Source organism: Styela clava, chromosome 10, assembly GCF_964204865.1.
Source record: "Styela clava chromosome 10, kaStyClav1.hap1.2, whole genome shotgun sequence".
NCBI classification, from domain to species: domain Eukaryota; kingdom Metazoa; phylum Chordata; class Ascidiacea; order Stolidobranchia; family Styelidae; genus Styela; species Styela clava.
Window position 1 is genome coordinate 19,140,410 of NC_135259.1, and position 124,934 is coordinate 19,265,343.

Below are 124,934 nucleotides of genomic sequence, written 5' to 3' on the forward strand. Positions count from 1 at the left end.
AAAAATTTACTTGTTATATTTGTCCTTGGTTCTTTTCCTGTTCTTCATTTCTTCATCTTTATATTCCTATAACTGAAAAGCTATAACATTAATAAAACTAATTCTGATTAAATCTATGTAAAAAATTTACTTGGTATATTTGCGCTTGGTTCTTCCTTTTGTTCCTTATTTCTTCATCTTCATAGTCCTATAACTGAAAAGCTATACCATTAATAAAACTAATCCTAATTGAATCTATATAAAAAATTTACTTGTTTTATTTGTCCTTGGTTCTTTTCCTGTTCTTCATTTCTTCATCTTTATAGTTCTATAACTGAAAAGCTATAACATTAATAAAACTAATCCTGATTAAAACTATATAAAAAATTTACTTGGTATATTTGTCCTTGGTTCTTCCTTCTGTTCTTCATCTTTATAGTCCTATAACTGAAAAGCTATAACAATAATAAAACTAATCCTGATTAAATCTATATAAAAAATTTACTTGGTATATTTGTCCTTGGTTTTGTCTTCCTTTTGTTCCTTATTTCTTCATCTTCATATTCCTATAACTGAAAAGCTGTAACATTAATAAAAGTAATCCTAATTAAATCTATATAAAAAATTTACTTGGTATATTTGTCCTTGTTCTTCCTTCTGTTCTTCATTTCTTAATCTTTATAGTCCTATAACTGAAAAGCTATAACATTAATAAAATTAATCTTAATAAAATCGATAAAAAAAATTTACTTGGTATATTTGTCCTTGGTTCTTCCTTCTGTTCTTCCTTTCTTCATCTTCATAGTCCTATAACTGAAAAGCTATAACATTATTAAAACTAATTCTAATTAAATCTATATAAAAAATTTACTTGGTATATTTGTCCTTGGTTCTTCCTTCTGTTCTTCATCTTTATAGTTCTATAACTGAAAAGCTATAAAATTAATACAACTAATCCTAATTAAATCTATATAAAAAATTTACTTGGTATATTTGTTCTTGATCCTTTCTTCTGTTCTTCATTTGTTCATCATCATAGTCCTATAACTGAAAAAATATAACATTAATAAAACTAAGCCTAAGTAAATCTATATGAAAAATTTACTTGATATATTTGTTCTTGGTTCTTCCTTTTGTTATTCAATTCTTCATCTTCATATTCCTATAACTAAAAAGCTATAACATTAATAAAACTAATCCTAATTAAATATATATAAAAAATTTACTCAGTATATTTGTCCTTGGTTCCTACTTCTGTTCTTCATCTTCATAGTCTTATATCTGAAAAGCTATAACATTATTAAAACTAAGCCTAATTAAATCTATATAAGAAATTTACTTGGTACATTTGTCCTTGTTCTTCCTTCTGTTCTTCATTTCTAAATCTTTATAGTCCTATAACTGAAAAGCTATAACATTAATAAAAGTAATCTTAATAAAATCGATAAAAAACAATTTACTTGGTATATTTGTCCTTGGTTCTTCCTTCTGTTCTTCCTTTCTTCATCTCCATAGTCCTATAACTGAAAAGCTATAACATTTTTAAAACTAATTCTAATTAAATCTATATAAAAAATTTACTTGGTATATTTGTCCTTGGTTTTGTCTTCCTTTTGTTCCTTATTTCTTCATCTTCATATTCCTATAACTGAAAAGCTGTAACATTAATAAAAGTAATCCTAATTAAATCTATATAAAAAATTTACTTGGTATATTTGTCCTTGTTCTTCCTTCTGTTCTTCATTTCTTAATCTTTATAGTCCTATAACTGAAAAGCTATAACATTAATAAAATTAATCTTAATAAAATCGATAAAAAAAAATTTACTTGGTATATTTGTCCTTGGTTCTTCCTTCTGTTCTTCCTTTCTTCATCTTCATAGTCCTATAACTGAAAAGCTATAACATTATTAAAACTAATTCTAATTAAATCTATATAAAAAATTTACTTGGTATATTTGTCCTTGGTTCTTCCTTCTGTTCTTCATCTTTATAGTTCTATAACTGAAAAGCTATAAAATTAATAAAACTAATCCTAATTAAATCTATATAAAAAATTTACTTGGTATATTTGTTCTTGATCCTTTCTTCTGTTCTTCATTTGTTCATCATCATAGTCCTATAACTGAAAAAATATAACATTAATAAAACTAAGCCTAAGTAAATCTATATGAAAAATTTACTTGATATATTTGTTCTTGGTTCTTCCTTTTGTTATTCATTTCTTCATCTTCATATTCCTATAACTAAAAAGCTATAACATTAATAAAACTAATCCTAATTAAATATATATAAAAAATTTACTCAGTATATTTGTCCTTGGTTCCTACTTCTGTTCTTCATCTTCATAGTCTTATATCTGAAAAGCTATAACATTATTAAAACTAAGCCTAATTAAATCTATATAAGAAATTTACTTGGTACATTTGTCCTTGTTCTTCCTTCTGTTCTTCATTTCTAAATCTTTATAGTCCTATAACTGAAAAGCTATAACATTAATAAAAGTAATCTTAATAAAATCGATAAAAAACAATTTACTTGGTATATTTGTCCTTGGTTCTTCCTTCTGTTCTTCCTTTCTTCATCTCCATAGTCCTATAACTGAAAAGCTATAACATTTTTAAAACTAATTCTAATTAAATCTATATAAAAAATTTACTTGGTATATTTGTCCTTGGTTCTCCCTTCTGTTCTTCATCTTTATAGTCCTATAACTGAAAAGCTATAAAATTAATACAACTAATCCTAATTAAATCTATATAAAAAATTTACTTGGTATATTTGTTCTTGATCCTTTCTTCTGTTCTTCATTTGTTCATCATCATAGTCCTATAACTGAAAAACTATAACATTAATAAAACTAAGCCTAATTAAATCTATATAAAAAATTTACTTGATATATTTGTTCTTGGTTCTTCCTTTTGTTCTTCATTTCTTCAACTTCATAGTCCTATAACTGAAAAGCTATAACATTAATAAAACTAATCCTAATTAAATGTATATAAAAATTTTACTTGGTATATTTGTCCTTGGTCCTTACTTCTGTTGTCAATTCTTCATCTTCAAAGTCCTATAACTGCAAAACTATAACATTAATAAAACTAATCCTAATTAAATCTATATAAAAAATTTACCTAATATATTTGTCCTTGGTTCTTCATTTCTTCATCTTCATAGTCCTATAACTGAAAAGCTATAACATAAATAAAACTAATCCTAATCAAATCTATATAAAAAATTTACTCTGTATATTTGTCCTTGGTTCTTTCTTCTGTTTTTCATTTGTTCATCTTCTTAGTCCTATAACTGAAAAGCTATAACATTAATAAAACTAAGCCTAATTAAATCTATATAAAAAATTTACTTGGTATATTTGTCTTTGGTCTTCCTTCTGTTTTTCATCTTCATAGTCTTATATCTGAAAAGCTAAGATGACATTAATTAAACTAATCCTAATTAAATCTATATAAAAAATTTACTTGGTATATTTGTCGTTGGTACCTACTTCTGTTCTTCATCTTCATAGTCCTGTAACTGAAAAGCTATAACATTAATAAAATGAAGCCTAGTTGAATCTATATAAAAAATTTACTTGGTATATTTGTCCTTGGTTCTTCCTTCTGTTGCTCATTTCTTCATGTTTATAGTCCTATAACTGAAAAGCTATAACATTAATAAAACTAATCCTAATTAAACTAAGCCTAATTAAATCAATATAAAAAAATTACTTGGTATATTTGTCCTTGGTTCTTACTTCTGTTCTTCATCTTCATAGTCCTATAGCTGAAAAGCTATAACATAAATAAAACTAATCCTAATAAAATCTATATAAAAAATTTACTTGGTATATTTGTCCTTGGTTCTTCCTTCTGGTTTTCATTTCTTCGTCTTCAAAGTCCTATATCTGAAAAACTATAACAAGAATAAAACTAATCCTTATTGAATCAATATAAAACATTTACTTGGTATATTTGTCCTTGGTTCTTCCTTCTGGTTTTCATTTCTTCGTCTTCAAAGTCCTATATCTGAAAAACTATAACAAGAATAAAACTAATCCTTATTGAATCAATATAAAACATTTACTTGGTATATTTGTCCTTGGTTCTTCCTTCTGTTCTTCATCTTTAAAGTCCTATAACTGAAAAGCTAAAACATTATTAAAACTAATCCTAAATAAATCTATATAATAAATTTACTTGGTATATTTGCCCTTGGTTCTTCCTTCTGTTCTTCATTTCTTCATCTTCATTGTCCTATAACTGAAAAACTATAACATTAATAAAACTAAGCCTAATTAAATCTATATAAAAAATTTACTTGGTATATTTGTCCTTGGTCTTCCTTCTGTTTTTCATCTTCATAGTCTTATATCTGAAAAGCTAAAATGACATTAATATAACTAAGCCTAATTAAATCTATATTAAAATTTACTTGGTATATTTGTCCTTGGTTCTTCCTTCTGTTTTTCATTTCTTCATCTTTATAATCCTATAACTGAAAAGCTATAACATTAATAAAACTAATCTTGATTAAATCTATATAAAAAATTTACTTGGTATATTTGTCCCTGGTCCTTAATTCTGTTCTTCATTTCTTCATCTTCATAGTCCTATGACTGAAAAACTATAACATTAATAAAACTAAGCCTAATTAAATCTACTTGGTATATTTGTCCCTGGTCCTTAATTCTGTTCTTCATTTCTTCATCTTCACAGTCCTATGACTGAAAAACTATAACATTAATAAAACTAATCCTGATTAAATCTATATAAAAAATTTACTTGGTATATTTGTCCTTGGTTCTTCCTTTTGTTCCTTATTTCTTCATCTTCATAGTCCTATAACTGAAAAGCTATAACATTGATAAAAGAAATCCTAATTAAATCTATATAAAAAATTCACTTCTTATATTTGTCCTTGGTTCTTTTCCTGTTCTTCATTTCTTCATCTTTATAGTCCTATAACTGAAAAGCTACAACATTAATAAAACTAAGCCTAATTAAATCTATATAAAAAATTTACTTGGTATAATTGTCTTTAGTTTTTCCTTCTGTTCTTCATTTCTTATCTTCCAAGTCCTATAACTGAAAAGCTATAACATTAATAAAACTAATCCTAATTAAATCTATATAAAAAATTTACTTGGTATAATTGTCTTTAGTTTTTCCGTCTGTTCTTCATTTCTTCATCTTCAAAGTCCTATAACTTCTGTTCTTCATTTCTTATCTTCAAAGTCCTATAACTGAAAAGCTATAACATTAATAAAACTAATCCCAATTAAATCTATATAAAAAATTTACTTGGTATATTTGTTCTTGATCCTTACTTCTGTTCTTCATTTGTTCATCTTCATAGTCCTATAACTGAAAAACTATAACATTAATAAAACTAATCCCAATTAAATCTATATAAAAAATTTACTTGGTATATTTGTTCTTGATCCTTACTTCTGTTCTTCATTTGTTCATCTTCATAGTCCTATAACTGAAAAGCTATAACATTAATAAAACTAATCCCAATTAAATCTATATAAAAAATTTACTTGGTATATTTGTTCTTGATCCTTACTTCTGTTCTTCATTTGTTCATCTTCATAGTCCTATAACTGAAAAACTATAACATTAATAAAACTAAGCCTAATTAAATCTATATAAAAAATTTACTTGATATATTTGTTCTTGGTTCTTCCTTTTGTTCTTCATTTCTTCAACTTCATGGTCCTATAACTGAAAAGCTATAACATTAATAAAACGAATCCTAATTAAATGTATATAAAAATTTTACTTGGTATATTTGTCCTTGGTTCCTCCTTCTGTTCCTCATTTCTTCATCTTTATAATCCTATAACTGAAAAACTATAACATTAATAAAACTAATCCTGATTAAACTGAGCCTAATTAAATCTATATGAAAAATTTACTTGGTATATTTGTCCTTGGTTCTTACTTCTGTTCTTCATTTCTTCATCTTCATTGTTCTATAACTGAAAAACTATAACATTAATAAAACTAAGCTTAATTAAATCTATATAAAAAATTTACTTGGTATATTTGTCCTTGGTTCTTCCTTTTGTTCTTCATTTCTTCAACTTCATAGTCCTATAACTGAAAAGCTATAACATTAATAAAACGAATCCTAATTAAATGTATATAAAAATTTTACTTGGTATATTTGTCCTTGGTCCTTACTTCTGTTGTCAATTCTTCATCTTCAAAGTCCTATAACTGCAAAACTATAACATTAATAAAACTAATCCTAATTAAATCTATATAAAAAATTTACCTGATATATTTGTCCTTGGTTCTTCATTTCTTCATCTTCATAGTCCTATAACTGAAAAGCTATAACATAAATAAAACTAATCCTAATTAAATGTATATAAAAATTTTACTTGGTATATTTGTCCTTGGTTCTTCCTTTTGTTCTTCATTTCTTCAACTTCATAGTCCTATAACTGAAAAGCTATAACATTAATAAAACTAATCCCAATTAAATCTATATAAAAAATTTACTTGGTATATTTGTTCTTGATCCTTACTTCTGTTCTTCATTTGTTCATCTTCATAGTCCTATAACTGAAAAACTATAACATTAATAAAACTAATCCCAATTAAATCTATATAAAAAATTTACTTGGTATATATGTTCTTGATCCTTCCTTCTGTTCTTCATCTTCATTGTCCTATAACTGAAAAGCTGTAACATTAGTAAAACTATACCTGATTAAATCTATATAAAAAATTTACTTGGTATGTTTGTCCTTGGTTCTTTCTTCTGTTCCTCATTTCTTCATCTTTATAGTCCTATAACTGAAAAGCTATAACATTAATAAAACTAATCCTAATAAAATCTATATAAACAAATTTACTTGGTATGTTTGTCCTTGGTTCTTTCTTCTGTTCCTCATTTCTTCATCTTTATAGTCCTATAACTGAAAAGCTATAACATTAATAAAACTAATCCTAATTGAATCTATATAAAAAATTTACTTGGTATAATTGTCTTTAGTTCTTCCTTCTGTTCTTCATTTCTTCATCTTTATTGTCCTATAACTGAAAAGCTATAACATTAGTAAAACTAAACCTGAATAAAGCTATATAAAAAGTTTACTTGGTATGTTTGTCCTTGGTTCTTTCTTCTGTTCCTCATTTCTTCATCTTTATAGTCCTATAACTGAAAAGCTATAACATTAATGAAAACTAATCCTAATAAAATCTATATGAAAAATTTACTTGGTATGTTTGTCCTTGGTTCTTTCTTCTGTTCCTCATTTCTTCATCTTTATAGTCCTATAACTGAAAAGCTATAACATTCATAAAACTAATCCTAATTGAATCTATATAAAAAATTTACTTGGTATAATTGTCTTTAGTTCTTCCTTCTGTTCTTCATCTTTATTGTCCTATAACTGAAAAGCTATAACATTAGTAAAACTAAACCTGAATAAAGCTATATAAAAAATTTACTTGGTATGTTTGTCCTTGGTTCTTTCTTCTGTTCCTCATTTCTTCATCTTTATAGTCCTATAACTGAAAAGCTATAACATTAATAAAACTAATCCTAATAAAATCTATATAAACAAATTTACTAGGTATGTTTGTTCTTGGTTCTTCCTTCTGTTCTTCATCTTCTTAGTCCTGTAACTGAAAAACTATAACATTAATAAAACTAAGCCTAATTAAATCTATATGAAAAATTTACTTGGTATATTTGTCCTTGGTTCTTACTTCTGTTCTTCATTTCTTCATCTTCATTGTCCTATAACTGAAAAACTATAACATTAATAAAACTAATCCTGATTAAATCTATATAAATATTTTACTTGGTATATTTGTCATTGGTTCTTCCTTCTGTTCTTCATTTCTTCATCTTTACAGTTCTATAGCTGAAAAGCTATAACATAAATAAAACTAATCCTGATTAAATCTATATAAATATTTTACTTGGTATATTTGTCATTGGTTCTTCCTTCTGTTCTTCATTTCTTCATCTTTACAGTTCTATAGCTGAAAAGCTATAACATAAATAAAACTAATCCTGATAAAATCTATATAAACAAATTTACTTGGTATGTTTGTCCTTGGTTCTTTCTTCTGTTCCTCATTTCTTCATCTTTATAGTCCTTCTATATATATAACATATATATATATATATATATATAACATAAATAAAACTAATCCTGATAAAATCTATATAAACAAATTTACTTGGTATATTTGTCATTGGTTCTTCCTTCTGTTTTTCATTTCTTCCTCTTCAAAGTCGTATAACTGAAAAACTATAACATTAATGAAACTAAGCATAATTAAATCTATATAAAAAATTTACTTGGTATGTTTGTCCTTGGTTCTTACTTTTGTTCTTCATTTCTTCATCCTCATTGTCCTATAACTGAAAAACTATACCATTAATAAAACTGAGCCTAATTAAATCTATATAAAAAATTTACTTTGTATATTTGTCCTTGGTCTTCCTTCTGTTTTTCATCTTCATAGGCTTATATCTGAAAGCTAAGATAACATTAATAAAACTAAGCCTAATTAAATCTATATTAAAAATTTACTTGGTATATTTGTCCTTGGTTCTTCCTTCTGTTTTTCATTTCTTCATCTTCAAAGTCCCATAACTGCAAAACTATAACATTAATAAAACTAATCCTAATTAAATCTATATAAAAATTTCACTTGGTATATTTGTCCTTGGTTTTGTCTTCCTTCTGTTCTTCATTTCGCCATCTTCATAGTCCTATAACTGTAAAGCTATGACATTAATATACCTAATTCTAATTTAATCTATGTAAAAAATGTACTTGGTATATTTGTCCTTGGTTTTGTCTTCCTTCTGTTCTTCATTTCACCATCTTCATAGTCCTATAACTGTAAAGCTATGACATTAATATAACTAAGCCTAATTAAATCTATGTAAAAAATGTACTTGGTATATTTGTTCTTGTTCCTTCTGTTTTTCATTTCGTAATCTTTATAATTGTGCGCCTGAAAAACTGGGATACAATAATGATAACTAGGCCTGGTGAAATCATTCTCACTCCTAATAATGTCGTGATGGGTAAATCTCTCAAAAATAAAAAATAAATGAAATAACTTTTTAAAAGCAAAGAAATAAAAAAACCATGGCTTGCCCTGTAACTTTTTGTCCTTTTGTTGCTCTCTTGATAACTTGTTTCCTGTTGAAAATATCTCAAGAAAAATAGAATAGAATATAAAAAATATGACAAATGATAGCAATATATAGACGCTATTACAAAAAAAGAATTCATTTTTAAATATGTAATATCAAAAGTATACATAAAACAGTATTAGTATGATTGTACTTAAAAAATTAGCATATTCTACAAAAAATGAATAGAAAAAATAACCGTTTTCAAATCAAAATGTCTATAATGATAAAACTATTTACGGTCTTGGTTGTTATGAAGCCTATTACAAAAATGCATAATTGTTCAGTGCTAATTGAATATAAATATCTCAGATAAATTACAGTTTATTACTATTTACTTACTATTTATCTGATAATCACATTATCAGATAAAAATAGCACTATTATCAGAGAAATCCCAACATTCCTAACAAATTACCATAAGTGATAAACATTAATCAACAAAAATTAAAACATTGTGGATATATTTATTGGAAATCAAAATAAATATTGGATATGGAAAAAACAACGAGTCGTTTTGGTATTTCTGAATTTGTCTTATTTCCTTGAACTATAAGAAATTAAAGTTAGTAAGAATGACGCCACCAAAAAGAGGCTTGTCAAACTCCCTACATATTCGGATTCGTAAAATGCTTCAATTGTGATTCAAGATCTGATTTGAAAAGAAGGTACTGTCATTCAACTGTATTGCCATGTTTACTGTCATAAATTTTAAAATAAAAAAAAATAATTTTGACCACCAATTGCCAGGTTCTGTGGTCATTTATATTTTAGTATTGGTCGAACAAATATTGCTACTATGATTGCCATGCTGTGTATTCCCTCCCTTCATGGGCCCACCAATCACCAGAACCCCATCCCCCCTCCCAACCCCTGTGTATGTGAGTGTAATATATTTGTTTTTTGTTTTGTTTTTTGATGGAGATTCATCGACAGAAGAGACAAACCATGCCGGCCTGGTTTGTTCTCCGAAGACGATTCCAAACAAAGAACAAGAAGTGTTGATAAAGTACCGGTAAGATTGAATTTGTGTGTTTGGTAGCATTGACAACCATGAATAGACTTTATTTAGTTCGTACTGATTACAAATGGTGTCAAAATGAGTAAATAAGACAATAATGAGATAGCATTATATTTTGAATGCTCATTCCTTATTAATAAGAAAAGTATTTGTATAATTAAGTTAAATGACAATTATGTTGAATGACGCCGCCTCCTTCATGCAAAATTATTCAAGTAATCACAGAAATGTATGTTTAGAATGAAATGGAGTAATGAAATGGAAAATTTAAAATACAAATTTAAACGATGTTTTGGTATAATAAATATATCCACTATTTAATTTTACATAAAACATGAATTATAAATTCTTAATTTTTTATAAATATTGAATCAAATATAGAAATTGTATTATATCGTAATGAAGAATACAAAAAAAAAATTGATGTAGTTTTTAAACAATGGTCATATCAAGAATCTGTTTCCGTTTATGAAAATCACAAGAACATGATTGGTCGACCCATTTGTTCTTGCATAGAAGATTAAAGTACGTATGCCATTGGTCTAAAATAGTCTTATGACATTGGGTATAGTATAAAATAGTCTTATGCCATTGGGTATAGTTTAAATAGTCTCACGGCATTGGGTATAGTCTAAAATAGTCTCATGGCATTGGATATAGTCTAAAATAGTCTTATGACATTGGGTATAGTGTAAAATAGTCTTATGCCATTGGGTATAGTCTAAAATAGTCTTATGGAATTGAGTATAGTCTAAAATAGTCTCATGGCATTGGATATAGTCTAAAATAGTCTCATGCCTTTGGGTATAGTCTAAAATGGTCTCATGCCTTTGGGTATAGTCTAAAATGGTCTCATGCCATTGAGTATAGTCTAAAATGGTCTCATGCCATTGGGTATAGTCTAAAATGGTCTCATGAAATTGGATATAGTCTATAATAGTCTTATGGCATTGAGTATAGTCTAAAATGATCTCATGGCATTGGATATAGTCTAAAATGGTCTCATGGCATTGGATATAGTCTAAAATGGTTTCATGCCATTGGATATAGTCTAAAATAATCTTATGGCATTGAGTATAGTCTAAAATGGTCTCATGGCATTGGATATAGTCTAAAATGGTCTCATGCCATTGGATATTAGTCTAAAATGGTCTCATGCCATTGGATATAGTCTATAATAGTCTTATGGCATTGAGTATAGTCTAAAATGGTCTCATGGCATTGGATATAGTCTAAAATGGTCTCATTCCATTGAGTATAGTCTCAAATGGTCTCATGGCATTGAGTATAGTCTAAAATAGTCTCATGGCATTGGATATAGTCTAAAATGGTCTCATGCCATTGGATATAGTCTAAAATGGTCTCATGCCATTGGATATAGTCTATAATAGTCTTATGGCATTGAGTATAGTCTAAAATGGTCTCATGGCATTGGATATAGTCTATAATAGTCTTATGGCATTGGATATAGTCTAAAATGGTCTCATGGCATTGGATATAGTCTAAAATGGTCTCATTCCATTGAGTATAGTCTCAAATGGTCTCATGGCATTGAGTATAGTCTAAAATAGTCTCATGGCATTGGATATAGTCTAAAATGGTCTCATGCCATTGGATATAGTCTATAATAGTCTTATGGCATTGAGTATAGTCTAAAATGGTTTCATGCCATTGGATATAGTCTAAAATAATCTTATGGCATTGAGTATAGTCTAAAATGGTCTCATGGCATTGGATATAGTCTAAAATGGTCCCATGCCATTGGATATAGTCTAAAATGGTCTCATGCCATTGGATATAGTCTATAATAGTCTTATGGCATTGAGTATAGTCTAAAATGGTCTCATGGCATTGGATATAGTCTAAAATGGTCTCATTCCATTGAGTATAGTCTCAAATGGTCTCATGGCATTGAGTATAGTCTAAAATAGTCTCATGGCATTGGATATAGTCTAAAATGGTCTCATGCCATTGGATATAGTCTAAAATGGTCTCATGCCATTGGATATAGTCTATAATAGTCTTATGGCATTGAGTATAGTCTAAAATGGTCTCATGGCATTGGATATAGTCTAAAATGGTCTCATTCCATTGAGTATAGTCTCAAATGGTCTCATGGCATTGAGTATAGTCTAAAATAGTCTCATGGCATTGAGTATAGTCTAAAATGGTCTCATGGCATTGAGTATAGTCTAAAATAGTCTCATGCCATTGGATATAGTCTATAATAGTCTTATGGCATTGAGTATAGTCTAAAATGGTCTCATGGCATTGGATATAGTCTAAAATGGTCTCATGCCATTGGATATAGTCTAAAATAGTCTTATGGCATTGAGTATAGTCTAAAATAGTCTCATGGCATTGGATATAGTCTAAAATAGTCTCATGTCATTGGGTATAAGTTAAAATAGTCTCGAGTGCAGCTCAATGCATTTGTTTGCAAGTAGTTCTCAGACATGTTTGATAAAACTCTCTTTCAGATTTGAATACTCAAGTTTTACCATTTTTTATGATTCCAGATTCCAAGATCTTTAATTGAGAAAACCTGTAGAAAAAAAATATACAATTAATCATAATGTCGATGATACGATATTCTTTTTTGCATTCATATAATTGAGGAAATAAATCTTAGTAGTTGCATGAGAAGATCTTTCCAATTGTTGGCACGAGATAGAATATTGATTGATCCCATGTGATATCATTCCAATTTTTTTCAAGGTTTGCAGTGAAAATGGTGTAACGTGCTCAGACAATGGACTTACAAGCAGGGGTCGGCAACCTTTTGTCGCTCGCAGACCAAAATTAGGGGTTGCAAGTCATTGGCGTGCCGCACATGCTTTTAGAAAGTTAAAAACCTTTTTCGCACAGATCAGAAAATATATTTTAAGCAGTACTTGAAGAAAAAAAATTACATATGACTTTTTGAGTTTTATAAGAAAAAGATACTTTTTATAATAAAAATCAAGCAGTGATACATCTCCCGAATAGAATATCGATTTATTTCATCATTGAAATGCATCTCAAAAAATTCCAAGTGAATATTTTCTGCGCCATTAAACCCTTTGCACTTAGCATCGACTTTTTTGCGTTTTGTTGCCATTTGTCTAAACGAGGAATTGTGAATTATGTACTTGTTAGGTTATATTATGATTTAGTCTACACGTGTCTTACAACAAATTCTGTTACGTAAAAAATATAATCGTCAAAATAGTTGTTATGTTACTATAATTCAGTGACACGTCGCGGGTCGGATTATATTACTCTGTGGGTGGGATCAGGCGGCGGGCCGTAGGTTGACGTCCCCTGACTTACAGCATACAATTCAATGCAATTTTATGAATTCGTATGGGTTAGTAAAGATGACCCAAAAATAATTTGCTTTTATTTTGCTTATGAAAACAGTATGGATACCTATTTTAACAAATTCATTACATCAGTGGTTTCAACCTTTCTAACCCCACAAACTGACAACACCAAATAAAATAAACTCGAGTAGCGGCATCAGGTTATTGAAATAATATTAATGATTTTAAACTAAAATAAGCATGTAAGTAAAATAAGTATAACTTATACTCGTCTCATCTTATTGTTTCCTACTTTTTTTACTGCGTGAAATTATGAAATTTGACACTAAAATGTGTTAATCAACTTTACGTTACTTGATTTGATCTCACAGATGAAATGTTAAATGTCTCACGGATAAAAATATTAAATTTAAAAATTTAATTTTAATTGGTCTCATTATCGAGTCTTGCATGTTTCACACATACATCGAACATTCTAAAACTAAATTTGTACAACCCTAGCGTCATCGAATATCGGCGTAATAAAAATCAAAACACATAAGTAGCATTGTGACAAAAAGTTGTAAAAATTAATTGTTTTTGACTCAATTTTTTGAATAATGACACGTTTCCCAGAATTTTCCCAATAGCCATATAGACATTCTTATGTTTCATAGTCCTGTCCTCTTCACTTTTTTTCTCGCAAACTCATATGGCATATGAAAAAATTATACTTTAGTTATCAGATTTTTTACGCATTTGAATGATATAAATAAAAGTTCGAATTTACTGGCTACCAAACAAATCTGGGTCGTGTATTTAAAACTAATTTGATGCATTTGTAATCCAAATTAATAGGTGAATCAACAGACAACAAGTCAATTTATACCTTCTTACTATTATTATATACTTTCGAAAGTCGAAAAATTCTCTGAACCCCTGAATTGTCGACTGACCGACATACGGACTGTGCATTCTGAGAATACAGATTTACAAAACGTGAACCCAAAACAACGACTTTTGAAAAGCGGAGCAAGTTTAGTACTCAAGAGGCAATTTGAACGTTTACGCAAGTTGCAACAAATTGTTATGGTCAAATGCTTGTTCGGTAAAGGCAAATGTTTAATTTTAAATACTTTTTATAAAATTCATAATAATTGAGGGGTAAAAGCAAAACTTTTTGATTGAATAGATTCGAAATCCTTGAAAGATTCAAAAGCTGATTTAAAATCCTGGCAATTAAGATTAGGCAATTGGAGAGCAGTTTAAAAAAAATAATATTAAGTGATACAAAAGCTAAATGAGATTTGGTTCCAGTCTGTCAGTTAATGTTGTCTATATCTAATCTAAAATAAGATTTGGCAGCAAATTTTTGGAGATGAATCCAAGCGATTTTTATCGAGAACATCTCTAACTAGATAACTCTTTCCACATTTGAAAAAAGTCATAGCTTCAAATACGACACTTTTCGACTCAACATAGTTTTTGGGCGTCACGAAACCGCCTGCTAGAAGAAGACTTGGAAAATGAATATCAAATTGCTAACACTTTCATTAGAGATAATTTGTATAAAAGTACTCGAGAAAAGAATCTAGCAGCAAATTTCTCACTGAATTTTTTTTTTTAATTTGGTGTGACAATAAATTTAAAAAACAGTTTTCAGAAAATTATGCGTTTTAAGTTTTTTGCAAGGACCCCTAATAATCCCTTAAGATCAACAACAAGAAGACACTATTTTGTGCCTGCAAATAATAAAAAGCCTAAGTTAATTTAAGATGCGGCACGCGGTTTTACCCAGGTATTGATATCTGGCCCACCTGCGAAAAGATTTGCAGAACCCTGATTTAAAGAGATGATTCGCACAAATCAGACTTTACACTAAAGTCGGTCAATATACTCGTTATATATAAGTATATTCAAACATATATACGCTACTCTTTCTCAAAGATCAAAGATTGCATAAACATTTTTAAAAGTGATTATTTCTAGCCAACATGGGATGAATAAATAAACGGTAAACACAGCCATAAACAATTCACGAGCTATATCGTATTTTGGTGTGAGCAAATATAAAATTGTTTCCACCCCAATATCAAACCTCAAAATAAGAACACATCTGTTCTGTTCAAAACGCTACACTTAACTTTCACTCTTCTATTTCAATTAATCAAATGTTCGGAAACGAATAAAAATTGAGAAAATCAAAAAAATATGCGACAGCGACAAAATGAAAGATGTTATATTTGGAAAATGTGTGTAAATCATTCACACTAGCAGGGACTGATACGAGCAAAAATAAAAATGAGAAAACTAGTCAGGCATCTTGACAGAAAAAAAATATTGAACGCAAATAACTTTACGAAGAAACGCCTGCGAATGAACTTGTCAAATTAACATATCAAACTTTCAACCACAGCAACCCTCCCCAGCCGGTCGTTCTGGTGCCATTTTATTTTGGTTATTTTTTTTGTCAACCATTAGGCCCTAAAGCTTCACTCATGGCTTTTTATTAGCGTGTGATAGAGCTCTGTTCAGCAATGTATGTAAAACGCACTCATCTAAAAAAAAAAATTTTTACGCCAAAATTTCAAAATTTCTATTGAACTTGCGAAATTTTGTGTCCAGTAAAGAGTTAATAATTATTCCTAATTAAATAATTTTTATTTCAACGTTTTCTTGTGTTATTTTCCAACAGAACAACACCAAAATCACTATTATAGCAAGAATGGTTACTCTAAAATCCACGATTGTATTTACAGAATTTTTAGGTTCAAGGCTTCAATTTGGCAATTTTGATGACGTCACACCTCTAATTATTAGTGCACACGCCCCCCTCATTGCAAAAAATGTTACGTTTCGACGGAAATGCGCGTAGAAGGACTTGAACATTCTAATGCGCTCCGCTACGCGTGAAAATTACCATTAATTTTACGTTTTCTTTTTCAGGTTTAAAAATCTCGATACCTCTGCCAAGTATGGTGCAGTCGAAATCATATTTATCAAAACATCACAGTGTCAGGGATGATATGTATGACTGAAAATACATGCTAAACCAATAATAAGTCATTATAAAGGATTGATAATGATTGATTTCCTGTATTTGACGCGTCAACAATTTCACACATGTGACTGGCGATTTTGAAATCCACGCTATTTATAGGATTCGCACTTTGCGTCACGGCTGCAGTCTCTTTTCTCGTGAAATATACGACTCTACTATAGAACATTAACTGTAAAACACCATTAATACCTTTTAGAGTTGGACTAGGCCAAATAATACTGTATATATGCCATCCGGCTGTGACTTTGTCACATTGTGCTCCGCAATAATAGAAATAATAGAAAGGACGACATAACAGAAAAAAAAAATTATCCTTCGAAAAAGCGTTTTTTTTCGCATGTGTCCTGTATAGTGCACGGACAGTTTCTTGGAGATTTCCGTTATTCTCCGATTTTTTTAAATACGTGGTGTTTTTTTCAAATTTAACACTTTTTGCATTAGTCACGAAATTTCTTTGTACAATATTCATAATACACATCATTCAAGATTGAAAAATAAATATATCACATCACACAGCATCACAGAAAGAAGTTGATGTTTGCGATCGGGACGCGTTAATTGGTTCGGGTGCATTGTAAACTGACGCTCGTGATCTCGGCATTCAATTGGAAAACTCATAGCACAACGTCGTATTTGGTATTTTACATATTCCAAAATCCACTATTTTTTAAATTTCTTCCCAATTGCATGTAATATTAAAAATGTCAATTTAAAATGTTGCCAGCGGAATATCCGAATTAACTAGTTTGGCTGAAATAGCTAAAATAAGTCAGAATCCCGTTTATACTTGCGGGGGTGGGGACGTGCATGGCTCATAGTTCAGATACACTTAAATTACAAAACATTTTTGATCCTATAAAAGCTGAATATATCGGACATATCGGTATACATTTAGTCGATACCGATACAATACTAATGCCAAAAAATTGGCCGATATTACCGATACCGATACATCGGTACATCTCCACATCAGACTATAGGACACAAAAGGGAATATTGCTCTAGTTAACGGGTTGGTAAGAATGATTGTTGCTATCTTTTAACGCGAAATTACGGTTTTGTTGGGCAGAATAGTTAAATCGATGGGGCGATTCTACGAAATTTGAATGGTCTGGTTCTTACAGACTTTGACATTGAAAATTTATATGTGCGCATTGGTGCTTGAACATGAGAAAACGAACAAATAAATGCAATCTTACTGCTACAAGATAAGTTCATACTCAATATACAAAAAGAATAATTTGTCGCAGATTTCGCCCAAAAATTACAAATATGACCTATTTGGAATAATATTTTAGTACAGTGATAATTAACCGAGTATACTATAATAGCTGAGAGTATACCAAGTCAGATCCCGGCTATACAAATAGCAATTGGTATACGATGATCTACAGCATGATTCAAAGAAATTTCTCGGCCCGTTGTGTTTTTGAACGCACACAGTTCCCATTCAACACCGGGACTCACTAATTCATAAAGTATTTATCTATCCATGGGCACAAATTTTAAGAGATGAATTACATGAGCGAGTAGAAATCATAAAATGCAAAGAAAATAATTATTTGCGGAGAGATACGAAGAAAAAGTCTGCGGCTACGTTATTTCTGAGTACAATCTATAGTCATAAATCAACATTAATTTTGAGGCAGTTTGGTAATTTAGCTTATTTTAGCACACATTATATCTCGTGACCAGATTAACACTTCTGTCGTGACTTCGCTAAACAACTTTTTTCTATTTTATATCATTAAATAATCTTGTTTGCAAGGTACATACAAAGAAAACACGTAGTAAAAGGTTCAAGAGCCACGTTTCAGTGTATTAGATTGGGATCTTTTGTACAAAGCCCTCCACACCAATGTCAAAATGTGATATTTAATAAAACCACCTGCGCCAAGTTTTAAAAATATGTAATTATCTAGTTAGTGTAAATTTATATTTCCAGCGCAATCTGCATATCTAACCCAAACTCTGACACAATAATTACAAATTTATTATTCTGAACGTTAGCGGGGGTGTTTTGTTTTTATCGGGGGAGCGGTGTACGAAAGATCCTTAAATTGATCCTAAATATGCAAATGAAATTGAAAGACTAGATTTCGATTACATACTTGCTCTGCTGGCCAGACTCAATAGGCTCTCATCTTGATCAGTGATGAATACCAGACAAATGACCACGACGAAATTCTTTTGATTAAAGTGATGTACCGTCATTCTAACGTTCAAGCAGTCTCTTAAAAGGCTGAAAATGAATGTATTTTTAGTTCATTCTAAAATTATCACAGAGTTGTATTTAGCTTAGGATTGCGACGCAAAAAGAGGGAAAACCTCAAATCGTGAATTGATAAAATAAATAATTTTAAATTAGATATAATTGAAACTCTTATTGTGACTAATCACTAATTCCAAATTAAACAGCTCAACGTGGAAGTTTGGGTATCTGCGGTGGAATATAGAAAATTTTACATAAGTAAAAAAACAGGTAATGGAGAGACATTATGGCATAGAATTATTGCAGAAGACCTTCATAGAACACCTGGAACAGATCGACCCCAGGGGTTCGGTTTAATCAAACCCAGTTTAAAAAACACCGTATCGACAGTGTCGTGCTCATTACGCCATATTCATTCGTTTTGCTTCAGTTAAGGGTTGTTTAGAATGATTGCTGCTGATTTTTAACGCTAATTACGGGTTAGTCAACTCCAAAGTGCGATTCTACGAAATGAAAATGGTCTGGTTCTAACAGACGTTGCCATAGAAAATTTATAGGCGCTCATTGTTGCTTGATCTAAACAAAAGACGAACGAAGAAATGTAATTTTTCTGCTATAAGATAAGCATATACTCAATTTAAAAAAAAAGAAGATTTCAAAAAGAATTACAACTATTACTTATTTGGAATGATTTTTTTGTGAAGTGATTTAACGGGATATACTATATACCCAAGTGTATACCAAATCAAACAAAAAGTATTATCGGTGGAGAGATATACAAAAAAAGGAAGTACTCCTGAAGTAGTCCATAATTTCTGGTATAAATACTACGGAAATACATTCGGCTAGTCCCCGAACTCGTAATATAACTAAAATAGGAGTATTGAAACAAAATTATGGTCTAACCCTAATCTGGTACACATACTACGTTCCAGTGTTCGCCGTCTTGGTACACATACTTCGGGAGTACCGAAAAATCTGTGGCTACGTTATTCGCTAATTTCTAAGCAAAAGCTATAGGTATAAATCAACGTCAAATTTTAGGTTTTTTGTTAGCAGGAATTTAGAATACATAATATCTTGTGACAAGAGTTAGACTTCTGTCACGATTTCACCAAACAACTTTTTTTTACTTTATATTATTAAACCCTTTGTTATTTGCGGGGTACATACGAAGAAAATAAAAATTGAAATCTATGTAACATGTAGGGCTGGGCATTCCGAATCGAATATTCGAATCGAATCGAATAGTAAATTATTCGAATCGGTTCAAAGCGAAATTTCGAATCACCGCCATCTTGTTTTTTTCCTTTCCGCCAATTGTCGAAGTAAATTTCTGATTTTTTTTTATGGAAGTCATATTTTTCAACGCAATTCTGACATATGACTCATTTCTGTAATGAGTTATTGATGAAAACGTATTTTTTATTGTGTGTGAACGCTCAGCAATCTGTCTGAGTGATATATTTTACGTTTCTAGTAATTTATGTGTCTGGAGGACCAAATACAAGAAGACGGTTACATACAATTATATATCTCCCAAGTATTCGAGATTCGATTCGATTCGAAAAAAATATTCGATTCGATTCTGAAATCATCAGGTATTCGAAAATGCCCAGCCCTAGTAACATGTAGTAAAAGGTTCAGGAGCACTATTTTAGTATATTAGATTGGGATCTTTTGTACAAAAAATTCGACACTAAGTTACAAATTTGCGACTATCTAGTTAGGGTTGAGAACAAATTTAATTTTTTTTTAATTTCCTGCGCAATCTATAGGGGTTGTGCAAAAGATTCTTAGGTTGAACCTGAATATGCAAATCAAACTTTGAAAAAAAAAATCTATTTCAATTACATACTTGCTTTGCATACTGGCCAGATTCGATAGGCTTTCATCTTGCTCGGTGATGAATACCGGGCAAATGACGAGGCATTTCTTTCGATGAATTGATGTTACTGTCTTTCTAACTTTCAAGCAGTGTCTTAGAAAGCTGAAATTAAATGTATTATTAGTTCATTCTCAAATTATCGAGGGTATGGCAGGTATAGCTCCTACCATTGACAATTCTGGATTGCGGCGCAAAAAGAATGTAAGGTTCTAATCGTAAATTGTTACAATAAAATATTTGTGCCTATCACGAATTCCAAATTGAACAGATAAACGTGGAAGTTAGCATATCTGCAGTGGAATATAGTAAATTTTACATAAGTAAAAAGCTGGGTAAAGGAAAGATTTCGTAAAATTATTTCAGAGGACCTTCCCCGAACCCTCGAAACAGCTCCCTCGAACCCTAGGGGTACAACGGACCCAAGTTAAGAAACACAGCTACATCATATACATTGGATATTGATCCAGTTAGTGGGTTGTTTAGAATGATTATTTCTACCTTTTTTAAAGCAAAATTACAGTTTTGTTGGGCAGAATAGTTAAACACATGGCGCTTCTACAAAATGAAAATGGTCCGGTTCTAATAGACTTTGCCACAAAAATTATGTGCGCATTGGTGATTAAACCGACGAAAGGAAAAACGAAAAAGCTTATATTCAATATACAAAAAAAAAGATTTCCCAAATATACAAATATTATAAAGTCGGAATGATCTTTTAGTGCGGTGATATTCAACCGGGCATACTATATACCCAAGTGTATACCAAGTCTGATCCCGGCTATACAAATAGCAATTGGTATACGATGGAGTACTTGAGCTATCGCCTGATTCAAATAAATTTCCCGGCCCGTTTTGTGTTTTTGAACGCGCACAGTTCCCGTTCAACATCGGGAATCACTAATTCATAAAGTACCGTATTTATCTATCCACGGCCACAAATTCTGCGTGATGAATTACATGAGCGAGTAGAAATCATAGTAAGTAAAAAAATAAAGATTTGCGGCTACGTTATTTTTTACCACAATCTATAGTCATGAATCAACGTAAATTTTTACGTAGTTTGTTAATTTACACACACATTATCTTGTGACCAGAGTAAGACTTCTATCATGACTTCCCTAAACAACTTTTTTCTACTTTAAATTTGTAAACAATCTTCGTTATTTGCGAGGTATAAAGTAAAAGGTTCAAGAGCACTGTTTCAGTGTATTAGATTAGGATCTTTCGTACAAAGCACTTGACACCAATGCAATAATGTGAGACCTGATAAAAACACCTGCGTTAAGTTATCATCTGGTTAGGGCTGGATAAGTTTTCGTGTCCCACGCGTTTCATGGGAATGCCATTCTCATGGGCAAGCCTGACATAGATCGGAATAATTTGAAAATTTGTATTTTCAACATTATCTGAATTTCTAACCCAAACCCTGACAGGATAATTAATAATTTATTATTTTAACGTTAGCGGGGGTGTTATGTTACTACCGGGGATGGAGGTGTACAAAAGATACTTAATTGATCCTAAATATGCAAATGGAATTGAAATTTTGATTACATACTTGCTCTGCTGGCCAGACTCGATAAGCTTTCATCTCGATCAGTGATGAATACCAGGCAAATGACCACGGCGAAATTTTTTTGATTAAAGTGATGTACCGTCTTTCTAACGTTCAAGCAGTCTCTTAAAGGCTGAAAATTAATGTATTTTTAGTTCATTCTAAAATTATCAGAGGTGTATTTAGCTTAGGATTGCGACGCAAAAAGAGTGAAAACCTCAAATCGTGAATTGATAAAATAAATAATTTTAAATCAGATATAATTGAAACTCGTATTGTGACTAATCACTAATTGCAAATTAAACAGCTAAACGTGGAAGTTCGGGTATCTGTGGTGGAATATATAAAATTTTACATAAGTAAAAAACCAGGTAATGGAAGACTTCATGGCATAGAATTATTGCAGAAGACCTTCATAGAACACCTGGAACAGATTGACTCCGGAGGTTCGGTTTAATCGAACCCAATTTAAAAAACACCGTTATAGACAATGTCGTGCTTATTACGCCATATTCACTGGTTATTGCTCCAGTTAAGGGTTGTTCAGAATGATTGCTGCTACTTTTTAACGCTAAATTACGGGCATGTTAGGCAGAATAGTTAACTCCAAGGTGCGATTCTACGAAATCTACAGCCTGATTTAAATAAATTTCCCGGGCCGTTTTGTGTTTTTGAACGGGCACAGGTCACGTCCGACATCGGGACTCACTAATTCATAAAGTGTTTATTTAATTACGGCCACAAATTTTGAGAGATTAATTACATGATCGAGTAAAAACCATAAAATGCAAAAAAAATAATTATTTGCAGAGAGATATACGGAAAAAGTCTGCGGCTACATTATTTCTGAGCACAATCTATAGCCATAAATCAACATTAATTTTGACGTAGTCTGTTAATTTAGCACACATAATATCTTGTGACCAGAGTAAGACTTATATCATGATTTCACTCAACAACTTTTTTCTATGTTATATTATTAAAAAACCTACGTTATTTGCAAGGTACATACAAAGAAAATAGAAAAGATCCATTTTTTAGTGTATTAGATTGGGATCTTTCGTACAAGGCCCTTAACACCAATGCAAAAATGTGAGATTTGATAAAAACAACATGCGCCAAGTTTTAAAAAACAAATAGGTAATTATTTAGTTTGGGATAGGAACAATTTGTAAATTTGTATTTTCAGCGCAATCTGCATTTCTAACTCAAACCCTGACAGAATGATTACAAATTTATTATTCTGAACGTTAGCGAGGGTGTTTTGTTTTTACCGGGGGGAGAGGGTGCACCAAAGATACTTAATGGATCACGAATTCAAAATTACGGTAAGCAGCTAAACGTGGAAGTTTGCATGTCTGCAGTGGAATATAGTAAATTTTACATAAGTAAAAATCTGGATAAAGACAAGATTTCGTAAAATTATTTCAGAGGACCTTCAGGTTCGGTTCAATCAAACCCAGCCAAAAAAAACACCGTTACAATCAGTTTCGTGCTCATTAAGCCATATTCACGGGTTATTGCTCCAATTAAAGGGGTTGTTTAGAAAGGTTGTTGCTACTTTTTTAACGCTAAATTACGGGTATGTGGGACAAAATAGTCAACTCCAAGGTGCGACTCGACGAAATAAAATGGTCTAGTTCTAACAGATTTGGCCCTAAATAAATATGACCGCGCATTGGGGCTCAAACTAGCGAAAAGGGGAACAAAGAATTGCTATTTTTCTGCTATAAGATAAGCTTATACTAAATATACATAAAAGATGATTTGTCGCAGATTTCCCCAAAAATTACCTACTTGGAGTGATCTTTTAGTGCAGTTATATCCAACCGGATATACCATAAATAAGCAGGTGTATACCAAGATAGATCCCGACTATACAAATAGCAATTGGCATACGATGGTACACTAGAGCTATAGCCTGATTCAAACAATCAAATTTCCAGGCCCGTTTTGTGTTTTTGAACGCGCACAGGTCCCTCATGATATTTTGTGACCAGCGTAAGACTTCTATCATGACTTCACCAAACAACTTTTTTTGCGAGGTATATACGATGAAAATAAAAATTAAACAAGGTGTAACATGTAGTAAAAAGGCGAACAGCGCATATTAACATAATAGATTGGCATATTTGTAAAAAGTACTCGACAATAATGCAAAAATAAGCGCTCCTGAAGTATGCGTACCAAGATGGCGGACACCATAACATAGTATGTGTACCTGGTTAGGGTTAGGCCATAATTTTAGGTACAAATACTACGGGAGTCACATGGCTAGTTCCCGAACTCCTTAAAGAACTAAAATAAGGAAAATTGTAATAAAATCATAGCCTAACCCTAACCTGGTACACATACTACGTTCCGGTGTACGCCATGGTATGCGTACTTCAGGAGTACCGAAATATGAGACTTGATAAAAACACCTCCGCCAAGTTTTAAAATAACAAATTAGTAACTAGTTAGGGTTAGGAACGTTTTTAAAATTTGAATTTTCAGCGCAATCTTCATTTACGGCTCAAACCTTAACCGAGTAGTTAATAATTTTCTTATTTTGAGGGTTTGTGTGAGTGTTTTGTTTTTGACCGGGGGATTTGTTCCAACGATCCTTAGATTGAACCTAATTATACAATTTGAATTGAAAGATTTCGATAACATACTTGCTTTGCTGAACTTGATAGGCTTCTATCTCACTCAGACGAATTTCTCTTGGTGAAGTAGTATACTGCCTTGTCAACTTCTAACAAGTGTTTTTAAGTAAGCTGAAAATAAATGTACGTGACATGATCGTCATATTTTCACCAAAATAATAACGAACGAGTGACTCAATTCAACAACAGCCCTTCGAAATTGTGATCCAACCATTAAGGGGTCGCATTTTTAAACTTTTGCTTAGATACATCCTTGCAAATAATTCAGAGATTTTCCCTAAATTTATGAAATATTACTTTTTTGGAATAATCTGTAAGTGCATTGTGTTGCACCTCATCTTGTAAATGACGAGTAAACTATTAACAATTATGGTATAATTCACCTTCTTATGAGAATCCTCTCTACAGTCACAGATATCTGCAGACATTTAATTTCATAAGCTACTACAGTTTTCGAATTATATAACGGAGTACAATTATTATGACAGGAAACTGTCCAATGACGCTTTTATAACTGTTTATGGAATATATGACTTATTACTTCTGTTAAGTATGTGGAATTACCATATTGATTACGGGAATTTATGGATGTAGAAAAGTCAAATAAAATGTATAAATATTACCTGTAGATTTTCCCTCGGTTTCGTTACATCGTGTTTTCGCATCTTCAATTTCAACATCAACAACAGTTCTGCATCTGAAAAGTTAAGATATTAATAATAAACTGTTGCAGAACTTTCTAATGCGGGAATGGGAATACGTCTAACCACAATAACTAAAATATAAAAGTAAAAAAGCCAAGTATATATAAATCCATGGATTTGGTGTTATATTTGAGGTTTCGAAAGTTATCTATATTACATTGATGTAAAGCGTGTCATGTGAAATGCAGCTTACGTAGTGACTTATATCGGGCGCGACTTAAAAAGTGTGAGAATCACTGAATTCTAGGATATATATAATATGCGAGGACTCCTGAGAAAATATCGAATATCTGATGAATGAAACAGCAGAGCTATTTTATTAACTTTGTATCCTTCGCTAACTCAATTTAGTCAATTTAGAATGAGTCTCAGGTATGTTTAGATTTTTAGTTCATACTGAAAATAATAGGAAGTTGTAATATATATCAACCAAAAAGATTTAGAAATCAGTTTATGAAAAGCAATACGTACAAAAATTGAGATAGTAAGAACAACATTACTCAAATCAATACAAAAATATAGAGTTTTAGGGAAACCATATAACAGCTTTACAAACACTTGGTAATATTTGGCTCACCTGAATATTATTCCAAAGAGACAAACTGATAAAGAGTAATATTCCAGCCCCAACCACACACAAAATCGACCGCACTCCATCATGTAAATTTGCTACTGAGGCGTTGTCGCTTGTGCTTCCCGCGCGTAGAGTGGACGAAATCGCTAATTAGTCCTTTGTAATTAAACGTTTTTAATTAGTACCGTTATTCCAGGATCCAGCGGATCGCTTCGAGCGGATCACGCTTCTGACACGTGATCACAAAACATAAACAATGCAAATGACATTTGGTATTTGCTTAATATTACTTGTGATTGTTTGAATGCCCAATTTATACTAATTTCTCCGTCCAAACCAAATGTTGGAGACATAACATACATAGCAATATAATCGAGTTACATGTGCAAACCCTGTTTAATTTCTCAGACCGATGGTAACAATTGATAAAGACTCGATTCAGCGGAGAGCTATACTATACCCAAACTATGGAGTTGCGACACCACAGGTGAGACGCAGCAACGAAGTTTTGGGGTTGCAAAGAATACACGAATTTCACACACAGAGTACTACCGGAATATCTAATGTAAATTTCATACTTTTGATTCAAAATACAACTATTAAAACCAATGAAACGTATAAATCCCACTATTTTAAAACATTGCATAGAATCAGAGAAGCGCTGGGCTTGCATCGAACTGCAAAAGTTTTGGAAGCTCAGATTCAGCCAACTCTTAAATCAGTGATTCGTAACATTGTCGAGCCATCAGACAACCCTTTTATTACTCAGGGAATTTCGTCAAATCCCAAAGTTTTGAACGGTTGAAACCAGGGGTGCAACCAGAACCTCATAGGGGGAGTTAATTTTGCACAAGGTATAAAACAGGGGTGGGTACCTTTTCGGTTTGCGTGCCAAAATCGGCTAAATTTAATTATAAAATTCTTTCGCGTGCCGACAAAAATTAAAAACATTGCTTGGTTAAACACAATAATAAACCCTTTAAACATGCACAGACAGTTTCAATATTCGGAAAAATATCAGTCCGACAAATATATGTGATTACTTTTCTTATTTTATATATATCAAGGAGACTTCTACTGCTGCATTACCGCTGATAGAGATTGGACATTGGGTTTATATTTTGTAACTTTCAAAGAAATACACGACATACTGATTTCATGTTTTAGGCTACTTCTGTTACGAGACTAAATAAAGTTCATAATTGAGAACAGAGATCCACAAGTCTATGTAGAATAAAATACGGACAGTAATGCAATTGCAAAGTTTTTAGGCAACAAAATATTTTCGGGAATGGCAATACAATCGCGCTATAGTTCGTTTTCTGCACTTCTCTCTTGTATTCCCTTCCCTACTCGCTTTTATTTTATTCTAAATCAATTTATAACAGTGAGTTAGTTTTTAAGAGTGCTTTTTTGTCTAGTCCGACATTGCATTATTATACGCAAATGTATGTTATTTTTTTCTGTTCCGGCCATTTTAATTTTTTGCCGGTACGCGAGAACATTTAATCTAATTTTACCGGTCCGCCAGAATAGAAAGGTTAGGAACCGCTGGCATAGACGAACTATTTTATGTAGGTATGTAGCCAAATGAATGCTGCGCTCTTCTCGACTAAATTTGTCAAGAGCTCACTCAGTTCGTATGTCATAATGTATTTCTTTGTAACCATATGTCATGAAAGTACTGAAAGAGTTCAAATGAACAACGGATCGTTATTAAACGATAATAAATAAACGAAAACCTAGTTTCATAGATAATTCAGAGTCTTGAAACTTTTTATCTGAGGGAGGATGATCTCGTTTCCAAGTCCTCATTCGCGTGCCAAATAAATGGGCTCGCGTGCAACTTCATCGCCCCTGGCGCTATAAAAAAAATGCAAAATCAGAAACGTATATACTGTATTACAGACCAAATAAACGAAGAAAAATTCATAGTTAATAGTGTTTTTAACGAGATGAATGAGCTTGGTGGTCTTCAGCGAGTTTTTTAATATTTGGTGACATTTTTGTCAGGCACAATCTCAAATCACCCTTGACGGAAAGGCGATTTCGTTGTTTTGATAGTAAGAGTGTCACGGATGAAAAGCCCTTTTCCACCATATAACAGGTCGGAAATAAAAGAATCCAGTTCTGCCTCAACAAAAATCGTCGGGTACATGTCTGATCAGTTTTGTCGCTAATAATCAGTAAACCGTCGCGGCCGGACAAGTGAGATTGTAGCAGTAGCTGAAAGGATGGGCCGTAGCGAGCAATGAAAGGCAGACGAGAAAGTGGGGAGAGTGCAGCTGTATGTGTATATAGACCGGAGACCGCTGAGCTGTAAGATGGTATTTGAAAAAGGAAAACAAAGAGGTTCTGGAACGTTTGCCGGCTTGAATCAGGTCGTTATTTGACACTGGGCGTTTTTGAAAAGTCTTGCCCCTTTTGTTGATAAACTAAGCACGTGCTTATTTTTCTTAGTGATTGGTTAATTCTGCCACAGCCTTAATGCTTCCACAGGAGACGTTAACTTTATTTCAAAGACTAATATATTATATATAAATCCTTTATCAAATAATATTACATTTACAATTATTTTAGCATAGAATTATTAATGAAGGGGATTCTTTGATATCCGAGTTAGAATTTGAAACTACTCGATACATTAGTGTAGAAAATGATATCGCCGCCAATTGAGAGAACGAATTAGTTGCGGATTATTTTTAGGTGTTTGGGGTTAAATCAAACGGGCACGCGGCGATATGAAAGAGGTATCACCATGGGCTCTTTATACCTAATTTCAAAAATATTTCGGGGGATTAAACTTTCCCTGGATATCAACCACCAACCCCCACGAGTGCACTACTGGCTCATGGTAGTCCAAAAAGGCCGCGATTTTGGTTGACATAATTCATAAAAGACTTTTGGAATTGCAAATATTTTTTCGGACAAACTCGGAAGTACCACAATCATTGTGATGTAATCTTATATACAGCTACACCGTGTCGAAATAACCTTGGGTTTGTCATAATAGCATCAGAGGCAGGGGACTCGTTGGCACAAAAATAGGTATAACTTGCACGGCTGAAGAAAAAAAAACTAACATGTCAAAAATTATAACTTTGGAAATCAGGAAGCTAAATTGATATATTCAAAGCGTTGGCAACACAAGTTATTAACATGTGAGACTTCAAATAACAATCAATTGCGCATAAAAGGCTTGTTTTAAAATCCAATGGTGGGTAAATAAGGCCAAATAAACATATATATTCACAGTAGCGTGCGGACCACTTTAATTTTTGCCTCTAAACAATTGTCAAATTAGACTTAAAATTATGGCGCACTCGCAACTGGTTTGACTGATCAAGCAAACAGGTTTTGAATAATTTTCACCAAAGAAATATTTCTCAAATCACCTCTGACGGAAAGGCGATTTCGTTGTTTCGATAGTAAGAGTGTCACGGATGAAAACCCCTTTTCCACCATATAACAGGTCGGAAATAAGAGAATCCATGGTTCTGCCTCCTCACAAATCGTCGGGTACATGCCTGATCAGTTTTGTCGCTATGAATCAGTGCAGCGTCGAGGCCGGATTATTTTACTCCGTGGGCCGCAGGTTGTCGACCCCTGGTCTTCGCGAACCACCTTGCGCCGTGGAATCCTTTCACGTGTGATAACGCCCACAGCGTTTAAACCTGCATTGATTAGAGTATATTTTCATCATAATCTGGGGGAGATGTGACGTATGGCCTATGAATGAGTAGAAGGTACATCCCAGGCGCAATTTACTGCGTTTCATCTTTACTAGCTGCGGTAGCAACCTTCACCTGTCGCGAAGCTTTCAAGACAAAATTTACGGTGTTTATCGTTTTATTTCTAATGTGTATAATTTTGTTTCAATTTGTAAAGAAGCATAAAGCCGCGACAATTTTAAACTGAGATGTTTTATAAATTAAGAAACAGTAAACCATCAGACGGTCAGTTGGCAATGGAGACAGAAAGATCAAATTGATGAACCGTCTTCCGGTCTTATTATTCTTCCACTCAGAGTCAGAAATTTGGTTTGCAGATTTACAGTATGTTCAATGTAATTTTTGCGGGGCAGTCTAGTCGTGGGCTGCCAAGCGTGGCGTCGTTAATTAAGTAATATTCTAATTAACGCGATCCTCGTCAGTAGCGGTGGCGCAGGGGAAGCGTAGGGACATGGTCAAACATCAGGCCAGGGGTTCGAATCCCACAAGGTAGACTGAGGTATGAGCATAGGCCAGCAGGCGAGCCAGGAGTTATATAGATAAGCAAGAGGTCGAAGGGGGGATAGCGGCGGGAGAGCAAGTGAGAGAGTGCAGGATCGTGGACTGCCCACGAGCAAGTGAAGACCAGCCAACAGAGAGTGCAGTTGAGTATAGAAGCACTAGGGCGTGGAGGGGTGAAAGGCAGTCGACGAGCATTGTGGAGGAGGAAAGGCAGTCGGCGAGTAAACTGAAACCATCCAACAGTGTGAGAGCAGCTAGGCATAGAGAAGCACTAGACTAGGCCGCTGAGCTGTAAGGATTGGGCCTGTAGGAGGAAAGGCAGTCCGGTGTATAAGTGTGGGTGCAGCGTAATAGCAAGATGGAGCGCGGAGCAGGGAAAAAGCGGTCGTCTAGCAGTGTGTGCAAGTGAGAAGACGTGCAAGGAGAGAGTAAACTTGAGAGTAAAAGAGTAAAAGAGAAAACGGCAAGAATTGGGCCGTCAAGCAGTCCCGGTGAGCAGGTGAGAAGACACCCTGAGCTCTACGGATGGGGCGGGGGGAGGATATGGGGTAGCGAGCGAGGAAGGCAGGTCAGTAGAGAATAGCTGGCTGCCAAGGATGGATGCGCAGGTTGGGAGGAATAAGCTGCCAGGGATGGGCAGCGAGGAAGGCAGGCAAGGAGAATTAGCTGCCAAGCGAGCGAGGAAGGCGGGTTAGGAGAATAGCTGCCAAGGATGGGTAGCGAGCGAGGAGGCCATGAGTGCAGAGAGGGATGGGCAGCGAACGAGTAAGGCAGGCTAGGAGAATTAGCTGCCGAGCGAGGAAGGCAGGTCAGGAGAATAGCTGCCAAGGACGGGCAGCGAGCGAGGAAGAAGGCAGGTTAGGAGAATAGTTGCCAAGGATGGTAGCGAGCGAGGAAGGCAAGGGATGTTGTAGAGAGAGCGAGGAGGCGCAGGCGGCGATTATCTAAAATGCGATAAGAAGTTATAGAGCTTGAAACATCGGAATTATGGTGTAGTGCTTGATTTACCTCTCATCCCACAATTTTGTTTAGCGTGCTGCATGCAGATTTGATTGTGGGGATTGGTTTTGATGTTATACACCATAAATTATACACCATAAAAAATGGTGTAGTGCTTGATTACCTACCTCATCCCACAATTTTGTTATGTCATCCAATTTTGGTTTCACATTTCAGTTTAGCGTGCTGCAGATTTGATTGTGGGGATTGGTTTTGATGTAAAAGACCATGGTGTATTAGTCCCATAAATTATTAATCAGATATGCCCTGCTAAAAATCCCCTAATCGCTGTAAATATATGCACGATTAACCCTCTGACCACTGCGAAATTGTGGGTTGCTAGAGGTGCCTACAACTGTCGTCGAACCAAATATTTTGCTTGAAGCAAGAGGTAAAATGCAAGAAGTCAGAAAACACATCTTGAAACCGTTAGTCTTAAGGCTTTGATTTTTCTCTTCACCCATCTTCAGTGGCAGTCTTGCTATGTTCAGAAATTTTGGTTCGAATAAAGGTGCGTTTACACTGGATGCGTCGCGGCGCGGCGCGGCTTCTGGTCGCGCGGGGCAGGTGTTTACATAGCGCGCGTCATTTCTCCACCACTCAAGGGCGCTAGAGGCGGTTGCTTAGGAACATTGACGCGGGAAATTCAGCTAGAATTTCGTCTGCTTCCCACTCCGCTACAAAATTTACAAATATGCCACTTTCGAAAAGGAAAAGATTGGCAATCGCCCTTTATTTGGCAAACAATACGGAGCAAAAGCAAAGGGAACATTGGGTTCATCCCATATTAAAAAGAAGGAAAGAGCTTGGTAAGTTCAAATCATCGCCCTATGAAACTGCGTGGTCTTTCCTCAAAATACTAATATAAGATTAATTAATCATAGGCTATCTTATACTGTTTTCTTCATCTACCTGTGTATTGAACAGACGGTAGAGCTTGAAGTTGAATAAACATTTATCTTTCATTTAATAATACTTTCTACGCAGGTGAGTACCATAGACTTGTCCAAGAAATGAGACTTGAAAGAACGGTTGGATTTCGTAACCAATACCGCCTGGACCCTGGTATGTTTGATGACCTGAGGAGTCTAGTGGCTCCTTACATAACTAAAACCACGACTAATTTCCGAGAACCTATATCTCCTGAAGAGAGGCTTGGAATAACATTAAGGTGAGCAATTACTGTATATTCAAACCATGTAGCAAAATGTATGTAGAAGAAAATATTCAAATTATAACACATCCACATAGAACTATTAAAAACAAAATAAACATAACATCAAATAAAAGTGCACATATATCATATTTCAGATTTTTAGCAACAGGGGATTCTTATACCACAATAGCAGATTCATATAGGACATCGAAATCAACAGTTTCAGGAATAGTTACAGAAACTTGTGAGGCAATTTGGACATCACTCAAAAAAGAATATTTAAGCCCGCCAACAGTTACAAAATGGAAGCAAATCGCTGAAGAGTATGAGAAAAAGTGGAATTTCCCACATTGCATAGGGAGCATAGATGGGAAACATATACAAATTCAAGCACCGGTGAATTCAGGGTCCCTTTATTACAATTACAAGCACACCTTCAGCATTGTGCTAATGGCCCTTGTCGACGCCAATTATAATTTTGTTTTTGTCGATGTGGGAGCTTACGGAAAGCAGAGTGATGGAAGTGTTTTCTCCCAATCTGCTCTCGGTAAGCTCATGAATGAAGGGGCCCTGAATTTGCCGGATGAAACAACACTTACTAAGAGCTCAAAAAAGGCTCCCTATGTGATAGTGGGGGATGAAGCCTTCCCACTACAGAAGCACCTGATGAGACCATACCCGGGGCGAAATTTGCCAATTGATGAAAAAGTTTTCAACTACAGGCTATCCAGGGCAAGGCGAGTAGTAGAAAATGCATCCGGTATAATGAGTGCGAAGTGGAGAGTTTTTAGGAGGCCCATGGATGTGTCGCCACAAAACGCAGAGTTGGTTGTGAAGGCAGCATGTTGTTTGCATAATTATGTAAGACGCCATACACTGATAGATGCAGGTGAAGTGGATAGGGAAGACCTGGAGGGAAACATAACAAGAGGAAGTTGGCGGGTACAAGAGGATAACAGTTTTTTGCCCCTGCAAAGGCAAGGTCGCAGAAATAGTGTAGCGGCGGCGGCTGTTCGCGACAGCTTTAAAAATTATTTCATGGTTGATGGAGCTTGCCCCTGGCAATTTCAAAGAGTCAGAAGGACATGAAAAGTTCCTTTTATCTAGCTTAGTGGTTACCATCGAAAAAACATATTACTGAATGAGAGATTTTACATTTGACACGCTACACTAAAATATTTCAAGCTGTAATCAATTTGAAAAATAATCCAAATTTTTCATCAAAGAATATTTGAAAATAAACGTAATTGAAAAAAGAATTTGTGCTTGATAAAAGAAAATAAACAGCAGCAGAAAGATGAAAATCATGCAAATACTCCATGAAGCTGTAATGAGAAATAGCCAGAATGAAAAAGCATACTGCCTGAACAAATAATAAAATGGTTGAGGTAAACTAACAATAAAAAACATTAAAATTTTTTAGAAAATTGATTTCTTGTTTAGAGAAGGTTGCTCAAGTTTGTACGGAGTCAATTAAATTTAGTAATGTACTGTAATTAAGATAAAAAAACGTTTGAATTTATTTTTTAATTTTTAAGTGGGAAATTGAATTTGAATCATTTCTCAAATTCAGCCTCATGGAGTAATTGCATGATTTTCATCTTTGTTGATGAAGCGCGCTCAGGAGACAGTCTTCTCAGCTGTGGTAGAAGTGAAAGAAGGAAGAATTTGTCTGGATCATCTACAAATAAATATATATAGTATCAATATTCTATACCATTACGTGTTTATTGGACACGTAGTGGACATAGTGAACGTTTTGTTGTTCTCAGACTTAGTCTTGTTCTTCTTTGACACGTTCAGAAGAAATCGCTTTTCTCTTTGGTTACTGGACCAATTGTTTTGAAATTTTCATTGGTTAAAGATAAAATTTTTCCCCAGAAGGCTATTATTTTTTTTCGCCAAATATTTGAGCATACCGTATATACTCGCCTATAGGTCGCACCACCGTATAGGTCGCACTATTAGTTTTGTGTTAAAAAAGTTTGATTTTGATTTGACTCGCACATAAGTCAAACTGAAAATCTACGGATTTAAAAAGCACTTTTCCTAGATTTTTGCATAGGTATCTTCCTATTTTGTTTTTTTTTGTAGGGCAAAATATAATCAAAATATGTTAATGACGCTCATAATTTTATATGGTTAGAACCAGGTCAACTGTAATAGATGCGTGCGGCGTGTTACGATTAGTAGAAATGGCCTATATCCAAATTTTTGTAAATTCGTCTGTATGTCGAGCGGATAGGTCACACCTATATTTTTTTTTAAAAATAGGTAAAAAGTTGCGACCTATAGGCGAGTATATACGGTAGCTGTCTTGTCTATATGAGCATGCTATGCATATGCTCCTTTAATTCTACAACATAATAAACTAATCTCGATCACACCATATCATGTGTGACCGTAGATAAAACATGAAACAAAAACGATGTTCGAAAAGGTTAAAAAAATTACCATCCTTCTCCTCCTCAAAATTTTCAAAATCCGCATGTTCACTTCTTCCTTCCTTTTTTTTGGTGTCGGTGCGACAGAAGATGACCCAGACACTTCTTCCCCTTCTACCACAGCTGATAGAGTGACAAGTTCTAAATTTGAGGACGTTCTGAATTTAACTTGTACCAAATTGAACAGATCATTTCAAAACATGTGAGAGATATATCATTGAAATAGGCACACACTTTTCATCATAGTAACATATCACAGCAGCTCAATATTTACTCTTGTGCCGATTTTATGCAAAATAACTTACTTTCGATGCTGCACGAAGGAATCTAAAAAAGTCATGTGTTCAAATAGATGCCATTTATTCGTTGAAACGCCTCCGGGTGCCCCTGACTTCATGGTACTTTCATTTTTATTTTTCATCTTGACGAATCTGTCTCGCAACGCCTTCCACTTCTCTCTTGCCTGCTGTCCTAAATAGCATTATCAGATTGTGGTGTTAGTTGAGCAAAGCAAGCTTTTATTTTCAATTTGGTGTACTTGAAAATATTTTAGACAACGTGATTTTGCCATCAAGATAAATCCAGCAATGCCATAATAAAAGTAACTAACCAGTAACATGGAGCAATGCTCCTATCTCTGTATCTCCGCCCAATTGTTGGATTTGATATTAACATCACGATAATCGTGACGACTCATGTCATACAGACATGGTCTAGATTTCACCTCATTTATTAAAAGCTCTTCAAACGACATGACTGTGAAACAAAGTTTGTAATGAATTCAAAATACAATTGTTGTTAGAATTCATACCGGTATAGCAAATAGTAAAGACTACAATCCTTCACTAGTACTTGCCATCAATTTTATTCTGACCTAGATAACGGTACCTAATTTGGATAATTAACTTATAAATTACGATAAACGGTACCTAATTTGATATTGCAGTTATAAAATGCGGTACCTTCTGATCTAAGCAGAATGTAAAACCACTTCCCACGGGAAGCAGCCGACACCGCCGCGAAAAAGCACGTGGAATTCGAAGGTCAGTCGCGCCGAAAAACGCTCAGCGAGAGAATCAGCAGCGGCACCGCGCGTCGTCGTTAGGTGCCGCGCTTTCAGTGTGAACGGCGTCACTTGAAACAATGGAGAGCGATCTCGAGCGCACTTCGCAACGCGTCGCGACGCATCCAGTGTAAACGCACCTTAAAACATGTACCGTTACTCTAGCTAGCCTATATATTGAACCAAATCATAACTGTATTTAATTATTCATATTATTTATTTATTCTCTTTGATTTTTTGAAATTGGAAATAGCAGTTTGGAATGTTTTTGAATCTTCATTCATACCTATAGTTCTGAATAGATATCAAGTAAACAAAAAAAAACCTAGTTCAAGTAATTCGACAGTCTGCACACCAATTGTACGTTTTAAACTTTGTTTAAGGTTTTGTTTGCTCCCCTGATTTCATAATCAGTTTTTATTTATTTGTTTTTGTTAATTATTGTATTGTTATGCTGATTATGGAGTCGAAATAAACTTATACTTATACTAACACTAATATATTTCTGTAACGTTCCGGGAGAAATCTGACTTTGGTCGAGCGAAAAGTTACAGAGATAAATTTTGTGTTAGTGAGCAGCAAGACTTGGATTGATTAGGATAGTTATTGGACACGTTTAGTGGCCATAACGATCGTTTCAAAATTTTGTTGTTGGACACGTTTAGTGGCCATAACGATCGTTGCTATATTATGTTGTTGTTGTTCTTGTTCTTTGACACGTTTTTAAAAAATCGCTTTTCTCTTCGAATACTGGACCAATTGATTTGAAATTTTCAGTGGTTAAAGATTAATTTCTTTGCTAGAAGGCTATTACTTTTATTTATTTCAAAATTCTGGGTGAATTCTATGAAATTTGATATTTCGTCTAAAATTTTGCTGTATTATTTTTTATCCATGGGAACACGGATTTTAGTCAGTGTCATGGCTGGCTGTACGTTTTGTTTCTGCAAAATTCTTGCTACTGGAAATTCAGAACTTTTTTGAGGGTACCGGTAGCGTCAAAGGTACCGGTAAGGACTGATTCGCTCTGGTCTAACGTGTCTATATTTTTGTGCGTAGCTTTCTTGTCTTTACTCTTCTTACATCATCCTTGCTTTATATGCGCCACCGGCACAGAAGCATATAATAAGAATAAGTAGTTTGCCGAGCTGGAACCAAATCGATAGCGAAAATTCTAGTTGTTTCGAAAATATTGAAGTTTGCTTTTTCAACGCCACAAATGATTAATTCTAGATTTCCGGCAACGATTCAGTGATTTGCTTCAGCGGCAAATTTATTTCTTTTACAAGAAGCATCATCTCAAACACTAGAAAACGCTGTTATATATATTATAGTCTTTATATTTTCGAAATTGTCGTTTAGTATCATTAACGTTATAGACAAACTTTTAATCTACCGTATTTTAAACAAAAAAAAAATTCAATATCTTTATGGTTATTTTATTTGAAAAAAAAACGTCAAATGGCTGGTACTGGGTTTGAGTGTGTCAATAATGCATAAAGCACTACCCTTAGGTAGGGTTACCATATTTTTGTGACTTCAAATCGGGACGCCTCAAAAGACAACGATTTTGTAACTTCACATTTTCCGATTTTGCTACATAGGCCTACATTCCTACATTTAAAGCTGTTCCGGCTGTCTTTATTGACCATATTGTTATCGAAATTTTATGCGCATATCCTCTGTCGAAATATCGGGTTCAGTTCGAAAAATAGGAAGGAATTGACGTTAACAATTCCGGTACAAATAATTCGAATTTAGACTAATTAGTATTGGTTTTACATGCGATACGTCTGCCATCAGTGGGAATCAGCGGGAAACGAACGCATTCACCTTCAGTAAGTAGGCTAGCGCTGCGCTACACAGAAACAACAGTAACGAGAACATGTTTGTGTATTATGCTCGAAAAGCGGGACTTTTGGCTGACTTATCAGGACGGCGGGACAAAACGCTGAAAAGCGGGACGTATGGTAAGCCTACCTTTAGGCGCACTGCACTGGCTTTTAAGGTGGACGATTGCTTTTTGTGAAAGAAATGTTTTAAAGTCGTCTTGTGGTTCGTAAAATACGGTAAATAAAACTAGCAGCGAGAATAATGTGTTTTGTCCCAAAGGTGCATATATTCATAAAAAAAATTGTCATGTGTCGCCAATGTTCGGCACAAGAGCCGTTACCATACTTTTTATTTTGTACTGAATTTGCTCACTCCAACCTTTTATAACTCGAATTAATTAAATTCTAAAATCGATCCTTCTCCTTTGTTGTTGACAAATTTTCACAATATAAAGACGTATACATGAGACGTAAAGTAAACTTACCTTAATCGTGAACTTATACTTAAAAGGTAATAAAATGTAACCCTGAATTCATTTTCTGTTATCCTTATCGCTATGAAGATTGGCTTCCCAAGCAATACAGTTCTCTTCAATAGTTCCCCTTTTATCAGTTATATGGTTCGGCGGTGTGGCGCATCGTGCTAAGCGTTAGGAATACGCTCGCCACCGCGTCTCTGATTACCCTTCGTGGGATCGCAGGTTCGAATCCTATGCGGGGATGATCATGTGCGAAAGGATTGCTGGACTCCTCGCCGTCGTAGGGGGGTTCACGTAACCAATCTCATACCCGACCTAGACTGGTAACCGGACGAGAGGTCGTGGTTCGCCATATGATTAATCCGTCTTATCGGCTTTCCTCTTTCCCCTGCGATAAATCTGTAAATCCTATCCTAGTTAGGTAGGCCTACAGCCAGGGACGGGTCTAGGACAGGGTTATAGTGGCAATCGCCCCGGGCCGTAAGTTCTGGGGGGCCGTATAGATTCAAGCTTCAGAGTTCGCGTTATTACACATGTTTTTCTATAAGTGTTTCTATTTAAGTAAAAGCAGACATTGAGTGTATAGTCTTTTGTGACTGGTGATGGTGAGTCAACAAGGGCTAACTGCCCTTTTCCGCCTATGAACGACCAAAAATATAATGACGTATACGCAAGACGTAAAGTAAACTTTAATCGTGATTTTGTATTTAGTAAAATTAAGGTACTGAATTTTGAAGACGAATTCATTTTTATTATGAAATAATAATTTTTCCCTTTTATGATATATGGCTATGCTGATCTGCCCCTTTGCAATCCGCCTCGCATAGGACTCCCCAAACTATCACGGATAGAAGAATATCGTACGAGTATCTCAATTCAATAACAGTCACTATAAATTGCCAACCAAGTATCAAGGGGCGCATTTTTAAACTTTGCCATGGACGCTATTTTACGTAGATACGCCACTGCCCACAACACTGCTGCTACCTTTTAGCCTCCAATCAATTTCATCATAAAAACATTTCAACACCGTAGTTTCGGTTTATTAAAAAACAAGAAATAAAGGGCAACGCCCAACTAAAAGTAACAAACGCAATAAATTTAAAAATCGAATGTACAAAAAATTTGTGCAAAACAAAAACTAAAACAGTTGACAAACGAGAAAGGGGTTGACAAGTGGTGTTGTTACAAATTACCGGGTGTTCTTGGAACAATTTCAAATCGACGCTGAAAATTTGACGGCTTTGTCAGAATGGCGAATATTAAAAAATCTGCTTTGAGGAAATGGGAAAAAATATATTCAGTGATTTTTAAACTTCCGAATATTGCTTCAAACAATGGGTGAATGAATACTAGTTAAAAAAGCACATTTGTAACATTTTTCAAGTGAAATTTTTCGAAATTCCAACATTCGCCCTCTCATTATATCTTAACCATTTTTTGTCATCAGTAATTGTTTAAGTATTTTTACCTCATTTAATACATCGATGAGGGCCAGCCTAATATCTGATATCGATGAATTCCTTTCCCAATTTTAATTTTGTTATGAGGTCAGTTCTCAATATATATATGTTAATTAACCAGGTTTGTTGTTTTTTAATCAATAATTGTTTAGGTATTTTTACTTTATATTTAATACATCTGTGAGGGCCAAAACAATATACGATATCGATAAATTCTTTTTGCAATTTTAAGACTTTATGGGTATTATGGGATGAGGTATCCAAGAATTTGTAACACAATGTTGTACTTGTTTAAGACTGATATCAAACTGCTGACTGAAAAATAATGCAAGATTTCAGCATAATCAAATTGGCATATCTTTATACATTTGTCATTTCGCAACACTTTAACAACATATTTGAGGATGTTATTTTTAATTGAGGAAAAATAAATAAGAAAAACAAATGTCAAGAGAAATAATAATAATAAACAAAGTACTTCATTATCCATGGACGGGAATCAGTGTGCAAAGTATAATAAGAAATAGTACATTTCATCAAATGAGGAGATATGTTGATGCTAAACAGTTGAAAAAAATAATTGAAACTATAATTGTTTAACAACAGGATTCCATAGAATAGCGGCTACCAATAGGGAGCCGTAATTTTTCAAGAAAACTCTCCGTTTTTTCAAGATTCATTGATTGATAAGGTTATTTCGCATAGTGGGGCAGGGGGTCCGGAGGGGTCACTTTGTTGAGCATGAATTGTTTGAACATATGGGGATGTGGAATCTGACAATTGAAATAACACTATAGATATCACTGGAATGATAAACATGGGGACAGAAGTGCCAAGAGCCTCCGAAAGGGGGCCACGAACGTTAAAAGGCGGGGCAACACTGCCATAGAACCTTTTATACATCGTCGAGATTACAATCTTAATTTCGCCTTGGTGCAATAAAATCGCAATCTTTTTTAATATAAAAATCACACTTTTGATGTATAATGAACACTATTAAAAATCTTGTTATTAAAAATTAATTATTTACTTGTGAAAAAAGACGGGTCTGTTTATTCTTTCAGTACTGGGCTTTGCAGAAGTGATTACAATGAGCATTACTCTTGTGTGGTACTTGTAGGTAGCTGAATTCCATAACATAGGTATAAAACAGTAGAGTACGTTTCCGAACTTAGATTCATGGCACAAATGATAAATCAAAAAACGTTAGTACGATTTAAAATGTGCAAACTATTTTCCGCCAATTATTTATTCCTTGGAACAAGAGCCTGCCCGAGTATCAAATCCTGTAAAATGTAAATCCTTGAACTAAGCAATATTTAAATTTAACAAAAACCTTGTTTTTTTTGTCATGGAACATATTTGTTGAGACGCATTTAATAATTGAGAACTTTGGTCCCGACATGGACAGACTCAGCTTTCTTGCGTGTTGATGTGGACACTGGACTGAAACCAGACTGAGATACTAAACCCAATTTATTGACATCGTTCTCGCTATATTTACGGACTCTGTTTATGTTATTTTTGCCATATTTCTGACCATGAGGCAGCTCGAATTCAGTGCCATTGTTTCTATTTGTTTGTCTGTTGCAATGAATAGCTCTATCTCGATTTGATGTCGGCTCTTCGTATAAGTTTGGAATGGCGCGATTTGATTTGTTGGTATTGATAGAGTCACGTGTCGTGTGATTTCGCGCCTTTTTTGAATTGTTTTTAAACCACGACTTATTGTTCTTTGTTGCGTCACCATTGTGGCACGGTGGTACAATGTAAGTCCCATTTCGGGGATGTGCTAGTTCACAACTTCGGTAAAAGTCCATTTCTCGGTACTCGGACTCCAAGTTATCGCTATATTCTCTGGCGATATCTCCCAGTGTAAGGCCAGTTTTCTGTCCACGGCGGTCTACCGATGACGTATAATGTGTGACGTCACGTTTGTTGGTATGGTCATCTTCTTGCGTCACTGGCTGATAGCCTTGATAACGGTCGGATAGTACTGGATAGGAGTAACGATTATCATCTGGGGAGGGGACTTCCCCGTCGGGCGCGGGGCGTTCACGTACTTTGGGTAGTAATTGAGATGTAACTGACGGAGGGGCATTTAAGTTACCGATACTGGTAGCATGGGGAGTAATGCTGACATTTTCTTTTTCTTTGGTCGACTTTCCGCACCTGAAAAATTACAAGATATTTAGTATACAAATTCATGTACCTTCATGTTAGAGTAGCTTATAGCATATTTATCTCAGTGGGGTCAAAGTGATAAGACAGAAAAATTGATGGCGAACTATAGTCGCTCGTCCGATCCCTTTTCCAAATTGGGTATGTTATTGCTGTGATTGCATAGCGAAAATATGCGCAATCATATACTGTGTTTTATTTTTAAGGTACCTGTTGATTAGGAATCAAACAATATTTTATAATCATATATTCAAACCAAAAAGGTGTTATTCCGATTTTATAATTTTCAATTAAGATTTACATATTAGTCACAAAATATTTATTTATGATATTTCAAATTTTTGGAAGAAATCACCCAAAATATAGAATCCTATTTTAGAATTATTTCTGACCATAATGTAGTATATACATACCATGACGATCTGCAGAATAATTTCCAAGATGTGTAAGTTTTCCCGCTCCAAACCCAAATTCCACTAGTTATTCCTGCAAGGAGAGACATGAAGATCTTGATTGCGAAAATCGGAAACGAAGGAATAGAATCCACGAGGTGGCAGTCGCTATCCATCTCATTTTCGAAACCAACTTCTTTGTCAGGTTGTAAGCCATTATTTCGCTGATCATGACCTTCTGCATATGTTTTTAAAACATGCGCCATTTTAGGGTCATAGGTCATTGGAGGTTTTGGATGTTTATAATATCTTCCGGGTGGGTATTCGGGAATTAAATGTTGTGGAACGACCACTAGACGGCGCCCATTGTAAAGTGAAGAATCATAACTCCCCCCACTTTCATCTCCTTGTGGGCTACTAACCGAATCAGAATGGAATGATCCGGTTCCATATTCGAACCGGGGTTGAGTATCCGGATACCTTCCATATCCGGTAAAACTGGCTCCGGGGTGAATATACTGCGCGCCATCGTATCCTGTGGCTACATAGTCAGTGTAATGGGGCCTTCTGGGTCCATAAACAATCTCTCTATATGGGTAATACTGCGCAGAATCTCCGTAGTGCGAATAACTTGGAGGTATTTCAGGCGCATTACGGGATGTTCTTCTGTAAGGAGTAAACGGGCCTTTCTCGATTCCTGTCGGGTAGCAAGGCCGTGATTCGGCTCTTTCCATCCACAGCGGATAGTTTTTATATTGGTATACATTGACGGCCACTACGCAAGCCGTTGGTACGATATAGAGTACTGTGAAAATCCCGATTTTGAGCATGAGTTTTTCTAGTTTGCCTGCGTCCTTTTCTCCACTTTTTCTTAGTATTACTCGTCGGATTTTGAATAATGATAAGAATCCACTTCCAAGAGCTAAAGCTCCAACTGCCAGATACACAGCCAAGGGTACAATAACGAAGTACAGCAACGAGTCACGTTCCAAGTTACCAACGTAGCAGAGGCCTGTAAAGGAAAATAAACGGTTTACGGGACGGTTATCGAGAATATAGGACATGATTCACCCCAACTTGATGGTGTAGGAAGTCTAACGGACCAGCGAGCTGCGAGGAGTCCAGCGAGGCATTTAAATAAGTTGCATCTTTAACAACGTCAGTATTTATATTATTTCCGGGATTTCTGGGATAATTTTCTACACAAAAGTTTGAAAATTTTGATTTTATATTCTGAAGTTCCAATATCTTGAAGTTATATTACATTATGCTACACGAATCCTATTTCAGTTTACTCTGGCTCGGTACTCATGGTTTGGAGGGGTACTCGAAGACAATCAACGATACTTTTTGTTATTGTTGCATCACTTGAAGAATTGTGATGTTATAATAATCGGAGAAATGTGGATTGTGATGTTATGAGAGTTATGAATAATGACAAAACCAAACATACTTTAAAGTCGCCCCATTCCACTGTTTTCAGCACAGTTCTAGACTGAGATATGAAATAATACATAGGCCTTACTCACTAACCATTTACTGTTTGTGATATAAACACACTGGCGCGCAGAAACTAATATTTGACTGTATTAACATTAACCTACGTCAAGGATAGTTTTAAAATAAATTCAATGGATTTACCAATCATTTAATCAATGCGATATGTGCTTATGTGTGCATCTAAACCAGTGATTCTCAAAGGGCCAATTAGGGACCGCGTAACGATTTAATACAGCGCGCCGAACTTAAGTGAACTAGTTTAACACTTTGTGTTTTTTATGAGTGTGTGTTCTAGATACCGCCAATTGTTACGTCATTACGGCATGCGTCATTACGTCATTACGTCATCGGTATCCTAACGATTCGGTATCTCAATTATACGTACCGGTTGCGGCATCGGCCTCATGCGGGCGTTCCCTTCTTCTGGCCCGCGAATATCCTTCAGCTTCTAATTATGGCCCACGGTCAATTAACTTTGGTAACCACTGATTCAAACAAATTGTAACAAGACTGAATATCTGACATATTCATTCGTATTTTCCCTTTTAACGTTACTTTTAACAGTTTTGATCATTTAATGTTCTTAACGCAAAACGCAGGAAGAAATTTTTTAGGAAACGCAACGGCATTTCGCGCAGTTCGCTAAACTCTCACGCACAGTTGTTATATGTCAGTTATACTGATACTATGTAAATTACTATGTAAATTATGCGGTGTTTCGTGACCGTATATTGGTACTTGATGTTCTTCGTTTCTGCTTCTCCAATTAAATAACGATTAGCTGGTTGGCATAATTTCGAGTTTGCAGGTTAACGATCGGTAGAGACTTTCTGTTCAATTTAATTTTTAGTTGCGCTTTGTCGCTTCTCGAAATCTATTTGTGGCAATGTGAAAACCTGTGATATCCCAATTAATCTATATTGTCATTATGGGAAGAACACGTCTTTTACTTTGTATTTCCTTGTAGTAACACCAACACTTTGTACCTCTTTAGTTTTATTGCATTATGTATACAATGAATGAACTGCTGAAAATGTACAGGAGCGAGTGAGAGCTGCACGTATCGCGAGAAAATGCCCTGTTAAATATCGAATAACAAAGACAAGTAAAGTTCATGGGTAGTGGGGGGACTAGGAGATCGAAAATAGGCCAAGGGTGGAATGTGCCAAAAAGTTTGGGAAAAAACTAAACTGTGCCATTTTGCAACAGATCATTACACGCCAAACGCTCTTTTTATTTATTCTTTCATTTCAAACTTGAGTCTGCTACAACTAAAAAAATTTTAAATGGTTTTCGAATCGAGTTCTCACCAAATTTTAAAAGCATCTTACTATTATAGTAAACCTACCCGTATTAGAATGAATATTAAAACGAGGCGCTTCTCTATTCACAAACAGGATTTGCCGTTACTACAAAGTTACAGTTTTTGATTCACGACAGTATTCCTTCAACTCGATGTTGTTTCAAGCAAAATTCTCTCCACAATATTAAAAGTATCATCGCTTAGATATTGCTTGTAACAACAACTTAAACGGCGATTCTGGCGCCAACATTACTGTTATAAATATACAGTATATTAAACTAGCGTTCAGTGGTAATTTAATTTAGTCACATTTCTACGGTATTATTACGGTATATTAGCCATCACATTGGCTAGGATCAGTGGCGTAGCAAGACTCTCGTGGGCCCCTCCGCAAAAATATTTCGTGGAAATGACCCTAAAAACTCTCGGACATAAGCTACAACAACGTTTTTTTTATTTCGTCAAAAAGCATAACATGTCGCTATTAAAAAGCAATGGTAACAAAAAATTTGCCGTTTATCTTGGTTACTTTACATTTTTTTTTATACGTACGTACTCTTCTGCCCTGTTTCTGTGCGCCACTGAGAGGTTTGGCTTTCGACATCATTCTGATAGCCTTCGTAATTTTGCCGGTGCGATCGAACCACAAGTCGCCGAAAATCGACGACTCCCTTTCTAAATTCTAATCGCTTGGGCCCCTTTGCGCTGTGGGCCCTCCCGCGACCGCGGGGGTTGCGGGGGTGAATGCTACGCCACTGGCTAGGATCATAGCAGTGGGTTCCCCGACTTTTTATATTTTAGGGGTGTTTCCAAATCAAGGAGATGGTAGATATTTGTGAATAGTGATAAAACTATTTGTGACTTATAAAAATGTGCTATGTATTTGACTGATAATCTGCACCAGCATATATTTCACTTTTTAGATATTGAAATTGTTTTCTGTACCTTAGGAATTAAAATGTGGTGGCACACCACAAATTAAGAGGGTGTTAGCATAATACCACGGATTGAAACGCGTAATAGTAAAACTGGGTATTTTCACGTGGAGAGTAGTGTTGATATTTTTTGGAAGGAGCGCACGGATCATGAAAAAATCATCAATTGAGAATCACCTATTTTAGCTCTAGAACTCACCTGTTAGTTCGTCGCCATCCACTTTCCCCATCACCAAGACAACAATCGTTTGTGCAGCCGGTACCAACCACGCCACCAAGTGAAAGTAGAATCCATGAGCTTTAAACGCTTCGTGCCCCCATTTCAATCCGGCTGCCAGGAACCACGTGACGCTCAGAATCACCCACCTAGAACGAAAATAATACATGATGACTTTATATAACCCTGTTACAATTCACAAAAAGAAAACAGTAAAAATTTTTGTGAAAGAAATGTTTTAAGTCGTCTCGTGGTTCGTAAAATACGGTAAATAAAACTAGCAGCGAGAATAATGTGTTTTGTCCCAAAGGTGCATATATTTTATAAACAAAATTGTCATGTGTCGCCAATGCTCGGCACAAGAGCCGTTACCATACTTTTTATTTTGTTCTGAATTTGCTCACTTCAACTTTTTATAACTCAAATTAATTAAATTCTAAAATCGATCCTTCACCTTTGTTGTTGACAAATTTTCACATTATAAAGACGTATACGTGAGACGTAAAGTAAACTTACCGTAATCGTGAATTTATCGTGAGGTAATAAAAAGGTAATAAAATGTAAACCTGAATCCATTTTCTGTTATCCTTATCACTATGAAGATTGGCTTCCCAAGCAATACAGTTCTCTTCAATAGTTCCCCTTTTATCAGTTATACGTATGGCTCGGCGGTGTGGCGCATCGTGCTAAGCGTTAGGAATACGCTCGCCACCGCGTCTCTGATTACCCTTCGTGGGTTCGCAGGTTCGAATCCTATGCGGTGATGATCATGTGCGAAAGGATTGCTGGACTCCTCGCCGCCGTTTTCACGTAACTAATCTCATACCCGACCTGGACTGGTAACCGGACGAGAGGTCGTGGGGGTTCAAATAAGTAATCTCATACCCGACATGGACTGGTAACCAGACGAGAGGTCGTGGTTCGCCATATGATTAAGCCGTCTTATCCGCTTTCCGCTCCCCTGCGATAAATCTGTAAATTCTATCCTAGTTAGGTAGGCCTGCAGCCAGGGGCAGATCTAGGGCAGGGCTATAGTGGCAATCGCCCCGGGCCGTAAGTTTTGGGGGGCAGTATATATTCAAGCTTCAGAGTTCGCGTTATTACACATGTTTTTCTCAAAGTGTTTCTATTTAAGTAAAAGCAGACAATGATTGTATAGTATTTGTGACTGGTGATGGTGAGTCAACAAGGGCTAACTGCCCTTTTCCGCCTATGAACGACCAAAAATATAATGACGTATACGCAAGACGTAAAGTAAACTTTAATCGTGATTTTGTATTTAGTAAAATTAAGGTACTGAATTTTGAAGACGAATTCATTTTTATTATGAAATAATAATTTTTCCCTTTTATGATATATGGCTATGCTGATCTGCCCCTTTGCAATGCGCCTCGCATAGGACTCCCCAAACTATCACGGATAGAAGAATATCGTACGAGTATCTCAATTCAATAACAGTCACTATAAATTGCCAACCAAGTATCAAGGGGCGCATTTTTAAACTTTGCCATGGACGCTATTTTACGTAGATACGCCACTGCCCACAACACTGCTGCTACCTTTTAGCCTCCAATCAATTTCATCATAAAAACATTTCAACACCGTAGTTTCGGTTTATTAAAAAACAAGAAATAAAGGGCAACGCCCAACTAAAAGTAACAAACGCAATAAATTTAAAAATCGAATGTACAAAAAATTTGTGCAAAACAAAAACTAAAACAGTTGACAAACGAGAAAGGGGTATGAGTGTTGTTACAAATTACCGGGTGTTCTTGGAACCATTTCAAATCTAGCCAGAATGGCGAATATTGAAAAATCTGCTTTGAGGAAATGGGCAAAAATATATTTAGTGATTTTTAAACTCCCGAATATTGCTTCAAACATTGGTAAATGAATACTAGTTAAAAAATCACATTTGTAACATTTTTAGTTGAAATTTTTCGAAATTTCAACATTCGCCCTCTCAATATATCTTTTTTTTTCATCAGTAATTGTTGAAGTATTTTTACCTCAGTTAATACATCGATGAGGGCCAGCCCAATATCTGATATCGATGAATTCCTTTTCCAATTTTAAATTTGTTATGAGGTCAGTTTTCAATATATGTTAATTAACCAGGTTTGTTGTTTTTTAATCAATAATTGTTTAGGTATTTTTACTATATATTTAATACATCTGTGAGGGCCAAAACAATATAGGGTATCGATAAATTCTTTTTGCAATTTTAAGACTTTATGGGTATTATGGGATGAGATATCCAAGAATTTGTAACACAATGTTGTACTTGTTTAGGACTGATATCAAACTGCTGACTAAAAAATAATGCAAAATTTCAGCATTATCAAATTGACATATCTTTATACATTTGTCATTTCGCAACACTTTAACAACATATTTGAGGATGTTATTTTCAATTGAGGAAAAATAAATAAGAAAAACAAATGTCAAGAGAAATAATAATAATAAACAAAGTACTTCATTATCCATGGACGGGAATCAGTGTGCAAAGTATAATAAGAAATAGTACATTTCATCAAATGAGGAGATATGTTGATGCTAAACAGTTGAAAAAAATAATTGAAACTATAATTGTTTAACAACAGGATTCCATAGAATAGCGGCTACCAATAGGGAGCCGTAATTTTTCAAGAAAACTCCCCGTTTTTTCAAGATTCATTGATTGATAAGGTTATTTCGCATAGTGGGGCAGGGGGTCCGGAGGGGTCACTTTGTTGAGCATGAATTGTTTGAACATATGGGGATGTGGAATCTGACAATTGAAATAACACTATAGATATCACTGGACTGATAAACATGGGGACAGAAGTGCCAAGAGCCTCCGAAAGGGGGCCACGAACGTTAAAAGGCGGGGCAACACTGCCATAGAACCTTTTATACATCGTCGAGATTACAATCTTAATTTCGCCTTGGTGCAATAAAATCGCAATCTTTTTTAATATAAAAATCACACTTTTGATGTATAATGAACACTATTAAAAATCTTGTTATTAAAAATTAATTATTTACTTGTGAAAAAAGACGGGTCTGTTTATTCTTTCAGTACTGGGCTTTGCAGAAGTGATTACAATGAGCATTACTCTTGTGTGGTACTTGTAGGTAGCTGAATTCCATAACATAGGTATAAAACAGTAGAGTACGTTTCCGAACTTAGATTCATGGCACAAATGATAAATCAAAAAACGTTAGTACGATTTAAAATGTGCAAACTATTTTCCGCCAATTATTTATTCCTTGGAACAAGAGCCTGCCCGAGTATCAAATCCTGTAAAATGTAAATCCTTGAACTAAGCAATATTTAAATTTAACAAAAACCTTGTTTTTTTTGTCATGGAACATATTTGTTGAGACGCATTTAATAATTGAGAACTTTGGTCCCGACATGGACAGACTCAGCTTTCTTGCGTGTTGATGTGGACACTGGACTGAAACCAGACTGAGATACTAAACCCAATTTATTGACATCGTTCTCGCTATATTTACGGACTCTGTTTATGTTATTTTTGCCATATTTCTGACCATGAGGCAGCTCGAATTCAGTGCCATTGTTTCTATTTGTTTGTCTGTTGCAATGAATAGCTCTATCTCGATTTGATGTCGGCTCTTCGTATAAGTTTGGAATGGCGCGATTTGATTTGTTGGTATTGATAGAGTCACGTGTCGTGTGATTTCGCGCCTTTTTTGAATTGTTTTTAAACCACGACTTATTGTTCTTTGTTGCGTCACCATTGTGGCACGGTGGTACAATGTAAGTCCCATTTCGGGGATGTGCTAGTTCACAACTTCGGTAAAAGTCCATTTCTCGGTACTCGGACTCCAAGTTATCGCTATATTCTCTGGCGATATCTCCCAGTGTAAGGCCAGTTTTCTGTCCACGGCGGTCTACCGATGACGTATAATGTGTGACGTCACGTTTGTTGGTATGGTCATCTTCTTGCGTCACTGGCTGATAGCCTTGATAACGGTCGGATAGTACTGGATAGGAGTAACGATTATCATCTGGGGAGGGGACTTCCCCGTCGGGCGCGGGGCGTTCACGTACTTTGGGTAGTAATTGAGATGTAACTGACGGAGGGGCATTTAAGTTACCGATACTGGTAGCATGGGGAGTAATGCTGACATTTTCTTTTTCTTTGGTCGACTTTCCGCACCTGAAAAATTACAAGATATTTAGTATACAAATTCATGTACCTTCATGTTAGAGTAGCTTATAGCATATTTATCTCAGTGGGGTCAAAGTGATAAGACAGAAAAATTGATGGCGAACTATAGTCGCTCGTCCGATCCCTTTTCCAAATTGGGTATGTTATTGCTGTGATTGCATAGCGAAAATATGCGCAATCATATACTGTGTTTTATTTTTAAGGTACCTGTTGATTAGGAATCAAACAATATTTTATAATCATATATTCAAACCAAAAAGGTGTTATTCCGATTTTATAATTTTCAATTAAGATTTACATATTAGTCACAAAATATTTATTTATGATATTTCAAATTTTTGGAAGAAATCACCCAAAATATAGAATCCTATTTTAGAATTATTTCTGACCATAATGTAGTATATACATACCATGACGATCTGCAGAATAATTTCCAAGATGTGTAAGTTTTCCCGCTCCAAACCCAAATTCCACTAGTTATTCCTGCAAGGAGAGACATGAAGATCTTGATTGCGAAAATCGGAAACGAAGGAATAGAATCCACGAGGTGGCAGTCGCTATCCATCTCATTTTCGAAACCAACTTCTTTGTCAGGTTGTAAGCCATTATTTCGCTGATCATGACCTTCTGCATATGTTTTTAAAACATGCGCCATTTTAGGGTCATAGGTCATTGGAGGTTTTGGATGTTTATAATATCTTCCGGGTTGGTATTCGGGAATTAAATGTTGTGGAACGACCACTAGACGGCGCCCATTGTAAAGTGAAGAATCATAACTCCCCCCACTTTCATCTCCTTGTGGGCTACTAACCGAATCAGAATGGAATGATCCGGTTCCATATTCGAACCGGGGTTGAGTATCCGGATACCTTCCATATCCGGTAAAACTGGCTCCGGGGTGAATATACTGCGCGCCATCGTATCCTGTGGCTACATAGTCAGTGTAATGGGGCCTTCTGGGTCCATAAACAATCTCTCTATATGGGTAATACTGCGCAGAATCTCCGTAGTGCGAATAACTTGAAGGTATTTCAGGCGCATTACGGGATGTTCTTCTGTAAGGAGTAAACGGGCCTTTCTCGATTCCTGTCGGGTAGCAAGGCCGTGATTCGGCTCTTTCCATCCACAGCGGATAGTTTTTATATTGGTATACATTGACGGCCACTACGCAAGCCGTTGGTACGATATAGAGTACTGTGAAAATCCCGATTTTGAGCATGAGTTTTTCTAGTTTGCCTGCGTCCTTTTCTCCACTTTTTCTTAGTATTACTCGTCGGATTTTGAATAATGATAAGAATCCACTTCCAAGAGCTAAAGCTCCAACTGCCAGATACACAGCCAAGGGTACAATAACGAAGTACAGCAACGAGTCACGTTCCAAGTTACCAACGTAGCAGAGGCCTGTAAAGGAAAATAAACGGTTTACGGGACGGTTATCGAGAATATAGGACATGATTCACCCCAACTTGATGGTGTAGGAAGTCTAACGGACCAGCGAGCTGCGAGGAGTCCAGCGAGGCATTTAAATAAGTTGCATCTTTAACAACGTCAGTATTTATATTATTTCCGGGATTTCTGGGATAATTTTCTACACAAAAGTTTGAAAATTTTGATTTTATATTCTGAAGTTCCAATATCTTGAAGTTATATTACATTATGCTACACGAATCCTATTTCAGTTTACTCTGGCTCGGTACTCATGGTTTGGAGGGGTACTCGAAGACAATCAACGATACTTTTTGTTATTGTTGCATCACTTGAAGAATTGTGATGTTATAATAATCGGAGAAATGTGGATTGTGATGTTATGAGAGTTATGAATAATGACAAAACCAAACATACTTTAAAGTCGCCCCATTCCACTGTTTTCAGCACAGTTCTAGACTGAGATATGAAATAATACATAGGCCTTACTCACTAACCATTTACTGTTTGTGATATAAACACACTGGCGCGCAGAAACTAATATTTGACTGTATTAACATTAACCTACGTCAAGGATAGTTTTAAAATAAATTCAATGGATTTACCAATCATTTAATCAATGCGATATGTGCTTATGTGTGCATCTAAACCAGTGATTCTCAAAGGGCCAATTAGGGACCGCGTAACGATTTAATACAGCGCGCCGAACTTAAGTGAACTAGTTTAACACTTTGTGTTTTTTATGAGTGTGTGTTCTAGATACCGCCAATTGTTACGTCATTACGGCATGCGTCATTACGTCATTACGTCATCGGTATCCTAACGATTCGGTATCTCAATTATACGTACCGGTTGCGGCATCGGCCTCATGCGGGCGTTCCCTTCTTCTGGCCCGCGAATATCCTTCAGCTTCTAATTATGGCCCACGGTCAATTAACTTTGGTAACCACTGATTCAAACAAATTGTAACAAGACTGAATATCTGACATATTCATTCGTATTTTCCCTTTTAACGTTACTTTTAACAGTTTTGATCATTTAATGTTCTTAACGCAAAACGCAGGAAGAAATTTTTTAGGAAACGCAACGGCATTTCGCGCAGTTCGCTAAACTCTCACGCACAGTTGTTATATGTCAGTTATACTGATACTATGTAAATTACTATGTAAATTATGCGGTGTTTCGTGACCGTATATTGGTACTTGATGTTCTTCGTTTCTGCTTCTCCAATTAAATAACGATTAGCTGGTTGGCATAATTTCGAGTTTGCAGGTTAACGATCGGTAGAGACTTTCTGTTCAATTTAATTTTTAGTTGCGCTTTGTCGCTTCTCGAAATCTATTTGTGGCAATGTGAAAACCTGTGATATCCTAATTAATCTATATTGTCATTATGGGAGGAACACGCTTTTTATTTTGTATTTCCTTGTAGTAACACCAACACTTTGTACCTCTTTAGTTTTATTGCATTATGTATACAATGAACTGCTGAAACTGTACAGAAGCGAGTGAGAGCTGCACGTATCGCGAGAAAATACCCTGTTAGATATCGAATAACAAAGACAAGTAAAGTTCATGGGTAGTGGGGGGGCTAGGAGATCGAAAATAGGCCAAGGGTGGAATGTGCCAAAAAGTTTGGGAAAAAACTAAACTGTGCCATATTGCAACAGATCATTACACGCCAAACGCTCTTTTTATTTATTCTTTCATTTCAAAATTGAGTCTGCTACAACTAAATTTTTTTTAAATGGTTTTCGAATCGAGTTCTCACCAAATTTTAAAAGCATCTTACTATTATAGTAAACCTACCCGTATTAGAATGAATATTAAAACGAGGCGCTTCTCTATTCACAAACAGGATTTGCCGTTACTACAAAGTTACAGTTTTTGATTCACGACAGTATTCCTTCAACTCGATGTTGTTTCAAGCAAAATTCTCTCCACAATATTAAAAGTATCATCGCTTAGATATTGCTTGTAACAACAACTTAAACGGCGATTCTGGCGCCAACATTACTGTTATAAATATACAGTATATTAAACTAGCGTTCAGTGGTAATTTAATTTAGTCACATTTCTACGGTATTATTACGGTATATTAGCCATCACATTGGCTAGGACCATAACAGTGGGTTCCCCGACTTTTTATATTTGAGGGGTGTTTCCAAATCAAGGAGATGGTAGATATTTGTGAATAGTGATAAAACTATTTGTGACTTATAAAAATGTGCTATGTATTTGACTGATAATCTGCACCAGCATATATTTCAGTTTTTAGATATTGAAATTGATTTCTGTACCTTAGGAATTAAAGTGTGGTGGCACACCACAAATTAAGGGGGCGTTAGGATAATACCACGGATTGAAACGCGTAATAGCAAAACTGGGTATTTTCACATGAAGAGTAGTGTTGATATTTTTTGGAAGGAGAGCACGGATCATGAAAAAATCATCAATTGAGAATCACCTATTTTAGCTCTAGAACTCACCTGTTAGTTCGTCGCCATCCACTTTCCCCATCACCAAGACAACAATCGTTTGTGCAGCCGGTACCAACCACGCCACCAAGTGAAAGTAGAATCCATGAGCTTCTATCGCTTCGTGCCCCCATTTCAATCCGGCTGCCAGGAACCACGTGACGCTCAGAATCACCCACCTGGAACGAAAGTAATACATGATGACTTTAAGAAAACATTAGAAATTTCCAAGCATGAATACGGATTTTCTCAGAGCATTTACTCCAAAGAAGGCCCTAGACAAGCATCTGCAGTTACGCAAGAATCTATTATTAATGCAAATATCAGAAGCATTACTGGCATTGCCTGCCCAATTCGTTGCCCTCTCGATGGTAGGCTTGAAGGTTTGTCCAAGATCTTCAGCCCAAAATGCTTAAAAAATGACTTCCGGCACTTCAACTGCTAGAGTCCAGGGCTACTCAACTGGCGGACCGCGGTCCGAATCCGGACCTTTCGAGTATTGGATTTGGACCGCACCTAATTATTTATTTTGGATCATTAGCCCCACTTTTTGAATTTCCTATTATAAAATGACTTTCATAGTTTTGAATATATACGAAAAAAACTATAACACCATAATAAACACTTTTAATTGCTACTAATCATTAGTCGGTCGAAGAAGTGCTCGTTTAAGGATGCCGAAATATCATTTCTGGAAAGACCGGACCCAAATAATTTTGAAGTTTTGTTTGCGGACCTTCGATAAAAATAGTTGAGTAGTCCTGTGCTAGACCACCGCGCCCACAAGTTCCATTTTGATGAAAAAATTTACTTTTCGCTTTGAAGACGGTAATGTAATACTGTGCCTTTTGCTAAAAGCGACCTTATACGCAGGTAAACCGATCTTTATGGCAAGATTTTGGTCTGATTCGGAATTGCCCATATGAAGAGGGAAACCGATAACACGGCTTAATGATATGGCGAACCGCTGTTTCGATCATTGAAAACGGCCAACTTCTAGAATTGTTACATTTCAGAATTAGATTATGAATCATAATTGACCTTGTCGCACGTCATAATTGAGTGATAATATCGCTTACTTTGATGCGTTATCATATGTCAACAACAATCTATTCTAAAGCGACGAAATTATTTTTATGGCGTTTTTTCATATTTGACCCTAAGCTTTTTTGCTTTGTTATTTTTGAACCAAATTGTGTGGAATTTAATAGGCGTGTTACGTCATAAATTACTTTTTAATCGTTTGTTTTATCACAAAGTAAATATAGAAAATTGTTTGAACGTGATATTGTCTGAATAGACTATATAATACTTACAAGCCCCGGGAAAAATGCTGATGCCAATACGAGGTTGCGATCTAGTTGAACCGTCATATCGGTTTTTCTCTCTGGGTCAATGGTAAATCTCATACCAGCTGCCTGCTTAGGCATTTGCCTGTTAGGCAAATGGCGAAACAAAAACCAATGTACGGTACCGATATGGAGGTAACTCATTTTGTTCGCCTATTTTACATCAATTTGTGTATAAAGGGACTGTAACCTATGGGCAGGGGTATATTCACTTGGCTAAAACAGACAGTCCTCGAACTTGTAATAATCTAAAATATGAAAAATTGGCATAAAATTATGACCTAACCTGGTACACATACCACGGGAGTACGGTCCAATGGTATATCCACGAAAAGCCGAAAGTGGCATATGGCACACGATTTCTCTCTTCTGTGGCGCGAGATATAAAATCCCATCACACAGGGTGTCGTGAACGCCTCAATTTTTTTTTTAATTGCGAAGAAAATTTGTCGATACCATATATTGTTTTGGCCTTCACAGATATATTAAATGAAGTAATAAACAAATACTGATTGAAAAACAACAGACCGGGTTAAGATATATTGAGAACTAAATGGATTGAAATAGTACAGAGACTTTATGGACACCCGTATGTTGCCATAATCTATCTAATGTAGAATGTGATTCGTGCTGAAAGCCGGGTTAGAGCTGTGTTGGAATAGGCTTGATAGTTTATTACTGATGATGTAGGTTTGAACACAAAAATAATATCGAAACCTTGGTACTTCTGAAGTATGCGCACCTAGATGTCGCATAACCTGAACCCTAACCTGGTACACAACCTGAGTTCAGGTTGTGCGCCATCTTGGTGCGCATACTTCAGGAGGGCCAAAACGTTTTCGGAATAGGAATTCGAAATACAATCATTCTTAGCTAATTAGTAGCCCCTATTTGGTCAAGTTGCTTTTGTATAAGTTTGGATACCGATAAAATTAGTCATACATATTCTCGAATATCAAAGACTAAGTTCTAAAAACACCTTCACGTCATTCCAAGGTGGGTGGAACAAAAAACTACACCCAAAAAAGTACGTGATATCAACAATAGACATATGTTGTTTTGATTTATAGGAGAAATGTGGCAACGGGGTTCAAATGACTAGACAAGAAACGTAGAAAAGACTTTTATTTTGAGCTGGTAATATAGACTGAGATGACTTTTAGAATAGAAGTCAGTGGCATTCACATAGTGCATGAGCACTCCAGTAGCCATATTTATATCAATTGAGTAGCATAAAGCGTAGCTATAACACAGACATTCACTAAATATACATGAACCAATGGGAATAATAACTAGGCAAGGCCAAAATAATTACCTATCTAGCCTAATACTATTCAGTTTAGTCACATTTTCTCATCACAAGAGACACACAATCCTTAGTGTTGACGTTATTTTCATCACCCGATTGACGACTTACATGGTATATCACATAACGTCGCCGTTTGGGATCTTATATCCTTATATTTTCAATTGTGCGTATCCCCTGCGTCGGTCGGTGAGTGCACGACCCATCCGCTTAGTCGTAATTCGGTAGCGTTTGTGGTTTAGAAATAAACTTTGATGCCAAATAGATTGCAATCTTCCTAATTGTAGAAATTTATTCGTTTTCTTCAAAGGCTAACATAACATGAAGAAGATAATTGTCAAGTATCGTTATAATATCTTTATTTCATCACAATTGATCCATTAAATCCGCATTACGTCGTCATACAAATGAATTTCGGTTCGTGTCATTTATTTCGACAAATCCTCGCAAACATGTCAGAGCTTTCATGGGCGTGTTGAGATGAAACTAACTTTGCTCTTGGTCAGATATTAATACATTTCCAACAGAGCGGTAAAGTTGCTTTTTGCGGAAAGTAATCCAATCGTTTTAGAAAATAATATAAATGTCTTTAAACGACGTATCTTACACCTTCCTGGTTCTCTACATACACTATGGGCGACTGATAAGCAAAGGCCTACTTTATTTTGAGAAGACAGGACCCCCTCTCGCTCCGAAAATTGAGAGAATTATGGTAAACATAACTAACATATGGTTGAATATTTGAAAAGAGGCATTCGCACACCACTCGTTTTAGATAAATAGGTGTAAATGTTGTGTTTTTTGTTGACATTGCCATTATTCTTAAAGTCTACATGTCTACAAACTTTAATAAGCATTAAATGGTGTTAAGATGTGAATATTCTTCTTGTATTTTTGTTAAAAATTTATTCATTTCAAATTAAAACAATGACGTGGTACAATATGAATTATCCGACCGAGCCGAAATCTTCCAGAATTGTTTCTATGTTGTCAGGCTTATTTTTCACAGAAAAATAAATAGTGTTCACGAATAGGACTTCGATTATCAAAAAAAAAGATTATTTATTGTGGTAACTCGTAACATATTTGACAGTTTGACCGCACTTTTTGGCATGAAAATTTGCTGCAATTACTTATACTTTCGCTCGGGGCTATTTGGACGTATCTACACCCCAAATTGAGTCTGTAAAAGCGGGTTAAGCGTGCGTTTGATATCTGGTAAATTGTACAAAAAATAAATGCAGTGTTCCCATTTTAAAAATGGAACATTTATTTCCGAGTGTAAAAACAAACACAATTTTCCGCATAGAGATATTTAGCTACTTTTAGTAAAATCACTTCCTGAATAAATAAACTAAACCATCCCAGTCGCGAAAAAATCCAATTAGAAATTTTTTTTCTCAAATTTGGAAATTTGGACTGAGCATTACATCGTAACCTGCAATTATTTCTGTTGGTTTTATGATATTCTGACAGATAGCGAGAAATAATTTGTTATGCTCAATGCCCACAGGTGAAATATTGTATTTGTGATTCGAAGCGACGATTATAACTGAATATCTTCAATATAGGTAAACTTGAAACCAATTTTAAACTTGAGAAAAAGCATATACTGATATTACAACGTATAAAACATCGGATGCTCTTCGAAACGAAATCCAAATACCTCAAGAATAGAGCAAAATGAAAATTTTTATGAATTTATGTCTTACTGCAAATGCCATAAAAATGGTTTTCAAATGCTTCTCGAAACGGAATTCAAGTACCTTCCATCCCTATAGGTATATGTAGCTATTATGGCGTCAGTGGATACATAAAAGCCTTCAAATAAGAACTCTGTCCAATTCAACTTAAAAAATCGTGACATTAACAACCCCCCAAATATATCTTTCTGAAAAGACCTACAAAATTTTATTACTTTCTTGGTAAGGATGGACATGAGCTTACAAACGAAAAGCTTACAAATTTGAAAGTGAAATATATAATAAGCCACGTTACCAAAATAGAACAGCTAGGGTAAGGAAGGATACATATGGTCTCAATCGCCCTTTAAATGGCCTCCTCTGTGTTAGGCTGTCACGTACACTGCGTGGTGCTCCCGAAGTATGCGAACCAAGATGGCGGACATCGGAACGTAACACGGGTAACAGGTTAGGGTTAAGCGATAATTTTTTTCCAATTTTCATTATTTTAGTCCTATTATCAGTTCGAAGACTAGCCAAGAGCCTCCCGTAGTATTCATACCTAAAATTATGGCCTAACTCTAACCTAGTACACATGTTACATTTCGATGTCCGCCATCTTGGTTCGCATACTTCGGGAGCCCCCACTGCGTAATACGGATGGATATATGGTACCAATTGTCATTTGAATGGTCTCCGCTTCTGAAGAATATCGAGCGGTCACATAGAAAGCGTCATTTAACAAAAACAAAATTATAAAGTAGAGAATCATGAGATTTTCAAATATGCAAAACATGAAACCGATAACCATTTACTTATTGGACACGTAGTGGACATAACGATCGTTTCAATATTATGTTGTTGTTGTTGTTCTTTGACATGTTTTTAAAAAGTCGCTTTTCTCTTCGAATACTGGACCAATTGCTTCGAAATTTTCAGTGGTTAAAGATAAAAATTTTCTCCAGAAGGCTATTACATTTTTTTTTCGCTATGACGTCATCAAAATTATGTGACTCTACGTGTCCATATATTTGAGCATAGCTCTCTTGTAAATAACATGTTTCATTTATTAAAACTGCTAAACATGGATTTGCAAAAATGACCAATCAATCAAAACGTGTAGGAGAGATTTTTCGCCATCGACTAGGCCAAGAAATATTCGCGCTATTGACTAAATCATTTTTTTAAACTGGGTTTTATTTCCAGGGTATTTCCTATTTTCGGGGAAACACGGTATGTACCAAATCGACGTTCGAATATCCTCCCTACTCCACTACATAGAGTCTCACATTGAATATTAAATTCAGCGACTATGAAAGGAAATTTCAAAAAAAAACTTGATAGAAAGAAATGGCGCTTCTTCTGTAACTGAACTTGTACTTCCATTGACATTAAAAATTCATTGTAATGCAGATCCTTGAGTGTCAAATAGCAAAGTCAAATCGTCTTGATTCACATCTGTTGTGAAATTACATATCGCTACAATATTTCAAAGGGTTGAAATTTTGGGATATCATGATGTAAGATTCAAACCGACGAACGTTAAGAATTCACTGAATAGGATTTACACATTTATCCCGGGGGAGAGAAAAGCCGATAAGACGGCTTAATCTTATGGCGAACCACGGCTTCTCGTCCGGTTACCAGTCCATGTCGGGTATGAAATTAGTTACCCAGTTAATTGTTTTTGGAAGCATGGACTTGGTGGGAAAAGAAGCCGTAAACAATCGGCGGTTACGTGAACCACCCTACGGCAGGGAGGAGTCTAGCAATCTTCTCGCACATGATTATGAGGTAATGAAAAAGTTCTCTGAGAAAACTTCTAGAAATTTCTCGTCATTCTATGTAACTTTATAGGTTACTAAGAGCACCAATCAAAAATTAACTTCGGTCGATTTTTGCCCATCGTCATATTACCAATTTGCTCAACAAATCCGAGAAATATTCCGTTTGTAATAATAAGCGTCCTCATCACGGCGAAAACGGTTGAACAGTAAACTAGAAATCTTACAGTCCTGGTGCATAAAAATACGCCAGTTTAATAGGAACCATTAAATAATAATAAGTCAATACGTCCAAGAAAAACGCTATGGGGTTGTACACGTCATGAAAAAGTGAAGCTATGAGACACTGAAAAATGTCTTGGGAAACACTCCTAAAAATTTCTTGTCATTCTATTTAACTTTAGAGGTTACTGGAAGCTCCAATCAAATAATGACCTCGGTCGATTTTTCACCTATCGTGATACCAGATATCAAATTCAATTTTGAGGCCATTAATCGCCTACTGCACAACTATACACCGACGCATTAAAATATCGATTTACATCCGATTTTGTGATAATAACTTAATATTGTAAATGATACGCTGGAAGTTGGCTAGAATGACTTTTAATTTTTTTTGAAATCGCGGATCGTTGGTGACAAGATTTAAGAGCGATTGACTTCAACTTGTGTGGCGCCAGGATTGCAAGTTCCGATTCCGGAAAATCCCAATTAATATATTAAATCAAGTTTGAGTCCACCTCGCAGATGGCTGTATATAATGTTAAAAGGTCTGTATCCCCAATGGAACAATCCTTTTGCGCAAGTCACCAATTTTGCCATGAATTTTTATAATGTAATAAAGCAATTGTACTACCATATTCCAGTTACTCTCATGGAATATTATACAGCATTTTTTGCACAAACCAAATGCTTCAATTTAAATATATTTTTTTCAATAATCGAGGACGCTAATACAGACAATACGATACTAAATTATCGAATAATGTAAACATAAAACATCGGGCAGCTGGTTAGAAATGCATATCAACATTTTTTTGGCTATGTTGCGAAATACAAATCTTCGGTCATAACAACCTCAAGTCTATCAGACTTTGTTTGTGCAGGTCTTTTCCGACTAGAACGTGTTACCGCATAATACCACCACAACCAATAATTACCATCATAAACCAATCAGTATGGCGTCGCATTCCAGCAGCTGCTTGTACAGGGTCTCGTTCGGAGAGACATGTATACCAGACATTGTGAAAGTACGGCCCGCGGGACAAATCTGACCTGTGGTGTAATTCAGTCTGGCCCGCATGATGCTGCCACAACCAAACTGAAATCTAATTTTGATGTTTTAGCTAAAAATAGCTCAAGGAAATTGCAGTTAAATTTAGTTTTCGCACGAGGCGTATTGTTTTCCACCTTTGCTTTGTAACACAGCAGTAAATATTGTTCATAAAATATAACTTGTTACGTCACACTTACATGGCCCGCCAGACTGGTTGAGCCAAATTTTTGACCGCTGGTTGAAAAACCTTCCTCACCCCTGGTGTATTCGATTAACGCCAAACCATTAATTTTCAAATCAGAATAGTAAACATGTTTTATTTTCACTTACTTTAAAGCTCAGTTAAGAAACCAGTGACCAAACATCATTTCTATTAGTCAAAACGTGGCTTTGTTTTTCGCCTATTCATCGATATAAGGTTCCCGCCCAGTAGCGTGTTAATTAAATCACGTATCTATCAACTCTTTTGATAACGTTTTATTTATCTGGCCGACTTTTGTTGGGTATTATTCGTGCGACACGTCCTTTCTATTCATATTTACTTCGCTCCATTTGCGTTGACTGGACTCAGATTAATGTCAGTAGTGTTTTGTATAACACAATCTGTGGGAAGAAAATCTCCGAAGAAAATAAACTTTAAACCATTGATTGGATTTGTACTGACGTGATATGATAGCTCTCTAATGTCTAAAATCCTTTTTTCACAAAAAGCAAACTTTTTTTAAGGCAATTTCCAAGCACGGTTGCGTGTGGCAAATAAGAGGTAACATAGGCCTATCTGTGAGCAACGGACGTTATGATGGTACATTACGCGCAAAATATTGCAAAGACTACGGCGTGCAATAATATTAGCAAGCCCGGCAATAATTATGTGACCTTTATAATTCGTTATTTCAAAAAATAATTTTTCCTAAGCAAGGTTATGTCAAATCAGAGTAAAACAGCCTTATCTCTGAGCTACGGACACTGAGATGCCTAGACTACTGTAACTATACATTTATGGGCGCTCCGGAAGTATTCGTACCAAGATGACGCACAACCTGAACAACCCTAACCTGGTTTCCATACTATGTTCAGGTTGTGCGCCATCTTGGTACGAATACTTCGGGAACACCCATTTATGATGGCGCATAACGCGGCAAATATTATAAAGACTAAGTCCTACAAAAACATTTGTAAGCTAAACAGTAAGAAGAAGCGTTCTAGTACTGAAAGTTATGTAGGCCTATTATAGACTTCTATCATGAAATCTCGATTATTTCAATTTAATTTAGTTTTTGTACTCCCAATTAAACGTAAACTTTTACCATATCAAATAAACACTGTACGGGTATAATCTAAGCAGAAAGGCATTCCAAAAAGCACACAATTTGAAAAAGGTGGCAATATTGGGGAAAGGCGAGAAAAGGGCATAATTTGCAAAGAATTCATTTTTTTTATATTCTGTATTTTTCGAAAATTTATTTTTTCAGTTTCAACACAACTGTAATTTTGTATAATTTCGTTCTCCCATCAAAATGCCAAGAAAAAAACAATGTTGATCGCTTCCTGTACCGAAGTGACGTTGTCAAACAACAGACGCCAGGGGAGGCGAACATATTTAATCCATATTGTTATATATTGAGGCAACATATGTAAGACCTTTTGTTTCTCCGAATATCATATTTCTTGTTCCCACAGAGGACAATTACCGTGTCATATGTTCCCTATGAATTCATAAATGACACTGCGCACAGGAAGTCTACTCACACGTATAGACACGAGCGGGCATTATGGTAGGACATCCTTCCCGGAAGGTTCGTCTTTGTGCAAAACATTGCACCCTGTGAAGGGTGGTTGGAAATACAAAATAGAAATAAATGTGGGATCAGAACCAACGCGTGCCTTTTTATAACATGTTTTGGTGTTTTGACATCTCTCGCCTGCAAGACAATATGTTGATTCTCCCTATAGTGCCATTTGTTTTCTTGGCATGTATGAGCTTTGTTCGAGTATGGGAACTTACAAAAACTTATTATTCTATTAAATACCACGGAAAATATAATATTAATCACCTGCATCAGATTTCAACGAAATAAACGGATGTTCAAAAACGCTTAAAATTTTGATATCATCGAGTATTTTGTCCCTCCGCTCGTCCCTCCATTACAAGAGATTAATATTTTCTCGGGCCTTACAAGGCTTGCAAATTATTGTACCCCATGTGATATGTTGGGCATGAATATAACTAAAATATTGCTATATCATTGCTATAGCTTAGTTAGATAGGAAAATTCGGGCTCGCCAGTCAAGTTTGTTGCACTCTGAGTAGCAAGATAGCCATGGATTGACTGAAATACTTACAATTTATCGGAATTCATTGAGTTTTGTAACCATTAAGATTATAGATAATAACACTATTTAGCCCCTGTTTTTGCATGATAATTACCATCATTAAACTTAGAAATAGATTTTTCATTCTGACAATACAGACAGTACTTAGGTGCTATACAAGCATTGCTTGTAAAATGCTTGGAACGATTAAGAAGGAAGTAACAATTTTTGCTTCGAGGTGGCACGAGAATTCTACATTGCAATTTAATATGTCGCGTGTGGGCAACATCGACATTTACATTATTTGGTACATCACTTGATATCAAGATAGTTGTTTTTCAATGTTTTGGCACGCGAATGTAACATGTGGAAAGTGACCTATGTGCGTGCCATATATTATGCTCTTATTTCATGTTGTCTCTGAACAAGGATAGGATAGGATTTACATATTTATCCCGGGGGAGAGGAAAGCCGATGGGACGGCTTATCCATATGGCGAACCACGGCCTCTCGTCCGGTTACCATTCCAGGTCGGGTATGGGATTAGTTATATTGTTTGTTTTCGGAAGCATGGACTTGGTGGTGGAGGAAGCCGTAACCGACCAGCGGTTACGTGAACCACCCAACGACGGCGAGTAGTCCAGCAATACTCTCGCACATAACCATCCCTGCATGGGATTCGAACCTGCGAACCCATGCAGAGTAATTAGAGGTGCGGTGGCGAGCGTATTCCTAACGCTTAGCCCGTTGAGCCACACCGCCGTGGCAGACTCTAAAGATCATGCTTCTCAAATTTGAGTCATACGATGTTTGAAAAAATCATTGATACCCGCTCGGGGTTGGGCAGCTTAATTAAACTACTCTAAACTAAATGTGAATTGTCTGGTAGATCTTCCCATTACGAAATAGAAGTTAAATTTGCGCGGACAAACACTTCTTTCAAATAATTACTTCGTGAAAAACTGATAACATTGATTAAAGTATAGATAAATTTGAAATAAATTCAAATAGGAAAAATTCTGGTTTTAAAATATGAGTTGGAGCGAAGCTTGCAACAACAAGGTCAGCTCAGTTTTGGCACGCGAACGTAACATGTGGAAAGTGACCTCTAGGCGAGCTCTAGCTTTTGTTTCATGTTTCCTCCAAACAAGTCTCCCAATAATCTGGTTCTTAATTGTTGAACCGATCACTGATGCATACCCTGAGTTGGGGCCTCCATACCAATTTACTTGAGACCAACAGAGAATGGAAACAACATAATTGTAAGCCCGGTGAATCTTTCTTTTTTTTTGTTATGGAAAGTTTACGCTAGATACTTCTACATTGCTACTTGTGAAATTCGGGTACTCCCGTAGTGTGTGTACCAGGTTAGGGTTAGGGCATAGTTTTATTCCGATTTTCCTTGTTTCAGTTATATTACGAGTTCGGGGACTGTATGTGCTATCCAAGTGAATATACCCCCATAGGTTTCAGTCCCTTTACACAACTTGATGTAAAGTAGGCGAACAAAATTAGTTACCTCCATATTGGTGCACACACTCCTGGAGCGCCGAAATTCGAGTTCGGCCAGCGAGAATTTCACAATTTAGGTACTTTAATATTCGCTATTCGAGAAAAACTGGCTAAACATTGGGCAATTTGCTAACTCGAAGTGTTAATCTGGAAGTAGATTTTATATTTAATGACTCAGATCTTAATGAAAAGATGTGAAATCAATCTATGTTAACGTGAAACAATAAATTGTCGCCAATTTAAGGAAACGTGATATTCTACTTTTACGATAGGTATTGATATCTCGAGGTAATCTTATACCGTGTAAGCGATATGTGTCGATGAGCTACCGTTCTGAATTGACAATTTTGTGATATTTTATCATGTATAAGTAGTGTTTAAAATATAACGATTTTATTATGTGTACATACTTGTTCTGGAAAAAAATTTCACTTTTTTGTGAGTCGAAAAGCGCGCTGTCGAAAACTGAAACTATACTACCGTGTACAAAAACGTTTTTTTGTGTTTGTGTGTCGGTAAATCGCTTTGATTTTACATGCTCTTTTGTTTACAGCAAAACATTCCAAGTTTGGTGCTGAGGTGGGGGGGGGGGGGTAAGGGGCAAACACGCTGGGTTGTGCTGTGTCTTGCAGAGAATTAAGCACGGATGAGTCTCACGATGCTATATATCTTCAATCGATAATTACTAATGTGCACTCCCACACTATAATTCTTCATAGCGCCGGTAGTTTTTGGCATGTTGGTCGTCGTCAGTACCCTTGCTTAGAGAATATTCTCTTTTTTTTTTCTGAATTAGTTCAAGTTAACTTGCTTTGGGAAATATCCTTACAAGTAAATACAAATATATATTTGGTAAAATTATAGGAAACACCCAAAAATTTTCGATATTTTTTTTTTATTTCAAATGTTCATACACCCTTAGCTTTGTTTTATAGTCAGTGCCATCTACAAATCACATTTTCCATAACAACATTTGGGGCTTCGAAGTATGCGAACCAAGATGGCGGACATCGGAATGTAATATGTGTACTAGGTTAGGGTTAGGCCATAATTTTAGGTATAAATACTACGGGAGGCTCTTGGCTAGTCTTCGAACTGATAATAGGACTAAAATAATGAAAATTGGAAAAAAATTATCGCCTAACCCTAACCTGTTACCCATGTTACGTTCCGATGTCCGCCATCTTGGTTCGCATACTTCGGGAGCACCCAACATTTTATAGATATCACGAGTAACATCTTGAACATTTGTTTTAATGTGCACCAAAGTACGGCAGCCAGTGAAAATCTTTATGGCACACCTGTCTAGATCCTTATAGGAGATCAGGATTGAATAAAATACACAGAATTGATATTGAAAAATGATACAGAACCCCACCTAACAAATTTATCCCGTGACATTTTTTCTAAATGTAAATTTATAACGAAAACCGAATCTCGAAAAATTTCTGAGTTGCGTGCAATGGATGTCCACAAAAACATATTTGTCGTCAGAACTGTATAATTAAACTAAAGATAGACGAAATTAATTTCATTGTTATATATTTGGATATTTTTTCCAGTAACCTAAGGTGTGTTTTTTACCTAAATTTGAGCGTTACATGTATGTAACGCATGTATACATGTAATATGTATACATGTATTTGCATTGCCATAGATTGGGGGCTGGGTCACTAATAATCGTGTCAAAATTGGGCGGTATTCGACATCAAATTCAACTAAACACTACAATTTTCCACAACGTTAGATGATACTTCGTAAAATAGATTTTATCAATAACTTTTATCTTTTCAATAATAAATATAACTTCTTATCTTTAACATTTATTTATTTGCGTTCAGATAAATGCTTCGACTTTATAGTCTAATGATAATAAATATATTCAATCTAATAAAATATTAAACCCAATCTTGACGTTCACAAACCAGTAAATTATTTTGTGTCAACGAACTCTTCTTGTTGACTGACGTGATGGCGTTGTGGTTCACCTATTTCTATTATAAATCTAAAGTAATGAGGTTCATTTACCGGTCTCGCCTCCTCATGGAACGAGGTCTAGATGAAAACAGCTATCAAGAGAAATGGAAACTTGCTCCAACCCTAACTTTTACGAGCCCTATCCTTATTTTACATTTTATTCGTGATTAGATTTGAATCTACAACTTTGGGTTATGACTTAGGGTTGGGAAATCAATTCACAGTCAAAATTCATGCTACATGGCTCTGAAGTTTTATGTTTTTGCTTATTTCTGTTCTTGAACTAATTAAAAACCATCCCAATTTTAATCAATTTAAACTCTGTATTACGATAACACACCTTTGTTTTTATACTATTTTATAGATTGTAACAGTTTACAAGCGCATTGCATTCGGTACAGCTTCTATGCAAAGACAGCAAGACTTTTTCCATATACTGAGTACTCAGTAAAAACAGAAGTTTTACGGCATTTTTACTGACTGCAATATTGTACAGACGATTGCATCCAGTACAGTTCGTAGGCAATTTTAGCAAGACGCTTCCGGTATATTCTTAAGCCCACAACACCTAGTTTACATAAGATATTTCTCCCGAAACTCTCACGCGACGATGTTCGAATCTTGTTTTGATTGTACATCAAAGTACCGATGCCGCCTTGTCTCTTTTAACGTAATAATCGTCCATTCATTACGAATAAAGAAAACAAGATTTTGAAATTGTGACGCGACAACGGAAAGCAGAAAGTAAACCTTACGGCCTACACTACAGGTACAAACAGCATGGTGATATTTTTAGTCTTCGGTGGGCTTCAAATCCAGAAAGTACCAATGCCCGCGAGAATTATCTTGGTTACTATTAGACGCTGCTACAAATCGAAATCGCGACAAAACATTTACCATAAACACTAACAGTACAAAGATTGGCGACAATTTAGCCTTGATCGCCCTGACTACCCAAAAGTCGAGAGAAATTAGTTTCTGCGCATACCGCAGAGCACATTCCTTGCAACCAAGATGAATATGAGAGTCTCATCCTACCTGATACTTAATTAAAATAGCATAACTTTCGGATATTTATGTAGAATTATGACGTAATGAATATTGATGACGTCATGTAGCAAACTAGTATATTATTGCTTTAATAATTAGAACTAAAACAATTACTACATTGGTAATATTACAAGGTTTAGCAATGACTCAGCGCAGGAAGGTCATGGTAGAAAACAATAAAATCTCTCGCTATCTCTCTATTCTTTAAAGAGCGAACGTTCAGGTCAAATGGAAGTGTATCGAACGCGGATATGTAAGCGTGTACTAAATTTAGTATTAGGGTTTATTGCGGTTGCGTACGCTATGCTAAGACGGACGATTCACGGTTACCTAAGCTTTAAAGTGCAATGCCCTCGCGTCGTCTAGCAAATTCATATTGGCATATACAAACGTAACAATGCAAAAAAAAAATTAGGTAGAGTACCTTGGGTCTAGGCTTAGAAGTTTCGTACCTCATGTACTCCTAATGGGCGTAGCATGACAATTTTTGCATATGAATGCGACATCCAAAAATTACGTCACTACGACGTCACAATGACGAGACCATAGAATCTTCGGTGGAAACCAATGTGAGAGTACAAGATAACGAGAGAGCAATGCCCAAGTTTATAAATACCAAGGTCAAATGTTAAAACAGCGTTCCCTTGAATAGGAGTAAAGCAGCGAACTTTTGGGGAAAATATCGAGAGACTCAAAAGAATTAACTTATTACCCTTCTGGCACTTCTGCCATATACGAGTTCGCACAATTTAAAATATATTGGTCCAGTACTTGTGGAAAAAGCTATTTTTTTCAGAAAAACAAGTGAAATAATTCATATTTCGTATCTATTAATACAATAGTAATATTTAACCTCATTTCGCTTACTCAATTCAAATGAATTTAATGAATTGGGGATTTTTTTGCACATTGTAGATTATTTGAAACTAAGAGCAACAATATTACCGCATGCTCAACTCTTAGGATGCGATAGAATTTAAATTAAGAAGACATCAAACGTAAATTAACTCACCAGACCGCTGCCGCCATCCCGAAATAGTAGAGAAGGAAGAACACCGCTGTACATCCGGTACTTTCCAGGTCTCCCATGACAATGTGTGTGATGTCACTATTATCCTGTGTGACGCAAGAAACGCTTCCTTCTGGCCCGCGACCTAGTCGAACGAGATACGCTGACGAGTATAAGAGATAACACAGAGAAAGAAAAATGATCGGTCGCTCTGGGTATCTGAGAAAAATACATAACATAAAAAATATAAACTCAATGAATTGTCAGAAGTGTTTACATTCTGGTTTGGAATTTTTTTTTACCAAATGCATCTTCTTAGGATCTCTACTTAACGGAATTCTTTCTAAATAGAACAAATGTCTGACACTTTTGACACGAAGTGAATAAAGTCTGTGTCGACCCACATCACGGCCCACGATCACGATTTCTATTTATCGCCAAAGTATTTACATGCCATTCTATTACCCATTCTTGCGCAAAATTTCTTTGAGGGGGTGAAGGCAATTGAAATTTGTGGCGTTACAGCTGTAACGTCATATTAAATTTGCATAAATTAATATTGCCCGTCATTTCTGTCTTAAAACTCCTCACTGATCGTATTCCAGAAAAATCTGAATTTTTCCTGGTCGACATTGACTCTACCCAATTTATCACCCCCTGGATAAGGTTGGGATTTTAATCATAGATGAACATCATAATTTAGTCTAACGGTTCAACGCTTGTAACTTTTCTTTAGAAATATTTATTCCAAAAAAACTGAAATAACACTCACCTGAATCTTTTGGAATCTACCATAAACGTTCCCACCGTTAGTGCAGATGAGACGATGCACAATATTGAACAGGCCAGCATCCAGTAGTAGGCAAAACGTTTGTCTGTTGAGCTGAACATTACATCGATCGTTGTGTCACAGATCGGGAGGCATTTGTCGATTCTGAGTAACGAGATAGAGTGATAACAGAAATTTTTGGCGTTCAAATTCGTTGAAGATTTGAGCCGTTATTTATTGTTTAGGGATATGATAGGCCGCAGGGTGGTCCAAACCCAGGCCCGCGGGCCAAATGTGGCCCGCCGCTCCATTATCTGTGGCCTGCGTCACATTCGGAGTGTAATCAAAAAATCCCTGGATAGGGTTTACTTTATATAATTATCCCGGGGAAAGGAAAGCCGATAAAGCGGGTATCTCGCCCATTTCGGGTATTTTGTTTTCTGATTCATGGACTTGATTTGTTTAATTTGAGCTCAAGTTGAAAATCTCTATTTTTGGAACCAATCCACCGAATTTGAATAAAATTAAGTTAAAGGTGGCAACAAAACATGTTGGATCACAGAATGTAGAATGCACATAACATTGAATAAATTTTAACTAGATATCAAGAAATCGCGAAGTTAGCGGCTAGCGTTGGTCGGAGACCGAAAAACATGGGTTTTCAAGAAAAATGAAAATTTACTTCATTTTATAATTTTAAAGGGGGGTGCGACCTACGCCCCTGGCCCTGTCAAATATCCCATAAACACTTTTACATTAAAATAGATTTATATACAAATGCATCATCTCTTACTTTTCAACGTATAGAAATTTGTCTGAATTTTTGCAAATCGTTTTCGATTTGTCATCAACGTCATGAAACTGACTTCCAGCGTCGGAGTCGTAATCCGTGTTTGAATACACCGGATAGCCACCATCCGGATAATCGGTGTCAGAGTCGACTGCGGGAAATAGTGGAACTGTAAAAAATGATAATATTAATTTGACCTGATTATTGGGTTTCAAAGAGACTAACTACTTATCCGTCTTCTATATTTTTGTGCCGGTGGATCCGTATGCATATAATGCAAGGATGCTGTAGCAAGAGTAGAGATAACAATCCTAAGTGATTTAAGAGTATTGCTGCATACTAACACAAATATATTTCACCAAGGTCAGACTTCTTTAGACATACATAGTTCAACTTGAGTTTATACATGTCTTATTAGCGGCTTTCGATCGATGGCCCTGCACAACTTGTACATCTAATTTATTACACCCGGGAGGCATGTGACTTGAGGCTGAAATGTGCATTCTAGTTGCCAACGCAGTCACGTCTTTTATCGTGAAATAGCGTACTTAGATGACGCCATACCTGTTTACATCGTATATTTTGATGACGTCATTGATGACATGTTTAACTCATAGATAAAATTAAGCAACTCCACTTTGGTATAAAAATCAATATCTCTACAAGGAATCCATACAGGACTGAAATCACATTTAATTAATTTAAAATGAGCAAAATAATAGCGTGCGAGCGGGCCAATGCATCAAACAAACATCCAACTGCATGACATCGTTCTATAAAATGCCACTGACTCATCAAAACAACACATAATGCATTCTTGACATGAAACTGACCTTCCCCGATTTTCACCGGATTCCACTTGGGCGCCTTCGACGGAGGCTCTTCTTCCACACCCGCTTTGACTTCTTCTACATTCTGAACTAATCCATCATCTCCGGCCATCACGTCTTGTGTTTCTATATCAAGATCTTCTTTAACTTCCTCTTTGTGATGAGTGGGTTTTTCCACATCTTTATTTGGTTTCGTCTTTCCGCCTTTTCTGTCTCTTCTTCGTTTACTTTGTTTTTGTCTGCGATTTCCACGAACTGGTGGTTCCAGCGTCATGGCGTCATCTATTACGTCATCTTTGGATATGACGTCATCAGACGAAGTTTCCGTGTTGGGGTCATCGGCTATCACCTTCTCCTCCCCGTTTAATCCTGAAAAATTAAATTTTGATTATTCCGAAATACTGATACGATAAAGCAGTGCTCGGTCGGCAAACACCGGACCCGGTGTCGGTCTTCTTTACGTCACATTTCGTTTTATTGGACTCCATGTGACAGTGGAATTCCCGCGAGAATTATCGTGGTTACTATTAGACACTACTACATATCGAAATAGCGACAAAACATTTACCAAAAACACTAACAGTACAAAGATTGTCGATAATTTAGATTTGATCGGAAAAACTACATAAAAGTCGAGAGCATTTAGTGTCGACAAGACCATTCCATCACAGTGGAATTTCTCTATTGTGTTAAATTCACAGTGTTACATAATATATATTATATGACCTTACAGATTTCAAATTTAAGGCACCCCTCAACGAAATCTCAATGCTGAGCCGCAGAAAAATTTAAAAATTGCAAGAGTTATTTAGTCACTATATTTAATTTTGATTGCAGTAGCAATAAATGCGTCTGTTTCTGTTTGTTACAGAGTAATAATTTCCATTCTAATTGGGAAAGTGTCTGTATTGCGGGATATTTTTTTTTTTGTAGTTTTACCCTGGTATGGAAAAATTTATGGGCCGCTGAATTATTGTGCAACAAAAATGCGCCACGACAGAAAAAAAGGTTGAGAACCACTGGGATACATTTACCTTGGGGTGGGTGCATACATTGCATCGAGGTGTGATCCGGTAATTTTTCACACTGTATAGTTTCTGGCCAGTTTAGATTGAATATATTCATATGAGGTTCGCATTTACGACGAACTTCTTCGCACATTGCTCGGCATGCTGGGATTCCAAAGGGAATCTGTGAAAAATTAAATATTGATCAATATTTTTGTGAGACAAGTAACTGAATACTCATATTTATTACTGAAGCCATTTTGTTTATCATCGGTTTTACTTTCTTAGAAGCCAATAAAAAAAAATCCACACCGCCAAAGCGGTTCCACTACTACAATTAACTAGTTCGAAGGGATGAACGATTCTTGCAACACATTAACACACATATATATTTCTGTGACGTTTCATCGGACCGAATTTGCCAGATTATAGCTGAATGTGCTTGTAACTAAGAATGACAAAAACTAAACAACTTTGCACATTTTAAATTTTATTTTCAAATCGAATTTAAAAGCTTGGTTGTATAACTTGTCTTATTGACACCAACGACCATTTTCTATCAGATAATTTCAAAATCCGCATTAACGCGGTTACCTATTGTGATCACACAGATGAGTTTTTCTTAATTATTATTCAAGTTTTTTTTATAAGGTGTAATAACTCCCTCAATTCTAAAAATAACATTGGAATAAAACTCATTTTCAGCCTATAAAATATAGTGTTCACATATGAAATTATTACCTGTGGTACACACATGGGGAAATGTAGCGAACATAGAAAAAATTTGACATGAGGGGAACACTCAGTATCTGTGAGTGGATTGAATTCGTCAAATCTTCTTGAAGCTTCATCGTGGTCTTCATGTCCGAGTATGTTTGGAAATGTTGTGTAGTTGTAGTTTCCTGAAGAAAAAAATTAGTTTATATTGAAATACAAATGGGAAAATGGTAGCTTGTGCATTTCTGCTTTCAACTGTGCATGAGGCGTTAGGAGATACTGAAGCATGAGTGCGAAGGCAGGTTTTCACATGAGTATTTTCAAACTCCTCGAGCTGTAATCCAAATTCTGAATTTCATGTAGAGCCCTTCCCAATGGTAATAAAAGTAAAATATATATACAGGAACTCAAAAAGCATTAATTCCACTAAGAATTCATAAAAATCAAAATTTTCCACAATCTGAGTGAAGCGGCAGCTTTAAGACATGCATTAAATTTACCAACGCTCGACCAGGGATATCATAGTAACTTAGAAACGTTTAAACTAAAATCACAAATCAATCGCAAACATAAGGTATAAATTCAATGGTTTTTTGGATTTTCGTGAGCCCCTTGCCTATTAAATATCTAAGCTAAGTACTTTCTCCCGTACTATACAGGCTAAGTTGAGCAGAACTAGCCGTGACTTGATCAAAGTAAGAACAAATAATCGTTTGAAATCCACACCTTCCAGTTACACCTGTCAGTCGCGGTTTTGGGGAGAATTCAAAAAATAAGACCTGATTGTGTTTCTACGCGACTAACTACTTATCTTTATTCTATGCCTTTGCGCTGATGAATGCTTGTGCCTATATTACAGGCATGTGGCAGTAATAGTGAAGACAGATATTCTAAATTATTCTATACGGATCCTCATGTCTCCGTGAGAGAAACCTGGGGGCTCCGCGAGCAGTTCGTTTACTTATTTAAAAAGAAAATATTTTATAAATACAAAGCATCAAATACATCCGAGTGAATAAATGAAGTGAACATTAATTGACACGTAACAATGTATTGGGCTCTGTAAATGATAGTCAACCTCTTCACCAAAAGTTTAAGAACCCCATTTTCAATAGATTCAAGAATCTCGCTTCACCGACACCGATTTTTGTTTTTTCATAAACTACGACATTGTGTTTAATATCCATGACTGGATACCCAACTATAAACGCGTCCAATACGCGATTTTAATTCGCGCCCAGAATTGAATTAATTGTGAGATTAGTGACCAAGAAAGTCCGTTCTGCTACAAACTTAACAGGATATACTAAGAGAAATTGAGACCTTATTACTAAGACAAAATTAGTCTGCCACGTCAAGCTCCGTTACCTAACGATTTCAAAAGAGAGTTTTTTTATTTTACTAATTTTATCAAGATCATGAGCGCGGGTAATATAATTAAATCACTGACAGCATCGATGCCTTCCAATTGCAATGAAATCATTCTGCCAGGTTACGCTCGATTGCTTAACAATTCGTAAAATAGTTTATTACAAAATCTTTCATCAAACTTACCTCGACAAGCCGAATTTTCGATTTTAACACATTGAGACGACCTTCCCCTTGGATGCATCAAAGCTTTGGATATCAAAGGCATCGTCATCAAAAGAAACATCGAGAAAAACAATGACATCACGGGGGATTTGAAAGTTCCAAACGCCGCCATCATCAGACACCGTGACCGGGCTTCAAATCGAGCGAATCTATCCGTGTCAGAAGTGTGAAATCGTACAAGCAAAGGATTAAATTATGACTTCATAACAAAGTATTTGTGACGTAATAGTTGTCTGTAATGAGAAAACGAATTTGTCATCAAAATTCTAAAATTACTTGAAGTCACGCCCAAGCTACTTTGACAAAACATTGAAATTAACATCAGCGTATTACATTCTAACCCACGTGAAACCTGACCGTAAAATAAACATGACGTCATCTACGCAGTGACGTCACTCCTGCATATGTCACAAAATGTATATTTTCATAAGTATATCCAATGTTCTTTGGTTTAGAAAAATACTAAAAAACTTCACTACCAATTTTGGTGTTTTTAGAATAATCTAAAAATATTGCCCGGAGCGGGTTAGAATGATTTTCTCCGAGTGAAGTGCTTCTAAATCTTACCATTTTGTCCATTTATAAAACTGTAAGTAGGCGGATGTACATGTGAGAAGCAGATTTGTATATGGATAGACCGTCGGGTTTGGCTTTGGAAACATATATATATATATTGTACCGATGTAATGCGTTAATATTTGAGAAGAAGTACGATTATCATGGCCATTAGCTCCCGGCGTTTTAATGGTCAAACGTATCTTTTCTTTCTGATTGCGCGCCCGGGGATTTGCTTTTATCAATTTCTCTTGAAAAATTAAAAATATAAATTTCTATTTTTACTGTTGTAAAACATTCTTCGTCAATAATGGTGCGAATAGCATCGAAAACAAAGCGAAATTCGTACGCCGGAGAAGACTATCAAATTGAAAATGATCTCGTGCCTTAGTTTAACTCGATGAAGCCTTTCGCAAAAATATCTTTTTTTTAATGCAAAACATTGTTAATAAATTCCATCTACGACTTTACCCGATCAAAATGAAAAAGGAAAGTATTTTACATGAAAATCACAGTAAATAAGAGAGTGATACTGAAAAATATGACACGAAGACCAAAGCGAAGCTGTAGTACAGTTGTCATAAATGACAGTTGTCATAAATAAAACTACTTCTCTGCTGTCGCTACTACGCACATCAATCAATCAACACTCATACTTTTATAATATCAAAGCCGACCCTTAGAAGCTAATTTTATATATATACACTCTTATTCACGTTTACACCCGTGAACTGAACACTCATTCGCTGATATCCAAAGATTTTTAAGTAGAGAAATACTTAAAAAATGAATTAAAAAAACGAAAACCATTATCGTATTAAAATACGAGAATTTTACTTCACGGGTTCACTACTCGCCCTACCAGTACCGATTTTAGCGCTACAACAAATAGAATAAAATAAGTTATGATACTTTAATTATATCGATGAATGTTTATTTCGATTTTTTGTTTTCTTTGAACATAGTCATAAATCTAAACATCAGTGGCCGAATATTTGTTATCGTGCTTTATATTTGTCATAATACCTATCTAAGGTTTGATTTGTGACGTCATATTTGAAAATATTCGAGGTCGATTACTATGTCTTCGACTAACGATCTTTCAATTTTAAATACGGCCATGCTCGAAATGTATATAATGTAATATAAAATATAATATTGTATCTTAGGACCAGACATGGATGTGTTTTCGAATTTTTGAAAAATAACATACTAAAAAGTTTATACTTTTAGGAAAAACATGTAAAATTAAATACATTTCAATGTGCCACACAATTTTTAAACTTGTTCAAGACATACAAAATCAGAAATTGTACTGCAATAACAGCAAATTTTACTAGTAAATAACTTCCGACACTAACAAATGAATTCAGTTGTCCGGCAGCGTTGTTTAGTATTTATAATAACTCAGAATTTACTTAATATTATCTGCTTATTTTGAAAAGTATTTTTCAACAAAGTAATTAAGACTTCGTCAAGATATTGGATGACAATTTGACAAATATACAACCAGTGCAGATAACAATATTTGACAATCTTAGTAATATTTGGTTTTAATTGAAATCACTGATTACACTGAAGCACTGTCAAAAATAATAAGTAAATTTATACGTATTTTGAAGTAATTCCTACAGATGAGGTATTAATGTATGCTATGATTGATACGATAAATAAAAACCAAGTGTAAACTAATTTGGAGCAGTGTTAACATGTTGGCCTTAACTAAGACTTTAAACAAGTATATATAATGTTTTATATGTTTATATGGTGAATATTCATGGAGTTAAACACCGGGAGAAGTAGCACGCTTGATGGTAATTCGGACCGCTATAAATGAAGCCCAGTGTGTAATTTGAATCAGACGATACGACTTGCTAATCGAATCCAGGGCCGTAGCAAGGGGAGGAAATTGTGTTGTTTTTAATGTTTGTGGTCAATTTCCTAAAAAATTCACGCAATGGAGCCAAGCCCTTTCAATTCACAAACAATATTTATCCGAAAAAATAAGGAAAGGACTCACCAAAATCGATAATACTATAAATTCAGTTAACTTTTCTTTTTTTACAAGTGTTTCATATTTATAAGTAAAGGTTTGACTTTGATAGGCTGCTTCCGATCTGGAAATTTGCGGCTCTTTAGTCATACACGACATGACCGCGAGTAAACAACTAACCGTGTGGTGTTTGGACTCAAAGGCCGGACTGGGATAAAATTGAGTATTATATCAATTTTTGCCGAAAATTGTGAAATCAGGATTTATTATCAGATACAATTTCATTTTTTTTTTCAAACACCAATTTTTTTTTAACAAATATTACTCAGTGGTCTGTACCAGCAGTGCCTTTGAGGAAGGACGCGGGGAATTGGATTCGAACATTCAAAAGTATGATGTTATAAAAAAAACAAAAATTTGAATTCACAATACTCTCTAAATGGCAGGAGGAGGGAACATGATCTGATGATGATCCCCCTCAACAAAAACTATTTATCCAACGAAAAGTAGCAGATGAAACCCAAACCAGATATTTGAAATGTTTGGGTTGCTTCCGAACGAAACAGCGTATTTGCTGGCATACTGGCAACCAGAGAGTTCATTCACTGTCTGAATCTTGAAAACAGATCATCAGTTTCAATACTATTTGTAAGAAAACGACGTCATCGACAAGACGTTAATGACGACATGACGTTTTGAAGCATTATCAAATCAATGCATGTTTGCAATCAATGTGGGTTTTACAAACAAACCATTTACATTTAATAATAATTGTAAGATGATGACGTCATCAAACCATGGCGTCACAGTATTTGAATATATATTTAATGAATAAACAAACAGTGCGCAATTTTCAATGTCCGACAAACCAAATTGTTGCAACATGTATTACTGTGAGAGGCATCGAGAGGATGTGGTCAAATTAAAAAATTAACGAACAAAAACAGATGTTCGAACAGCTTAACTTGTCTCTTGAATTTCTGACACAAAATGCAAGTATTTTGGATTTGCAATTTATATTATTGTATCATCTCGGTTTCAAGTTCAGATTATAATTTTATTACTGTGTGGTCTACTACGTGGTTGGGTATAGGCAGAAAAAAGAGCGCAAAAAAACGATGGATAATAAGAAAAGAGCGAAACTAAACGGAGTCAAAGACTCAGATGAAACGTTACATTTTTCATGACGTCGCAAAATTTGAATATCTTTCCTAAAACACAAACCACACTTTATCAAAGAACTATAAAATCAAAGCAAGATATAAAGAACATTATAAACGTCATCAATAATGACGTCACACAATTCGAATAGCTTTTTCCAAAACACAAACTAAACTTCGAAACATTATCAAATCAATGCAAGATATAAAGACTATTAGTATATTGACTGAATTTTCAACAATAATACGCAATAATCTTTGAAAAAACATGACGTCATCAATTATGGCGTCACAAAATTTGACTAGTTTTTCCCAAAACACAAATCAAACATTGAAGCATTATCAAACCAATGCAAGATATCGACTTGTTTTTCCCGATAGTCTCTCACGACACAAAATCTGATTAAATATTATCTAAATGATTTACCAATACTTCACCTCAATCTAACTATCATCTACTTAAGACTGAACGATAATCCGAAAAGAATTATTTGAGTGGTTTACTCTACGACGAAGCTAATCGGGAAACAGTTAAAAATAATAGGAAAAGATAATGGAATTTGTATGTAACATGTCCTTGTAAAATGCGATACCAGAATCCATCCCTGTATTGAGTATATAGAAAAAACGAAAGAAAAGTGCATTGTTTTGCTAACGCTGATGGTACTATATACAGGGTGTCCATAAAGTCCCAATTTGTTTTTAAATTGCGAAGGGAATTTATCGATACCATATATTGTTTTGGCCTTCAAGGATATATTAAATGAAGTAAAAATACTTATAACAATAACGGATTTGAAAAACAACAAACCTGGTTAAGATATATTGAAAACTGACTTCATAACAAAATTGAAATTGTAAAGGGACTTTATTAACACCCTGCATATCATACAGGGTGGCCCCCAGACAAACGGAGCCCATAAATTTTCGATCACTTCTACGATAATGAAAAGAGTATATTAATTTCCAAGACAAGCTAATAGGCATACGGTTAAAAACTCAAGTAATAATCCCCGTGCAATGTAAAATTTCAAAAATTTATCTGCTATAGATCCTATATGTCCTATATTCTAGGATAGTTCCATGTACACGGAGACGTTTCTTGTTAAGATAAGCATAGTGGGATGTATGTAAACAAATACGCCTACCTTGTTAACATTACATGTGCCAACAACCCCTAGTACAAGCATTTAAAGCGCTCGAAACGTTACCAAAGCAACGTAGTTTGCTATGTTGGTGAAAAAGTGTGTAACTCGACATTGACTTATTGGCGTATTTTACCTACCTTTGAACCAGGAAGCATAAATTGGCTGTTTTATCAACCATGAACCGGGAAGCATAAATTGGCTGTTTTATCAGCCTTTGAACCGGGAAGCATAAATTACGTATTTTCCCGAAGGGAATAAATTTGTGTTTGATAATTGTATCGATATGAGTATCTCAAGACAACATGAAATAATCTATCGTTATAATCTTTGGTTTCAAACGACCAAGTTTCGCGCGTTAACCATAATCGTATTATGACGTATTAATATGTTCCTTTGAAAATTACACGCATGAATGACAACTAACAATTGATAACAGATGTGCGGCCTCATTTATTAATATTATACTTTATGATAATTAAATTTCGCGCCTTCGAATGAAAGAAAAATGGGAGATCTTGTGAATTATGATTAAACAAGCGTGGCTAAATGGAAATCCAGATTTCTTAGATCTGATTTCGAATTGATCATGCTTGTTTAAGTAAATTTGATGTTTTGAATTTAAACTGCTAATCTTGAAAACGTCGGAGTGTGTTCCCGTGGTGTTACGTGTGAGAAATTCGTATTTAAAAATGAATAATGATAGCAAAATAATCGGCATTCTCTTAGTGTGTGTACCAAGTTAGGGTTAAGCCATAATTTTATTCCGATTCTCCTCATTTTAGTTCTACTACGAGTTAAGGGACTATCTGAGTTAGCCAAGTGAATATACTCCCTGACCATAGGCTTTCGTCACTTCACACAAGTAGGCGAACAAAATTAGTTACTTCCATGTTGGTACATATACTTAAACTACTGATTTATCATAATTGCAAAATTACGTCTTTCACGTCTGTGGATAGTGTGCTGTGAAATGTATTTTCATTTTTAAGAAGCTGTGAGCATAGCTCCGCTCATGCGACTGTATTCAAAATATTTTGTAATTCAAACTGCACCCCCCCCCCCCTCCGCCAAAGAAACACCCCCGTCATCGCTCAGTATAAAATAAAAATCGGAATTATTGGGTTAGGGTTAGTAATGCAGATTACGCTAGAAATTTGAGTTTTTAAATCTTTTCTAACCCTAACTGAATAATTACCTTTTTTTCATTTAAAAACGTTACTGGCGAAGGTGTTTCTCTTAAACCTCACATTTTTGCATTGGTAGCTAGGGCTTTGTATGAAAGATCACAATTTTCGATCTCCTATGTATTGCTTCATCCAAGTATACGGAAATACAACTCTTGGTTTATAATTATCAATTAAGTATCAATACTCTTATCAAGTAGTACCTAAGTATCTACTGAAAAGTATCAAGGTATCTACTTCTCATCTCTTCTTGTGCACGGACGTCCGTGCAACCCGTTCACAAATATTTTGTTTGTAATCTGACTCTATAAGAACTATTTCTTACATCAAAGTTATCAATTTTCGACAAATCAAGAAAAAATTTTTTTCAAGAGTTTGAATTACAAAAATAAATACGGCTCCGATTCGCCTTCAACTTCAACGCTATCGAAATTCGGCAGTCACACGACACCACAAAACACAGTAGAAAAACTCAACGAAAGTTTGACATTGCAGAATAGGAAATATCACAATGTGACTATTAATAATAGCACTATACTGTGAGACGTACTGTGTAGTATTTACTACCTAACTGAATAAAAGTATGACTTACCCTTTATATCAATTTGTAATTCATTTACAGTCGACAACTATAGCATATACATCCTGTTTCTTTATACGATTTATTACCGAACTCTTCTGAATAACACATGACTTTCTCCCTCTGTATGCATTACCAGTTTAAATGTCTTCAAACCTGACCGAACTGGCGCAGCCATATTTCCTAAACCATATACATGCCTTAGTAATCGTCTCAACCTGTGGCGTCAAATAAAAATCGATTAAGCTTATTATATTTAAACGTAGCTCTAAACTATTCTCTCATCAAGTAGTTGGACTCGCGGAAATATCAGGAAATCAGATTTTATTCCTTATATAAACTTGCATTACAAATATAAATACGCCTCAGATTTGCCTCTAAGTTCAATGCCCAGTAAAATAGTATCGCTTTCTTCTGTACATAGGTACAAATACGCCTTGGAATTGTCGCAACCGCAAGAGCAGAATAAATATAACACACTTGCGCACTCTCCGCTTCAACTTAGTTCTAAACTAGAGCCTCGGCCCAGTAACTGAGTCTATTATGTGTAACCGGCCCATTCAGAAAAGTACTTGCCCACCCCTGCTCTAAACCATACTCCGTAAAAGTAGTTCAGAATGCGAAAATATATCCAAAAGTCGAAGAGGATATTTATACAGTTTGGAAAAAAGTATTCGATTGAACAACAAAGCTATCATATTTCTTCTCATATCCTTTTCCTATCAGTCACGGTTATTAAAATTTCAACTTTGAATAAAATAAGATAAACAAAAGTATCAAATTTTATAATATTAAATTATTGTTTAAATTTGTTTTTTTAGATCTTCCGAATGTTTTCATTTTATTTATATTCGCTGATTACAAAAAAATTTAATAGTTGTCACACAGATAAGGTTTCTGCTTCAAAGGTTTATATAGTTAAACATTCTCCTGCATCTCCTCTTATACAATCAGTAGAGGTTACATTGAGACTCCCAACTCCCAATTCTTCCTCAATACCTTTGCATAAGTGGGTCTGTATGCGTCTAATGCAAGGATGCTGTTGTAGGAATAAACATGACTTTAATATGCAATTCAAGCGTCTTGCTGCACACTAACACAAATTTATTTCTATAACGTTTCATCTGACTAAAATCAGACTTCCTCATCCCTGCTTGTCTGAGGAAGTCTAATAGTGATCGGAAGAAACGTTACAGAAATATATTTGTGTTAGTGTGCAGCAAGACTCTTGAATCATTTAGGAAATTTTATGAAGTTTGCAATTTGCATTTCCTAAACAAAAAACAAGGACAGTCACTTGAAATCGAAAAATCTAAATTGTCACAACAGAGAAACTCGCTAGCGCTCGGCATGCAGAAGGAACAAAAGTTTCTGAGTCTCTGTTTTCTGAATAAAATACTATTATTATGCTGCTATATTTCTGGTACTTTTTCTCTGTCCTCTCGTAATATTGTTCGACAAAAATTGCTTTTTAATGATATGTTATATACCGCATACAAAATCACTTCCGCACAAAAAACCAAAGCTGGCAGGTAACACAAAAATTGTAATATTTTTGATATGTATTAACGGAATAGTAAGCGGGTTAAGTACAACAGCTGCGAATTGGAATTAAACAGCCAATAATAACAAAACGGCCAGAATGCTGTTAATCAGAGTGTCTTGGCGTAAGTTTAAAAAATGGGTTCGTTTTTATAGAAACTCAATTGCCATGTTATGGTCTTTTCAGTAAAAGGCTATCGGGCCGCCATATATCACAATTACTATTTGAATGCGATCTATGAAGAGAAATATCGGGCTTTCATATAAACAGCAGGTTAGGAATAGAGATGGATTTGTTTTCCCGATTGCCATTTGATGTTCTCTCCCATATATAGATGCCCATGGAGTTTTAAAAAATTTTAAAATTGCGAAGGAAATTTATCGATATATGCCATATATATATAATGTTTTGGCCCTCACAGATGTAATAAATGAAGTAAGGATACTCGAACATTTACTGATTAATAAACACCAAACTCGGTTCAGATATATTGAAAATTGACTTCATAACAAAATTGAAATTGTAAAGGGACTTTATGTACGGACAGTCTCCACATACACAAATGTACAGTAAAATCGAAAGCTCAAATATTAAACAACAAGTAAACACAGAATGTTTGCGAAGATTTTGACCGCCAATCTTCAGTACGTAGTAAAACTGCTTTTATCTGGCATGCTTAATTAGATTTCTACGACCACTATACTTCAAAACCTGGCAGCCACTTTGAACGTTCACTTACAAGCGATTAAATTTGCATTAAACACATCCATTTCAAAACAACCACACCCCAAACCCCGTTGCCAGATCTGTTAACGTGTTATTAACTGCACTGGTATAAATTAAACATGACTTAATCATATGCACTTTGGTTGGACTTCAAATGCAATTTTCAAACGTATATTCCTGCATGCGTGGCGCCTTTATGATGCAAGGATTTGTAAACTTCATAAGAAAATTGGGTTGTTTCGATCATAAGATTCTCAAAGAAAATTAAACGCTATTCCTGTTTCTATATTTATATCTTGAATACGCTGATAAAAACTTTGTCATTTTTACTGGTATTTAGATGTAATTAACGTTCTTCAAATGCAATTCCAAACGTATATCCCTGCCTGGCGTCTTTGAAATGCAAGAATTCGCAAACGTAACAATAAAATGGGGTTATTTTGATTGTCAGATTTACTATTAAGAAAGACAAAATGTTCTATCTCTTTCTATAGTCATATATTCGCTACGCTGCAAAAAAAATTTGTCAATATTACTGTTATTTAGTTGTAATTTACGTTTTAATACGGTTCAATAATCGACACTTTACTGTAATATAGCAACTATGAATTCAGGCAGTAGCAGAAATTTTTCACAGCCAAATTAAATCATGAAGATGCTACGCTAGACTGAAAATTCAGCCGATATATGACAAGCTTTTTTGGCGAAGGTTTTATACAGAAGATCCACTGCTCGTTTACTGGCACTTCAGATTATATCCGGAATGATATTTTAGCTGAGTTGTTCTACAATCTAGAAAAAAACTTATACACTTCTGAAGATACATAAACAGCCTCAAACCCTTTTTTTTGCCTAACACTACCATTTCCTATACAGCCACGCATTCCCGTGGAAGAGTTCTATAGCAAAGAGTATAGAAAAGTGTAGAAAAAACTTATACGCTTCTGAAGATACCTAAACAGTTTCAAGTTATACTTTCATATTTTCAAAACTCCCTTTCTTTCATCTAACACCGCTAATTCCTACAGCCATTTGTTTCCGTAAAAGTATCAAATCTATTTTCTTTTCATTGGCGAATATACGGTGAACCATATCCCGCAAACCGTCGCCTATCCACTCGACTCTCATCTGATGTTATTTTAATTCGGCGACAAATCATTTTTGTCTTCAAACTTGTATCGCGGTAACACAACACTCGTTCTCTCCTTCTCTCTCTCTTTTTCACACCTTTTATCATTTTATCTCCTTTTTATAACGATGCGAGTAATCGGATCTGAAGCTGAGAAGATCAGACGACGCCGCCGCCAAAACTTGACATCGCGATTCGAAAAAGCCGAAAATAAATTTAATTCACACTGAAATTGAATTTGTAAACTGTGTTCACTCATTGGGGCGACTTATTCGAGCCTTTAGGGAAGTGAAAAATGGAATTCGTCAATAAAGTGAGGGGAGGCAACGGGGATCGTGCTTTCGCAGTGGGAGGAGTTTTCAAATTCAAAACTAATGTGGATTTATCTGACTCAAAACTTCGGACTTTTGTACGCTTCAAATAGGAAAATTAGTAATTATCTAGTTAGGGTTAGTAATGCAGATTGCGCTGTAAATACAAATTTTTATATCATTCCTAGCCCCAAGTCTAACCCCCAATGAGTTTGAAAATAAATTCAAATAAAACTGAAATTTAATTGGTTTCCCATTCATTGAGGTTTGGGTTTAAGAATGCAGATTGCGATGGAAATTCAAATTTTGATATCATGCATAACCTGAACTCAAAACATGGCATTTTTTCTTAAAACTCACATTTTTGCATTAGTGGGGAGGGGGTGGGCTTTGTACAAAATTCCTTAACTTGCCCCCGATTCACTCATTTTATTTGGCTCGACTCAATCGTTTGTATGACGTTTATGGAGGCATATTAGGACAAGGCTACCTTATAGACCAGGAGAGGGCAAAGTTTTTGGACCAAGTAAGTGTGACGTGAAAGGTTACATTTTATGAAAAATTTTCACAGTTTTACAAAAGTGGAAAGAAATCGACCTCGAGCCAAAACTAAATTTATTCGCAATCTTAACAAATTACTTGTGCTATCGTTTAGCTAAAACATCAAAATTTGTTAATAGTTTGGTTGTGGCACCATCGGCTAAAGTTAAATCATTTATATTCGTAATTTTCACAGTGAATTGCGCTGTATCTTAATCAGTATAACAATGATACATTCCAAGTCAACAGTTAACAAGAGGATGTTACACGTTTATAGTCACACTAATACGTGGCTCCAGTGGCGCAATCGGTTAGCGCGCCGTACTTATATGACAGCTACGGAGTGATGCGGAGGTTGTGAGTTCGAGCCTCACCTGGAGCAATTTTATTTGACTCAAAAGTTACCTTACTGCTATGGTTTGGTCATGCATATTGAAGATCTTTATTAAAGACCTAATAAATATTCAACCTCGGAGGACTCAATTTGAAAGCGATTCCCTCATGAGCTGATTTAGATCGAGCATGGACTCTTGTGAAACTATGAAAAGAAGTTTAGTAAGAACTGATACAATCCTAAATGACATACACTCACGCAGAAAATACACTCTAATTCCAATCCACTCACAGGCACAGTTTTGACATTGCACAGCCTGCAAAAATCACGACTCCGCATCATCACCAAGCGACAAAGCACAGCGCGCTAACCGATTGAGCCGCTAAATGCCTAGTATCTCACTAAAATCAAGAGAGAGCGATGCTCAAATATATGGAAACAAAACTAAAGAGAGGAAATAGCGTACCTTTCCTTTTACAGTACCGGTGCTGTCAGAAACTTTCGTAGCTAGTGAGTAAAAGAGTTCGAAGAACCGCTACAAACAAATCAAATGCATTATTCTAAAATCTGACTTATGCTGTTTTCTGACAAATATGCAAATGCTTCCTTACAAATCCACCTGCAATTAGATGTGTTGGAGAGAATGAAGCCGTAGCTCCAGTGGCGCAATCGGTTAGCGCGCCGTACGCGATCACGCGATCACACGATGATTTCTTGGTAGGATGAAGTATAATAAGCGGATGGATGTAAGCTTACATTATATGCTTACATTCATGCAGTACACAAATGGTTCTAATTCACTCCTAAAATGTATGAAAGTTCCCGAAACTAAAATTTATAATGTAGTTATATATTGAAAATCATAGGATAAATATACTGCTGTTTTAATTGATTCAAAGTATCGAAAAGTTAAAAAAAAAAGATCAACCCAACTCAATCGGCGTTTGAATAACGAATTCGTAAAACGAATCAATTTCAATATACAGGGAGTCCTCGACTTACGACGTTGTTACGTTCTCGAGACGCGGTGTAACCCGAATTTCAGTGTAAGTCGGAACATTATACTGCACAGTACATAAATTACTCTATACATAACGTACTGTATTCTAAAGTATGGTACTGTAATAAAATGGACAAATAATGCACAAATGTACAAATATTAAAGTACTTTATTAAAAAAAACAGAAAACAATTCCATATCACATGAATAAAAGCAAATACTGTACGTGTACAGTACAGTCTTATCTTTTATATTTTTTATGGAGTGCGTTCGTAACCTCGAAACAGCGTAAGTCGCGACCGTCGTAACCCGAGGACTCTCTGTATTTTTGTATCCCAGATATTGGAATTGAGCATTTTCTGTGTGAATATAAGTTATTTAAGATAGTATCAATCATAACTAAACTTCATTAGTGTTTACCTGTAATGACCAGCAAACGCTGAGCGATGTAGTCTTCTATTTTTATTATTACTCTATATTTGATTGTACCAAATCACCAATATAACGCGGTGAAATACTCAAATACATACTTGAATACGTCTTGAATCATTGCATGCTGCAGAACGTACAAATAATTCGTTTCGAATTAACCTGCAGTTAACGGGACTGCAACGCCACCTCGCCAGCCCAATGGGTTATAGAAGTGGGATTCCCAAACTTTTTCGTTAGTATTTTGGCGTCCGACTCCTCACTTTAGTACTATATTTAGTTCGATTTTTGTTCTTGTATGACCCAATGTTAGGGTGTCGTTGCTCGATAACCAATGCTGGTTTATCGCGTCCCCTTTCACCCTGAAATGCATTATTTTCCTCTCATTTCTTATCTCGTTCTGTATGTACAGTGTGTATTTCTTATATGGTGATAAAATAAACTACTGATTACTGATTGTTCGAAGTTGCATCAGTCCAGTTACTTGAGGATAATTAGCTACTTCTATATAATAACCAACAAGCTAGAAGGTTAGATGTTGCCTACTTCAAACCAATATACCTAACTGGGGTAGATAACAGCAAGCAAACTACAGAATTATATGTTACGTCTAAAGCCATATTTCTTCAAACTTTGCAAAAGATTACTTAAAGCCACCAGTGAGGATCGAACTCACGACCCCTGGTTTACAAGACCAGTGCTCTAACCTCTGAGCTATGGCGGCTGACGTGACTATCGCGTCGCTGTAAATTAGATAAAGTATGTGCATTACTTGTATTATCTTATATGGAGATAGTTCGCTACTGCTGAATGGTATCTAGCAAGATGGGAGGGTAAACCAAACACAGACTTCAAACCAAATGAACAGACACAACCGTGTTGAGTAAGCCAATCAAAAAGCCCTGACTTGACAGGTTGTGTTTAGAATTTGCTATGATCTGCTGATAGAAGCCCAGAACGCATCCCGGGTGGGACTCAAAGCCTATCCCATGATATTTGATATGCCAATGGCCTTCAAGAAGGCCGGGAGACGCAATTAAGTAAACACCAGCTCAATACTTCAACGGGAACAGAAGTTACTGGGAATGGTAGGAACATGCCCAAACATATAATATAGGGCTGGAGGATGATTTGTATCAAAATAAATTAACAAATTCGGTCTGATTGAAATTGGTGTGAAACAGTGGTGAACGACTGAACGGAGAATTTTTTTATAAACGAAAGTATGTAAACGAAGTCGCTTTATGATCAATTTTTAGTTTTGTGCTGTGGCCCCCTTAAGCTGCTTCGTGGCCCTCTTGGGGGATTGTGCTATCACGAGACTCCCTTCTTTGCCGATTTATTAATGCAGACGCTTTATATTATAAATATTTTGATAAACATTCGTCTACACTTGGTCTGATCACCCTGTATATTGCCAGCAACCGGTAAAATAAGTCAAATTTGTTATTATCAAAGGTGACTTATGTTGTGTCCTGCCCAATATGCAATACCTCATTACCAATCCACCTGCAATTAGGTGAGTAGAGGGCGGGGCGTCGTAGCTCCAGTGGCGCAATCGGTTAGCGCGCCGTACTTATAAGACAGATACGGAGTGATGCGGAGGTTGTGAGTTCGAGCCTCACCTGTAGCAATTTTATCCTTGTGGGTTAAACGCCACGTGTTCTTTAATATTATTTCACTAAAAATATGTTCTTGTGAGATGCTTCGGCAACATTTTACATTTAAAAAGGTTATATTATAATATTGATTGCGCATGTCTATATATAAATTTTGTGGAATTCCGACCGCCTTTATTTCAGGTGTCATCAAATGTTTGTCGGATATAATCGTTTCGTTTCGCGAAAACTTTATGACGTAGGTCTATTACGTCATCACTATATTATTATGATTCACATTTAATTGAAGATAGAACGTATCGCGTACATTAATCAGTGTTCACCGGAATGGAAGGTAGGATCAGTATTCGGTTTGATTGCCTTTCAGTAATTTAATTGTGTCAGGACAACAGAGAATCGAATTCAGCTGACTGCAGACAAACGTGCAGCAATACATGAGTAGAGTAAACTAAAATTTAAATTAATTGTGACAATTGAAAGGGTTGTATTACACCCATGTTAGGGCGCTCCAGAAGTATGTGTTAGCCTACTTTATACCTAATTGTGTAAAACTGTAAAGGAACTGGAACCTATGGGCAGGGGGTATCTTCACTTGGCCAACAGAGACAGTCTCCGAACTCGTAATAGAACTAAAATAAGGAAAATTGGAATAAAAATATTCCCTAACCCTAATCTGGTACACATACCACGGGAGTACCCATGTCAGTCCTGGTGTTGCTAGTTGGGAACAGCACTTGCTCGAATAGCTGGTGGGTCTTACAGATGTTGTGAGTTCAAGCTTCGTCTGAAATCATAACTTGAAGCAAATGTGAGGTCGCTTATCGCGGGGCTCCCCGAACTTTTGAGCTCACGACAGATATTAAAATATTCCACGACCTCAGTTAAGTCGGAATTGCTATGCAAGCGCGATGGTTTTCAATATTTGTGTTTTGAATCAAAAGTCTAAATTAGTACTTTGTGTGAAATTTGTGTACTCTTTGCGACCCCTAACTTGTGTGGGAAACCCTGGTTTATCAGACATGAGAAACCAGGTCAGGTTCAATACATTTTGAGCTATGGCGACTGACAGGATCTATAACGTAAGTGACCAAACTTTTCTAGACTTTGAAAATAGTATTGGAAGCCAAAAGTGAGGACCATGTGTCGAAATTGATTTGACGCGAAGCAGTACTTGAGAAGAATAAAATTGAATTTGAGAATAATTGTGCAAACAGTTGGTTCAGGGGGTGATTGAACCTGTTCTAGGAATGCCAAGCGAACCTTTTCTTATATTTTTAAACGTTAGACGATTGAAGTAAATGGGTTACATGCACCGCAGATGATTCTTCGTTTTATATATGGCGTTATTTATAAGATGCAGAGGAGGTAAAATTTAAAGCGGTAAATGAGAAACATCGGCGCAATGGTCGTGTATTGAAAATAAAAATTGTTTCATGCGAGGCTCGAACTCACAGCTACCGTATTGCCACGGAGTTGTCAATTACAGCATTAGTGATTATTATTGTAACGCATTCGTTTACAGCCGTTACTGCCTATTTTATAGTTTTCGGAGCTGTTGTTCGGCGTTGCATCAGACCAGTTATTTGTTGAATCATACTTGGGAATAGTTAGCTGTCCTATATAATATTCAGCAAACTAGAAGTTTAGATGTTGCGCACTTCAAACCAATAAAACTAACTGGGGTAGATGAAAGCATGCAAAATGCAGAACTTTATGTTACGTCTAAAGCCAAATACGTAACATGAACCGCGTACTCCAAACGACACCAAAATTAAGAGGCGGACGCGTCGCCCGAAAAGTTTACTTGTAGGGTAAACCTAAATTAAAGTTTTAGGACCCTACTTTGAAACAATATAGTATATTCCAGTTAGCGGAATCTACATATATCGAGTTTCCTTTCCAGTTAGGTTTTGGAAAATGCCATCAGTGACGAATGTTATCAGATCTTGTGGGAGTTAGTTAGAAAATGGTTTACAGAGTTTCAAGCCGTACGAGGGAAAAATAAATCAGACCAACAGACAGAGAAGCGCGACAAGGCATTTCTTCATCTTAAAGGTGCTCCAGGTGAGGCTCGAACTCACAACCTCCGCATTGCTCCGTAGCTGTCTTATAAGTACGGCGCGCTAACCGATTGCGCCACTGGAGCTGGCAGTTTTGTCGTAGACATGTGGACTGAGGTATGGCGGCTGGCAAAGCTTTATGCCCAAATTACATAAATATGATTTCCCAATGATGTTTTTTTTTCACAACGACTCTGTTATATTCTATCATTTGTGTACTGTTATGCTAAACAATTAAGCATCAAAATCACAGTTGCAATGTCAAAAACGCACCCTATGTGGGACTCGAACCCACAATTCCTGGCTTGATCACAATCACACCAGATGAGAATAATCAAAATCTAATAAGGTCAAGCCAAATAAGTCAATCATATAAGATTTTCTTCTCATGCTAATAGGTGAACGTAATAAATAAAATCTCAGCACTAACCTAAATGTAATTGGTCTCTTTTTAGACTTCAAAAAATAGTCATAAGCCACCAGTGAGGATCGAACTCAAGAGGCGGCCGGTGTTACCTCAAAATGAGAGAGAATCTCTTCAAACTTTGCAAAACAATAATTAAAGCCACCAGTGAGGATCGAACTCACGACCCCTGGTTTACAAGACCAGTGCTCTAACCACTGAGCTATGGCGGCTGACGTGACTGTGGCGTCGCTGTAAATTATATAAAGTATGTAGATTACTGGTATCGAGCAAGATAGGAGGGTAAACCAAACACAGACTTCAAACCAAATAAACAGATACAACCGTGTTGAGTAAGCCAATCAAAAAGCCCTGACTTGACAGGTTGTGTTTAGAATTTGTTATGATCTGCTGATAGAAGCCCAGAACGCATCCTGAATGGGACTCAAAGCCTATCCCAAGATATTTGATATGCCAATGACCTTCCAGAAGGCAGGAAACGCAATTAAGTAAACACTAGCTAAATACTTTAACGAGAACAAAAGTGACTGGGAATGGTAGGAACATGCCCAAACATATAATATAGGACTGGAGGATGATTTGTATCAAAATAAATTAACAAATTCGGTCGCTGCTGACACTATAAACCCGCAATATTTTTATTTTTCCCTTGTTTTAGGTACCTAGGATAAATTTGTTTGAACTCAGTATGGAATAATACTAGCTCCAATGGCGCGATCGGTTTATAAAAATACCCTTCGACCTATAATTTGGCGACCTTATAGAAAAAACTTTTTTCGTAGTTGCTCAAGAACGGTTGTATATTTTCAAATGTTTTCATATGCTTCGGGACTTCTCCGCTCCAGTGGCGCAATCGGTTAGCGCGCCGTACTTATAAAACAGATACGGAGTGATGCGGAGGTTGTGAGTTCGATCCTCACCTGGAGCAGTTTTGAATTTAGACTCGCGACATACCGGTGAATCTCAGACATTTAGCTGGGCCACACAAAAAAAATAGTGTACACAACGAATTATAATGATAAAGGCAACGAGAAAACGGCGAGTGATTTAAAGCAGCGACAAGAGCAAAATCATGTGTTTTACCCATGTGAGCAGTTTTTTAAACACAAACCGTCGGATCAGAATTTTATGCTTGGTGGTGTTGAACATCAGTCACACTGAATGGCTTGGCTCGGTCAGGTTACGACCCGCAGGGCCGCCTGTTACACAACCCTGGTTAAGTAAGTCCAGCACAAAATAATATTAATCGAATATGAATGTGTTATAGAAGGAATTAGCGACAAGCAAAAGTAGTTCAATCAGAATTAAAAGGGCGTGGAACACACAGGGTTCGATCCGACCTGCTGCGTTAAAGCAATTGAGAATTTGCTCTGCCGGCTATCCTCCGCTCCAGTGGCGCAATCGGTTAGCGCGCTGTACTTATATGACAGTTACGGAGTGGTGCGGAGGTTGTGAGTTCGATCCTCACCTGGAGCACCTGGAACTTCAAACACCAAGCTGGGCCACACAAAAATGTACAACACAACAAATTACGCTAATATAGTTACCGCGAAAACGACGAAAGATTTAACGCAGCGACAAAAACAAAAAACATGTGTTTTTACCCATGAATGCGCCTTTTTAAGCATCAACTGTCGGATAATGATTTTATATCCAATGGGGAAAATCTGAGTAATGACAAGGGCCACACTAAATGGCTTTGCGAACCGGGGCGTGGCCCGCGGGCCGCCTGTTGTCCACCCTGCTTTAAACAATATCATGTTTTTTGAACAAAGGTCATGAATAAAGGTCATTATTCCAAATCTGAATTTAGGATCAATGCTTGTTATTTTAACATAATAATAGAACGGTCAATACCTTAAACCACCATAAACACACTGAAAATAATGTTAGTGACCAAAAATCAATTTCTTGATGAAAGCGATGTGATCTTAGTGTCCAGTAAATAGACTGACTGTTATCATGAAAGGTAGTGAAATAAATTGTCGTCTTTACTAGAGATGACCTTAATCAGAGCTGGTTGAGTCCTGTTGATATCAGAGTACGATGTTCACTACTTTGATTAGGTTAAGTAATTTGGTCAGTGGCGGCGCGTGGTCATTTTGACAACCGGGGCAAGCTACTGCGGGACCAAGTCACCCTACCCTACGGGGACAGGATGAGCGCTGTAAGTTCTCCCATCATTTTATGAGTATAAAAACCATTCCATCGGTAACAACCAATCGGCAAAAGCGACAATTTTTAACGATAAGAAAGTGTCTTTAAAACCGGTCCAAGTCAAGGGATTAATAAATATAGACATAGTTTATTTTGAAACCTCTTTCAAAAGGAAAGGCAATATTTACCCAGATAAATACAATGACATATTAACAGAAACTTCGGGAAAGCAGACAAAACCTAAAATAAGGTTTAAAACGTTACTTTGAAGAAAGGAAAGTTAATGCAAAGATAAGGACATGCGTCGCTCACTCATAGATATATATGCTGCTAGACTTCTACTGCTTGAACATATATGCAACACGCCGCGGTTTCTTGAAAGCAAAATGCTCAATAACGCGCTGATTAAAGTCATGCATCCCAGAAATAACGTCTCTGTGAATGGATAAAACAGCCAAGGAATTTAATCTATCTTGCTTCATTGTGTTTCTGAGATACGTTTTAATACGCTTCAGCGTGCTGAATGTTCGCTCTGCGTCGGCGGAAGAAATAGGCGTCGTCAAAATGATGTCCAGAAACTTTGCAGACGCCGCAAAGGTAGTTACTAGAGTGTTATCTATGAGGAACCCATAGAGCGCGCAAGTTGATGTGATGTTCAAAAAAGTTTGATTGGTGTATATACATCGCAATTCATTTTCCAATTTACCCACGTTTATCATGGGGTAAAATTTGGAGACAGTAGCCAACAAATGGATGGGAAATTAACGTGAAAATTTTGAAAAATTTTTGGGGTTCATCAAAGAGAACGCGGCAAGGTGTTCAGTGCGCAGACGATCGCCTATTTGATTCACCAGAATGTCACAGCATTCCTTTGCAGACAAAATCAAACGCTGCGTTGTTTGCCCGCGGCGTAAAGAAGCACTCCATGTGTCGTCGTATTTTATTGTTTCCCGGATACAAGATACAGCATCGCAGAAGTCTGAATACACGACTGCACAGACGCTCCATCCATTAGCCTTGACTGCAATGCGCCGTATAATACATCCACGTGATAGAATATTGTGGAGAAAAAAGAGAGAAAAAATGAAAACTCACCATCTTCTAGCAGACGCTTTAGACCTGCCGCCTCCCTCACAGAGCGTTCGTCCCAAACCGGAGAGCTCTGAATGCCATTGAAACACTCAATGAGCTCAGACCTAATTTCGGACACGCCCTGCACCACGCGTGATTGGAAGTTCCAACGTGTTGGTGCACAAGCTGGGAGACGGCGGCTACATATCTGGCGAAGGAGGTCAGAGCGCTTCGGCGAAACGAAAAAAAATGAAGAAAACCCCGAAACATTTGCAAAAAATATACGGACGAGAGGGGTATCAAGACACATATTTTTAATAACGAGGTTAAATTGGTGTGCATAACAATGTAAAAAATGCGCATGAGGAAAATCTTCTTTTATATAAACTTGAACACCATGTTTCGACCCACTCATGACTGCCGCGCCGTCATAAGTTTGAGCTATCAATTTTGACTTCGCGTTGTAAGGCTGTAACACTTCTTTCAGTACAGTCGATATCCCGCAAGCCGTGCAAGCAACGATTGGTACAAAGCTGTGAAATCTCTCGGTAGGTTTACCATCTTTCACAAACCGAAAAATCACAGCCAGTTGGGAAACGCACGTGATGTCAGTTGTCTCGTCAGACTGAATCGAAAGGAACTGGCAATTCTCAATTTCCAGAGCCAAATGTTGTAAATAAATTTTATACATTGAGTCGAGCAAATCATTTTGGATATCCTTAGATGTCCATTTCGAAACAGTTGCGGCATCAAGATGATCTCTCAATACTGTATCTAGGGATGCGGTGTATTCCACCATATCCAAAAATACCCCTCTATTAGAAGAGCCAGCCCGTTCATCGTGCCCACGGAGGGACAGCTCGTGACAACCAATGAACTTCAAAACGTCTATCAATCGACCGAGAACATGGCGGTTTTTCTCGACGTTTTGGTTGTGCCGACGAATAGAAACCGCGCGTCCTTCATCCAACTGTGCTGCAATATTAACATTTCCGAATGTTCGGTATTTTACTGCATTGTCCAGATGCTCCATAGAAGATTGATGATCCCTGGCACGCTCGGAAAGATGTTTAAGATCTCTAAAACCAAATTTACACCAACGTGAGTCACGGGCGGTAGCAAAAAGTAGGCAATAAAAACAAAAAAGTGCATTTTTGTCCTCGCTGTAACACAACCATTCGTGTTTTTTATACCAAGTTTCTGCGCAGAATGTACGCCGACGCTTTCCTCCGTCATGGGATTGTTCCAGTGAACAATTTTTTGGTTGATAAGGCCCAGGACGTTGTACCTCTAATTTTTGTTCCAGCGGCAGCTGCGAAAACGGAGTGCGAAGTAGTGCATCAACCTTATTCATTATGAGGTCTAAGGCTAAGAAATGCAAAGCCGGAAAGAAGTGAGGAGCTCAAAAGGAATGTGGAAAATCGAAAGCAAATGGACTAAAGGTCTCTAACTGATTCAAATAGCGAAACAAGCGACAAAAACGAAGGCGAGGAAAGTATCAACTCTTCAAGCAACCAACGAACGAGGAGGAATGCGTGAATATGTCAACACGTTGTTGTAAGAAACGTCGGCATTGTGTCGTCATAATTTCGGGGCTAGCCCCGATGATTTAGTAAAAGAAACAGAAAACAAACGAGACAAACGCGGCGAGTGGAAGATAAAAGAGAGAATACGATATACAATGAGCAACCGGGGCAAAATCGGCGTCGCCCCGTCGACGTTCGGCGAAGGCTTTGCGAGCGAAAAATGAACCATGTCGGGAGAATATGGCTAGTGTAGACAGTCTGTGCAACCGATATTGAGGTATTTTTCGAATATTTTTTATTATACCGAAAAAACAACCGGGGCATTGCCCCGGTTGGCCCTATTGACGCGCCGCCACTGAATTTGGAACATGCCTATAGAGAACATACCTTTTGGGAAGGCGTCCTAGAATAATGAAGGTTTTGAGTACAATAATGTATTTTGGTCACCCTATATATATATTTATTTATGTATCTAAGTATGGGCTTTGTTTAACTAAAATGTAGAAATATCTATAACAAGGATCCTTGACCAGATGCCGAGCAGAGAGCGATGAGTTTAGTTAATATTGAAGTATATAATTCATTGATAGCTATGTCAATAAATCAAAATATCATGTGATGAGATCTACTGAGTCTTGTTGATTGGATAAAATGAATTTAATGTAGTAAAGTATGGAATTTATCGAGTTTTTTATTGCGATCTTTGCTATCGTGTGTGCTATCTTGCTTTGAATAAACAAACGCTAATCAGAGCTGGTTGAAGATGCTTGTGTTTGACAGTGAAGTGTAAAATGAGGCATAGTAGGATGTTAGCTAGAATCGACTTTGGAAAATAGCTGTTTCGAACTCCAAAAATCCGAATGTTTTCACATGGCTTGAAAACTATCCGCTCCAGTGGCGCAATCGGTTAGCGCGCCATACTTATATGACAGTTACGGAGTGATGCGGAGGTTGTGAGTTCGATCCTCACTCGGAGCAATTTTGAATCTTGCATGCCAGACCATCAAATTTAAGTTTGAACAATAGCACGTGAGTCTGATACTGGATACAGCGCAATAATGTCCAAGCCACGATGAACCATTGTTCGCCGTTTCTTTTGTAAAGGTTCGTATAAAATATAGGCCATTGAACACCACTTGGAATCATTCAAATACATATTTTCAGGTTATTTAAGGGTCGATTGATGGCAAGGGTGAGCAATATTTTCCTCACCTAGAGCAACTTATTTGTTTATTACTGCATGTAACCGCAACATCAATGGCTGTTTGGTCCCAACGCTGGTATGAAAAAGCGGCTCCAGTGGCGCAATCGGTTAGCGCGCCGTACTTATGTGACAGAGTGTTGATAAGGGCCACACTAAATAGCTCGACGGGTTGGGTTGTGGCCCGCGGGCCGCCTGTTGAACACCACTGATTTATGGGTATCATTAAATGTGAAGTAGAGAGAATACCAGGATATATACCATGTAAACATTTTGAAATAGAATTAGTAAAAATCGATATCAGTCATCAGGTTTTATCATTCAAAAGGTTCTTGCATGGCTCAGCTTGCGTGGAAAAAATTGCTCCAGGTGAGGCTCGAACTCACAACCTCCGCATCGCTCCGTAGCTGTCATATAAGTACGGCGCGCTAACCGATTGCGCCACTGGAGCGGACAAGTCCCGTAGCATATAAAAACATTCGAAAAAATACAACCGTCCTTTATTTAAATATGTTTCGTACTCAAGCCACAATCTACCACGATGCGTCATGATAAAAGAGTTAAATATTGGTTACCATAGGAAGCGAGTCGAAAGGTTAGTAGTAGAATAGAAGAAGGCCAGCCCGCTCTATTGGCGCGATCTGTTAGTGCGCCGTACTCTCAGGACAGTTACGGAGTGATGCGCGAGGTTGTGAGTTGGAGCCTCACCTGGAGCAACCTATTTGTTTATTACTGTATTGTAACCCCAATATCAATCGCTGATTGGTCCCAACGCTGGTCTGAAAATGCGGCTCCAGTGGCGCAATCGGTTAGCGCACCGTACTTATATGGCAGTTACGGAGTGATGCGGAGGTTGTGAGTTCGAGCCTCACCTGGAGCAACTTATTTGTTTATTACTGCATGTAACCGCAATATCAATCGCTGATTGGTCCCAACGCTTGTCTGAAAATGCGGCTCCAGTGGCGCAATCGGTTAGCGAGCCGTACTTATATGACAGTGACGGAGTGACGCGGAGGTTGTGAGTTCCAGCCTCACCTGGAGGTTTTTTACTTTTGCATGCTAAACCCATCAAAGTACTGTTTAAACAATTGCAAATGAGTCTGATACCGGATGAAACGGTAAATAATTTTAAGCCACGATGCACCATTGTTCGCCGCTTTTTCTGCAGATGTTCGCATAATATATAGGTCAATGTTTACCATTTACAGAGTTTCAGATCATTGAGAGGTTTATTTATAGCGGGGGTTGTGCAATATTTTTTTCCTTTGAAGCATATAAACAACTTCAGACATCCAGTGGGAGCCATACAAAAAGTACACAGCGAATTAAAAATATAGCGACAACCAGACACCGCGGGAAAGGCAAGATAAGGGAATACGGCTATGGTTTACCCTCCCAGGTATAAAAGCACCGGGGAAACTGGATTTACCGCAGCTGCAAGTGCAAAAATGATTATGTATTTTTACCCATGTGAACGGCTAGTCAAACAAACTGTCTAATTAGAATTTTATGCTTGATGGGGAAAATCTGAGTGTTGACAAGGGCCACACTTAATAGCTCGACGGGTTGTGTTGTGGCCCGCGTGCCGCTTGTTGCACGCCCCTGATTTATGAGTATCATTAACTGTGAAGTATAGAAAATATCAGCATATATATCATGTAAACATTTTGAAATCCGATTGCGACCGATTGCGCCACTGGAGCGGACAAGCCCCGAAGCATATGAAAACATTTGAAAAACAAATCCATTCTTGAGCAAATACAAAAAAAGGATTTCCTATAAGATGGCCAAATTATGGGTCGAAGGTTATTCTTACTTCATTTTAAAATCATATATTTATTTATTACGGATTAATTCAGTTGGTTGTTGATCGTTGTTGAAAACCTCAATAAAGGTGAATTCCCAATCTTGATTCAATGAGAGTGAATATATAGTATAGCAAGAAAGAAACCAGAATCGAGCTTTGAACATTAGTTATGTTTCCAACTCAAGCCACACTCTAGCTAATAATCTGCCAGCTCAATACTAAATGTGACGCAATGATACCTATATAGGTGACCCAATATCGCGTAAATGTTGAAATACAAAATTTAAGGGTATTGTGAATAAGTTAAATATTGGTTACCATTGAAAGCGAGTCGAAGAGATAGCAAGAGAATAGGACGACGCCTATCCGCTCCACTGGCGCAATGCCGCAATCGGTTAGCACGCCGTGATTATGAAACAGCTACGAAGTGATGCCGAGGTTGTGAGTTCGAGCCTCGCCTGGAGCGTTATATTCTTGCACGCCAAACCATCAAAGTACTTTTTGAGCAATGGCACGTGACTTTGATACTGGGTGCAGCAGTAAATAATGTCCAAGCCACAATGCACTATTGTTCACCGTCTCTTTTTCAAATGTCCGCATAAAGTATATGTCATTGAATACAATACCACTATTGATAGGGCCGAAATAGGGGTCTCACTAAATATGTAGTAGAGAGAATATTAGAATATATATCACGGTAATATTTGAAATAGAATCATTTATAATCGATGTAGGCCGGAGCGGACAAGTACCGACTTAACTGAAAACATTCGAAAAAATACAACCATTCTTGTATAAATTTGAGTTGGGTTGCGCGAGACTAAGTTCCTATCTTTTCTCTATGCCTTTATGCTAGTGGATCCGTATGCGTATACTGCAAGGATACTGTAGCTGGAATAAACATGACTATTCTATTCAATTAAAGAGTCCAGCTGCACACTAACACAAATGTATTTCTGTAACGTTTCGTCCGACCAGAGTCAGACTTCCTCAGACAAGTTTACAACAATGGCAAGAAATTCAGCAATAACTTATAACCTTTTTTAATTTTGAAATTGGTTCTCACCAGACTAAGCCTTGATTTATGTTTAAATGTTGGTTTACTTCCTCGTGGTTCTCTAAGTGCCCATAATTTCAATTACATTTTGTTACCCATCATTTTTGTAAATGCAATAATAAAACTTTTTTTTTTTTTTTAATTACATCTGAAATGAGCTCCACTGATATTCGTGGTTCTAATCTTCCCATCATTACTTTTACGGCTAAATGCAAATTAAATGTTTATGCATTGTTACGTCATACTTGATTTGATATTTCAAATTCATTTACCAAATTTATTTCTTGCCATTGTTGTAAACTGCTTGTCTGAGGAAGTATGACTTTGGTCGGACGAAACGTTACAGAAATACATTTGTGTTAGTGTGCAGCTGGACTATTTAATTGAATAGAACATTCTTGTATATATTATGTTTCGAACTCAAGCCACAATCTACCTAAATATCTAACGACGCAATGCATAATGTAACATTTTATTACCTGTATAGAAATATAGGTGTCTTGGCCCAATTCCGCGTAAATATTAAAATACTAAGTTTTAGGTCATGATAAAAGACGTAAATATTGGTTACCGTAGGAAGCGAGTCGAAAGGTTAGTAGTAGAATAGGAGGAGGCCAGCCCGCTCCATTGGCGCGATCTGTTAGTGCGCCGTACTTGCAGGACAGTTACGGAGTGATGCGGAGGTTGTGAGTTGAAACCTCACCTGGAGCAACCTGTTTGTTTATTACTGTATTTTAACCCCAACAATAGTGGCAAATTGTTCAGAACGCTGGCTGGAAAGAGGGACTCCAGTGGCGCAATCGGTTAGCGCGCCGTACTTATATGACAGTTACGGAGTGATGCGGAGGTTGTGAGTTCGAGCCTCACCTGGAGCAACTTATTTGTTTATTACTGCATGTAACCGCAACATTAATGGCTGATTGGTCCCAACGCTGGTCTGAAAAAGCGGCTCCAGTGGCGCAATCGGTTAGCGTGCCGTACTTATATGACAGTTACGGAGTGATGCGGAGGTTTTGAGTTCGAGCCTCACCTGGAGCAACTTATTTGTTTATTACTGCATGTAACCGCAACATTAATGGCTGATTGGTCCCAACGCTGGTCTGAAAAAGCGGCTCCAGTGGCGCAATCGGTTAGCGCGCCATACTTATATGACAGTTACGGGGTGATGCGGAGGTTGTGAGTTCAAGCCTCACCTGGAGCAACTTATTTGTTTATTACTGCATGTGACCTCAACATTAGTGGCTGATTGGTCCCAACGCTGGCCTGAAAAGCGGCTCCAGTGGCGCAATCGGTTAGCGCGCCGTACTTATATGACAGTTACGGAGTGATGCGGAGGTTGTGAGTTCGAGCCTCACCTGGAGCAACTTATTTGTTTTTTACTGCATGTGACCTCAACATTAATGGCTGATTGGTCCCAACGCTGGTCTGAAAAAGCGGCTCCAGTGGCGCAATCGGTTAGCGCGCCGTACTTATATGACAGTTACGGAGTGATGCGGAGGTTGTGAGTTCAAGCCTCACCTGGAGCAACTTATTTGTTTATTACTGCATGTGACCTCAACATTAGTGGCTGATTGGTCCCAACGCTGGCCTGAAAAAGCGGCTCCAGTGGCGCAATCGGTTAGCGCGCCGTACTTATATGACAGTTACGGAGTGATGCGGAGGTTGTGAGTTCGAGCCTCACCTGGAGCAACTTATTTGTTTTTTACTGCATGTGACCTCAACATTAATGGCTGATTGGTCCCAACGCTGGCCTGAAAAAGCGGCTCCAGTGGCGCAATCGGTTAGCGCGCCGTACTTATATGACAGTTACGGAGTGATGCGGAGGTTGTGAGTTCGAGCCTCACCTGGAGCAACTTATTTGTTTTTTACTGCATGTGACCTCAACATTAATGGCTGATTGGTCCCAACGCTGGTCTGAAAAAGCGGCTCCAGTGGCGCAATCGGTTAGCGCGCCGTACTTATATGACAGTTACGGAGTGATGCGGAGGTTGTGAGTTCGAGCCTCACCTGGAGCAGCTTATTTGCTTATTACTGCATGTAAACGCAACATCAATGATTGAGTGATGTTGGCAGATTGTTTTAGGACGCTGGCTGGAAAGAGCGGCTCCAGTGGCGCAATCGGTTAGCGCGCCGTACTTATATGACAGTTACGGAGTAATGCGGAGGTTGTGAGTTCGAGCCTCACCTGGAGCAACTTTTTTTCTTTCTTACTGTTTGTAACCTCAACATCAGTGGCAGATTGGTCCCAACGCTTGTCTGAAAAAGCGGCTCCAGTGGCACAATCGGTTAGCGCGCCGTACTTATATGACAGATACGGAGTGATGCGGAGGTTGTGAGTTTGAGCCTCACCTGGAGCAACTTATTTGTTTATTACTGCATGTAACCGCAACATTAATGGCTGATTGGTCCCAACGCTGGTCTGAAAAAGCGGCTCCAGTGGCGCAATCGGTTAGCGCGCCGTACTTATATGACAGTTACGGAGTGATGCGGAGGTTGTGAGTTCGAGTCTCACCTGGAGCAAATTATTTGTTTATTACTGCATGTAACCGCAACATCAATGATTGAGTGATGTTGGCAGATTGTTCAGAACGCTGGCTGGAAAGAGCGGCTCCAGTGGCGCAATCGGTTAGCGCGCCGTACTTATATAACAGTTACGGAGTGATGCGGAGGTTGCGAGTTCGAGCCTAACCTGGAGCAACTTTTTTCTTTATTACTGTTTGTAACCTCAGCATCAGTGACAGATTGGTCCCAACGCTTGTCTGAAAAAGCGGCTCCAGTGGCACAATCGGTTAGCGCGCCGTACTTATATAACAGTTACGGAGTGATGCGGAGGTTGTGAGTTCGAGCCTCACCTGGAGCAATTTTACTCTTGCACGCTAAAAAGTTCTTTTTGAATATTGACACCTGATACTGGGTGCAGCAGAAAAAAATGTCCAAGCAACGATGCGCCATTGTTCGCCGTTTCTTTTGCAAATGTTCGGTTAGAATATGTGAAAAACTGTCTAATTAAAATTTTACACTTGATGGGGAAAATCTGACTGTTGACAAAAAATACTTTAAATAGCTTAGCGGGGCAAGTTGCCTGTTGCACACTCCTGATTTATTAGTACCATTATTTTGAATTAGAGAGAATATCAGTATTTATATCATGAAATGAATATCATGAATATAGGTGTCTTGGCCCAATACCGCGCAAATATTAAAATACTAAGTTTTAGGTCATGATAAAAGATGTAAATATTGGTTACCATAGGAAGCGCGTCGAAATGTTAGCAGGGTAATAGTATTGCGCCTGCCCGCTCCAGTGGCGCAATCGGTTAGCGCGCCGTACTTATATGACAGATACGGAGTGATGCGGAAGTTGTGAGTTTGAGCTTCACCTGGAGCAACTTTATTTCATGCAAGCTCAGCCTTAAAAAAATGGAACGATAGCACCTGATTAACCTATATCCACTTTTACTATTCTATTTCTAAATGTCAGCATGATCTATATTTTGGTTACAATCAAGTAAAATAACCTTCGATCTATATTTTGTGCTTCAAGAAAAACTTTCTTCAGTATTTGCTCACGAATGGTTATGTTTTTTCAAATGTTTTCATATGACTTCTAACCTGTCCGCTCCAGTGGCGCAATCGGTTAGCGCGCCGTACGTATATGATAGATACGGAGTGATGCGGAGGTTGTGAGTTCGAGCCTCACCTGGAGCAGTTTTGACCCCCACAATTGACATTTATAAAATATGAACCTGATGTCTATTGGTTGCATAAACAAAATGTTTGCAAATGGCCTTCCGTAAAGCAATTTATCTTGTACGTGTGAATATACCTTTTTATTAATTAATCTCTGGATTGCTTCTCCCTGCTCATGTTCCTCAGTTCATAGTCGAGCCGTTTTAAACTTGTTGTTATGGGTAGAATCGATTTACAAGTATTAATTATTATAGATGAGATTGCTGACAAGAAAAATAAATCATCATAAAACTGCCTTAAGTATTAGCCGAACGAAACTTTCTGTTGGATTGTTCCGTTAATGTTTGCTTACCTAGATGCATTTAAAAGCAGTAAAAGTTTTGGGTTTTTCTTTCAGAACAGCGCATAGCGTAATTATTATAGTAGAGACTGCTGATAAGAAAATATTATAAACCTGGTTTTAGTAATTATGAGTTGAGCGAAAACAAATGATGCGCATTTAACGAATGTTGACGCATAAGATCATGAACATTGTAGAATCGTGGTAGCTTTATGAACACATAAGAATAATGATTAAATTGGTGATTTGAACATAGTGGAAAAGTTCATCGTTTCAATTATGTGTTCGTCATATATATGCTTGTTTATCTTTTTTTTAATTTATTAATACCACAATATAGTCATCCAATAACTGTGAATCCTATATATACCAGTTAAGTTTGGGGGAGGCCGTGGTTCGTATTATAAATAGACCATCTTATCGGCTTTCCTCTACACGGGATAAATATTAAAATCCGATCTTTAGTTATTACTTATCGATCTTAAGATCGGTGAGCATGTTGATAGGTATTTGTCTGTCTGTCTGTCTGTGTTTTTTTGTTTGTCTGTTAGATGAACGCGATATCTCACGAAGGCGAGGTTGAATCTGCTCCAAATCTGTGCATTCATCATATCTCGGACCAGAAGCCTATTGATTTTGGATGAATTATGTCGTATAATTAGCGAGTTATTAATTAATTAGTGATGGGACACGCGGTGTCACTATAGAGTCATGAATCGAAACCGCAGTTTCGATCGATAAGTCTTCGGTCTCCGACCGATATTCTCGTTCGATTGTTGGTCTTTACTCAATCCAATTTGTTCTTCATGGAACATGTTTTTCAGTAGTAATGAAATATTAATACGTGTTGATCAGATTTGTGTCCCCGTCTATGAAGATCTAGATAAGATCTTTACATTGTATAAGCCGTCTTGTTCCTTACCTTTCCCCCGGATAATTATAATCTAATTTGTCTTTGTGGATTTAGATAACATCTTTACATTGTAAAAGCGGCAATAGCGTTTGCGAAACACGTTATTCAGTCGAATTATGTATGGATCTAATTTGTCTTTGTCGATTTACATAAGCTCTTTACATTGTAAAGTCGGAAGAGCTTATCAGCACTAGATATGGATAATTTGGTCCTAATTTACGGTTATTGGAGCTATACGCTGCGGCTCATTAGCATGAACAGATTGTGTCATGGGGACCTCCAGAAGTATGTGCACCAAGATGGCGCACAACCTGAACATAGTATGTGTACCAGGTTAGGGTTCAGGTTGTGAGCCATGTTCATGCACATACTTCGGGAGCGCCTGTCATAGTGGTTACAATTGTTCCAGATTAAGCTCAACCTTAAAACATTCGCATCCAGTCTCCTCTTCAGTTCTCAGTTTAGAATGAAGAGGGTCTCCAAATCTAGGGGTTGATAAACATTTAGTTATTATCGATAACTAAAACTATTTGACCGTGGACACTCTCCTTTAATATCCATTCACCTATCTTTCATAAGTTCTCACAAAATTTTAATCGCGAGTTTCAACTGAATATATAAATTGTAAAATAATTCTTTGTTTAGTTCAGGGGTCGGCAAACTTTCGTCGTTCGCGGGTCAAAATTAACGGTTGCATGTCATTGGCGGGCCGCACATATTTTTGAAAAGTTAAAAACCGAAGGAATGGCCAATGAATCACATTTTTTCACTCAGATTTCAGTTAAGTTTCAAGCAGTGCGCGAAGACTGATTATTTGAATATTTTCTGAGTCATTAAACCATTTGCACACAGCATCAACTTTTTTACGTTCTGTTGCCATTTGTCTAATTATATTCAATTATAGGCTCATTAAACGAGTCATTGTGAATTATATACTTGTTAGGTTATAATACATTTTAGTGTCTCAAAACAAATTCTGTTACGTAAAGATTATAATCGTCAATACAGCTGTTTTGTTAATATAATTCAGGGAAGCGCCGCGGGCCGGATTATATTGTCGGCCGTAGTTTGCCGACCCCTGGTTTAGTTGTTCAATCCAATTTGTTCTTCACTAAACTTGTTGTTCTGTAGTAAATAAATGTTGATACGTGTTGATTTCTGTTTTTGTCTCTGTGGATTTAGATAAGAAATTTACATTGTAAAAGCGCAATAGCTTAGTAGCCCGAAACAATGACCGTACATTTGAGCCCATGCGTATATCCACAGGTTCAATCTATATGCGGGTGCTAAAACCCATGGGTTAGGGTTAGTATGGTTTTAACTATCCGTGAAACAAAAAAAATTCCATAGGTGCAATAGCATACAGGTGCAATTGTCATGGGTTCAAATGTACGTGGGTTCAAATGTAATGGAACCGCCCGAAACATGAATAAAACAAACCAAATTCCCCGATTAAAACCATGGTATATAATGTATTATTTCGCTGATATTGATTGCAAAACCTCTACATGTGTTTTCAGAAACGATCAATATCTTTTCGTACAACGACTAACGAATCCTGTGCCCGACATGGACTGGTAACCGGACAAGAGGCCGTGGTTCATCTTATTAACCCGTCACATCTGTTTTCCTCTCCCCGGGATGAATATGAAAATTATATGCTTTTGAATTAGTTGTTACTTATCGATTTTAATCGGTAAGTATGTTGATAGGTATTTGTCTGTTTGTCTGTCTGCTTGTCTGTTAGATGCACGCGATATCTCACGAAAGCAATATTAAATCTGCTCCATGTTTTGCATGTGCATTCATCATATGTCGGACCAGAATCCTATTGATTTTGGATGAATTATGTCGTATAATTAGCGAATTATTATTTAATTAGTGATGGGACACAAGGTGTCACTATGAAGTAAGAGCGCTGTTTTGGGGATCCCCTAACTTTCGATCGATAAGTCTTCGGCCTCTAACCGATATTCTCCTTTGGTTTTTGACCGTTCTTCAATAAACATGTTATTTGGTAGTAATATTGATATATTAATATACATTGATCTGATTTCGTTTCTGTGGAATTAGATAAGATCTTTACATTGTAGAACCGGGATAGCCTATTAACACAGAACATAACTTGGTCGCGTTTCCAAATTTAGAGGGTGGTAAATATTTTGCTCAGTTGGTTTTTGAACTTATTATTCAGTAGGTATGAGCTATTAAATACGTATTGATCTAATTTGTCTCTGTGAATTTTTAGAAGATCTCTACTTTGTAAAAGCGGAATAGCTTATAAAAACGAAACATGAATAAGAGAGACAAATTGCTATATAAAAAGATGTGTGTATTTCACTCGATTTCACTGTCATTGAATCAATCCATGCATCTGAAACAAAAAGATGGCTAACTAACCTCATACCCGACATGGACTAATAACCAGAGAAGAGGCCGTAGTTCTTCATATAATTGAGCCGTCTTATATGTTTTTTCTTCCCAGACTATTTATTAAAATCCTATCCTTGTAGATCAATTGTTCGGTTCGTTTTTGGTCGCTGTTAAATCCAATTTGGTATTCACGAAACATGTTATTAAGTAGTAATGAAATATTAATATACATTGATGTAATTTGTCTCTGTGGATTTAGATAAGATATTTACATTGTAAATGCGGAAAAGAATGTTAAAACAAAACATGAATAAAAAAGTCAAATCAATATATTGGAAAAAAGATTTATATTTTGCTTTATTTCACGGTTATTGCAGCTGCGACTCAGTAATTTGTACAGATGATAGTCACGGTGGTTAAAAACTCCCAACATTCGCAACCAGTATGTTACCCAGTTTTTCATTTTCGTGGGAATTTGAGGGGATGTTAAATATTTTGCTATTATCGATAAATAGGACAATTTGGTCTAATGGTTAAAATCGTTCCAGATGAAGCTCGAACTCACAACATCAGCATCTAGTATTCTCCCCAAATTTCATTTTAGGGGTTCAAATTTAGGTGTCGGTAAATATTTCTCGATGAATAAAACTATTTGGTCGTGGACACTCTCCCAGACTATCCATCTATTTTTCAGAACTTCCCACAAAATATAAATATCGGGTCTTTATTTCCAGATCTCAACTTTTTATATAAATTGTATGCTAGTTGTTCGTTTGGTTGTTTGACTGAATTTGTTCAGTAGCAATATACTCAATATATATATTGATCCAATTCGTCTTTGTGAATTTAGATAGGATCTTTAGTCTTTATATTGTAAAAGCGGAATAGCTTATTACCACAAAACATGAATAATATAATCAAATCCATATATAAAAACATGAGAAATCCTTTTTTGCTCTATTTCACGGTTATTGGACTATAATCTACGGGTCAATAGTTTGGACAGACGTTATGGTGGTTAAAATTGTTCCAGGTGAGGCTCGAACTCCCAACATCCGCATCCAGTATGCTCCCACGATTTATCATTTTAGGGGGGATTTAGGGAGTGTTAATACTTGCTATTATGAATAAATATACCTTTTTGATCGAGGACACTTTGCCAGACTATCCATTTATCTTCCATAAGTTCCCACAAATATAAGTTGCGGGTCTATTTTTTAAAATATTAACTTATTATATAAATTATACACCAGTTGTCTGTTTGGTTGTGTTGATTGTTGATCAATTCAATTTGTTCTTCACGAAACATGTTATTCAATAGTAATAAAATAGTATTACGTGTTGATCTGATTCGTGTCTTTGTCGCTGTAGATTTAAATAAAATCTCTACATTGTGAAGCCGGAATAGCTTATTAAAACGAAACATGAATAAAATAGACAAATTCCCAGATTGAAAGCATGGCGTATAAATTATTTCACTATTATTGATTTGAAATCGGGATTTGTCCTCGCGTGTGTTTTCAGAAACGGTCAATAACCAACCGTCTAATGTTAACTAATCCCCTAACGAGAGTTTGTGCCATATAATTAGGCCGTCTTATCTGCTTACTTTTCTCTGGGCTAATTATTAAAATCTTATTCTATCCTCCAACCATCAATGTTTTTAAACAGCAAAAATATTATCGATTTTATTGATCGATTCATTATATATTCTCACGACGTTGAAATATTTAATAGTTGGCATCAGAAATCGATATTCTAAAAATCAAAATCATTTTCATGTAATTAGCAAGACTCATCAATAGTTACGTATTTACATCGCATTTATTCCGCGGACATAAGTAAATATTGGTCGCCATTGTTGGTACAATGAGAAATTCGCGTTATGCAGTCACTAGGCAGTCGCCCCGGGAAACAGAAGCAAATATTTTACTATTACTTTAATTTATTCATTCTCATGTATAACAACATTTATAATTTGTTTATCTCCCGAATTATTTTCGAAGTTAGGTATTAGGAGCATCGTTTTCAGAAACTCGCCCGGGCATCAGAAACGACCCAGTTGGGAAGTAATGAAGATCTTAGCAAATTATGGCGACGAGTAATTGCTAAGGTTCCATCGATATATGCTCATCTGCATCGTAGTTTTTTGAAGCTTTTTCCGCAGTGTTTACATAGAAATAATAATAATTTAATTGATTTTCTTGCAGTGTAAACATTGTTAGTATTTAAAAATCAATTTCCTAAAATGAAACGTTTGCGAAACTCGAAGAAAGAAAGGCTTTATTCTTATTTGAATATGATAAGGTACGGGCGTATTTTGCCATAATGTCAGAATAATTGGAGAACGGTAATTCTACTTAACGTAACGTTTAGCCAGTTTGTTTCCTAGCTTTTCATTTTGGGAGGGAGGTGTCTCCAAATTCAAGAGGTGGTAGATATTCTGTAATTAGTAATAAAACTATTTGTGGTGTATGAAAATATTTTATGTATTTGAGTGATCATCTTATATAAGCCATTTTCTGGATATTCAAATACAATTTTATTTACAGTAAGAATTAAAGTGTGGACATCTCAAATTTAGAGATGGAGGGTTGAAATTGTAAGGGGATGTCCACCCCCTATAGTTGGGGGGGGAATTACCTGCGTTTGCGAAATTCCAGGGTAATTTTTTTATGCGGCTTCTGTGACCAAGTGATTTGAAAAATAACGCTAATGAAGTATGATTTTTACATATGGATTAAGTAACTTTTAATGGCATTTAATGGTAGCCGTAAATTTGCTGTGATGAGTTTCTTTTACTTTTAAGTGTTAACTTACTTGGAGCGAATAATGGCAAAAAAAAAATAAACTTAATTATAAACTTTTAGTTCAAACCTTTTTCATCACGACAGATCTAAATATAAAGGACATATTGGTTAGGAATGCACGCCCGTCATGCTCCCGGTCCATAGACCTGGCCAAAGAAGCAAGTTAGCGGCAATTGCAGTGGGAAATAAATTCTAATAAATGTGAACACCCTTTTACCCTATTCTTGACAGCCATGTAACTCTGTAAAGAGATCAGTGGCTGGCTGCCTTTATCTGGCCTTGTTAGGTACGAGTGAGCGTCGTATTACTGCTCTAAGAAAAATAAAAAAAATTGCGCCCGCCCTCCCAAAAATATTGAATTTGGCTGCCCTCTCTTTATATAAGATTAGATATAATAGCTACATGCGATAAGCGTCTCATAAAAAAACATATATTATACAAGTCGGTAATAATGTCATCTATTTTTTGTGAAGATAACTTGATAGGTAATATCAAAAATTGATCTTTGTTTAGCACATGGGTCTCAAACTAAATTTACCCAGGGACCACCGGAGGCACAAAACAAGTTGAACATTTATTGAAAAAATTAAGACTGAAAAAAAAATAACGGAAGATAACTAACATTAAACTTTCATACTAAGAAGGGGCCACAAACTATCGTCCTGCGGGCCGAAATTGGCCCCCGGGCCAATTTCTTGGGATAAATACTAGGGATTAGTAATGTTTTGATAATATAGATTTCTCATTGGCGAACGTTTTCTGTAAGCAACTTTTTTTAAATCTTACACTAATAATTCTGATAATGGTCTTAGTAACTCTTAACATTTAGGTGTGACACCTTGCTTAGAGTGAAGTGTTATGAGAAGGAATGTAAAACGAAAAGGTGTATGTGTCACGGATTTTAATGTTTGTGTTGATATATTTTATATTGCTCTGAATGCTATTTCCCAAACCCTTGATTTAGGCAGTTTAGGCCAGGTCTAGACTCTACCCACACTGTAGAAAAAATTGTAATTTTACAGCCATTTCTTTGTAAAAAAAAATACGCCTCTACCCATCACCCACGAGGTGTAAGATAAAATAGTTTTTGCTCTCTTCTTGTCGGGAAAGGCTGTGCGTCGGTGGCTTTTGAGTTGTGTTTGCTGTCATTATTGTTGTCATAAGTGTGGAGTTGCCGTACAATTGAATAAACAATTAATCCGGAATATAGATTTTTTGGAACTATTTACACACAGTAGTCCGGCGTCTGGCCCGGTTAGCAGTTCATGTCGGGTATGGGGTTAGTAAGGCTGTTATTTGTTTCAGATGCATGGACTTGATTTAATCAATGCGATACCTGAACCCATTTTTTTTCAAGGTAGCGATCATAACCCCGCTGAATGTTTCAATGTAAATGTAAACAGTTTTGAAATGCCATTGGTTTAATACTGCACGATTTTTCGAAAAACGTTCCATTTCACTTTAAGACCTTTAGTGTCTGTTGCTTTAGTTGGTAATATATTTTTATTTGTGAATTAAATTTTTGTTCCTAAGCTTTGGAAACATGCGATACTTCCCACTCACGGAACCCTATCAGCCATGAATCGAGATCACAAGTCAAAGTTTGCAAAAAAAAATCATAATTATATATATATATATATATATATCACCGTAATTAAGCTACCAGTGCCTTTTCCATGAATAAGTCGATCTGGCACACATTCCAAATCAATATACTTTATTTCACTGAACATAATTCGATTACTCGAAACATCGCCATTCACAGTCCACCGCATGTTTGGTAATTTGAGCATTTTGTGACAAGTTCGGAACTCGGTATAGATAAGCAGTGTTTTTTTAGCAAAAATGGATTGATTTTCGTAATGAACTTAAAAGTGAGGTGAAAAAACACACAGTTTGCGAACTAGACCAGGCTATTTTTTTGTTCGTTTGTTGGTAATATATCTTAGAGTTTTATTACTTATCGATTTTAATCGGTAAGTATGTTGATAGGTATTTGTCTGTCTGTATGTCTGTCTGTCTGTTAGATACACGCGATATCTCACGAAAGCTTGAATCTGCTCCAAATTTTGCATGTGCATTCATCTTATCTCGGACCAGAAGCCTATTGATTTTGGATAAATTATGTCGTAAAATTAGCGAGTTATTGCTTAATTAATGATGGGACACACGGTGTCACTATGGAATAAGAGCGCATGAATCGAAACCGCAGTTTCTGTTTTGAGGGCTCCCCTAACTTTCGATCGATAAGTCTTCGGTCTCTGACCGACATTCTCGTTATATCTTTGAGGTTATGTGTGTACGTGTGTGTGTATGGATTCATTTAATACTTTTAAGTCAGTGAACACGTACTACTTCTCTTGCCAACACTTTTTAAATACTGCACTTTTTAAGCCTTACTAGCCGATAATATTTGTTTGTTTTTACCAACTATTTTATCGTACGACGTAAGGCTAAGAAGAAACGGGACTGACGTCACAGATTGCGCAACACGATTAACCATCGGTAATCAACACTTTTGCAGTGTGGCGTAATATGTGTTCTTTGTTTAACAGCTGTTTTGACACAATATCGCAATTATTTTTGCTTTTCAGGATCCATAAGTGAATGTTATAAATTTCTTGTTTCTCATGAACTTAATGCATTCTGGAACACTGTCCGGGCCCCGCATCCGCTTTAGGGGGCTCTCACAATTTGATGAATGTAATGAGAAATGTAAAATGACGGTAAAATCACGTTATAAAGGAATTTTTTGTTTTAAATATTTGAACTCAATGAAGCTTCTAACAGACATCATTGACAACCCGTCTGTCATCGTCAAGTCAATCAATCAAAATGACATGTGTTTGTCATCCGATACTTGTTTTGTCTTCGTCACAATGCAATGAAGAATTGTATGAAATCACAATCAGCAGACAACTTGTTCGCCGCTTTGAAAGATGTCATTTTTAATGATGATAAACAACCATTTATCGAAGTTTTGTGAAGGCCGCCATGTGAAAGTGAAGAGAACAATTGTTGTAATTAAAAAACAACGTCACAGACACATTTAAATTACGTTGTTATGACATTGTGTTATGTTAAAGTAGCGCAAATTCGCGTCTCTTGTTGTAGTTACTAACCCACTTGGTTTAGGGTAGGATTTCCTATTTATCTTGGAATAACGATAGGATGACTGACGCCCTCTCGCTCAGATATCAGTTCCCATTGGAAATTGGTAAATGCCCCGTAAATCAATATACACAGAATTTCAAGGCATGAGCCACTGTAACCGGTAGAGCTGGACATTTTTGAATACTTGATGATTTCAGAATCGAATCGAATTTTTTTATTTTTTTCGAATAGAATCGATCTCGAATACTTGGAAGTAATTTGAACTTTACAACGACGTAGTTATGTGTGACTTTTATTTCATCACAATGGCTTCTCATAACACATAAATAAATGAAAACATAGAATCCATCACTTAGTTAGTCAGTTCACGGAGCTGTCACACACAATAAGAAGAATGTTTAATCAATAACTCCATGGGAAGGAAAGAGTCATATGTCAGATTTGCATTTTTTTTAAATGGCTCCGATGAAAAAATTAGGAATTCACCTCGGCCTTTGGCGGACAAAAAAGACGACAATTTGAAAATTTCGTCTGAACCGATTCAAATAATAACGTAAACGTAATTCGAACGTACCGGCGCGGGGTTACGCGAAACACAAAACGGACATAAATATATTCACCAAAAATTTTTGGCGCTCCAGAAGTGTGTGTACCAATATGGAGGTAACTAATTTTGTTTGCCTACCTCTACATCAAGTTGTGTAAAGGGACTGGGGGCGGGGGGTATATTACCTTGGCTAACACAAACAGTCCCCGACTCGTAATAGAACTAAAATAAGGAAAATTGGAATAAAATTATGCCCTAACCTGGACACACTCTACGGAAGTACTGGATTTTAAACCTACAAACCCACACAAGATAATCAGCGGCGGGTGGCAAGCCTGTTCCAGGACAATTTCGATTCCTCGAAATTATTTAAACTATCATATTTTTTTTTTGAGTCATCGGCTATGCTTCCAATGAAATAAATATAAAAATCTTTTGCTATCGCAAATAGGCCAAGTCGAAGTAAATTTTACCTAAGCTTTGGGGGTTTGGAAAATTTGAAATATTTGTCACGTGACGCATTTTTTTATACTTTGAGTCGTAATTTACGTGACCGTGGTCAGCTTTGCGTCTACCCGGAAACCGGAAGGATTACTGAATGACATTCCTACGTTGTGTGCGTAAAATATGTTTTGAAGCATTGTGACTTCTTGTTCTATTGTAATGTACATAATGTATCAAATTTCTGAATTGTGACAAAACATTACCCTATTGTTTTTTCATTCACAATGAAGGAAGCTTGGGCCATTCATGAAAAAGTATCAAGTTTCGAGCTTTATCTCTGCCCCATATTTAAACGTTTTCTAAAAAATCCTGTTTTGCTAAAACTGTCAAAATCATTGCAGAATAGTATTTAATTGTGATTGATTGACGGATTGGATTGCCTTTTTTAATTGGCTGATTGTATTTATATTGCAGATTGTCGTCAAGAAACGTTACAGAAATACATTTGTGTTAGTGTGCAGCAAGACTCTTGAATCAAATAGTATAGTCTTATGTATTTTTGCCAAAGCATCCTTGCGTTACGCGTATACGGATCCACTTCCACAAAGGCACAGAGCAAAGAAAGGTAGTCAGTCTTGCGTAAGAAGAATTTTAGTGTCGGAATTTAGAAGTTTATTACGAATCAGGAGGCCAAATATTGTAATTGTAGGAGAGAGAGATTTTATTATCACTAACAAGTCATTACATTTGAAGCATTTGATACAGAAAAAATAGTTAAACAATAATTGATTGATTAATATTTGTGAGGGTTAGTTACCTCCATATTGGTACACATATTTCTCGAGCGCCAGAAATCATTTAGATGCTGACATGAGCAAACTACGGCCAGTTGGGTGAATCAACCTGGCCCGCATGATGCTGCCACAACCAAACTAAAACCAAATTTCGATGTTTTATCTGTAAAATCCCTCGAGGAGTTTGTTAAGATTGCGATTGAATTTAGTTCTGGCACGAGACTTATTGTTTTCCACTTGCTTTTGTAACACTGTAAATATTGTTCATAAAATATAACTTTTGACTTAACATGGCCCGTCAATCTAGGTGGGCAAAATTTTTGGCTCCTGGTCCAAAAACTTTGCCCACCCTTGAGATATAGCATCAGCGATGAAATATAGTTGAAATAGAAATAAAATGTATATGTGTGTATTATCGGGGCAGAGCTTCTTTAACTGTTGCCGAGGCCTAGATAATAATAATAACCGGAAATTGGGATTTTGGGACCTCCTGAAGTATGCGCACCAAGATGGCGCACAACCTGAACTCAGGTGGTGTACCAGGTTAGGGTTCAGGTTGTGCGACATCTTGGTGCGCATACTTCGCGAGTACCGGATTTTGTTATGAGAAGTGGATTCGTCATTACATGCAATTATTACCTTTAAGCTAGGTACGAAATCGCGATTAAAGTAACTTACGTGCATTGTGTATACAGTACTTGGATCTTTTGTACAAAGCCCCCGTCAGTAATGCAAAAATGTGATACCCATGTGATACCCACCACGTTTAAAAATAACAGATTAGGAATTATCCGGTTTGAGTTTTAATTTGAGTTTTAATTTTAACAATTATTTGAAAATTCGAATTTCCAGCGAGACATATCGATTAATATTATCCCGATGGGCTACGATATTTCTTACTCTCATCTCGGATTTGAATATGTCTTCAAAGTCGATCAAAATTTGATTGTCGATGTAGCTGATTGAATAAACCGATGTCTGTCTCAATGCTGTCGATATTTAGGTGTTTTTGCAAGTTTTGAAAGTGTATTTACATTGCCCTTCTCTGGCACATAGCAAGGCTTTTATGGATATCGAATTTTATGCCTTCAATAAAGAATGTCGCGTTCACTGAAAGTAGTTTTTGATGCAAATTAAACTATTAATATTCCATAGACAACACCGTTGAATTTGAAAACTAAATCTAAACTACAAAACTAGACATATCAGAATTAAAATCTGTAAATTCAGAATAGTTGAATCCCATGTTAACAACTGCGTGTGAACGATTGATTGAGCAATTATGAAATCATCAAAGCTCATTAAACAGAACAAAAATATTGTTATGATATCACCACAGTTAAACTTGTGGGTAGGAATTTCGAATTTGATTTTCTTTTTCTCACTAAGAGATAGAAAATTCCAAATAAGTTCGGCATTCGAGACTTTCTACGTTTCAATTTATAATTTTGATTCTAATAGTCATATAATTTTATGCCTTCAATTAAGAATGTCTCGTTCTTTGGGAAAAATTACAATAAGATTTTCTAGGTTCCCAGACTTTTCAAAATCTCGGTCTTGCCGCCCCATTTTCACTGCCTGACAGTCATCAACGGTGACCTTTTTCTTTGTTTATAAAAACTCTAACTTGATATTTTATTTAATTTAAGGTAATTTTGTGTGTAGTTAGTTTGTTTAATGTATTGTATATAGTCAAAGTCGCGAGTTATATCGCGTAATAATATTATATTATGATGTCATATTTGTATTTGCTTTGAGATTATGTTATTAGGGATTTTCTTGAAATTAGCTGAGATCAAGTTAAAATTAAATTGAAGTGTGACACGGGGCTTCCAAGGTATTGCGCAAGATGGCGCTCAGCCATTGATATTATTTGTCAAATTCAACAATATCATTTGGAAATTGTTTTTTTCTCGAAACTTTATTTATGTCACTAATAATTGTAAGTTTTGGCGAAAATTTAAAATATGGTTTTTCTAAATAGAAAACTTTAAGTCAAATTTCTGTTTTAATTCAATTTTCTCGTTTTTCACTCATATATTTTAAGTCATTTTATTCCTAAAATTAAATTATTGGTCTTATTCAATTTCCAACTCCTATTAAAAATTGAAGAAAAACATTCTGTTTTGTTTACAGTTTCAAGTAAAAAAAGTAAGATTTCGAACGATTGAAAAAGATCATCGGGCGACAAAAATTTCATTCTAATACTTGAAATGATTTTGTTTTGACATAAAACATCTTGTACAATGATTATCATTCTATCTCTCGTTGAATGATATTTATCAGGTTTAGGTTTAAGTACCTAAACCCCAATACTCGGGTCCAGTTGAGTTTAAAGTCGGGTCAATCACTGAGTAAGTCTCACTGGCGAAGACCGAGCACGCCAGTGGTAGGACGCAACCTGTCAAAACCTTCGCAAAAAGGACTTCAAACTGACAGGGTTTCTTGGAGGTGTTATTATGTGCCTTATTTATTTACCAGACCTACGTTTGGTTCAAACAACTGCATGTCAAATATTAGGGTTGTGAACATTTTGGTGTATGTTCCAGTTGCAACGCTCGATTACTCTTACTATCAGATTGTACAAACACATCTTTTAAACAACACCCCCGCCATACAAAAACGTAAACGCTCAAACTAAGAAAATTAGTAATTATTTAGTTAGGGTTAGGGTTGCAGATTTCCCTGAATATTTAAATTTTCAATTCATTCATCCATTACTAACCCGAACCCGAACTTAATATTTACTAATTTTCATTTCCAAAAGTCGCGGGGTTGTTTAACTCAAATCTCACATTATTGCATTAGTGGCGGAGGCTCCGTACAAAGGATCCAAAACAAAAGTTGTGTAAGATCTGAGCCATTTATTTTAATATTAAAGCATAATTGGCCATGGCTTCAAGTCTATACGCAACTCCCGGGGGTGCTTGGACATCAATGCAATCTTTCAGTCACAAACAAATTACGCTCCTGCAAAGGCCTATCAAACGTCATTTGTTTAAAAATAAGCGTTCTTAATTTCATTTAAGCATGCTATAATAACTGTTTCTAGTCTGTAGAAGGATTAATATCCTGGGTGGAAGTTTAGTGACGTCATACTTTTATTGACGTCATCAAATTTGTACGTCAGCTTTGTGCTATATTGATAAGACTTCACTCTCGTCACGTTTAAGTTTAGCGTGACGTCATATTTTTAATGACATCATCAAACTTATACGTCAGCTTTATTCTATATTGATAAGGTTTCAATCTCACCACGATAGCTGTATCACAGGAGGTAAATGCGCTTTTAGTTTGAAAACATTGCTTTAAGTCTCCAAATTTGTCACTTCACATGATTGATTGTACGGCAGACTTTAATGTTTGTATTAGTGGCGGGAATGTTTTTCTCAAAGCTTGCATTTTTGCATTATTTTCTTTTCTACAAAATTTGTGTAATATTTGATCTATTAATTTTAGTATTAAAGCACAATTGGTCGTGACTTCAAGTCTATACGCAACTCCCAAGGGTACTTGGACATCGATACAATCTTTCGATCACAAACAAATTACGCCCGAACAAAGGGCCTTCGCGCGTCATTTGTTTAAAAATAATTACCATTTATGCATGCAATAATAACTGTTTGTAGTCCGTAGAAGGATTTGTAGTCTCGGTGAAATTTTAGTGACGTCATACTTTTAATGACGTTATCAAAGTTATACGTCAGCTTAGTGCTACACTCTCGCCACGATAGCCGTATCACAGGAAATAAATGCGCCGTGAGTTTGAAAACATTGCGAACCTCTGCAAACTGCACTACGCCATTAAGTGTCTAAATTTATCACTTTACGTAATCGAATTGCATAGTGCAGTTTGCAGACTTAAAAGCAGGATATTAACTTGACATAGTCTAGTTTATTCTAACCTACTTAAAACAAACAAAATCGAAAAAAATAGTGGTGGGCCATTAACAGGATAGTGCCCTTACCCCAGTTATTCCAATCTGACCTAAGACCTGGCAGGGAAAACACGCCCGAGCAAAGACTCATCGAACGTCACTTGTTTAAAAATGAGCGTTATAATCACTATTTATTATAATCACTTCATATTTCCTATGGCGTCATCAAATGTATACGTCAGAGCACAGAAACAACATCAACTATCGCATTGGTTAATTGTGCATATATCATAAATCGTTATCTTGTCGTAATTTTATGCTGATGGAGTTGTCTTTTCTTTTTATTGCGTTGCGATTTATACATGGTGATCCCTCAAAATACGAAACGCAAAAATTTCTTTATCACTGATGGGAAAATGAAAAAAAATTATTGAACACTTGAACTTCTGTGTATAATTGTACCCAGAAGTTCCAGCAATCTGGAAACCCCACCTGACACACGGTGTAATACAGTGGTGAAATATTGAAAAAATGCGTTTCGAGAAGAGCTTGGTATGCCATCCTGAATATTGAATTACTCTCCAAAATATAAATCTGATGTAAAATTTCTGTAAGCGGTAATGCAGCAGCAAAAGTCTCACTGATATGAAATAAGAAAAGTGATATCGTCTTTTTGTCGGTCTGATATTTTCTTGAAAAGTAACTTAATACCAGCGTATACATATATATATATATATAGCGAAGTAAATTATCACGAATTTACGATAGTGAAACATCCATTTGCCCCTTTGCACACATAAGTATTATTCGAATGCTTCATTTTCCAAAACTACACTGAACTAATACTTGATACTTTTTTCTTTGGAAGTCGCAAAGCTTTGTTTTTTAGGTGAATTAATTCAATTATGTTTCGTTTTCACTGTTTGAAATTTGTGTTATCATTGCTCGTGGCATTTCACAAATACTTTTAAAAATATCAGAACTATATTCTCACAAATTTCGGCTAGTACATGGACGACGACTTTGACACGCGACCTTAAAAGTGTCGCACACTCCTGGTGTAATATAATGGGTTGGCAATGTCAGCAAATGGTTGCACCATGCATCTCAGTGTCTTCTTATATTGTGCCTTGTTTTATGCGTCTTGTAAAAAAATGGGCGCTCCGGGAAGATTCGTATCAAGATGACGCACAACCTGAACCTGCTCACATACTATGTTCAGGTTGTACGCCATCTTGGTACGAATACTTCAGGAGCAACCAAAAAAATGAACTGAGCTATTGCGTCTGCAAATTTGACAATTTACGTAATTGCGTGGCACGTTTGAATGTTTGTATTGATGATGTTTACTGTGACTGTCAGGAAACTGTCGTCGTATCCTTAAGTTAAATAGTTTGACCTCAGAAAACACCCTTTTAAAGCAATTTGTTTATTTATCTTTGCATATTTGAGTTGAAATACATTTTCCCTGAGGCTGTAAAGTGGCCTTAACAAGATGAAGATAATTTGCAAATGCTGAGTGACGCAAAATGAAATGTTGTTAATGAACTAAGCTTGCGTGTATTGTTTTCCAAATTTATAGGTAGGAAACGTGCTTCGACTACTTTAATGTCTCACAGCCTGTAGCTTTCAAAATTAACTTTAGATAAACATAATCAAATAACACCAAGAGAGCAATAACAGCTAACCTAACCTAACATAGCTTATTTAAACCTGATATGAGCAGAATCAACGATAAATACACGGATAAGTGGTGGTGGGGCTATATCAGTATAGTAATACTCTGCCCTACCTAAATTAACTGAATCAGATAAACTGAACAGTATTCCTTCCTTTCCCTTGAAGCATGGAATCTTAATTCGACAGTTTATGTTTAAAAAGGCCTTCACATGGGTAAAAACACATATTGATAATACATAATGCTCCAAAAAAGGCTCAAGCAAGCGAGCCGTCGCGATCAGTCTCTATGTTCCAGGATACTTAGCAGTGATACAGGCATTTAAATCATTTAAAATCATAGACGACGATGGCAGCTGTCCCCCGAGAGTTGAAGAATATTAGAACGTCAGTCAGTCAAGTATTATATTGCATTAAGTTGTTATGGCTGAATACGACCCAACGGTTAATAGCATTTAGTAAGGTAGACTAGTAGTGCAGACAGTTTGTCGCAGTGCGACGGGTGACAACTTAGCCGTTTAGGTTGAAATAGAGTTTATAAAAACGACTCTCTGTATATTTTTTGCGTTCATTTGTCATTTTTATTTTTAAACATTGCTCTTAAATGACTTATGGCAAAAATGTTTTGAGGGCAAAGTTAGGTACAGACTCTACGATTAATGGCATTTAGTAAAATAAACAAATAGTGCAGTCAGTTAGTTGCAGCGCAGAGCAACGGGCACAATAGCAATGCCATTTTGGTTAAAATATTGTTCATTTAACAGAGCTCTCTGCACTTTTTTGTTCATTCGTCCTTTTTATTCTTAAACATTGCCCTTAAATGACTGGCTGAAACGTCTTGAAGACAAAGTTAGGTACATGACCCTACAATTGATGGCATTTAGTAAGATAGACAAATAGTGCAGTCGCCAGTCAGTTCTTTGCAACGCAGAGCAACGGGCATCAAAGCCGTTTTTGTTACATTAGTGTTTATAAAACAGAGCTATCTGAATTTTTTTTTCATTTTTCGTTTTTATTCCTAACATTAGCATCAAATAACTGGCAGAAAGTGTTCAAAGCAGAATTGGGTATTTTTATACAAGAGAGGGTGGCTACATTAGTTGAAAGTTACGAAAAGTCGAAAACCACTGGGTTAAAGCATTAGCTTTGCTTTTATAATTCTGTTGTCGTGGCAGATTTAACCAGGGTGAATATCTCGGGTTCGGATCCCAAATCCGTTTTTATGAGTTGCAAATGGTTTTATTGCCGATAACAGAATATTTAACACCGCTTAAAATTAGAATACCTAAGCATAAGAAATGAAAATAACAAAGAAATTTTGGATATTTTGATCGTTGGCGAGGGTGTCTTTTGGCAGGGGCTTCGTACGAAGGATCCCAATTTTTTTCTAATCGTTACGCGTTGAAGTTTTTTTTTTCTAATCGTTATAGAACTTTGTGTGGAAACTCAAAACTCAAGCTTGCAAGACTTTGCAAGAGCTATATGATATGTCTGTCAAAATTGATAGCACATGATCCATTTTTCTATTCTATACGTTTTCTTCAATTTTACTGATAAATATAGATTATTTTGTAAGACGTGTATATAGATACGCCTTTCGTCCCGAACAAGGATATTCACAAGCAGCCATAGTTAGGTAAGTAGAGTCCTTAGAGTGCAAACCATAACTCCTTTTTTTCGTGTTCTGCAACTTGCGGACAAATTCCTGTTTAATTTGTCAAATGCGGTCGCAGTTTGTCTGATTTTGTCGGTTATCATCCCTACGGGAATGCAACAGTGACGCATGGAAGACCACATACTTCATGCACAGGACCACAGACGCCTGGTTAGAATGTGGGTAGTGGCTTTGTATGTATAATGTAATAAATTGATGCTCTGATTGTGCGGTAAATGAGTTCAGTACTAGTAAATGGTAGAACATGATTCGGATCTTCTGTACGAAGCCCCTACCAAAAAACAGCGTCAACGCTTAAAATAAGAAAATTAGTAATTTCCAGTTAGGGTTTGGGTTAGCATTGCGGATTGCAGATTACAAATCAGGCTTCGGTCTAACCCAAACCTAAACTCGATATTTGCTAATTTTACATCGTAAAACGTCGTGTTTTTTTTTTCTCAAATTCATATTTTAGCATTTGTACAAAAGGCTTTTTACCCCTTTGTCTTCTCCCCGTGATTCTCGCGTGCTCTTTTATTTCCAAAATGACTTGTACACTAAGTAACGAGAATTTTCAGTTCAGAAATTTTAAGGTGAGCCTGGTAAGATGCTTCACGTGTGGTATAGCAGGGGTGTGCAACATGCGGCCCGCGGGACACAACATGGCCCATCAAGACATTTAGTATGGCCCTTGTCAACACTCAGATTTCCCCTTCAAGCATAAAGTCCGACAGTTTATGTTCAAAAAGTCGCTCCCCTGAGTAAAAATACTCAATGTTTGGTGCTCCTGAAGTATGCGCACCAAGATGTCGCATAACCTAAACCCTAACCTGGTACACAACCTGAGTTCAGGTTGTGCGCCATCTTGGTTCGCATACTTCAGGAAGTCCCAATGTTTTTTGCTTTTGTAGCTGCATCAAATCTTTCGTCGTTTTACCCGGTGCTTTCATTACTTCAAGGCTAAGCGATTGTCGCTGATGTAGTCATTGTCGCTAATGTATTTCGTCAGTTAAGGGTTGATTAAAACTTCTGTTCAAGCTGAACAAACAATGCATAAAACTCAATGCAAGAAATGTCAAGTTTCCTACTAAAATGTTAAATAAAAAAATCGCATTTTGAGAGGTTTTTAATTTTTTGTGTACATGGCAAACAATTTTTTTTGTGTGGCTCAGCTTTAGATGTCTGAAGTTGGTTGTATGGACATCCGGCAAAAATGCTGCACCCCCTGCTATAGATCTTTGTGGTAGATAAAAAAAAATACTCTGATTTGCGTTAATGTGTTTACGTCAGACGTGACGTATACGGTAGTTCAAGAATAGGATATGATTTACATATTTATCCCGGGTGAGAGGAAAGCCGATAAGACGACTTAACCATATGGCGAACCACGGCCTCTCGTCCGGTTACTAGTCCATGTCGGGTATGGGATTATTTAGCCAGTTACTTGTTTTCGGAAGCATGGCCGTAACCGACGAAGCGGTTTTGTAAACCACCCTTGAGATCAAGTTTATTTTTGCAAACAGCAATTGCATTTTGACAAATGACGTAATAAGAAGAAAAAACTGAAGATTGTGATCTCGAAAATCGCGGGCAAATATAGAGATGGTTATCTCAATCGGCGAGAAGGTTATAGCTTTGTGATATTATTTCTACCTCTGTACTCTTGTATTGAGCTTTGTATGAAGAAAAATGTTGAAGTATTGCAAAAAACATACAATAGATCTTCGAGATGATTGTCTATAACAGTGGTCTTAGTGGTGATTGTTTATAACGGTTGTTCCTGTGATAACATGTTCCACCAA

General features: G+C 36.1%; 1 protein-coding gene, 3 long non-coding RNA genes and 24 other non-coding genes across 28 annotated transcripts; 20 read left to right on the top strand and 8 right to left on the bottom strand.

Moving 5' to 3' along the window:
- Nucleotides 1–8,403: 8,403 nt before the first annotated feature.
- LOC144428376 (uncharacterized) lies at nt 8,404–22,306 on the bottom strand. Its single transcript, XR_013478321.1, has 4 exons — nt 22,180–22,306; nt 20,592–20,723; nt 18,633–18,763; nt 8,404–12,721 (listed from the first exon to the last, which is right to left on the bottom strand). It is a non-coding gene; the product is annotated as an uncharacterized LOC144428376 (long non-coding RNA).
- Nucleotides 22,307–24,833: 2,527 nt separating this feature from the next.
- On the bottom strand, nt 24,834–26,265 carry LOC120338229 (uncharacterized). The gene is made up of 3 exons (XR_013478048.1): nt 26,106–26,265; nt 25,448–25,521; nt 24,834–24,935 (listed from the first exon to the last, which is right to left on the bottom strand). It is a non-coding gene; the product is annotated as an uncharacterized LOC120338229 (long non-coding RNA).
- Nucleotides 26,266–34,960: 8,695 nt separating this feature from the next.
- Nucleotides 34,961–35,657, bottom strand: LOC144428075 (uncharacterized). The gene is made up of 3 exons (XR_013478046.1): nt 35,544–35,657; nt 35,239–35,404; nt 34,961–35,091 (listed from the first exon to the last, which is right to left on the bottom strand). It is a non-coding gene; the product is annotated as an uncharacterized LOC144428075 (long non-coding RNA).
- A 3,680-nt stretch (nt 35,658–39,337) lies between these two features.
- On the bottom strand, nt 39,338–75,573 carry LOC120338224 (uncharacterized). The gene is made up of 14 exons (XM_078116688.1): nt 75,306–75,573; nt 73,776–73,936; nt 73,062–73,218; nt 72,031–72,396; nt 71,201–71,366; nt 70,411–70,572; nt 69,642–69,857; nt 54,393–54,559; nt 50,890–51,880; nt 49,676–50,467; nt 48,774–48,854; nt 46,281–46,447; nt 42,365–43,355; nt 39,338–41,942 (listed from the first exon to the last, which is right to left on the bottom strand). The coding sequence occupies exons 1-14, from the start codon at nt 75,457–75,459 to the stop codon at nt 41,147–41,149; spliced, it is 5,367 nt and encodes a 1,788-aa protein (XP_077972814.1). The 5' UTR covers nt 75,460–75,573; the 3' UTR covers nt 39,338–41,146.
- A 10,932-nt stretch (nt 75,574–86,505) lies between these two features.
- Nucleotides 86,506–86,595, top strand: Trnai-uau (transfer RNA isoleucine (anticodon UAU)). Its single transcript is given in 2 exon segments — nt 86,506–86,543; nt 86,560–86,595. It is a non-coding gene; the product is annotated as a tRNA-Ile (tRNA).
- A 2,032-nt stretch (nt 86,596–88,627) lies between these two features.
- Nucleotides 88,628–88,700, bottom strand: Trnat-ugu (transfer RNA threonine (anticodon UGU)). Its single transcript has one exon. It is a non-coding gene; the product is annotated as a tRNA-Thr (tRNA).
- An 819-nt stretch (nt 88,701–89,519) lies between these two features.
- Nucleotides 89,520–89,609, top strand: Trnai-uau (transfer RNA isoleucine (anticodon UAU)). Its single transcript is given in 2 exon segments — nt 89,520–89,557; nt 89,574–89,609. It is a non-coding gene; the product is annotated as a tRNA-Ile (tRNA).
- Nucleotides 89,610–91,651: 2,042 nt separating this feature from the next.
- Trnai-uau (transfer RNA isoleucine (anticodon UAU)) lies at nt 91,652–91,741 on the bottom strand. The gene is given in 2 exon segments: nt 91,652–91,687; nt 91,704–91,741. It is a non-coding gene; the product is annotated as a tRNA-Ile (tRNA).
- Nucleotides 91,742–92,218: 477 nt separating this feature from the next.
- On the bottom strand, nt 92,219–92,291 carry Trnat-ugu (transfer RNA threonine (anticodon UGU)). Its single transcript has one exon. It is a non-coding gene; the product is annotated as a tRNA-Thr (tRNA).
- A 626-nt stretch (nt 92,292–92,917) lies between these two features.
- On the top strand, nt 92,918–93,007 carry Trnai-uau (transfer RNA isoleucine (anticodon UAU)). Its single transcript is given in 2 exon segments — nt 92,918–92,955; nt 92,972–93,007. It is a non-coding gene; the product is annotated as a tRNA-Ile (tRNA).
- Nucleotides 93,008–93,465: 458 nt separating this feature from the next.
- Trnai-uau (transfer RNA isoleucine (anticodon UAU)) lies at nt 93,466–93,555 on the top strand. The gene is given in 2 exon segments: nt 93,466–93,503; nt 93,520–93,555. It is a non-coding gene; the product is annotated as a tRNA-Ile (tRNA).
- Nucleotides 93,556–97,721: 4,166 nt separating this feature from the next.
- Nucleotides 97,722–97,811, top strand: Trnai-uau (transfer RNA isoleucine (anticodon UAU)). Its single transcript is given in 2 exon segments — nt 97,722–97,759; nt 97,776–97,811. It is a non-coding gene; the product is annotated as a tRNA-Ile (tRNA).
- Nucleotides 97,812–98,395: 584 nt separating this feature from the next.
- Nucleotides 98,396–98,485, bottom strand: Trnai-uau (transfer RNA isoleucine (anticodon UAU)). The gene is given in 2 exon segments: nt 98,396–98,431; nt 98,448–98,485. It is a non-coding gene; the product is annotated as a tRNA-Ile (tRNA).
- Nucleotides 98,486–98,824: 339 nt separating this feature from the next.
- Trnai-uau (transfer RNA isoleucine (anticodon UAU)) lies at nt 98,825–98,914 on the top strand. Its single transcript is given in 2 exon segments — nt 98,825–98,862; nt 98,879–98,914. It is a non-coding gene; the product is annotated as a tRNA-Ile (tRNA).
- Nucleotides 98,915–101,683: 2,769 nt separating this feature from the next.
- Trnai-uau (transfer RNA isoleucine (anticodon UAU)) lies at nt 101,684–101,773 on the top strand. The gene is given in 2 exon segments: nt 101,684–101,721; nt 101,738–101,773. It is a non-coding gene; the product is annotated as a tRNA-Ile (tRNA).
- A 73-nt stretch (nt 101,774–101,846) lies between these two features.
- On the top strand, nt 101,847–101,936 carry Trnai-uau (transfer RNA isoleucine (anticodon UAU)). Its single transcript is given in 2 exon segments — nt 101,847–101,884; nt 101,901–101,936. It is a non-coding gene; the product is annotated as a tRNA-Ile (tRNA).
- A 73-nt stretch (nt 101,937–102,009) lies between these two features.
- Trnai-uau (transfer RNA isoleucine (anticodon UAU)) lies at nt 102,010–102,099 on the top strand. Its single transcript is given in 2 exon segments — nt 102,010–102,047; nt 102,064–102,099. It is a non-coding gene; the product is annotated as a tRNA-Ile (tRNA).
- A 72-nt stretch (nt 102,100–102,171) lies between these two features.
- Trnai-uau (transfer RNA isoleucine (anticodon UAU)) lies at nt 102,172–102,261 on the top strand. Its single transcript is given in 2 exon segments — nt 102,172–102,209; nt 102,226–102,261. It is a non-coding gene; the product is annotated as a tRNA-Ile (tRNA).
- Nucleotides 102,262–102,334: 73 nt separating this feature from the next.
- Nucleotides 102,335–102,424, top strand: Trnai-uau (transfer RNA isoleucine (anticodon UAU)). The gene is given in 2 exon segments: nt 102,335–102,372; nt 102,389–102,424. It is a non-coding gene; the product is annotated as a tRNA-Ile (tRNA).
- A 73-nt stretch (nt 102,425–102,497) lies between these two features.
- Trnai-uau (transfer RNA isoleucine (anticodon UAU)) lies at nt 102,498–102,587 on the top strand. The gene is given in 2 exon segments: nt 102,498–102,535; nt 102,552–102,587. It is a non-coding gene; the product is annotated as a tRNA-Ile (tRNA).
- Nucleotides 102,588–102,660: 73 nt separating this feature from the next.
- Nucleotides 102,661–102,750, top strand: Trnai-uau (transfer RNA isoleucine (anticodon UAU)). Its single transcript is given in 2 exon segments — nt 102,661–102,698; nt 102,715–102,750. It is a non-coding gene; the product is annotated as a tRNA-Ile (tRNA).
- A 73-nt stretch (nt 102,751–102,823) lies between these two features.
- Nucleotides 102,824–102,913, top strand: Trnai-uau (transfer RNA isoleucine (anticodon UAU)). Its single transcript is given in 2 exon segments — nt 102,824–102,861; nt 102,878–102,913. It is a non-coding gene; the product is annotated as a tRNA-Ile (tRNA).
- Nucleotides 102,914–103,001: 88 nt separating this feature from the next.
- On the top strand, nt 103,002–103,091 carry Trnai-uau (transfer RNA isoleucine (anticodon UAU)). The gene is given in 2 exon segments: nt 103,002–103,039; nt 103,056–103,091. It is a non-coding gene; the product is annotated as a tRNA-Ile (tRNA).
- A 74-nt stretch (nt 103,092–103,165) lies between these two features.
- Nucleotides 103,166–103,255, top strand: Trnai-uau (transfer RNA isoleucine (anticodon UAU)). Its single transcript is given in 2 exon segments — nt 103,166–103,203; nt 103,220–103,255. It is a non-coding gene; the product is annotated as a tRNA-Ile (tRNA).
- Nucleotides 103,256–103,328: 73 nt separating this feature from the next.
- On the top strand, nt 103,329–103,418 carry Trnai-uau (transfer RNA isoleucine (anticodon UAU)). The gene is given in 2 exon segments: nt 103,329–103,366; nt 103,383–103,418. It is a non-coding gene; the product is annotated as a tRNA-Ile (tRNA).
- An 87-nt stretch (nt 103,419–103,505) lies between these two features.
- On the top strand, nt 103,506–103,595 carry Trnai-uau (transfer RNA isoleucine (anticodon UAU)). The gene is given in 2 exon segments: nt 103,506–103,543; nt 103,560–103,595. It is a non-coding gene; the product is annotated as a tRNA-Ile (tRNA).
- Nucleotides 103,596–103,668: 73 nt separating this feature from the next.
- Nucleotides 103,669–103,758, top strand: Trnai-uau (transfer RNA isoleucine (anticodon UAU)). The gene is given in 2 exon segments: nt 103,669–103,706; nt 103,723–103,758. It is a non-coding gene; the product is annotated as a tRNA-Ile (tRNA).
- Nucleotides 103,759–104,516: 758 nt separating this feature from the next.
- Nucleotides 104,517–104,606, top strand: Trnai-uau (transfer RNA isoleucine (anticodon UAU)). The gene is given in 2 exon segments: nt 104,517–104,554; nt 104,571–104,606. It is a non-coding gene; the product is annotated as a tRNA-Ile (tRNA).
- The last annotated feature ends 20,328 nt before the right edge of the window (nt 104,607–124,934 follow it).

Excerpts from the sequence above, each read along its gene's own strand:
- LOC120338224 (XM_078116688.1), bottom strand. The coding sequence starts at position 75,459 with ATGATGGCGGCGTTTGGAACTTTCAAATCCCCCGTGATGTCATTGTTT. Across the intron at positions 69,858-70,410 it reads GTAGATTCCAAAAGATTCAG|ATACCCAGAGCGACCGATCA; the intron begins GTGAGTGTTATT and ends TATTTTTCTCAG. Across the intron at positions 46,448-48,773 it reads TCCCGTCCATGGATAATGAA|GTGGGTGATTCTGAGCGTCA; the intron begins GTACTTTGTTTA and ends TTTTCGTTCTAG.